A 108590-nucleotide genomic window follows, 5' to 3' on the forward strand; every position below is an offset into this window, starting at 1 on the left:
TTCCCATGAAGTGATGGGACCAGATGCCATGATCTTAGTTTTGTGAATGTTGAGCTTTAAGCCAACTTTTTCACTCTCCTCTTTCACTTTCATCAAGAGGCTCTTTAGTTCTTCTTCACTTTCTGCCATAAGGGTGGTGTCATCTGCATATCTGAGGTTATTGATATTTCTCCCGGCAATCTTGATTCCAGCTTGTGCTTCTTCCAGCCCAGGTTTCTCATGATGTACTCTGCATATAAGTTAAATAGGCAGGGTGACAATATACAGCCTTGACATACTCCTTTTCCTATTTGGAACCAGTCTGTTGTTCCATGTCCAGTTCTAACCGTTGCTTCCTGACCTGCATATAGGTTTCTCAAGAGGCAGGTCAGGTGGTCTGGTATTCCCTTCTCTTTCAGAATTTTCCACAGTTTATTGTGATCCACACAGTGAAAGGCTTTGGTATAGGCAAGAAAGCAGAAATAGATGTTTTTCTGGAACTCTCTTGCTTTTTCGATGATCCAGCGGATATTGGCGATTTGATCTTTGGTTCCTCTGCCTTTTCTAAAACCAGTTTGAACATCTGGAAGTTCACAGTTCACGTATTGCTGAAGCCTGGCTTGGAGAATTTGGAGCATCACTTTACTAGCATGTGAGATGAGTGTAATTGTGCGGTAGTTCGAGTGTTCTTTGGCATTGCCTTTCTTAGAGATTGGAATGAAAACTGACCTTTTCCAGTCCTGTGGCCACTGCTGAGTTTTCCAAATTTGCTGGCATTTGAGTGCAGCACTTTCACAGCATCATCTTTCAGGATTTGAAATAGCTCTACTGGAATTCCATCACCTCCACTAGCTTTGTTCGTAGTGATGCTTTCTAAGGCCCACCTGACTTCACATTGCAGGATGTCTGGCTCTAGGTGAGTGATCACACCATTGTGATTGTCTGGGTCGTGAAGATCTTTTTTGTACAGTTCTTCTGTGTATTCCTGCGACCTCTTCTTAATATCTTCTGCTTCTGTTAGGTCCATACCATTTCTGTCCTTTATCGAACCCATCTTTGCATGAAATGTTCCCTTCGTATGTCTAATTTTCTTGAAGAGATCTCTAGTCTTTCCGATTCTGTTGTTTTCCTCTATTTCTTTGCATTGATTGCTGAGGAAGGCTTAGGGACCATTATCTTCCTCACACCCAGAGGAGAAAACAGAGAAGTTGAGTGGCCCAGCCAAGGCTGCTCAACCAGTGAACAGAAGAGCCGGAACTCAGAAGCAGATGCTTCAGGAGATTCCCTGGTGGTCCAGTCATCAGGACTCTGTGCTTCCACTGCAGGAATCACAGGTTCGATCCCTGGCGGGGGAACTAAGATTCCACATATCCTGCAGTGCAGCCTAAATAAATAAATAAAACAAGAAGAAAAAAAAGAAGCAGATGCTCCAGCACCGTGTTGGAAATGCTCTCAAATGGTGTTGCAGGAATAAAACAGACAATCAAAAATGGCTCGTTAAGGTAAAAAAAAAGGTAAAAAAAGCTCTTCACTTCTGCAGAAGGGTGTGCTACAGACAAAGGTCTGGGAGCAAGGACACCCAGTGGGAAGTCAACTCGGTTTTTATCCCTAAGACGCAGTTTCCCTCCCCTGGCTCCTTACAGGCTGAGGACCACAGAGTTAAAATGTTTCCCAGATATGGCCTAACTTTTCATTGGACTATTGGTAACTATTTTCCCCACCTTTTTAGTTCTTTGCACATGTTCAGGATAAAGTCCGTGAACTTAGCCTGCCGAAATGTTATATGAGGAAAGAGAATCAGGAAGTGAAAAGAACAAAGAATTAACTAGCCACCATTTTAGGAATCTTGTTCACAAGCCGGCTGTATACCTTTCTGTTCAACTATCCTGAGAATGAATCACTTCTTCATTTCTTATAACTTCTCCTTTGATAGAAAAGACCATACCTTTCTTACAACTAGGACACAGTTCTTCGCAGATGACTGGATTCTCAGAGGTTCATTGTTGCCTGCAGGAGAAGTAGGACTGCCTTCCAGCTGTTAAACGTGCTCCACAAGCTTCGGGAAGCATCTCTGCAGTCCCCAGTGTCCATAGGTGTTACCAAGTTTGAGTCCAAGTTCATACTACTTGCCCTACAACAGGTCAATAAATCCAGAGAGGAGTTGTTGGGGCAAGACTTTTTTCAGAAAACCAGGAGACTGAGAAAATGGTAGACCTTGTGTCTCGAAGAATCAACTTGCCCAAGTTAGAATTCAGTCTTCTTTTATACTAAAAGTGTGTGTATGTGTATGGTGGGGTAGGGGGTAAACGTTAAACATTTCCTGGTTCCAGTCAGACTCCAGAGGGGATGTGTTAATTTCTTCTTTCCTACAACCATTCACACTTGTGTCTGGTCACTGATGTTTCCTGTGAGCTAAACAAAGGTATTTTAGCAAGGTCATTATGTATAATTTAAGCTCAGGCAAGATCCCTTTAGTGATTAACTTGTAGCCAAAGAAACAGAGTACAAAGGTTAAAGTAAAAGAAGCAGATCCTATATGGAGTCGCATTTGTTCTTCCCTGTGACACAGGGACCATGGTCTGTGGGCTTCTAGGTGAGGTGACCTTCTTCCTGCTAGTTCTCATACATGCTGTCGTCCCTATGAGGATGTGTGGGTTCCCCACCACACCACAACACCAGTTGAGGTGTTAGTCACTCAGTCATGTCTGACTCTTTGCAACCCCATGGACTGTAATCCACCAGGCTCCTCTGTCCATGGGATTCTCCAGGCAAGAATACTGGAGTGAGTAGCCTTTCCCTTCTCCAGAGGATCTTCCTGACCCAGGGGTTGAACCCAGGTCTCCCGTATTATAAGCAGACTCTTTATTGTCTGAGCTACCAGGGGAGCCCCAGCACCAGCTGAGTGTCCTATAATTCAGGCCTGACACTATCTCCATGGAGATATAGCATCAGATCCCTTAAGTCAAGGGCTCAGTCCTACAAGACCATCCCCTCCGCCTACTTCAGACATCAAGCCCAAGTCCAGGTGTCAACTGGTTATTGATCTGAGGTTCCAACAACCCCCTCCTGGGATTCAATTAACTTGTCAGAATGACTCACAAAACTCAGAGAAACAGCCAGATGGAAGAGATGGACAGGGTAAGGTGTGTGGGAGGGGCTGTCTGGGTGCCTCTCACCAAATCTCCATGTGCCCACCAACCTGAGAGCTCTGAAACCATCCTTTGAGGGTTTTAGGGTCGTTTCACTGTACACAGACAGGACTGATTGACTCATTGACTCTTGGTGATGGACCTCAGTCTCCAGCCCCTCTCTCCTTGCAGGAGGTGAGGAGAAGGCATGTGTGATTGAAAGTTCCAGCTCTCTAACCACGTGGTTGTCTCCCTTGGCACCAGCCTCCATCCCTAAGTTCCTTCCAAAAGGAACCTCATCAACATAACAAAAGACATCTTTGTTTTGCTCTCCCCAAAGGAAATTCCAAGGGTTTTAGGAGGTCTGCTAGGATGGGAACAAAGACCAAATATATATTTCTCTCTCTCTCTTTTTTTGGCCATGCTTCATGGCTTGTGGGATCTTAGTTCCCCAACCAGGTATGGAACCCACCCTCTTGGCAGTGAAAGCACAAGAGTCCTAACTACTGGGCCACCAGTGAATTCCCCAAATGTATATCTCTTACCATAAATCACAGTATCCCAGTTCCCGTCAGCCTTTTTCTTTCCAGCCTGGAAAGACCCCTTCCTTCACTGGCACCCTCCTTCCATCCCTGGCTTTAATTAACAGAACAGATAGGGTGGAGAATTACCATGTTATTCTCAGCACCCCAGTGAGGTTGACCTTATTTTTAATCCCATTTTACAGAAACTGAAGTCCAATTTTTAAAAATAAAAAGATTAAGTTAAAAGTTACCTGGAGAAGACTCTTGAGAGTCCCTTGGACACCAAGGAGATCAAGTCAGTCAATCCTAAAGGAAATTAACTGAATACCCATTGGAAGGACTGATGTTTGAAACTCCAATACTTTGGCCAGCTAATGCAAAGAGCCAAGTCATTGAAAAGTATTCTGATGATGGGCAAGATTGAGGGCAAGAGGAGAAGGGAGTGACAGAAGATGAGATGGTTGGATGGCATCACTGCCTCAATGGACATGAGTTTGAGCAAACTCTGGGAGATAGTGAAGAACAGGGAAGCCTGGTATGCTGTACTTTGTGGGGTCACAAAGAGTCGGACCCGACTTAGTGACTGAACAGTAACAAAGTTTAAAAAGGTAAGAAATATGGGACTTCCCTGGTGGTCCAGTGTCTAAGACTCCACACTTCCAATGCAGGGGGCTGTGTTCAATCCCTGGTCAGGGAACTAGATCCCACATGCCACAACTAAGAGTTCACGTGCCACAACTAAAGATCAAAGATCTCCTGTGTCACAACTAAGACCAGACAGAGCCAAATTATAATTATAGTTTTTGGCACAGCCAAAAAATAAGTAATTACAAGAAAAAAAAGATACGAAAGAGATAAAGTGAAGTTTAGAAAGAGACCAAGGGGGAAGCCAAGATTTCCAAGTCAGGTCACTCTGATCTGACCCTGTCCTCACCCATAAAGAATGATGATGGTTTTCATCCCTATTGAGTTTGAAAGATTACCACATGCAGATTGCTCTTGGTGCCTTACATGGATTATTTATTTTATCCTCAGAGCAAACCGACACATTGGGTACCCTTCTATTAGCTCTATTATATACACAAGGAAATGGAATCACCAAGCAGGTAGGTGACTTTTCTGAGGTCTCCAGAGGGTGAGCATCGGAGCTACAGGCTTGAGGCAGGAGGCAGATGGGCCCCCAGGTGAGCAGTCAGAGTTTGTCCCCTGTGGACAGATACTCTAAGATGAGGAGTGAGAGGAGAGCTGGGTCCTGCCCTGATAAGAGATAAAAGACCACATATTCCTCATTCTTGAAGTCAAGGAGACCTTCCCAACTACACAAGGTAGAAAGGCTCCTCGGAGGTCAAAGAAGGGTGAGGAGGTCACCTCATAGTAAGTAATGTCAACTACCCAAAGAAACCACCTTGGCTAAGAAAGTGCACACACACACACACATGGGAGGACCCTGAGATAAACCAAATCCGGACTCAGAACCAGGCAAAGCAAGATGATTGGTCAAAGGAAACCCAGAGGGAATTCCCCACATAAGTGATTCAAACCACCACAAGGGCAGGACTCTCTCTGAGACCACCTGTGTCTATCCATACATACTCTTTTTCCTCCTAATAAATACTTGTTTCACTACTTTCCCTCTCTGTGTAGAAATTTATTTCTACACAGCTGACAGGCCAGGGCCTTGTCACTGGCCACTGGTCCCTTGTGGTCTAGTGGCTAGGATTCAGCGTTCTCACTACCCCGACCTGACTTCAATCTCTGGCTGGGAACCAAAGCCCTGCTGAAGCTGCTGCGGGCCAAGGTCATCCAAGATCAGACTGATGAGCTCTGGTGCTGAGTCTTCCGAGAGTCTAGAGTCATGGTCGAGGGCTCAGGACAGCTCAGCAGCACTTTTCTCAAAGTTATCCTTCTGCCCTTGGCCATGAGGAAGCCCTCCTGCTCTTTCACTGTCTTTCCAGGGACCTGGGAGAGATGCCTTCCTCAACAACAAAGGTTGGTGATCAGTTAGAAAATACCTCTCTGGGTGTTATCTAATTCCATGCCTATTTTACAGATAGGAAAGGGCCTTTGGCTTTTGAGAAGTGAACGCAGGATCAAATCCCAGTCTCTCAACTCTTCTGTCTGGTGCTCTTCCTGGCACCTAAACCCTCCATCAGGGAAAGCTCTTTGTTATGAACTAATCAGTCCTAAAGGAAATCAACCTTGACTATTCACTGGAAGGATTGATGCTGAAGTGGGAGCTCTAATACTTTGGCCACCTGATTCGAAGAGCCTATTCATTGGAAAAGACCCTGATGCTGGGAAAAATTGAGGGCAGGAGGAGAAGGGGGCGGCAGAAGATGAGATGGTTGGATAGCATTACTGACTCTATGGACATGAGTTTGAGCAAACTCAGGGAGATAGTGAAGGACAGGGAAGCCTGGCTTGCTGCAGTCCATGGGGTCACAGAGTTGGACACAACTTAGTGACTGAACAACAACAACAGTAGGAAGCAGAACAATGTGTTAGAAGGAATGGTGGATTGGAGAATCAGCACATCAGTGGGTGGATGTTTCCTGAGGGACAGGATAATTGCATAGTCTCAAAGTATCTCCCCATAAGATGATTCATATTTACAAATACAAACACAGTAGCAATAGAATGGAGGAAAGTGGCCAACCCCATCATACTCAATGATCAGATGAATGGATAAAGATGTGGTACATATATTCAATGGAGCATTACTCAGCCATAAAAAATAACGAAACTGGGTCATTTGTAGAAATGTGGATGCACCGAGAGTCTGTCACACAGAGTGAAATAAGTCAGAAAGAGAAAAACAAAAACCATATATTAATGCACACTGTGGAATCTAGAAAGATGATACAAGTAGATGAACCTATTTGCAGGGCAGGAATAGAGAGGCAGACATAGATAGCCAGACATGTGGACACAGGGTGAGGAGGGGAAGGGAGATGAATTGGGAGATTAGGATTGACATATATATACTACCACATGTAAAGTAGATACCTAGTGGGAAGCTACTGTATAACACAAGGAGCTCATTCAGTGCTCTGCGGTGACCTAGAGAGATGGGATGGGGAGAGGAAGGAGGTCCAAGAGGGAGGGGATATGTGTATACACATGGCTGATTCACTTCATTGTACAGCAGAGATCAATACAACATTGTGAAGTAATTATACCCAATTTAAAAAAATGTTCTATCGACAGTAATCGGGCAAGCCAGTTCCGGGAGCCTCTGGTTAGAAGGCTCTGAGGACACAGCATCACCTCTGGGATCTTCCTGCCTGTTATGGGCTGAACTGTGCCTCGATTCATATATTGAAGCCCAAAGAGTACTTCAGAATATTTTCAGATGGGATCTTTAAGAAGTGATGAAGTTAAAGTGGGACCATTAGGGTGGGTCTTAATCCAATCAGACTGATATCTTTAGGAAAAAATCTCTTTATTATGCCTTTGAAATTTTTATTTTGTATTGGGGTATGGCCAATTAACAGTGTTGTGATAGTTTCAGATGAACAGTGAAGGGACTCAGGCATGCATATACATGTATCCATTCTCCCCCAAACCCCCTTCCACCCAGGCTGCCACATAATATTAAATAGAGTTCCATGTGCTCTATAGGAGGTCCTTGTCAGTTGGCTATCCATTTTAAATATATCAGCGTGTACACATCCACCCCAAATTCCCTAACTATCCCTTCCCGCTCCCTCCATCTTTCCCCCTGGCAACCATAAGTTTGTTCTTTGAGTTTCTTTCTGTTTTGTAATTAAGTTCATTTGTATCATTTCTTTTTAGATTCCACATACAAGGGACATCATATGATATTTCTCAGAAGAAGAATTTTGAACCCACAAAGAGACGCCAGGGGTGTATGTGCACATGTGAGGACTTAGCATGAAGGCAGACACTTGCAAGTCAAGGGACGATGCCTCAGAAAAACCAGACTTCCTGACACCATGCACTTCCACTGAGTCTGTGCTGTTCTGTGTTTTGGCAGCCCTAGCAAAGCATTAAGTTCAGTTCAGTCACTCAGTCGTGTCCAACTCTATGTGACCCCGTAGACTGCAGCATGCCAGGTTTCCCTGTCCATCACCAACTCACCGAGCTTGCTCAAACTCATGTCCATTGAATCGGTGATACCATCCAACTATCCCATCCTCTGTCGTCCCCTTCTCCTCTTGCCTTCAATCCTACCCGGCATCAGAGTCTTTTCCAATGAGTCAGTTCTTCGCATCAGGTGGCCAAAGTATTGGAGTTTCAGCTTCAGCATCAGTCCTTCCAGTGAATATTCAGGATTGATTTCCTTTAGGATTGACTGGTCCAAAGGACCACAGCAAACCTGTACACCGCCAAAAATGCATAACCTTCCACTAAGCAGGAGGAGAACCCAGACAAACCCAAATGAGGGCCATGCTGCAAAAGAACTGGCCTGAATGCCTCAAAAACATCCATGGCATGAAAGACACAGACAGAAGGACTGTCCCAGATTGGAAGAGGCCAAAGGAACATGATCCTAACCCTGGATTGGATCCTAGTTTGGCGAAAAAAAACAAAAACTTTCTCCTTTGCTATAAAACTGTGAGGACAATTGGTGAATTGAATAAGGTTTGTAGATTAGACAGTTGTGTCGTACCACTGTTGATTTCCTGATTTTGATCTTTTGACTGTGGTTACTTGTTTTTTTTAAGAAATACACACTGCAGTATTTGTGGGTAAAGGGTGAGGGATCAGTCATGTGTGCGACCACCTCTCTCATGCTGTATGGAAGAAAGTGCGTGTGTGTGCACATGTGTGTGTGTACGTACAACCTGAAAGTGAGTGCTAAAACAAACGTAGAAAGAAGTTAGCAATGTTTGAGGAATCTGGATGAAGGATGTATAGAACTTTTCAGTAAGTCTGGAAGTATTTCTTTTATTTTTTCTGAGTATATTATTTTATTAACATTTAAATTTCACCAAGGTTTCAAGTATATGCTAGCCAGATGTTCAGATTTTGAGATGAAGATAAAATGGACAAACAGCTTTAAAGCTGCAACATATTTTAACATTGCACAATATATTCACCAACTAGACAGTGTAGGGATGGTGTAATACACACTTTGGAATACAAGTATAGGGACAAGCCCTGGAACTGAAGGAAAGACCTTCCATTCAGCACTGAATAGAGGTCCTTGCTTGCTGATAGAGCCTCCCCTTGACTCCAGACTTGAGACAAACCCAGAAAATTTGTCAGTATGCAAAAACCACTGAATTCTGAATAAACAGTAGCAGGATAGATTTATTGTTGTTTTTAGTCACTAAATTATGTCCAACTCTGCGACCCCATGGATTGCAGCCCACCAGGCTCCTCTGTCCACGGGATTTCCCAGGCAAGAATGCTGGAGTATGTTGCCATGCCTTCCTCCAGGGGATCTTCCAACCTAAGGATCTAACCCATGTCTCCTATGTCTCCTGTATTAGCAAGCAGATTCTTTACCACTGAGCCATCAGAAAAATGTCCACTGGATAGACTGGCCAGAGTCCGTTCAGACTGGGGGCCTGTCTGAATGACCAGAGCCCGTTGGACTGTAGGGGCCTGTTTTAATGGCCAGAGCCTGTTCAGACTGTGGGGGCCTGTCTGAAGCAAGCAGGGCTGGAAGGAGACTGCAAATATTACAGGTGCAGTCCAGGATTGGTAGATGTGAGTGGCCATCTTCTAAAAATGGCTGATTTCCAAACAAGTTCCAAAGATGTTTTTCCCAAACAGGGTGAAGATATTCCAAAATAGGAAGTTGAAAAACCCCATTGTCCCAGGAAAAATTCAGCTTAGTAACCCCTTCCCACCAGCACTCCAGCCACCTCTCCCCCCATTCCCAGCCAGCTAGATCCCACTGTTCTCCCAGTTTTCTATGCCCGCCCCCCCAAATTCCCTCTGCCTCAACACACTAGACCCCACAGCACCCTCGGCATCCACCGGCTCCCCGGCCACTGCTCAGGCAACCTGTCCTCCAGAAACATTCCTTCAGCCCCACCCCAACCAACACCCCACCTCAGGGTTCATAGCCTCCACCTTCTCTGCTGCCAGGGCCCTTAAGCCCCCAAGCTTCCCCCAAGCACAGGTTGCGGGAAAAGTTAATCATTGCCAAGCATTCAGTCATTACTACAAATGACTTATCACCCCCTGTATTTGTCTCTCTCAGTCTGTTGTCCACCCTGCAAGGTAAGCGTTTTGTGTGTGTGTGTGTGTGTGTGTGTAGTGTGTGTGTGTTTGCTCAGTCGTGTCTGAATCTTTGTGACCCCCTGGACTGTAGCCCGCCAGGACTGTAGCCTGCCAGGCTCCTCTGTCCCTGGAGCTTTCCAGGCAAGAATACTGGAGTGAGTTGCCATTTCCTCCTCCAGGCGATCTTCCTGACCCTGGGTTCAAACCCTAGTCTCTTGTGTCTTCTGCATTGGCAAGTGGATTCTTTACCGCTGAGCCACCTGGGAAACCCACCAGCCCCAATTCACAAACAGGAAGTAGAAGCTCAGAAAGATGATGTGTCCCCAGTCACAGCACAAAGGTGCTGGAGCTGGATTGCAACGAGACTCTAACTGCCCAGCCATGCGTCCTTCCTGCTGCTATGAATTATTAATATGATGGACCGATGTGGACTAATGCTCGCTGAGCTGGACTCCTCTAAGCCCTTCACTAAGGCTTCCAGGTGATGAGGAGGGTGACAGCCCCTCCCTTGGAGGATGGGGCAGATGACCGGTAATGAGCTAATTCAAGGGGCCCTGGGACTGTGTCTAGTGAATGGGAAGCAGCCTAGTCTGTGAACCGGGCTTGTTGTTGTTACTGGACTTTCTTAGAACTGTCCTAGATTTTCAGAAAACCAGAAAGGACAGCACAGAGAGTTTCTGTATATCCCACTCTTGGCTTCCTCTGTAATTAACATCTCACATTATGATGGCACATTTATTACAATTAATGAACCAATGTTGACACATTGTTATAACTAAAGTCCATTTCCTTAGCTTTTACCAAAGGTCTTTTTCTGTGTCAGGCTCCCAGGCAGGAGGCCACATTATTCAGTTGTCCGTTTGTGTTTGTCATCAGCAGTATTAATGACCTTAAGCCCCAGGAGACCTCTACGAGGTACTTCTCCTAAGAGTGGAATCTTCTTACGGCCTCTGGCTTCACCCTTCATCCATGACTCATCCCTCCATCCCTCTTTCCCCTCCCCCCATTCCAGATGAAGTTGGGAACCAGTTTGGGGTGAACAACTGCTCTGCCTGCTCTGGGTGACTGCCAAGCTCCAGGGGCCCCACAGTCTTCTCTATTGATTACAAAGGCTGCCCTGTGCTGGGGGAGACCCCCACAGCTGGGAACCAGTGTCCGGGTTCAGAGGACCCTCAGGGGACCAGGGACACATTGGAGCCCAAGACCCCTTAGAGAGCTGGGGGGTGAAGGGGACTAAGTCCTGGGCACTGACTCCTCCTCTGCCTGGATGCTGCTCCCCTCCTGTCCCCCCTGCTCCTGCAAGATGGGTGCCCCCACCTGAGGGTGTTCATGGAAGCTGTGAGGTTTTCTCTTCTTATTTGGCTGCACCAGGTCTTAGTTGCAGTACACAGGATCTTCAATCTTCACTGCAACACTCTGAATCTTTTATTTTTGGGGGAGGAAATGAACCCATTTATTGGAGGACAGAACTTCAGTGTGAAACTGAAAGCAATCTGACATTTCCACAAATTAATAAAATGTGTATGGTTGGTATAACTCAATGTGTAAAACAGCATGCTAACTCTTGGATGTGGCATGTGGGATCTAGTTCCCTGACCAGGGATCAAACCCAGGCCCCCTGAGCTGCAAACGTGGAGTCTTAGCCTCTGGACCACCAGGGAAGTCCTAGAAGCTGTGTTGCATGATGGTCACTCTGATCCATCCCAAACCCGATCACACCTGGACTGCAGACTCCCACGTGGCAGCACCCACCACATTCTCACTTCCTTCCCCTCATCCCCATCCCCTCCACCACACCCCAGAGCTCAGCTTCACCCATCTTACCCCTGCCTCACTGTCCCTCCACCCCCCCCACCCACCCCACCCTGGCCCGACCCCAACAGGGCACCCTGACATACCATGGGGAACGACTGACAAGCCAGCTTACACCAGAGGTACACAGGACTCCTTGTGCACTCACTCAGTCAGAGGCCTTCCAGAGGATTGGGCAGCCTGGCAGCCCTTTGCTGGGCCCTACCAGCCTACTGCCCTCCATTTCCCTGGAGGTCTCCTGCCCACTTGGCTCCTTCTCCTGTCTTCAACACTCTTGTCCTCAGACCCAGTTACCTTCTGACCCATGAACGGCACTGGGTGGCCTCTGGCACATCCTCTGCAGAGTGAGGAGTTCAAAGGAAGCCTGTCAGCTGGTTGCTGCCATGACAACACCAGAGAGGATCCCTGTCACTGTGGCAACATAGGTGCCACTTTCCACACCAAGCGAGACCCTGATCTCCCGAATGCTGAAGCGATAGGAGAGGTTCCTACCCCACTCTACCTCCCACTGATGCAACTGCTCCACACCTGGTTCCTAAGAGATCCTGGTCCCCAGAATGGACTGCAGGGGTGATCTGTAGATGCAGCAACCACCTGTCCCAGCTTGCCTTATAATAGTTAATCTGTCTTTACATGTACCCCTACCCGGAGATCTAGAACATCCCAGGATGGATGATAAATTAAATGGTGACCCTACTTTTAGAGTGTAGTTTACCCCTTTTCTGCCTGCATGAGAAAGTCTTTGAAGGCTTTCTGAGGTTACCAAGACATGAATGGGGAGCGAGAGAAGCCAGGTGTCCCTTCTGAGGCTGGCCCTCAAGAGTTGATGGTCACCCAGCCTGCCCCCCCACCACTCTGTCTGTGATGGACACTGAACCCCAAGGCTCTGGACGGCATTTTTTATCTGTCTTCATCCCAGCAACTGGCCAGAGCTTTAAAAATGGCCACTCCTTCCTCACAGTGTCCCAAGAAATGGCCTTGATCCATGCTTGTCCCCCTCACCTGCTGTGACACTTCAGTCCAGGTAGAGTGGGGGCCATGCTGGTGCCCAGGACCGCCCCATGGAAGGGCGTTGCCCAGCTGTCTCTTCCTACAGGTGGGTGGCACCCAGCTCATCCAGCAGAACCAGCTGGTGTCCAATATCAGTGTATGGATGGGGCCACAGGGTTCCATCCTGTGGGTTGCTACCCTCCTTGAGCAGGCTAGGCTGCGGGTGTGGATGTGAAGGGAGCACAGGTGAGCTTACGACAGGCTTTGGAGCCATCTGGGTTCATACCCAAGCTCTGCTATCACCTGCTGTGTGAACCCAGATGAGCTACTTATGTCTTCCCAGCCCCTCTCCTAGGCCATGGCGATGCCTCTCAACCAGAGCTGATGTGAGCATTAAACTGGGCCTGCAAGCAGAAGCCACCATAGTGCCCGAGGGGGCCAGAGTCCTCAAGAGAACACCCCTTTGTCTCTCCAGGAACTAAGCTCAGAAATGAAGCATTAAGAAGCGGAAAGTGTCCCCTTCCAGGCCCAGGAGGAGCCAAGGCCATTGCCATTGCCTGATCTCTGGGTTACGACTCTGGCTGCTCCTGGAGTCTGATCCCATGGAGCTCCGGTTCCTGCAGAGTCCGGTCTGGTCCTGGTACTGCAGGACACCTGCAGCCTAGCCTGCTCAAGGAGGGTACCATCCCATGTGATGGAACCCTATGGTCCCATCCAGACGCTGATGTGGGACACTAGCTGGTTCTGCTGGATGAGCTGGGTGCCACCCACCTGTAGGAAGGGACAGCTGGGCAACGCCCTCCCATGGGGCAGTCCTGGGCACCAGTGCTGGGCCATTCCCAGCACCAACGCCTTCCAGCAGCCTCAGTGGCCATTTTGGCAGGGGTGTGGTGATGATGCTGGAGAGCCTCAGGCTGCCTCCCCACCCTTCCACCCCCTTGACTTCTCTTTCCCAAGTGTCCTTTCAGTGACAGCTCAGGATTCAAATGGTGGTGATGGGAGGGCAGTGCTGCCCTTTACCACCTTTGCTCTCCTGGACCCTGGCTCCCGGAGAGCCCTCCTGCACCCGCTGGTACCCACCAGCCAGAAGCATGTCTCCCTCCTGTCTGCGCCTCTTCTGCTAAGTGGGGATACCTGGTCACCAAATCCCTCCAGTCCACAGAGAGCCAACGCAGACAAAGGTCCCCAGATGGGGCTTGATCTTCCTGAGTGCTGTGGAGGGCAGTGAGCCCTGACCTGCAAACCACTCCAGAGGGAGGGAGGGAAATGCCAAATCAACCCAATCTGAGCCAGGCATGGTGCCCTAGAGTGACCTCATTTCTGACTCTAGAAATGATGAGTTGAGCAGAATACATTAAGGGTATATTTAGAAGTAGCCGAAATAGCTCAGTTGGGAGAGCATTAGACTGAAGATCTAAAGGTCCCTGGTTCAATCCCGGGTTTCGGCAATGGTTTTAGGTGTCACCACCAACGACAGTTTTATTGTGTGCCAAAGAATTGATGCTTTTGAAATGTGGTGTTGGAGAAGACTCTTGAGAGTCCCTTGGATAGCAAGGAGATCAAACCAGTCAATTCGAAAGGAAATCAACCCTGAATATTCATTGGAAAGACTGTTGCTGAAGCTGAAAGTTCCAATATTTTGGCCACCTGATGCAAAGAACCAACTCATTGGAAAAGCCCCTGATGCTGGGAAAGATTGAGGGCAAGAGGAGAAGGGGGCGACAGAGGATTAAATGGTTGGATGGCATCACTGACTCAATGGACATGAGTTTGAGCAAACTCCAGGAGATGGTGAAGGACAGGGAAACCTGGCATGCTGCAGTCCATGGGGTCGCAAAGAGTTGGGCATGACTTAGCAACTGAACAACAACAAGGGTATGTTTACGTTTTTCTACATAATCCACAAATGGCACCATAGGACACATACTACTGTTTAACATTTGTTCTACCAAACAAGATACATCTTTCACATTAATATAAACTGATCTCTGTATATTTTATTTTATTAAGAGTTATGTATTTATTTTTGGCTGTGATGGGTCTTCACTGATTCACGTAGGTTTTCTCTAGTTGCCGCAAATGGGGGCTCCTCTCTAGTTGTGGTGTGCAGGCTTCTCATTGCGATGACTTCTCTTGTGGAGCACGGGTTTTAGGCATGTGGGCTTCAGTGGTTGTGGTGGATGACTGGTGTGCTGGGATTTTCACGGACCAGGCGTCGAACTTGTGTCTTCTGCATTGGCAGATGGATTCTTAATCACTGGACCATTAGGGAAGCCCATTCCATCAGGGAAGCCATTTCATCACTGGTTAGCACCTGGGAGGGTGGCTTAATAATCAGCTCTGCTGTGTATTTCTTCCTGAGCCAAGAAATCCTAACCTGCTGGATGAAGGGGTACCTGCTGGATGGGCTGCTGAGGGCTGTGTTGTTAATTGCTAAGTTACTTCTGACTCTGAGACCCCATGGACTGTAGCCCTATAGGCTCCTCTGTCAGTGGAATTCTCCAGGCAAGAATACTGGAGTGGATAGCCATGCCCTCCTCCAGGGGATCTTCCTGACCCAAGGATGGAAACCAGGTATCCCTCATTGCAGGCAGATTCTTTACCACCTGAGCCATGTGGGAAGCTTAGGAAGCTGAAGGTTGGTTCAGGTCAATTTCTCCTGCTTCTACTCCTTATGGGAGCTGCCTATGGCCTTGTGTTTCTGGAAGCAGCGGTATCCTAACTCTCACCTCACCTTCAGTCATTGGTCATCGAGAGCCAGGAAAAGAGGGCACCAAACACCGGCTCTTCTGCTGCTGGTCCACGCCAAAGAAAGAAAGAAAATCAGCCCTCCCAGAGGGACCCTGCAGGTTGAGCCAGGGTGCTACCAGGTGTAGTGGTTCCTGCCCACCCGATCCTCTACTGTAGAGATGAGCCATCCAGAAGCAGGAAGGTCCGGACTCCAAACGTGTAAGCAGCACACGCGGCTCTGTACCTCCTGGGATTGGGGCTGGTCGGTGTGCCCAGATCTCTCCCCGCCTGCCCAGCCAGCAGCACTGTGGACGTGGGCTGGGCCGCAGATCCCAGGTCCCTACCTCACTGCTTCCTGCCTGCGGCTCCGAGCCAGCCCGTGCCTGGACCTTATTCTCGTCCCACCAGGTTTACGTCCACTGTAGCATCTCTGCCTGCCGCCCCTGGAGACCACGAGTGCATGTAGATCAGGGATTGCAGGTGAGTCTGGGGTGGGGACAGGATGGGGGGTTCTTTGTTTTCCCATCTGCAGGCCTGTTCCTGGCTTCTGAGTCACATGGGAGCAGGACGGCCGTGATCCTCAGGTTATCACAGTGATACTGCCAAGTCCAGAGCATGGGGAGCTCTGCAGGGTCCCTGGGCTTTGAGGATTCCTCCAGGCAGGACTCCATGCAGGGGCCCTCAGGGACCAGGCCTTCGGGCCAGCCCTTCAGGCCTTGGGCCCCCGGGGTGTGCCAACAAAACAGGGAAGTTCTGGCTGTAGTGAGGGCAGGAGATGGTGTAACTGCATTCACTGGGGAACTAAGCAAAGGTAGTCATGGTCCACCTCATTTGCATCTCAGCTTCAGCTCTGCCTACTGTGATTACAAAGGTCTGGGGTTGGGGAGAGGATGCGAGGGGTCCTCACCCAGCCTTCCATCCTTCAGACTCTTCTGTCTGGCAGGTTCCACCAGGAACTATAACCCAAGCCCTCTCCTCTGCATAGTTCTCTTGCTGTTGCCCTGGTCTGAGGGATTGATGTCTTCGTGGGCCTAAGCCAGGTCAAGTCCAGAAGCTTGAAAAACGCAAAAGCGGGTGAACAGCCTGAATAGACGCTGGCTACTTCTTCTATCGCCTGCTCCCCTTCCCCCTCCCTTGGTCCCCAAGACTGGTCCACACAGGGATGGTTGTCACAGGCTAAATGGCAGTCCACTGACCCTGATGCTTCCTGGTACCTCAGTGGCCACAGCTATCGGACAGGTCAGCATGGGTGCTGGTGTGGTGCTGACCTTCATCTGCTCATATATGATGCGGGCCTTCATCGCTGATTTGTCAGTGTAGAAAGGCCTTTGCTGCCATGTAGAGGTTCTAAAATGGGAAAGGTAGGGCTGAGTACCTAACCCAACCTAGGCAGAGTGGGTAGGGTTCCGGCTCTGGCAGCTGGACAATCTGGGAGGAAGGTCTGGTAGGGAAGCCAAACTTGGCTCCAGACACCACAGTGCTGGAATCAGGCCCATGGCCTTGATGCTATGCTGGCGCTCTCCAGCCCTGACCTACTCCATCTTTTCTGTGGTCAGGATGCTGGCTGAATACAAGCCAGGATGTTTGAGTTGTGTGACTCTGCCTCTTATTAGCTGGGTGATGTTGAGTTATTGAATGCTTCAGGGCCTCAGTTTCCTTATCTATAAAATGGGAAGAATACCTATCCCCCTGGGGGTGTTGGATAAAATGAATTAATAAATAAGAATCCTTAGAATATTGTGTGTATGCTAGGTCGCTTCAGTCGTGTCCGACTCTGTGCGACCCTATGAACTGTAGCCTACCAGGCTTTTCTGTCTGTGGAATTCTCCAGACAAAAATACTGGAGTGGGTTGTCATGCCCTCCTCCAAGGGATCTTCCCAACTCAGGGATCGAACCTGCGTTTCTTTATGTCTGCTGCATTGGCAGGTGGGTTCTTAACCACTAGCATCACCTGGGAAGCCAAAATGGCAACATTTACTGAGTGCTATTAACTGCTAGAATTTCTCCTCCTGCTGCCCCAAACCTAATGCTTACCTAATATTTTTTTCCTCCCCTATATGAGGACAAGCCCATAGCCCAAGATAAGGAGGGGCTGAGATAAGTGGCTGCCTCAGACTTTTCCAGCAGAACAGAGCCCTCAGGCAGGAAGACACAGACCCTTGCAGTGGAAGTTAGTTAAGGAGCTCCCCTTAGCTAGACTGTTTACCATCTGTGACTAGGAATGACCTGTCCTGTCCAACCTGCTGGCTTGCACAGGGCCTGTGGGCTATGCTCTTCAGGGTGAGTGTGAAGTAACAATTCTCAGCTTTGTTGCTGCTTGGAGGAGCCAGGCTGACGCACTCTGAGGAGTCAGGGATTCAGTTCCATCCAGGGCCAACTCTTCCTACCACCACCCTCATCACTCAAGCTCATCGTGAGCATTTAAACAGCCCGGGAGGGTGGTTCTGAGAATGACACCAATGCTGTGTTTAAACCAAGTGTGAATCTACAGATTCCAACTGGAATCACAATGTATAACTGACTTTTCTCTTTAACTTTTTTCATGCAAAGGTAAACATCTTGTGTCATTGTTTACCATTTTTAAAAGCTGCATTCTCCTCCATATCATGGTTGAACTATATATTTGATCTTATTTTTTAAAAACTTTTTAATAAAAAAAAAGTTTTGGCAAGGCAGCTAGTGTGATTTTAGTTCCCTGACCAGGGACTGAACTTGAGCCATGGCAGCGAGAGCACCAAATCCTAAGCACTAGACCCGTGAGGAACTCCCTGATCTCCTTTTAATGGAAATCAAGTCTATTTTTAAGGATAACAGGTGTTAAATACAACTGCACGCGTGCATGCTACCTCGCTTCAGTCGACCTCATGGACTATAGCCCGCCAGGCTCCTCGGTCCATGGGATTCTCCAGGTAAGAATACTGGAGTGGGTTGCCACTTTACTTGGGGAGTGGATCTTCCCGACCCAGGGACAAAACCTGGGTCCCTTGTCAAGTCTCCTGCATTGGCAGGTGGGTTCTGTACCACTAGCGCCACCTGGGAAGCCTGAATATGCCTGCCAATGTTTGTAATCCTTTGTACACCATTCTCTTGGAAGAAATTCTTAGAATTGTTGGGAACTACACCCCTTCTGACTGTCGGGCTCTGGCGATGTATGGGTACCTGCTCCCTCACAGCCTTGCCACCACAGATCATATCGTTCTAAAGCTTTGTCTATCTGAGCATCACTAGGTAAACAGCATCACTGATTTAAAACAGGTTTCTTTGATTAGAGGCTAAGCATTTTTTTCTTTTTTAAAAATTTTATTTGCTATTGTTTTAAATTGACTGCATTGGGTCTTAGTTGCAGTTGTTTCATGCAGGATCTTTCATTGGTGTGTGAGTTCTCTAGTTGCGGTGTGCAACCTCTGGAGCTCATGGTCTCAGTAGTTGCCCCACTCGGGCTTTAGTTGCTCCAAGGCATATGGGATCTCAGTTTCCAGGCCAGGGATCGAACCCACATCTCCTGCATTGCAAGACGGATTCTTTTAATTTATTTACTTTTAATTGGAGGATAATTGCTTTACATATGTGTTGGCTTCTGCCATACATCAACATGAATAAGCCATAGGCACAAGGTGCCTTAAACCACTGGACCACCAAGGAAGTCCCATGCCAAGAATCTTTTATAGTCTCTAATATCTAATAAATTGCCTCTTTGTCTCATCTACTCTCCCAAGTTTGTTCCCTTGTGTGTTAAGCGCTTTCGCGAATCAAGGGGTGGATATCCTCATCTTTTAAGTTTCCCACTGAGTTGGTCATGAATTGTTCTTCTTAAGGTCCTTCCACCTTGGTGTTTGAAGGGATTCTGTAACAATGGATACAATGTTTCCCTCTTATTTTTCCTCTTTGAACTTGGCAACGACCTTTGCTATCCTATACAGTCAGAAAAATATCCATTTACTGTTTTGTCATGCTCCTATATCAAAATACAGGAGTTTTCCTCCCACGGTTGCATGTTTACAGGCTCAGGATTTTAATGGTAGCTTTGTCAAGTGCAATTTCCATGGTTACAGACTTCTGTCAACACTCCCACATCAAAGGGTTCTGTTTGAAGAAGCAAATGTACAAAGAATGTGAACAGTGAAGGCCCCTGCAGTGCTAAGTTTCCTGTGCTTTCCCTGGAAGGTAGCAGTCTAAGCTTTGACTTTCCTGGCTGTCTAAATCCAGTTCAGATTTACCCAATTTAAAACGTCTTCCTTCCCTCAAACCACCTCCTGATATGAGAAAGCACCTGAGCCTCAGGAACAGTTGAGTCAGACCTGATGGGGTCAATGATAACCTATTTTTGCTGACCTGTGGCAGGAAGCAGAGCTGCTTGGAAGCCTGTCAGTTTCTCTCTTCCTGCCCCTTGGGGAGAGGGCCATGGGCTGTGCCAGCTAGGTGAGACCAAAGAGGATCCCATATCTGTCCATCTACACCAGGCTCCCTCATCCTGACACTGAGACTGTGGTGTGTATATGTACTTAGTCACTCAGTCGTGTCCGACGCTTTGGGACCCCGTGGACTGAGCCCACCAGGCGCCTCTGTCCACGGGATTCTCCAGGCAAGAATACTCAGTGGGTAGCCATTCCCTTTTCCAGGGGATCTTCCCAACCCAGGGGTCGAACCCAAGTCTCCTGCATCTCCTGCATTGGCAAATGGGTTCTTTTACCACTGAGCTACCTGGAAGCCCACACTTTGCCTTAAATAGAAAGAACACCTCACAGCCTGTTTCTTCAACCTAAGAAAAATTCAATTCTGTCAAGTGTGACTCCATGCCCAGACATTTCCGTAAGAGCTTTTACCTAAAAGTGCTACTGTGTTGCAGCAGTAGGAAGACCAGATAGCCAGATCAGTCTTTGAAGTAAACAACTATATTTATACATGTGTATTTAAAAACGTTGAAATCATTGCTCAACTAATTTTTGTTTAAAGGCTATGCACAGAGGCCAAAAATAAAGTAAAAGCAAAACCTCTGGGAAGTGAAACCAGCTTCTATTCTGGGGATTTCTGCAGAAGCCTGGAGGTCCTGGCGTTCTGCTTTGATGAGCACACGGACCACAGATCAGCCCTGGGGCTGCCAGAGGCAGGGAGCTTCAAGGCAGACTTTTCATCCAAGCTGGGACTCAGGGGGCCACATTCTCAGGCCAGAGAGCAGGAGAAACAAACCCACTGCATGGAAGAGGACCACATGGGATCTTGCATATCTTGATCATGGTGATGAAGGGATGGATGGATAAGAAAAAAATCTCCACTGAGAATTAAGAGTACAATTCCCTCTTCTCTGGTCCAGATTCTTAGCCTAGGGCAGGGGTGAAGTCTCTCAAAAATTCAATCTGGAGAAAATTCAAGAGCTGAATTTAACTTAAAGTGATCCCAGGGTAATAATTAAGGTAATCCCTGGGCTCAAGGAGAAGCAGATGGAAATTTTGACTGAAAAAAAAAAAATGATTTCAGCCAAAGTCTCTCTGAAAGAATTCTGAGTCACAAAGGAAACTAGAATTTCACAAGCCAAAATTCACAAGACACCATAAAAAAGAGTGAGAAGGCAAGGCTGACGGGGAATGTAATTGCAACACATTGATAAGGGATTACTAATGTTTATATATACATATAAACTGCTAAATATAAACATATGTTTATATTTAAATATATAAAATATATTATATATAATATATAAATGTATAATACATAAATATAAATATATTTATGTATTTATAAATATACAAATATAAATATAAAAGTATATTTAAATATTTATAATACATATTATATATTATATACATATTATATACATAATATATATTTATTATATATTTAAATATATTATTTTTAAGTAAATATAAAGTATATTTTATTTTATTTTTTATTTTTTCCATTTATTTTTATTAGTTGGAGGCTAATTACTTTACAACATTGCAGTGGTTTTTGTCATACATTGAAATGAATTAGCCATGGATTTACATGTATTCCCCATCCCGGTCCCCCCTCCCACCTCCCTCTCCACCCCATCCCTCTGGTTCTTCCCAGTGCACCAGGCCCGAGCACTTGTCTCATGCATCCAGCCTGGGCTGGTGATCTGTTTCACCCTAGATATACATGTTTCGATGCTGTTCTCTTGAAACATCCCACCCTCGCCTTCTCCCACAGAGTCCACAAGTCTGTTCTATACATCTGAGTCTCTTTTTCTTTTTTTGCATATAGGGTTATCGTTACCATCTTTCTAAATTCCATATATATGTGTTAGTATACTGTAATGGTCTTTATCTTTCTGGCTTACTTCGCTCTGTATAATGGGCTCCAGTTTCACCCATCTCATTAGAACTGATTCAAATGAATTCTTTTTAATGGCTGAGTAATATTCCATGGTGTATATGTACCACAGCTTCCTCATCCATTCATCTGCTGATGGGCATCTAGGTTGCTTCCATGTCCTGGCTATTATAAACAGTGCTGCGATGAACATTGGGATGCACGTGTCTCTTTCATATCTGGTTTCCTCAGTGTGTATGCCTAGAAGTAGTATTGCTGGGTCATATGGCAGATCTATTTCCAGCTTTTTAAGGAATCTCCACACTGTTTTCCATAGTGGCTGTACTAATTTGCATTCCCACCAACAGTGTAAGAGGGTTCCCTTTTCTCCACACCCTCTCCAGCATTTATTGCTTGTAGACTTTTGGATAGCAGCCATCCTGACTGGCATATAATGGTACCTCATTGTGGTTTTGATTTGCATTTCTCTGATAATGAGTGATGTTGAGCATCTTTTCATGTGTTTTTTTGCCATCCGTATGTCTTCCTTGGAGAAATGTCTGTTTAGTTCTTTGGCCCATTTTTTGACTGGGTCATTTATTTTTCTGGAATTGAGCTGCAGGAGTTGCTTGTATATTTTTGAGATTAATCCTTTGTCTGTTGCTTCGTTTGCTATTATTTTCTCCCAATCTGAGGGCTGTCTTTTCACCTTGCTTATAGTTTCTTTTGTTGTGCAAAAGCTTTTAAGTTTCATTAGGTCCCATTTGTTTATTTTTGCTTTTGTTTCTAAAATTCTGGGATGTGGATCATAGAGGATCCTGCTGTGATTTATGTCGGAGAGTGTTTTGCCTATGTTCTCCTCTAGGAGTTTTATAGTTTCTGGTCTTACATTTAGATCTTTAATCCATTTTGAATTTATTTTTGTGTATGGTGTTAGAAAGTGTTCTAGTTTCATTCTTTTACAGGTGGTTGACCAGTTTTCCCAGCACCACTTGTTAAAGAGGTTGTCTTTCTTCCATTGTATATCCTTGCCTCCTTTGTCGAAGATAAGGTGACCATAGGTTCATGGATTTATCTCTGGGCTTTCTATTCTGTTCCATTGATCTATATTTCTGTCTTTGTGCCAGTACCATACTGTCTTGATGACTGTGGCTTTGTAGTAGAGTCTGAAGTTAGGCAGGTTGATTCCTCCAGTTCCATTCTTCTTTCTCAAGGTTACTTTGGCTATTCAAGGTTTTTTGTATTTCCATACAAATTGTGAAATTATTTATTCTAGTTCTGTGAAAAATACCGTTGGTAGTTTGATAGGGATTGCATTGAATCTATAGATTGCTTTGGGTAGTATAGCCATTTTGACAATATTGATTCTTCCAATCCATGAACACGGTATATTTCTCCATCTGTTTTTGTCCTCTTTGATTTCTTTCATCAGTGTTTTATAGTTTTCTATGTATAGGTCTTTTGTTTCTTTAGGTAGATATACTCCTAAGTATTTTATTCTTTTTGTTGCAATGGTGAATGGTATCATTTCCTTAATTTCTCTTTCTGTTTTCTCATTGTTAGTGTATAGGAATGCAAGAGATTTCTGTGTGTTAATTTTATATCCTGCCACTTTACTGTATTCATTGATTAGCTCTAGTAATTTTCTGGTGGAGTCTTTAGGGTTTTCTATGTAGAGGATCATGTCATCTGCAAACAGAGAGAGTTTCACTTCTTCTTTTCCTATCTGGATTCCTTTTACTTCTTCTTCTGCCCTGATTGCTGTGGCCAACACTTCCAAAACTATGTTGAATAGTAGTGGTGAGAGTGGGCACCCTTGTCTTGTTCCTGATTTCAGGGGAAATGCTTTCAATTTTTCACCACTGAGGGTGATGCTTGCTGTGGGTTTGTCATATATAGCTTTTATTATGTTGAGGTATGTTCCTTCTATTCCTGCTTTCTGGAGAGTTTTAATCATAAATGGATGTTGAATTTTGTCAAAGGCTTTTTCTGCATCTATTGAGATAATCATATGGTTTTTATCTTTCAATTTGTTAATGTGGTGTATTACATTGATTGACTTGCGGATATTAAAGAATCCTTGCATTCCTGGGATAAAGCCCACTTGGTCATGCTGTATGATTTTTTTAATATGTTGTTGGATTCTGTTTGCTAGAATTTTGTTAAGGATTTTTGCATCTATGTTCATCAGTGATATTGGCCTGTAGTTCTCTTTTTTTGTGGCATCTTTGTCTGGTTTTGGAATTAGGGTGATGGTGGCCTCATAGAATGAGTTTGGAAGTTTACCTTCTTCTGCAATTTTCTGGAAGAGTTTGAGTAAGATAGGTGTTAGCTCTTCCCTAAATTTTTGGTAGAATTCAGCTGTGAAGCCATCTGGTCCTGGGCTTTTGTTTGCTGGAAGATTTCTGATTACAGTTTCGATTTCCTTGCTTGTGATGGGTTTGTTAAGATCTTCTATTTCTTCCTGATTCAGTTTTGGAAAATTATACTTCTCTAAGAACTTGTCCATTTCTTCCAAGTTGTCCATTTTATTGGCATAGAGCTGCTGGTAGTAGTCTCTTATGATCCTTTGTATATTATTTATTATATATTATAAATATATTATATATAATATATAAATGTATAATACATAAATATAAATATATTTATGTATTTATAAATATACAAATATAAATATAAAAGTATATTTAAATATTTATAATACATATTATATTATATCATATACATAATATATATTTTATAGATATTTAAATATATCATATATTTAAATATATATAAATATATTAAATATAAATATAAATAATATATTTGTGTATATATTTATAAATATGTATAATATATGTAATATAAAATTATATATTATATATGATCATATTATGTTATATATGATTATATATTATATATTATATATGATTATATATTATATTGTATATGGTTATATATTATATTGTATATGATTATAATACAATAACATAATATATTATAATAATTATATTATATTACATATGTATATTATAATAATTATATATTATATAATTTATGATATAATATAACATATAATATATATCATAATAATATATTTAATAATTGTAATATATAATATATTATAATAATATAATATTACAATAATATACATATAATATATGATCATATATAATATTATTATAATACAATATAATACATTATTGTATATATTAAATATATATTTATAATATATATTTATAAATAGATCAATATATATAAATATATAATATATATTTACATATAATATATATAAATATAAATGTATATAAAATATATATATATATTTAAACTGCTACAAATCAACAGGAAAAAGAGAATCCAAATAGGAAAACAGGCAAAGATCTTTCGCAAAAGATAAACTCAAATGGCCTACAAGTGGATAAAAAGATGCTCAACCTTATTAGCAATCATGGATGTGAAAATAAACTTCAAGATGCTATTACAGGACTTCCCTGGTGCCACAGTGGATAAGAATCTGCTTGCCAGTTTAAGGTACACAGGTTCAATCCCAGTCCAGGAATATTCCACATGTTGCAGAGCAACTAAACCTGTGAGTCACAACTACTCAAGCCCATGTACCTAGAACCTGTGCTCTCCAATAAGATAAGCCTCAGAAATGAGAAGCCTGGACAGTGAAACTAGAGAGTTGCCCCCACTCTCTGCAACTAGAGGAAGCCCACGTCCAGCAATGAAGACCCAGCACTGCCAAAAATATATAAATAGAGCAGTGATGCTATTACATATACACCCCTCAGATCCATCTGAGCCACCAGCAAAGCCCATGATAAACCACAATGGAAAAAAATATAAAAAAGAATATATAAATATATGTATAACTGAATCACTTTGCTGTACAGCAGAAATCAACACATTGTAAATTAACCACACTTGAATAATAAATTTTAAAAATTGTCATTACATATCATATATGATATACATATGATCTACATAATATATATGATATAGATATATATGACCTATATAATAAATCCTCTCCTAGGTTAATATCCTAGGGAAAACCCTTGCACCAGAATGCTCACAGAAACACTATTTATAATCGCAAAATAACTGGAAATCTCTACGTCCATTATTGGGCTTCCCTGGAGGCACAGACTGTAAAGAATCTGCCTGTAATACACGAGACCTGGGTTTGATCCCTGGGTCAGGAAGATCCCCTGGAGGAGGGCATGGCCACCCACTCCAGTATTCTTGCCTGGAGAATCCCCATGGACAGAGGAGCCTGGCGGGCTACAGTCCAAGGGGTCGCAAAGAATTAGGCACAACTGAGTGGCTAAGCACACACATGTCCATTATCAACATTAGGACATATGAGAGCAGTGTAGGGTATTCCTATATTGGGACTTTACAGTGTAAGTTTAACCTTACATGTAAAGGATAACCTGTGCAAGTTTATCCCTTACAGGCTGGCCTCCCAGGAAAGGAGTTGGCCTCTTATCTCCATGGAATCCAGCCACTGCCAAGAGCCTAAGGTGCTGATCATTACAAAGCTTGGACCCCAGCCCCTTAATTATGTCAGAGGAGGGCGCTGGTGCTTCTCCAGCTATGAATGCAGTGAGTGCATCTTGCTGCCTGCTAGCCACATCAAACAGCTGCAACAGCATGCTTTCGACCCTAGATTCATGGTCATTTCAGGGGAAAGAGCTGGGACAACCACCCCCACCACTGCCTGAACCCAGCACAAACAAGGAGCTGGCAGATTAGGGCCAGAAGAAAGATTCTGCCACATCATAGTGTTACTGTATCCCTTCTCCTGGGAACAACAAAGGAGAAGCTATGCTTCCCAATCACCTGACTCAAGAGTACCTCAGCGGGATAGTGGGAGTCCCTCCCCTGGAGCACCCTCCCCAGGATGAATGCGCCCTGGGGACCTGGCTGTCCCCATCCTCAGTGAATGCTGTTCCAGCAACCTGGGGGGTAGTTCTGTTTGGCCACTTGCACTTGTTGGCAAAATAGTTAAGAACTACAGCTACACGAGAAGTCTCTTGAGAGTCCCTTGGACAGCAAGGAGAGCAAAAAAGTCAGTTCTAAAGGAAATCAGCCCTGAATATTCACTAGAAGGATTGATGCTGAAGTTGAAGTTCCAATACTTTGGCCAACTGATGCGAAGAGCTGACTCATTGGAAAAGACCCTGATGCTGGGAAAGATTGAGGGCAGGAGGAGAAGGGGGTGACAGAGGATGAGATGGTTGGTTGGCATCACTGATTCAATGGACATGAATTTGAGCAAACTCTAGGAGATAGTGAAGAACAGGAAAGCCTGGTGTGCTGCAGTCCATGGGGTTGCAAAGAGTCAGACATGACTTAGTGACTGAACAATAGCTGTGAGTGTCAGTACTGGTAAGTCTCAAGAACAGTGTTGAGTGGATAAAGTCAAAGATTGCAAGCTGAATGATTGCAGTTATACAAAGTACAAAAGTCAGCAAAAAAAAAAAAGGGAAGAATAATAGATTGTGGCAAAATTATAAAAGCAAAGACAGATAGTGGCATAAATATAAAACCCCATATCAGTGTAGGGTAGCAGTTTTCTCTGCCTGGTAGAAAGAGGGATGTGTTTGTGGAAGGGTGCACAGTGGGCCCCCAATGCTGTCTTTCCTAAGCTGGGTGGTGGGTACGAGGGTGTTTATTATCCTTTGAACAGAAAAGATATGTTTTAGACCCTTTTGAATGAATGTTTCACAGTTGAAATAAGAAGAAAAAAAAAAAAAAAAAAAACTTTAAAAACGTGGTTAAAGACCTGTTCCAAATTTTGAAACTCTTCAGATGAGATCTTAAGACTTCAAGCTGCTGATTGAGACTGGCTGTCTCCCAACCTGCCTTAACACAGTCTGCGGGGCATTTCCACACATCCTGCCCTCCGCTGCCCCCCACACTGTCTGTCTCCCGCCCCGTCCCCACTCCTTCCTCCCTCCTAACTAGGGCAAGGCAGTGGGGCTGCCAGAGCCTCTCCTTACACCAGCCGCCCCTACCCTGGGACAACCTAGGGACTTTTTACTTCTCTAAAATGTGCCTATGTCAACCTCTCCCCAGATTTACCTGCCTTTCAAAACAGCTGCACCCCATCTTCTGCATTGGTACTTCTATCCAAAGTCTACAGCCCAGGGTCATATCACCTGTGTGCTCCCACCTCCCTGCCTCATCACGTTGCACCTTGTGTCACCAGAGCTTAATGAATGGAAGAGTTACAAATGAAGAAGGCCCTGTGGGGCCCCACTTTTATAACACAGGTGTGGATCCCAAGGCCACCAGGGCCAGCAGTGTCACTCTAGTGCAGACAAGAGCAAGGAAGAGAAGCAGTCAGCTATGGAGGTCTTCCCAGGAGGCACGTATCAGCTCAACAGCCCTGTTTGATTTGAGGCACTAATTGAGTTTTACAGACAGAAGGTATTAATAATCCATCACATGCCCTGTCATGTCCGACTCCTCGAAACTCCATGGACTGTAGCCCGCCAGGCTCCTCTGTCCATGGGATCCTCCAGGCGAGAATACTGGAGTGGGTCGCCATGCCCTGCTCCAGGTGATACTGCCGACCCAGAGATTGAATCCTGTGTCTCCTACGTTGCAGGCAGATTCTTTGCTGCTTGAGTCATTGTGGAAGCCCACACCTGCAGAAGCAGACATGAAGACCGAAGTCGTAGAAAGCTGTAATACTGGGATTCAAACCTGGCTTCTGACACCAGAAAGGTGAAAGTGAAAAGTCGCTCAGTCGTGTCCGACTCTGCGACCCCATGGAATACAGTCCATGGAATTATCCAGGCCAGAATACTGGAGTGGGTAGCCTTTCCCTTCTCCAGAGGATCTTCCCAACCCAGGGATCAAACCCATGTCTCCCGCATTACAGGCGGATTCTTTACCAGCTGAGCCACAAGGGTAAGGCACCAGGGCCCACACCTAACCACAGCCCTACACTCCTGGAACACCACAGAGCTGCCTGCTCCTGTCTCAGCTGACGCTAGGGCAGCCAGCTGTCTCTGAAGCCGGTTTACAATCCCAGCTCTACCATAATACTTAGTTTTCTGTCTGTGGAATGCAGATGATAGCGCCTGACTGGTGCTGAGAGCTGGGTCCTGGTGCCTCTGTTACCGGGGAGACTAGTGTAACTACAGTGCCCCCAGGTGGCCGTCTTGGTCAGCGCCCCAAGGCTGAGCAACCTTCAACAGCAGAGGCACAGGGGTGCGTGTGGGGACTTGGGTCCTCCTGCACGGACAGGTCCAGATGGATCGTCAAAGGGCTAAAGTTCACATAGAATGCAATAAGCAGGAATTACAAAAATTCATGAGCCTAATGACAGGGGCCCAGAAAAGACGAGCCTCTTACAATCTATCAATTGAGACCCAATTCCAAAAGATGCACCTTCAAGGCAATGAGCTGAAATCTGGAGACATGGCAGGAGTGACAGCTCCCATTCCATTTTGGCTGAAATAACAAAGTCTGTCATCCATACCCACCCTGCACCCCCTCCCGCACCACTTCTTTTGTGTTCTGAAGAGAGACAGACTTGGGCTTTGTTTGAAGCCCCAGAGCTGGAACTGTCTGCCTCTTTGCAGCAATGAATTTGAATACCAGCAGAGTATATGGTGCTGCCTTCAAGGAGATTAAAACCTAAGTTTTAATAGTTAAAAGACAAATGAATAAACACCTCCAAGGTAACATGAGGACACTCTCCTGGCAGGGCAGGGACCCCAGGGAGAGTAAACAGCAGAGCAGGAAGAAGTAAAAGCTGCAGCAGCAGTTAAAATATGTGTAGCATTCACTGTCTTCATCAGTCCAAACACTGCTCACACACTAACCTACTTAAGCCTTGTTGTTCAGTGGCTAAATTGTGTCTGACTCTTTGAGACCCCATCTCTAGCCTGCCAGGCTCCTCTGTCCAGGGGGTTTCCCAGGCAAGAATACTGGAGAGGGTTGCCATTTCCTTCTCCAGGGGATCTCCCCAAACCCGGGGATTGAACCTGAGTCTCCTGCATCGGCAGGCGGATTCTTTACCACTGAGAGAGCAACCAGGGAAGCCCACCTCAGCCTTCCAACGTCCCAAGTAAGTACACTAATCCCGTCTTAACGGACACTAAACAGACAAATTTGTCTGTTGCCTTACTCTACTAAGCGCCAAAGCCCGGAGTCTGTCCCCAGGCTTGCAGAGCCCACCTTCTAGGCTGGACTGCCAAGGTGCCTGAAGCCCCATGGGGGTGCAGGAAGCTGCCCAGTTGCTGGACAACTAAATGCAAGATTGTTTCAGGCATAAAATGAACAAAATGTCATCTCACATTCTTTCCCTCCACGTTCCACTGGGACCGCTCTTTGAAAGGGTATGATGACCTCCCAAGGCCATACCCAGTGGCACCACACTACTGCCATGCTGGCTTCCCGAACCTGCAGCATGCATCTCGACCTTGATCTTCCAGCCTCGGAACCTTCCCTCAACTGCAACCCTCCTCCCCTTTAGCTCCCATCAGTCACCCTCCAGCTTATCATCTAGAAGAGGCCCTTCTTGACCACCCAAAGCAGCTACACAGATACCCTACCTTAATTCCCCAATCACAGGGGGTGTGAGTTCCCTGACATTCTGCTAATTTACTGTTTGCTGGCCTGGGTCCTCCCGGACCAGTTTGACTTCTAATTTTCAAATACCAGAGTCACAGAAACATTTCTGATTAAGGCCAGTTGAGACAGATTTCCTGCCACCTTGGATTGAAGGACTGAGGACGTCCTGAGAGATGGGCAGCTCTGTGGCAGCAAGATCCTCAGCACTCTCCCCTTCCACTTCCAGGCTCACATGGGAGCCATCCCACAAGGCAGGTGACATGAAACCCTATAAATCACAAAGTCAAGGCCTGCAGGGATGTGGGAGAATCATTCTGGCAAATGGCTTGTAGATTATTTTTAAATTTCTGTTGTCCAATTAAAGAAACAACAGAACGATGGGTATCCTGGTGGTCTAAGTCCTATTTGGTGCTTCCTCCCCTTGATTCTCCCCGCTACAAACAGACACAGGAAGGTGGCTATGTTTGTTGTTTTCTTTTTTTAATGAAACTAGAGCGCTGCTTACAAAAACCTGCCTGAGCCCTCGGCCCAGCCCCTTCACAGTTCCCTTGGCTCAGCCTCTCCCCAACTCACAGGAACTGGAACACGGTGGGTGTGGAACAGCCATCAACTCCATCAACTCCTTGAGGAGAGAGGCCCTGGGGCCGACCCTGAGCCCTCAGTGGGTGACGGATGAGGGTGGTCCATGCCACTGCGGCTCTCAGGCCACCACCAGGACCAGAGTGAAATGATGCGAATGTTCCACCCCATACACCCCCCACCCCCCATTAGTCTCTTCTCCCCTGCCCCCCACCCCCACCCCTAATGCTATCCCACTACTGAGACGAGGCCCCACTCCGGTCCAGAGAGCTGCCGCCTACAGGCTGTAGAATTTGAGGCTCCGGTCCATTCCTGTGGAAGCAATGAACTTGGCGTGGTGCCCGAAGGCCACCCCCGTGGTCAGGCCGCTGTGCTCTGTGGAGAGACAAGACAACAGTGAGGAGACTTTTCTTCTTTGGGGTCTCAGCATCAACCCCTGATGACACGCTCCCCACCCATCCCTGTGACCTGTATGTAAACCCCCGAGGCTAGAGCTCTAGGGTGACCCACACGGCACTGAGCTGCAGAGCCTCCCTGGGCGGGCCCGTGGCAGGCACTGTGTGTGGCTAGGCTCAGTGAACACAGGAACACCAGTCCCCCACCACATAAGCTTTCGGGGGCAGCTACAGATCGGCTCTGCCTAGCTCAGTTCCAAGTCTGAGAACGGACAGGAAGCTGGACTTGTTGGTACTTAGTTCTAAGTCCCTGTGTGTAACTGGAACAGTCTTATCAGCTTGTCCTAGCTCACATGGAAAGCTGGGCTCCTGGCACAGGGCAGGGCTGGGTCAGGGGCAGAAGACATCAGGCAACCCTCCTCGCTGGGCTCAGGTAGTTCATGGACATCAGGGCAAATTCCTAGGATCACAGCCAGCCCACCAGCTCCCCACTCTAAAGCTGCCCTGTGCTTCCAGCCTGCCACTCCAATGACTCTGCTCCAAATCAAGGCACCGGGGCCCAGGGAAGGTGAAAACCCATGGGCCATACCATGAGGCCTGGCCACCCCTGGGACACACACTGAGGAGAATCTAGGGTGGGAGAAGGTGCTTGCGCCCCGCCCACCACCTGCTAATGAGAACAAGAACTTCATTAACAAAGATGGCAGCAGCTGCCATTCCTTCAGTTCCTGAGGGTGCAAGAGGCACCCTGTCCCCATGCAGGCCACCTCCAAGGCACCGGCCGGCACAATATGCAAAGCAGTTTCAATACACCCATTTAAAGATGAAGGAACTACAACTCCAAAAGGGAAAGTCATGTACCAGAGGCCACACAACTATCAGGAGGTGCCAACTTTGTTGAGGTGGTATTTGCATATAATGTACACACATTCTCCTGTATACTTTAAGTCATCTCTAAATAACTTATAATTACTAACACAACACAAATTCTATGCAAATAGTTTAAAATATAATGTAAATGCTACATGAATACTTGCCAGTGTGTAAGCAATTCGAGTTTTGCTTTTTGGAACTTTCTGGATTTTTTTCCTCCCACAAATATTTTTGATCCACAGTTGGTTGAGTCTGTGGAGAATCAACTGTACTATTTCTCCAGAGAAGTTAAGTAGCTTGCCCACTGTCACAAAACTTCAAGTGGCAGAGCTAGCATTTAAAGTCAGGCAGTCTGACTCCTGAGTTCCTTGTCTTAGCCACTAAACTCTACTGCCTCAGAGAGTGATTAAAAGCGGCCTTGGCAAATGCATGCCTGCCACTAGAAACCCCTAACCTAGTGATAGTTCCCCCACTTTCTTCTGGGCCAGAGAACCCAGAGACCTCAGGATCTTAGGGCAAGCCTCTACCTGTAAAGTGAAGAATCTCCGTCCACTGTTTGCAGATGTAGATCTGGACATCGGTGCCACCAAGGGCCAGGTAAGTACCGCTCTGGTCAAAGATCAGTGACTTCACCTGCCAGAATCAGGAAAGAAGTCACATGAGAGGAAGCAGAAACTATGGGCAATTCGGCAAAAACAGAGGCAGTTTAGAGTAATTCATCGACAAATGAGGAGGAGGGGTGACAGAGAAAGGGGTGTACCTCAAAGTTGTTATCCAGTTGCAACGTCTTAAAGTTCTTAAGTTTGCGCAAATCCCAGAGTTTAACAGAGGAGTCATCAGCTGCCGTAGCCAGGTAGTAGCCGTTCTCTGAGAAGGCAATGCTGGTGATGGGGCCAGAGTGGCCGGGGAAGTTGGCCACATTGGTGCGCTCCTGCAGTTGGGGAGCAGGGAGTAAAATGTCACCCACTGGTCACAAGGGAGAAAATGGAGCTTAGACAACTCCCACTCCTGAGATGTCCTCCACCCTCAGGAAGAACAACCAGCAGGAAGAACAGGGGTGGACGCCCAGCCCAGGGGCCCCAGACTACACCTACTGTGTGTCACACACACAGCCCCTGTCTCCCCACTCTCGGGACACCCCCAGGGCAAGGTGCCATAAGCACTTCATCACACCACACAGGGCCAAGAGCTCCAACCCTGGGCTGCAGACAGGGACGGCCATGTCCTACCTTCAAGTCCCAGATCTTGATCTGAGAGTCCATGGTTCCTGTCCCGAAAATGAGTCCATCAGGGTGGAACTGCGCACAGGTGAGAGCTGTAGGGGGGAGTCAGACGGGCGGTCAGAGCCTGCCCTCAGGATACTAAGCACAGCAAAGGTAGGCTCCTGCTCACTGGGCCAGCACTGTGCCTGGCACTCAGCAAGCACTGGCAGCATGTACTTCTCAGAACAAACGAGCAACAACTAAATAAAACACTAAAGTAAACAATACACAGTGAATGAAGAGCCCAGCACTCAGGAGACAACTTACAGCAGCCAGAGGTCTCATCGGTCACCTTGGTGAGCACACGTCCTGTCTGGATGTCAGAGAAGGCCCAGTACTGAAAAAACAGTGACACCAGAGCCGGTGAGACCACGGGTCCCCAGGTTCTGATGGCCCCTCAGGAAGGCAGGGACCCTGCTCAGGCAGACCTTGGCAAGGTCATCCCCTCTCTGTAGAGAGGAATACTCTCTCTCCGCGGTCTGGGGACCCAGCTGGGTAAGATGTTTAATCCTCCCAGGATGCTTGAGTTTGGGGACCAGAGGCCTCTTTGGGCCTGGCTGGGATGATACCTGGTCATCAGAGGAGCTCAGGAGATAGTCACCAGTGGCATGGAGGCTGAGGCCTGTCACAGCGCTCTCGTGGGCACGAACAACCTGTACGCAAGAGGCGTTCGGAACCGACCAAATCCTGATAGTAGCATCGGGGGAGGCAGAAAACACCAACTCCTAAAAGGAGAGCAAAGAGGTAGATTACCAGAGACAGAAGAGATGGACCACAATCATCTTGCAAAAGGGGACTGGGGATGGCCACAGCCCTGCTGGGCCTGGAACCTTCCATCCACCCAACAACGCTTGAGTGGGCCAAAGAGTAAACGCTATTAGCACGGGAAATTAAAAAGCTTTTGGCCAAGTGGAGGAGGCCCTGCCATCTAGTGGTAAAATGGGTTAGTGAACCAGAGGGAAACCGTCCATCCCTTTCCCAGGACCAGAGAGATATACACGTAGGGCAATTCAGGAACTGAATGTTTAATTCCATTTTATTTAAATAGCCACTTGTAGTTAATGGCTCCTGTCTAGGGCAGCACAAGTCTGAGCAGTAGCAGACCTGGAAGGGGTTGTGAAGGCATGTCCTAAGCATCCCACACTTAAGGATTTCAGGGGCAAGTTAAGTCTCAGAAAAACTGGTGACAGGGAGAGAACTCACATAGTGTCACCAACCTATTATTTTGGTTAGTTAGGACATTAAAACCTGTAAGGTAAAACCAACTACCATCTTCCACCAACATAACTGCATGAAAGAAATAACACACTAACATGCTCAGCATTAAGTTTCCACCCCCGGCCTAGAGGACTGTGGGAATTGACCTATCCATCCCCCTCAGACTCATGAGGTAGAATTTTGTTGAATTTTGTCCTCTGCAGTTTGTATTTTAAAATAGCGTAGAGATTCTTCCTTCCCTAACATAAAACTTTTCAATATGCTTTTCAAACTATACATTTTCTTTCTTCCCTGGTTTGAAGGCCACTGTTTCAGTTCTGACACAGAGTAGTGGGCAACCCCATGACCCCAAACCTGGCCCTGAACTGCCAGTGCTGAAGAGTTGGCACTCTCAGGCCCGTGTCACCTCACCAAGGAGGCAACAGGGGCGGGGGCCTGGTTCTGGGACCTTACACCACGGAAACAGGGCTCAGGAATGAGGGCTGAGGGTGCTAGGGGAGCACTTACCTGGGAAGGGTGAAAGACCACGCTGGTGACCTTCTTGGTATGGCCTTTGAGGGTGGCCAAAATCTGCTCAGAACTCTTGTCAAAGACGACGACATTCTTATCCGCCCCACCTGGAGGGGACCAAAATGAGATCCCAAAATGAGTCAGGTCCCCAGGCCCCTCTGCCAAAGGTTCTTTTATCCCCAGACCCACACGGAGGACAGGAGTGGGCACCCTCCTTGCTGTCCTCCTCCCACCCTTCCCCCACCCTCCTCTCGGCTTGCTGGGCTGGGCCGGCTCTTACCAGTGAGGATCTTGTTGGTGTCGGAGGGGCAGAGGTCCAGGGCCAGGATCCCGGGAATGCTAGCACTGTGCAGCCCCTGTGAAGAAGCAGCCACATCAAACCCCGTCATGGCTGAATCAAGGGAGGCCACAAAGCCACTCAATGGCCCCGGCCCCAACCCCAGCCCTGGGGAACAAGAGTGACTTCTGTTCCTTGTCCACTGTGCTTGGCTTTCTGCCCAGATGCAGCAACTCCCTCAGAGACGATGGGGAACGCCACAGCCGGGCAGGAGGAGAAACCCTGACAACTCAGCGGCCAAGGTAAGAAACAGAGGGGGCGAGAGGCCCTGGACAGCGCCCCATGCTGGCCTGCCCCACCCTGGACGTAGCCCGGAGGACCCTGTCTCCCAAGCCTGCGGGAACGAGCCACTCACCACGTGGGAGGCCACCTGCCGGTATTTGCTGAGCTCTTCTGGCTTCACCAGCTCCTCAGGCACAGTCTTCCCTCTCTGAGAAAAAGAAAAAGCCCCCAAGAAGTTAGTGGGTGCAGGAATTAACTGGCCATCCCCTCTCCTCCTAAGGGAACCACCAGCTCCTCCAGGTCAGCTCTGGGCCCTGGCCCTGGGAGGACTCACCTTCTTCCGCTCTGTGGTGAGCACGGTGGCCTTGTCTTGAAGCTGGGGGAGAGAGGGGAATAAGCTCAATGTGAGAAAAATTTATTTGCCAGAAAAAAGCACAGTGAATGGTGGTCACATCTATGCTTTCACAAGCCATCACCAAGAAATCATCAACCACCAGGCTCTGTGCTAAAGGCTTCCATGCATTATCTCTTTTCACATTCACTCCAACCTTATAAGGTGGGTGTTGATGACTTTATTTCTCAGAGGAGGAAACTGAGCCTCAGAGCAGTGCAGTCACTTGCCCAGGGCCACAGAGGCAATAGCTGGCAGGGCTCCCAGACCATGCCTGTGCCACTAAGGTGGGAGCTGAGATGCTAACAAGCTGCATGGCTTGGAAAAGACACAAACTATCAACTGGTACTAAGAAGGATCCCCTGAGTCACACAGCAGAGGACACAGAATCAGAGGTCAGCTATGCCTCCTGTGAGCTGTGCTTTTGAGTCTGAATCTACAGATTCTTCATCCATAAAATCAAAGTGATAATTCTTGTACTGTCTCCTCCAGAAAAGAAAACACATGTAACAAAATCCTATAACATCTGTAAAGAACCCTAATAAGAGCAACAAACTGTACTTAATAATTAAAATCTTTATAATTCCCACAGGTCCATAGAGTAGGTACTATCATCCTCACTTTAGTAGCAAGGAAAATTAGACATGGGATTAGTTAAGTCAGCCCAAGGTCATAAAGCTGATAACTGGGGACATCAAAACACAAAGCCAGGCAGCATGGTTGAGTGTGTGCTCTGTACGACTCCACTCCATCTCCAAATGGATGGAGTTTTTTTTTTTACTAATATTGGACTCCAGGCAAATAGTGAAAGAGAGTCCATCAGCTTTCCCACCAAGCGAGAGCATGACGTACCTTCTGAATAATCTCAGGAGTCATTCCCACCAGTTCGCCCAAATCCATTGGCTCGCCTGCACCCTGAAGAGAACAAGGAGGAAGGTGAGAGGAGCGTGGAATGCCAGAGGAGCACGGAATGCCCTCCTTCTTCCTTGCAAAGAAGGCCGCATGGGCCACCACGCACAGTCGGGGCTGAGAGGACGCATGCTGGCGGGGCTGAGAGGACACTCACCACAACACTTGGCTGGGAGCTTGGCACAGCCTGGGGCACAATGAGACCGGCCTGAGGTTTCAGGGTCGCCAGAGCTGAGGGAGAAGACAACGTTAGGGATGGGCTATTACAAAACAGGCCTGCCCCACAGTGGGGGGTGGTAGGCCGGAGGCTGTACCTTCTCGGGCAGCAGTGACTTCCTTAGTGAGACGGGCAATGACACGGCAGGCGGCATCGTGCTGGTACAGGGCGTGGGAGAGCTCCTGGCGGGTGGTCTGCAGCTGCTGGCGCAGGGTGAAGCTGTGGAGCATGACTGCATCCTAGGAGAGGGAGATGCCACAGTGAGAGGGCGGAGAGGCGTGGGGAGCACCCAGCAGAGGAGTCAGCCCTTGATAAGAGGACGCTGCCTCCAACCCCGTGGCCTAGACCGGTATCAGTGACCCAAGCAAGATCTGGGTGACCCTGAACTCGCGAGCAGACGCTCCCAAGCTCCTCATCGTGCCAAACCCTGGGCACACAGACAGGAACGGGAGCCAGCTCTTCCCACCCGTCTTCTCTAATTTACCGGCACATCTCCGGCGTCATGCCGTCACCTGACCAGAAAGGAATAAAAACACTACAGCTGCTGTTTATTGATTGCTCTCATTGTGTCAGGCACTGAGCCAGACAGTCCTCAAGATGCAGTCCTTGATTCATTCATAGAGCACCTACTGTGTACCTGGTTCTCACTGCTGGGGCTCTAACAATGAGTAATACAAGTCCCAGACATCATGAAGCTTATACTCTAATCTTACTCTGATTCTCTCAAAATGCTGAGAGACAGGTACGAATCCATGCAATATGGTCGGGAAAACAAGGACTTGGATACTTGCCAAGGGACATGGCAAGTGGGCAACAGAGCAGAGGGTGGAGCCCAAATCTTCGTGACATTAACAACCAGGTTCCTCCTCTGCTCTCACCCTCCCCTCAAAACAGAAAATGAGGTTCCATGCCTCCCATCCCCACCCATGTCCTAGTCCAGTGATCTCTTTTCAAGTGGGAAAGATATCAATTCTCTTCCAGGGACTCACCCACTCGTCCTGCAAGGCTTTCAGAATGGCTGGGATGCTCGTGGCTGAGGGAGGCTTGGGCCGGATTGGGTGAGCAACTGCCAAGACAGACAAAGTGGGTGTGAAAACCCATGACCTAGGGCATGCTGGCCCTCCCACACTCTTTCCCCTTCAGCACTAACAGACCACCGTCTCCGCCCCCGACTCCCATGTGCTGTGCGCCCACCACCCTTCCCACCTTCCCAGGCTCTAGGCTAGGACAGCCCTGGACTGAGGCTGGCCAGCAGGCACCTTTGATATCAATGAGCTGCTCCTCAGACAGAGGCTGGTTGTTGATGGGATCTGTGCCATTCTCTGCAATATACTTCTCAATGAGCCGCCGCTCATACACATGATTAGAGACGGGGGACACACAGGGGTGTTCTGGCACTTCATTGGAGACTGTGGAGAAAAGGCAGGTGGTGAGCCTGGGGTGGTGACAGGGACCCTGGGCCAAGGCTATGCTTCACCTTTGGCTGGCCTCCACAAGACCTTGCCTCCCTACACTCAGCTAACAGGAATAAAAGCATGACACCAAGCCAGTTCTAGACTGTACCCACAATGCTTTCCAGCCACTTAACTAGCTTCTCCATCAGTCTCTGACAGTCAGGTAGTCAACAAATAATTGCTGGAAGACTACTAAATGCTAAGCACCTAGGGAGCTGTCAATAATCCCTGCCCATCTCATTTTTGAAGAAGAACACTTAGGCACCAGCAGGACAGGGAGATACACACGAAACCATTCAAGTCTCAGGCTAGGGCCTCGATGGAGTCTCAGACAAATTACAAAGCGATGTGACAAGTGGTACAATAAAGTATTTACATGGTGTTTACTAGGTGCCAAGCTCCACTGTAAACACTTTCTATTGATGAAATCATCCTCACCACACCCCAATGGAAGTGTCCATTTACAACCCTGAGGATCGGGATTGCAGTTGCTCTCTGACGTGGTGCTAGGCAAATGCTCAATAAACATCTAACAGACCAGCAAATGAGGTGGAGTTGAGGGATACTGAAAAGACCTTCCTCAGGACTGAAACAATGAATGTGAAAATACTCTGCACACTGTCATTTCTTTAACACTTAAGGATTCTTTTTCTAGTCACATTTCCCTTCACTCTTTCTCTCCTTTGTTTTGGGTTTATGGGGAGGTTCTGAGAAGAGTCAAGGGCTTGAGAGTTAGGAAGCCGACAGAGAAAAGGATGGGAAACTAATAACCTGATGAACAACCAGAATGCAAAACACCTACTTGCCTCAATAACACATCCAAAGGAAAGACCGGACAAGGCATTTGAAAAAAGCATGGATTCAGGGTCAGAGAACCTGGCTCCGTCACACAGCTCTGCCACTAACTAGCTGTACTGTTTTACAAAAACCACATTTCTCCTTGAACCTTACATCCTTATCTGTAAAACCAGATCTTTATTTCTGCTTTGGAGAATTCCTGTGGGGGCATAACGACTTTGCAGTCTTGCAAGCATGCTGTAAACCAACAGAGGCTTTTCCAAATGTGCAACTTTTTTCATCAGCCCTACAGGGTGAGGCTGGTCTGGCTCCCAGGCCTGTCACCACCTCCAACTCACTGTGCGACCTTCGCAAACTGCAGAAGCTCTGCCTACCCAAGCAGGGCCTCAGACAACACATCCAGTGCCAAGGCCTTTATTTTTGCAGTTGGGGAAACTGAGGACCGCATCCCGACGCCAGATCACAAAGTCAACTGGAAGCGGATCCTGCGCAACCCTCTGGCTTTCTGATTCCTACAGGAGAGCTCTTTTCCCTGCACCACCAGCTCCCCACTATCCAAGCCTCAGATCCACTGCGCAAACGAGGTGGGTTGCTTCCGTGCAGCTTGCGACAATGCGCTGGAGACGTTATGTAAACTATGAAGCGCTGCGCAAATTGACCTCACGCTGGAGGAGGAAGACCCCCCCTCCCCCCCGCCCCGGGCTGACAGGCCGCCGCCCTGCCTCCCCAGAGCCCCGTTTTTCAGGTCCAGCCCCGACCCCGGCGCCGCAGAGGCGCGCAGATCCTCAAGCTCGGCTCTCCGGCCTCCAGCACCCCACGAGCGACCGTAGCCGATACTTACTAGAGCAGATCAGAGACATGGCGCCCTCGCTGCACTCCGAGGCTCCTCACACTGGGCTCCGGGATCAGCTTCTGAGCCCCTGCGGGACACTTCCAGTTCCCTCGCTGCCTCCAGACGCTCCGCTGCGAGCGGGGAGCTGCCCCGCGGAGCGATGCTCGCGAAGGGCTTCACGTGGGAGTGTGGCCAGTCGCGCGCTTCAGCCTCCAGAATTTAACGGAAACTGTCCTTTCCCATAATGCAATCAGGCAGGAAAGGGCGCGCCAGGAAATACTCGGCTATTTCCGGGCCCTCTCGGCTAGTTTCGTAAAGCTCCAATGGATGGGAGAGGAGATTGGAAACTACATTTCCCTTAATGCACTGGGACCTTAAAGCCAATCAATTTAGCTACACTCTTTTGAGCCAGGGGCGGTGCAACGACCGTCTTGCAAATATTGGAGTATGTGACAATTTTTTTTTTTTAAATGCTATTAGTCTTTTATTTCGTGAGCATGGTATACTTTTATTTACTTACGTCTTCTGTAATATTTTTTCAGTATAGTTTTATATTATTGTCCATAATGGTTTTGTGTATTTTTATAAGTCTATTTTTGAGTACTCCATAATTTTTTATTCTATTTTCAAATTTTTAATTTATTTTTAATTGGAGGATAATTGATTTACAATGTTATGTTGGTTTCTGTAACAATTTCTTAAGGAACTTTTAAAAATGCATTTTTCTGGGGTCTAATTTAGAGAGTCTGCATTTTCAGTTCATGCCTCATGTGTTTTCTGGCAAGTGTTTCTCAGAGGACTAGCTTTGGAAGACCCAGTGAAGAAGACGAAGATACAGATGGGTAGAGAAGCTAACACTGGCTAAGAAACTCTTCTGGTCTTGCCCCTACTACCCCTTTGCTGTGTGATTTTGGGCAAGTCATCTGCTTCTTGGACACACCGACCTTTCAAGTCCTCAAACTTATCCACTCTGACTGGTTCCAGATCCTTCACCTGGAACACTTTCCTCATCCCCTGCCCTTCTTCTCCATCCCCCATCCCCTCCAAAGTAAACCCAGTCTCACCCTAAATAGCACTTCCTCTGGAGTCTCTTCTTGACCCCTGACTGAATTTTAGTCCCCACGGCACCCTGTAATTTTCCTCTGAGTCACTCTGGATAACTATAATAATTTATTTCAAAGAATGTATTATTTATTTTTGGTTGTGCTGGGTCTTCATTTGATGTGAGCGGGCTTACTCTAGTTGCAGTAAGCAGCAGTCACTCTTTGTTATGGTGTGTGGGCTCTCATTACAGTGGCTTCTCTAGTTATAGGGCACAGACTTAGTTGCCCCTCGGCAGGTGGGATCTTCAGGAACCCTGGATTGAACCCGTGTCCCCTGCATTGGCAGGTGGATTCTTAACCACTGGACCACAAGGGAAGTCCCACTATAATCATTTAATTATGTACAAGTATCAGTTTGCTGTCTGGGTTCTCTGCTAGGTTGTAGTCTATAATGGCAGGAACCATGATTGTTCTGGTCACTGCTCTTTCTCAGGGTCTAGCACAGTGCCTGATACATAGCAGGAATGTCATAACTATTGTTGGTTGAATGACAGGCTGCCTGACAAGCCAGGCATCTTAAGTATTTGTATGTGGTAGGAAATAAAATCGATCTGTTTAGAGGGGAACTTGAACCAGAGGTGGTTAGACTTGATTGGATCAACAGATGAATAGCAGATAAGCTATAGCATCATAACCACATTTCTAGCAGATTCCTCTGGAAGACATTTACTGGATGGGTTGCAAAGGGAAGCAGCAAGACCCAATCATTCACTTTTTGGACAAATCTTTATGCTAAGTGACTTTAGTTATGACCGACTCTGTGTGACGTTATGGACTGACTATAGCCTGGCTCCTCTGTCCATCAGGACTCTCCAGGCAAGAATACTGGAGTGGGTTGCCATGCCCTCCTCCAGGGGGGTCTTCCCAACCCAGGTATCGAACTGCATCTTTTACCTCTCCTGTATTGTCAGGCAGGTTCTTTACCACTAGCGCCACCTGGGAAGTCCAATCTTTATTGAGTACCCACTATGTGCCAGTCAGACATTATACTTGACATTGGGGATAGCACTTTGAGCAAAACCAGAGGTGTCCCTATGAAAGTGAAAGTGAAAGTCGCTCAGTCATGTCCGACTCTATGTGACCCAATGGACTGTACCATCCATGGCATTCACCAGGCCAGAATACTGGAATGGGTAGCCTTCTTCAGGGGATCTTCCCAACCCAGGGATCGACTTCAGGTCTCCCTCATTGCAGGCGGATTCTTTATCAACTGAGCCACCAGGGAAGCCCATGTCCCTATGGTAGGGAGCTTACGGCTGTGACAGAAGAATGGAGGAAACAGGGAGTTGTTTCCAGGCTTTTGAGTTTCAAAAGCCAGTCCCTCATAACATAGGATTCAGGGCAACTGATTTTGGAGTAACTATTAGAGGTGAGAATTTGATCTCAGTTTCTTCCTCACTCCCTCCAGTCTCAATCTCTGCACAAAGGAGATAAAGATTACCTAAGGTTGGGAAGCAAAGAGGTAGGGGGAATGGCTATAACTGTCAGTGGGTTCTCAAGACTGGAACTCTATGCCCTGCTCCCCTGGACCAAGACTGCTGCTGCTGCTTGAGAAGCAAGGGTACACATAGGTCAATAGCCCAGAAGCTCCATCTCCCAGGTAGATTAAGTTACAACCTTGTGGACAACTGACAGAGGATTAAGCAGGACAGTGCACCTCAAACAACTAAGGATTAGGTGGATTCCCCCCCTTCACCCTGTTAATTTTCCAGAAGGTTTATACAGACTGTAAAACAATGGTGGGAAGAGCCTTGAACTGTCTAAGAGTGTCCCTCCACTCAGATGGAAAATAGAGTTGAAAAGATGCTAACTTGGGACTTTCCTGGTGGTCCAGTGGCTAGGACTCTGTGCTCCCGATGCAGGGGGTCCAGATTTGACCCCTGGTTGGGAAACTAGATCCCACATGTTGCAATTAAAGATCCTGCATGCCACAATGAAGACAGAAGATCCCACATGCTACAATTAAGACCCAATGCAACCAAATAAATTAAATAAATATTTTTTTAAAGAAAGAAGAAGAAAGGAGGGCTTCTCTGGTGTTTCATTGGTAAAGAATCTGCCTGCCAATGCAGGAGATATGGATTTGATCCCTGGTCCGGGAAGATCCCACATGCCATGGAGCAACTAAGCCAATGTGCCACAATTATTGAACCTGTGCTTTAGAACCTGGGAACCACAACTACATGCCCACATGCCCAACTGAGCCCGAGTGCCCTAGAGTCTGTGCCCGTCAACAAGAGAAGCCACTGCATTGAGAAGCCCATGCATTGCAATGAAGAGTAGCCCTCCCCCCCTCCACTCACGGCAACTAGAGAAAAGCCTGTGCAGCGATGAAGACCCAGCATAGCCAAAAACAGATACACAAATACATGAAACTTTATAAAAGAAATTAATTTTTTCATAAGGGGAAAAACAGTTATATTTCCTGCACAGGAAAGTCCATGACATGGGACTGGTAGTCCTACAAATCAGAAATGATCGCACAAGCAAATGTGAAGTTGCAGCTGTTAGGAAGGCTAGGAGGTGTGACTGAGGATGCTACCAGAATTTGTTCTGAAAGAAAGAGACCCTTCGTCAAAGCAAAGGGTCCAGAGGAAAATGAATGTGTCTGAAGGAAAGAAGCAATCTGACATGGGGACAGACTGGTTGCTACTCATGTGTAGTCTGTGTACAACAAGGAATGTCACTTACCATCTAGACCTACAAGGAAGGATTAAGTCATTAGCCACTATAGTCACTGCCCTAAGTACTCCTTGAAAGGAATTCAGGACAAAGAACAGGATGAGGCACACTGTGCTTTGGAAAAGTGCACAGAACAGGCCCTTAAATAGTTAGCTATAAAAAGAAAATTTTTTATGAACCTCAATTCTTCTGTCCTCCTATACATAGAAAAGCACTAAAATCACAGACGGAGATACCTGTCCCTCACAATTAGTAGTAACCTACTGAGATGTAAGTGAGATTGTACACACTCTTTGGCCAAAATCACACGTACACTGGCCTCTCTCCCTCCCTCTCAGCAGCAGTTCCTCAGAGCTATCAGAGGCTGTCTCTCAGGCTATAGTCCTCAGTAAGATAAGGCATAGAACTCAACTCACAGCTCCTATGTCGTGCATCCTTTTTCAGTTGACAGTTGGTGACCATACAGAGAGGGACCCAGAGCAGACTTCTCTCATTTGCCTGAACTCTAGGCTGATCCAGAGCCCTGGTACCACCAAGGACTCCTTCTGTCCATCCACCTCCATGGTGTGTCCCAATGAAATTAGATGAGTCTCCCTTAAATTCCAGATCTTCCATCTGGGTTGACAATCCTGAGTTTTATTCACAGGTTGTTAAATTCCTTGGTATGAAAAGTGGGTTATCCTTGAACTTAGGTTCAAGGAGAGATACCTGTATTTCCTGTATTGAGAGACACTGGGGAAATTTTTCTCAGTTGAAGCACGCTGAGGAGGACTTCCCTGGTGGTACAGTGGATAAGAATCTGTCTGTTAATGTAGGGGACATGGGTTCAGTCCCTGGTCCGGGAAGATTCCACATGCTTCAGAGCAACAAAGCCCATGGGCCACAACTACTGAGTCCATGGGCTGCAGCTACTGAAGCCCATATGCCTAGCGCCCATGCTCTGCAAGAGAAGCCACCACAATGGGAAGCCTATGCACCACAATGAAGAATAGGTCCCACTTGCTGCAACAGGAGGAAGCCTGTGAGCAGCAACAAAGACCCAGTGCAACCAAAAATAATAAATAAATAAATACAATTATATTTAAAAAAGAAAGACATTGTGGAGGTTTGGACTGGGTGATTAGGTTGAAAGCTGACAGCTTCATAAACTCTAACAGAAAGTGAAAGCGTTAGTTGCTCAGTCATGCCTGACTCTTTTACAATCCATGAACTGTAGCCTGCCAGGCTCTTCTGTCCATAGAATTCTCCAGGCAAGAATACTGAAGTGGGTTGCCATTCCTTTCTACAGGGGATCTTCCCAGCCCAGGGATCGAACCGGGGTCTCCTGCATTGCAGGCAGATTCTTTACCATTTGAGCCACTAGGAAAGACCAAACTTTAACAGGGTTAGTCGGAATTAAAGTGAAGCTACCACATGAGAGCTTTCAGCTCCAGAGATAAGGGACAGAGTTCCTCCTGGTTGGTTGCAGCCTTCTCAGGCAATGGAGACATTTATGGCAATGAAGGTGAGTCCTTATACCATGCAGCAGTCCCATAGGAAAACCGACTCATTAACAGAAAAGTTGCTCATCGAAAGATGAACACATAAGGATTGGCCATCCAGTGCTCTGAGAAACTGGGGGTGGGGGTGGGGTTTAGATTGCTGGAGGGAGAAAGTAAGGCAGGTAAAAGAGCTGAAATGACTCCAGGGTGACACCTAGAGGAATTAAGCTCATGAACAGCACATGTGTCCACCAGACAGTTTTCGGTAGTAATTTTATCCTGGCCAATCAACTTTAAAATGGGGAATAGAGTTTCCCAAAAAGAAGAAAACAGGAGCCAACAAATACTTCCATAAGTCTTCACTTAATTGGGAACTAAAGGAAATCCCACCCTGAAATGGCCAAGATGGGGTTGTTTGACATTCCAAAACTGGTTTTTGCATAAAGAAACTGGTTTGATAAACCATCTTTTCAAAACTCTGAACCCAGGGGAACAAAAGTCCTTCTAGGAGGAGCTTGCATTTCTTTCTTTGTGCTTTGAGATATAAAATGTTCTACCAGGACTCTCAGGAACTCTTATCTACACCATTTGCAATTTCTGAGACTGAGGGGGAAAAAAATAGAAAAGAGACCTTTTTAAATTCAAGCAAGTAAATTTAACTTATTCTGTTAACTTACTTATAAACAAATGAGTTTTATATTGTCATAACTGATTAATGACTAAGTTTTTAGTTTTTATTTTATTTTTTAATAACTAAGCTTTTCAGTGAAGCTATGGGATCTATGGCTGTGTATGTCTACATGTCTGTGTATATATTATAGATATATTTCTACCTCTGGGTAGTATGGCCAAAGTTAATTTATAAAGGATCTCTATATAATTGGTTTAAATGAAATTAAGCACTTATACAAATTCTCAGAAATATAAAAGAAATTAACCCAAATGGATTTCAGGTTCACTTGAATCTGGGAAATATTCAGTATTACATTAATATCTGGTGTTAAACAAATTTAAGCCTTTTGATCTAATTAATATTGAGATGGTATAATCAGCATTATGTATAATCCTTTTATTGTATGTAGGGTTGCTAAAAGTCAAATAAGATCTGATTTTTACAAAACTTGTCAGCAAGAAAAATAACTTGCTATTGTAAGATTTTTACGAGTAAATTAAGTGTAAATGAGATAAGAGTTTTTAGGTAAACTCTTTAGGAATAATTGTTTTACAGCCTGTTTACTTAAAAATAGTTTATGCAGATTTTTGGTAACTTGAAACTTCGGAGTTTTGCTAAGTTAAGTTAAATGATAGAAGTTTATTGACTATCTAGGTCATTTACAAATAAAATAATATACTGAAACATTAATACAAAGATTCTTTTACAGAGAAACTAATGATATTTAGGACTATTAGTTAATATGAGACATTTTCTATAAGAAAGTACATGATTTTAGAAATTATAGCTAATAAGTTTGTCATTCTACAGACTGCTAATTAAAAGACAGTTCATAATTGCTTACTTCTTAACTTTTACTAGAAATTAAGGTTTTAAAGGTTTAAGATTATAATTAAAATACATAATTCAAACTTTCAAAAATTAATAAGGAAAATATATATTTGTATGCAAAGGAAAAATAAAGTATAAAGAATGGAAGTGAATTTTGTTAAGGGAAAAGGAAATAATTTTGTCCTAAAAAAGGTTAAAGACAGAGAGAGAAAAGAGACAGCATAGGACAAAATCTGAAGGTAAAAAAACAAAGTTATAGAAGGTTATGGAAAAGAAATTGTAGGAAAAGAGTTTTGCATGTGAGCAGAACTGGCTAAGGTTAGAATTAACTTAATTGATTGAGTTTTACTATAAAAAATAAACTGGTACAAAATTAGAATTTGGTTTTCTCTCTGTTAAGAGCAACAAAGTTTTCTTGGAATATTCATCTGCTTTTGATGGCAGATTGTAAAGTTTCTTACCTTTTAAACAACCTGTTGTAAATTTTTGTATTTGCCTCTGAAATATTCTTTTGTCACATGATTGAGGGCAGGAGGAGAAGGGAGCCACAGAGGATGAGATGGTTGAATGGTGCACTGACTCAATGGCCATGAGTTTGAGCAAGCTCCAGGGGATAGTGAAGGACCAGGAAGGCTGGCATGCTTTAGTCCACGGGGTCGCAAAGAGTTGAACATGACTTCATGACTGAACAACAACAACAATTGTCACTTGGTTAAATAAATATTGTTTCATAGTGACCTATGATCCTATTTGACCAAGTGTTTTAAATTTTTTAAAATTATTTATTTATTTACTTATTTATGTTTGGCTGCACTGAGTCTTCACTACTCCGTGTGGACTGTCTAGGTGTGGTGAGTGGTGGCCACTCTCTAGCTGCGGTGCACGGGCCTCTCGTTGTGGCAGCTTGTCTTATTGTGGAGCATGGGCTCTAGGTGCGTGGGTTTCAGTAATTGCGTCACATGGACTTAGTTGCCGCTCGGCATGTGGAATCTTCCCAGACGAGGGATTGAACCCATGTCCCCCAAATTGACAAGTGGATTCCTAACCACTGAACCACCAGGCAAGGCCCTAAAACTTTCTGTTATCTTTGACAAACTTCCTCAAACCAATTTTAAAATGAAGTTCTCTTGACCTCTAGCTAACTTGGGGATACTTCAGAGGATACGAAAACATCTCAAAGAAAGATATTAAGTTAATTATGCTTATTTGGTATATTAAATTACAGGGGAAGCACTGTCCACTTTCTTAGGTTGTAGGGTATGTTGTGTTAGTTGCTCAGTCATGTCTGACTCTTTGGGACCCCGTGGACTGTGGCCCGCCAGGCTCCTCTGTCCACGGAATTCTCCAGGCAAGAATACTGGAGGGCACTGCCACTTCGTTCTCCACTATGGGTAACTGTTACTAACATAAATGTTCTGGAAATTATATGAAATGTCTAAAATTTGACTGTGTCCTGATAAAATGTTATCAGTCATAATTCTAATTATTATGTTAATATTCTATGTCACAAAAATAACTAAATTTCTTTGACAACTACATTGTAATCAGGTCTTTAGCCTTGCCCTTTAAAGTCTTTTGTCATTTATTGACAATTATTATTTTGCTCTGGTGCTTTGTAAAAATGCTTCATCTTCAAGAAGACTTATAGAAAGGACTTTCTGATAAGTAAAGGTTTCTGAAAATGTTTAGATTATATTGCTGAACTGGGTAAAAAAAGAATTCTAATGGAAAACCTGATGGCTTCATAAACCTATGAAGTATCAGGATTAACAAGTATGGCTTTTTGTCTGAAATATTATTGACTTTTAATCTTTGCTTTCCAGATATAAAGAAACCTTTCCCCTTAAGCTAACTGTGATTTACAGCAATCTGATGAATTATATCTTTGTAAGCAGAACTGAAACATCTATCTTTTCCCTCTATTTGATCCCTCCGGAATTTGGAAACTCTTAGTGAGTATTCTTATTTTCATGGCAATACTGTTATTTGCATAAGTTCAGTAAGAACTTATTCTCCTTAACAACAGCACACAATTTAAAACATTGGTTATACTATCAAGGCTTTGATTGCAATGTCATAATTGGGAGACATGTGCATAGACTCAGATATGACAAGACAGCATTAAGGAACTAAGACTGACTTTCTGGAGCCATTAACTCCTTGAAAAGAAATAGTCTGGGACCTTTCAACCTTATCAGATGAATAATTCAAGCCATTTCCTGTCAGGTTCAAGAACCTCAAGATATTTTGGACCCTCAAGATGAGAGTGATTCACCCAAATTTATAGGTATATCAAATAGAATCTGATCGCAAGTCCTTAGCATGACTTTCCTGGCCTTGAGAAACCTTTTAAAGTTCGTATCCGAGAATCCTTAGGAAAAGTTCCAACAAAACCAATTTAAAAGAGCTTTTGTCATTGTTCAGTAGCTAAGTCATGTTTGACTCTTTGTGACCCCATGGACTGAGGCACACCAGGCTCCCCTGTTCTTCACTATCTCCTCGAGTTTGCTCAAACTCATGTCCACTGAGTCCGTGATGCTATTTAACCATCTCATCATCTCCCACCCTCTTCTCCTTTTGCCTTCAACTTTTCCCAGCATCTGGGTCTTTTCCAATGAGTCAGCTCTTTGCATCAGGTGGCCAAAATACTGGAGTTTCAGCTTCAGCATCAGTCCTTCCAATGACTATTCAGGACTGATTTCCTTTAAGACTGACTTGTTTGACCTCCTTGTAATCCAAGGGACTCTCAAGAGTCTTATCCAGTACCACAGTTCAAAAGCATCAATTCTTTGGCACTTGGCCTTCTTTGTGGTCCAACTCTCAAATCTGTACATGACTACTGGAAAAACCATACAGACTTTTGTTGGCAAAGTGATGTCTCTGCTTTTTAATATGCTGTGTATGTTGGTCATAGCCTTTCTTCCAAGGAGAAAGCGTCTTTTAATTTCATGGCTGCAGTCACAGTCTGCAATGATTTTAGAGCTCCCAAAATAAAACCTGTCACTGTTTCCACTTTTCCCTTTCTATTTGCCATGATCTTGATGGGACCCCAAAATTTTGAGTTTTAAGTATGTATGGTCAATTATACTTATATATATAATCAGGTTAAGTTTATTGAAACTGGACTCATTTTGCAAGCAAATTAGTCTTAATCTGGCTATATTCTGTAGAGACAAGGATGGTTTTCAAAAGAAAAGTTATGTTTCAGTAATATACCTTTGTAGATATTAAGCTCTAGTGCTGTTAGTGGGCTTTGCGTTTTGGTATTTACTGCCTAAGACTCACTTCCCAGATGACTTCTTTTTACCAGTTTGCATTATTGTAAGGTTTAATGAACTATTAAAAGGGCAGTCCAAAATTCTTTCTGATGTTTACTCTAGTAATCTATCTTTGGATGAAGATCAGATATGCCATGACCTGAAACAAGGAGATTTCAAACTGGAAAAGGCATCATTTAAAGAACTGTCTCCAACCTAGACGAAAGGATTTTTATCATATTCTTAACTAGCTCGGGTGCAATGAAACCAAAGAGAATTAATTCCTGCATTCATTCCTCCCAGTTTAAAAAGGGCCCCTGTACCAGACTGGTCTAAAGACAGGACTGCTGACCTCAATATCACCTTAAAACAATACCCACACCAGGATGAGAAGATGACATGAGGAGTGAACAGCTATTCCAAGATGCTGGGCCTGACCTATGTGATCATTTATAGTGTTTTCTTGGTTTCTATCATGGATACACAAACCCTATGCAGAGTTTAAAAATCAATCCAATTGTTGTATTTATGGTTGATTATCCATGTTCAGTACTTTCGGTTTACATTGGTGGATTTTTCCACTCCAAAGGCTTGACTGGATGGTCCTTAGGACATTTATTCTAGAAGAAAAAACTTATATAGTTCTGCTCAAGCCCTTATTGATATTAATAGATGGGACTCCCTCACTTGGCTAATCAATCATACCTGCTCTGACCCTGGCCATAAGTACAATTTTTCTTTAAAGGTTAAACACTCAAGCTCAATCAGAACAATGAGCTAAATTTCAGTCAAAAATCATAACCTCCTGCTTACTGGGAGAGACTGTCCCTCAATTATGGGATGGATTTATATTGTTAATACCACGCTATAGTCATTTAAATTTAAAGGCTTCCTTATAGTGGGAACAATTAAATTATACTAAGGATAATGAGCTTAATAACCTTAAGAAATTAGGCTGAGTGAAGGCAATGGCAACCCAGTCCAGTACTCTTGCTTGGAAAATTCTATGGACGGAGGAGCCTGGTGGGCTGCCGTCTATGGGGTAGCACAGAGTCGGACACGACTGACGCGACTTAGCAGCAGCAGCCTTATGAACAATGTCAACTTATTATTACCCTTAAAGATAACGATTGGTATGGAACAGATGGGTTAGGTGACCAGGGGTCACATCCAATGGAACTTCTTGGTTTAAATGCTAACTTAAGGGACTTCCCTGGTGGTCCAGTAGCTAAGACTCCACACTTTCAATGCAGGGGGCCAGTGTTCTGTTTCTGGTCGGGGACCTGGACCCCACATGCTGCAAATAAGAATTTGTATGTCGAAACTAAAGATCCCTCACTCCACAACTAAGACTTGGTGCAGCAAATAAATAAGTTAAAAAATCCTTACTTAAGACTTTAAAAAAATGCTACTAACTGTACTACCTGTATTCTGCTTACTCTACAAGATTGTTGTTTTTCATATTACAACTGAGATTCTGACAAATATTCTGATGACTAAGCAGCTTGAAACAGTCAACCAAATATACAGCTGTTTAGTCCCTAAGTCGTGTCTGACTCCTTATGACTCCATAGACTCAGTGCATCAGGCTCCTCTGTCCATGGAATTCTCCAGGCAAGAGTACTGGACTGGGTTGCTATTTCCTTCTCCAGGAGATCTTCCCAACCCAGGAATTGAACCTGGATCTCCCGAGTCACTTGCACTGGCAGGCAGATTCTTTCCCACTGAACCACCAGGGAGGCCCTGACCAAATATATAGTTCTATATAAAATTAAAATAATTGTAATAATGAGAAGCCCAGCATGCTGCAGTCCATGGGGTCACAAAGAGTCAGACACCACTTAGCAACTGAACAATAGTATAACTCTAGATATGGGAAGAAGCAACAAAAGGGAATCATTTCCTGAAACATAGCAGACTAGTGAGACAAGTGGTTCAGATATGTTTATGGCTACTATTAACAGGGACATTAATAATGCACTGAGTGGCATATCAAGGGAATCCTCACCTGACCTAGCAATAAGCCTTCCTGGCACCAGGGGACAATCTGGATATGAAATGTCTCCCAAACCTTGGTTAAGTTTAGGACCACAAGGAGGCACTGTAAAACAAGGAATGTCACTCACCATCCAGTTTCACAAATCTACTAGATTAAGTCCTCAGCACTGACCTGCAATACACACTGAAAGAAATTCAGGATGAAGAACAGGGTGAGCCACTCTGTGCTTTGAGAAAACAGGCAAAACAGACCCTTTGATAGCTAAATATGATAGGAAATTTTTCTTGTGAACCCTAATTCTTGCATCTTCCCATACTTAGAAAAGCATTAAAATCATGAACTTGTTCCTCTCGACTAGCAGTAACCTTCTATCAAGATGTATGCTGGATTGCACACACCTCTTACCAAAATTACAGATATACTGGCCTCTCCCCCTACCTCTTGGGAGTAGTTCCTCAGAGCTATGGAAGGCTGAATTAAAAAGCTGATTCAGGGAGGGAGGGGAAAAAATAGATTTCTCTTTTAGAGTGTTGAGTTTCAGAACTGTTTCAGGAACATCAAAGGGGAGCTTACCTACATAAGAGCATTTGGGCAGCAACTTAAATTTAAAAAACAAAGAACTTCATTTACTTCATTGGAAAAAGTTCACTCCACTTATTTCCTTGAATCTCCACACCTGCTAAGAAGTGAAGATGTATGTTAGGATCTTCTGATGCCATCCAAAATCATGGCTTTCTCTGCCCACTGAAGCCAAATAAAATATGGAGACCAGGTTTGGAGGAAATAGAAAGGTGGCTTCAATCCTCAGGTGGAGGAGGGGAGACACAGCAGGCTCCTGCCTCAAGCACTGGGCCTCCCTTCCTTGAGAAATCAGGGAATTATATAGGTGAGGGTGCACAGTCAAGGGTCAGTGACAAGGAACAAAGGTGTAAGGATCTTATATTCTTCTTCCTCTTGCACTGTTTCAAAAACAGTTATAGACTGGAGTCAAGCAGCCTGTTAGTTGGGTCCATCGTCTTTCCTGAATTGTACTGGAGCCTTCCCCTGGGGATTCAGTTGGTAAAGAATCTGGCTGCAATGCAGGAGACCCAGTTTTGATCCCTGGGTCAGGAAGTTCCCCTGGAGGAGGAAATTGCAATCCACTCCTGTATTCTTGCCTTGAAAATCCCATAGACAGAGGAGCCCATAGGGCTATGACCCGCAGGGTTGCAAAGAGGTCCGTCCAACAGGACTAAACGAATTTTGCATGCATGCATGCACTGACTACAGATAGAAATATTCAAAGTAAAAAAAGTGCTCAGAAACGGGCAAGAGAAAAAAAGAAAACTTTTTCCTTTTTCTCACTGGAACACTTTTAGTACTTCATAGAATTAAAAAACAAAATTCACCCAAATACATTTCAAGTATCTAATTAGTTATAGAAGATTCATAAATTAGACAGCATCCCATCTCTCCAAAGGGCTATAGTAAAGGAACGGTTTTTAAACGTAGGACATGGAATCCACGAACAGAAGAAAAGATTACTTTAGGCATGAAAGTGAAAGTGAAAAGTCGCGGTAGTCCTGTCCAACTCTTTCCGACCCCCATGGCCTATACAGTCCATGGAATTTTCCAAGCCAGAATATTGCAGTGGGTAGCCTTTCCGTTCTCCAGGGGATCTTTCCAACCCAGGGATGGAACTCAGGTCTCCCGCATTGCAGGCATAGGTTACATATTTTATGGGGAACGGAAAGGGATCTATCTATATGGCAGATTATCTCAGCCTCCTTTGGGGACAACAGAGAGCCCGTGTGACAGATTGCCTCATTTATGCTAACCAAAAAATTCCTGACTAACTTGTTAAGACTACATTTCTGGGTGACGTTGAAATTTAAGCTACGATAGGTACTAATGCTGCCTTTTTTATTGAAACGGGTCTGGAAGTTAGTGCCCTTCCCTCTCTAAAACTGAGAGAACATTTAGGAATCATCTGCAGAGTTAAGGTGTGGAAATGCTTTCAGAGGGAAAGGATGCATTTTCCCGGTTGAGTGCCTCTTACTGCTCCTCTAACACCCTTTCCCCTTTGTGTCTGTTAAGCGCGAAAATTTTTCTCAAAAGACCAGGTGCGCTCAGGCGCCTCTTTCTTAGAACTACATTCCCCACAATGCCTCCGGAGGCCCCACGTAGCTGGAGAACTACAATGCCCGAAATGCCAAGGGTCTTTTCTTTTCTTTTTTTTTTTTTTTTGAGGCGGATAAGCTTCCACTCCAAATTAAAAAATGAAGTTTACCCACTCTGTAGCCCAGATATAGTCACTTCTTTCCCCTTTCCTGCCAGAAACCCGTTCCTAGCTCGAACTTCCGACCCCATTCTTCTCCCAGCGGGAATAACTGGGATAAAGACGCAACAGAGAGTAGAGCGCATGCGCTGACCCGGGGGTTTGGGCATTTTGGGAGGCCCGCAGGTCCGGGCGCGTCCCGCCTTGCGCGTGCGCAGACGATAAACCAACGCCCCAGAGTTGAGGCGCGGGTGTAGTGCCGCATTTTAGTGAAGTCGCACGTGAAGAGCAGCGGTGGCCAGAGCCCGGTGAGTGCAAGCTGAGTCCGGGGCTCGGGGGCTGCACGCGGGACTCGGTGGCGGCGGCCGCTATAGGTGGGAGCCTGGCGGCCTCGAGGCCTGGCGAGCGCCTGTGGGGAGGGGTCCGAAGTCGCTCGGCGGGCAGTCTTAACTGCGGACCCGGATCCTCGTTGCTATGCAACAGGGGGCGTCGTTACTAAGTAACAGGGGAGGCGCGCGTTTCCGGGGAGAAGAGAGTTTGAGGTCCTGCTCCGAGGTCCGGTGGAGGAAACGCGGCTGTCAGGTTTGCGGGACGAGGCCAGCGCTGAGCCCCTCGACCCCGACTCCCGCCTAGGGCTCGGCCTCCCGCGGCTTCGCTCCGAGCCCTTTGGGGGTACCCCGAATCCCTGGGCCGCGCGGCGTCCCTTGCCGGCGACGTCACCCAGCAGCCTTGGCAGGGGACACGCTGTTCGAAATAGCACAAGCATGCCACTGACACCCTGTCTCGGGGAGGCCGGGCCCTGGGGAAGGCGCCGTGCGCATGGGAAGCTGCCCCTTTGCTCGCCGCCCTGCCCCCAAACAGTTGCTGGGCAGCAGCTGTTAGGGGTTTAGCGGGGGCTGCCCCCACCTGCCAGGACGCTGACTTCATACTCCCGAGTAGCAGCTTCACCCGGTCTAGGAGCTTCCTTTCCACGCAGCTGTGGTTTTCGAGTGGCCGCTGCATGTTTGGATCAACTTTAAAATAGTCCTCTCCGTACCTCTCCGTGGCTCTCCGTTGCCATGCTCACCGCTTCTTGGCGGGCTTCTAACACTTATTTAACAAGCATTTATTAGTCATTGTTCTGTGCTAGGCGCTGGGGATTCCAAGGAAGGTTAGCTGTCAAGTCTGAAGGGGAGGTGCTCAAAGTCTATTGGGGAAGGCAGGCATAAAAACTTAAGAATTATGCTACAGTGCAATGAGTGGTAAGTTGGCAGTTTGTGGGCTACAACTTTTCTATATATGTTTATAGTTTACGAAGTTCTTGTAGAAACATGTTAACTACTTGCATTAACTCTTAACCTCGTTTGATCCCATTTTAGATTTGAGGAGACTGAAACTCAGACAGGTTAAGTAATAAAGTAGAAGGTAGTGGCTTCTAAATTTTATTTCTTTTGGCCGTGCTGCAGTGCCTGTGGGATCTTAGTTTCCTGGTCGGGGATTGAGCCCACACCCCCTGCACTGGAAGCATGGAGTGTTAACCACTAGACTGCCAGGGAAGTCCAGTAGTGGCTTCTAGTGTATGGCAGAACTGAGCCTGGGACAGAAAAGTCTAGAGTGCTTTGTACACTGCTGCATTTTGGGGGCTTTGCCCGAACAGTAGACTTTTCCCTGTGCTGCTGATCATTTGTGGCAGCTGTCCTGTTATGCATCAGAAATCCACAAGGAGCTCTGAAAACAAAAGTCTGAACCTGACTCTGGGGAAAGTCCCAGTAAAGAAGCCTCAGGGGCTGGAGGGTGTAGGTGGGACAGGGACACTCCAGCTTGAGGAGGCTCACGCCCTTCTCATGGCAACCACAATTGAGAACTGCTGCTCCATGGGGGCAGTTTCTACAATGATGGGGAAATCAGGACCGGCAGAAGGCACAAAATCAGTTGCCCCTCCTGCCACGTTGTGATTTATAGTGCAAGAGGAAGTGACCAGGAGGAAAGAGCCTTGGCAGGGAGCCTGGGGACCGCCCCACGCTACCCTCTTAGCAAACCACAGCTAAACATATAGTGCCTTCTCACTACCACAGTTAAACGAAGCAGTTTCCCCAGTTCAGCCTGTCCCTGCCCGAGCCATATTGCTGCTGCCTAAACAAAAGCGGCAGGTCTAGTCCTGGCTTTTTGCTGCAGAACCATGACCTGTGAGCCCAGCAGGTGGGTCATCTTCTGGTGGGTGGTCTCCTTGTGGGAGTCTGGGTGTCCTCTGTCTGTGAGGTGGTTGATTTGGGGGCAGAACTTTAAACTCCTTGAGGGCAGCAACCATGTCTTAGTGAGGCAGGGTGGGTGGGGTATGGGAGGAGCAGAAGGGCACGGTTTAGATCCTGGGTTCTGGAGTCAGTTCCCTGTCCTGCTGTGTGAGCTTGAACACTTGATCTCTCTGAGCCATAGTTTTCTGAGTAAATGTGGAGAAATAGTAGCATCTTATAAGATTGTTGTGGACTTAGATGAGATGGTGAAAGAACAAGCACTTTGTAAATTATAAAGCAACACACAATTTGTTGTTGTTTGAGTGCCTGCTATTTGCTGAGACGTTTAAGACATCCTTCTTCTCAGAGCTCACGGTTGCTGCAGCCCCTGACTCCCATGGCTTCTTTTCATCAAAAGTATTTGATTGGGATGAAGTGAGGAGGTATCATGGTGATGAGTTAGACCCTTGCTGGAGAAGAAATGAAGAGGAATCCTTTAAAGAAAACAATTTGAAGAAAAAAGGGAAAATGAAAGTGTTAGTCAGTTGTGTTCAACTCGTTGCGACCCTATGGTCTGTAGCCCGCCAGGCTCCTGTGTCCATGGGATTCTCTAGGGCAAGAATACTGGAGTGGGTAGCCAGTCCCTTTTTCAGGGGAATCTTCCCGACCCAGGGATCAAACCCAGGTCTCCTACATTGCAGGCAGATTCTTTACCATCTGAGCCACCAGGGAAGCCTTTGAAGAAAGGGAGTAGCCAGTAACCTGTTGTCTTATCTCCAAAGGGCTCTCTCTGGAATCGGGTTGGATTTGGTTTCTGGTACATTTCCGAAGGTTGACTGGCAGGCAATGCCAGCCTCACTGTGGAGAGTTTATTTCAAGTTCCCCCAAGTCTCCTCAGATTTCCAGGTGGCTCAGTGGTAAAGAATCCGCCTACCAATTCAGGAGATGTAGGAGCCAGGGTTCAATCCCTGGGTCAGGAAGGACCCATGGAGGAGGAAATGGCAACCTGCTCCAGTATTCTTGCCTGGAGAATCCCATGGACAGAGGAGCCTGGCGGGCTACAGTCCCTGGGGTCGCAAAGAGTCGGACAGGACTGAGCGATTGAGCACACACAACTCCCCTGAACTACAGCAGATGGCTGCCTGAAAGTTGAGGCTGGCACAGAATGCAGGAGGCTTCCAGTTGGGGGTGGCGGGGAGCAATTCACGTCGCCTTGACCTTCTAGATAGGAGGAGACATCATCGGATCCCTCCGGATGGAGGTCCTTGGATATAGAATCCAACCCAAGATAGCAACCCTGCTTGTTAAGTCCTCAGTGCGGTCATGACCCAGATAGACCAGGAACTGACCAGTGCTTTCCTCATCTCTGACCACGGGCAGGCAGGAACCATCTGGTTCTTGATTTGTGCCAGGAAAAGAGTAGAAGGCTTCCTAACCTGAGGTTGTTCCCTCTGAACTGCCTGTTTTGCAGCCTGCCTGATCCTACAGGTCTCAGGAGGGATTTAGAGCAGCTGTTTCTGTGCCAGAAAGTGCCCCAAACGTGATATTTTTGTAACCGGTTTCTGGACCCTCCTACCCACTAAACAAGAATGAGAATATCTTCTCTTCCTTGATTTCTGGCTGACTACCTGAGGGCCCTGGTAGCTATAAAAACTTCAAACACCTGACTGCTCCTGCCTCAGGGGCCTGGTTAAGCCTCTGCTTCTCAAGTCTGAATCTCCGACACTCCCAGGAACTGCAGGTTCATTTCTGAGCCTGTAAGAGAACAGGGAATTTGCCGTTGCTGTTTGACTTTTCTCAAGCACAGTAGCAAATAGAAGTTGGAACTGAAAATGTTTTTCTTGGTTAAATTCACTGGTACTTCAATGAGTCCATACTTGTTGGGTCTTAACTTGCCTACAGCATCACATTACAGAGGAGATCAGAGCATAAAACACAAAGCAGTTAAGTGAATTATCACCAGTAATTCACGGAGTGGATTGGTAGATGCCAGGTCTATTGTAGCTCATGAATAATCTCTTGTGTGACTTTCCAAATCACTTGTGAGATTTAAGTTGAAGAGGATACAGTATGGTGGTATATGTGAGGGTGCTGATGTCACGTGCGTGCATGCTAAGTTGCTTCAGTGTCCAACTCTTTGTGACCCCACGGACTGTAGCCCGCCACACTGCTCTGTCCATGGGATTCTCCCGGAAAGAATACTGGACTGAGTTGACATGCGCGCCTCCAGGGGATCTTCCCAACCCACGGATCAAACCCAAGTCTCCTTGTCTCCTGCACTGCAGGCAGATTCTTTCCCGCTGAGCCACCAGGGAAGTCTGGTGTCAGGTGTACCTGAATTCAAATTCTGGCTCCCTACTTACTACTTATCCTTCCTCAGTTTCTTCATCAGTAAAATGGGGGATAAGAACCTACCTAATGGGTTGTTATGAGGATTAAATGAGATAGGTGGCCCATGGTTAACTTTTTATTATTAATAATATTGTTCCTTAAAAGTTGTGCTTTAGCTCTTTGCCTCCGTTGGGAGCTGGGGAGTTGAGGTCATTCAGTGTGAGTGGATCTTGACTTTGCACAGTGGAAACCTGTGGGGCGCTTTTGCAGGTCCAAGCCCGGGCCATACTCACCGTGACATCAGAACATCCTGTCTTAGGGCAGAGGCATCAATAGTTTGTGAAGCTTTCAGATGTTTCCAGTGAGCAACCACAGTTGTGATCCACCTTCACTTCTGTGATTTGGAAGCCGAAATTTGGGTCCAAATCCTGGCCTTTCTCCTTAGCCCTAGTGACCTTGGGCAGATGCTTAAATCCTAAGTCTCAGCCTCTTCTCTCTACCCATAGTGGTGAGGAGAATAAGGACCATCTCACATTATACTCCTGCAGAACAAATGGCCTGTGTACAGTGTGTTCTTATTTGAGCACCCAACCAAGCACATTTCTTTACATCTTTATAGAGTGGTAATCCTATTTAAGTGCAATTTTTAAGTTAAAAATATATATATATATATATATATACATAAGCTTTATCTAAAGTAGATTATAACCTCCTTGGGGACAAAGTCTTATAATTTTTTTTTTTTTTTTAATGCCCAAAGCACCTAATACACAGAGGCAGGCCTTCAGGTTTTTAGAGCTGGAGTAAGCATCATAGAGAGCTTCTCATCCACCTTAAGGCACTGACTTACACTTACTGGTTTATTAATATGCAAGCAGTAAAGAATGTGAAAGAGGAACCCATGAATCAGATGGTTATGGCCAGCTGAGGTTGAAAGTCTCAGTTCTGTGTTTCTCAACTAACAGGGAGGGGTGAAGGAGGGTGCTGAGGCAAGTCACGCCCAGGACAGTGGGTTTCTCAGCCAGTTCGGGCCCTCACAAATGCCGTGCTTCTAAACCCTGGCAGATCCAGCCATGGCAGGCTCAGGCAGCAGTTCGCCATGGGGCAAGTATCTGTTCAAAGTCGTCCTGATGGTGCTCGTGGCCCTCCTGCTCCTGCACTCAGCGTCTTCCCAGTCACATCGAGACTTCGTGACTCCAGGCCAGCAGAAGAGGGAGGCCCCGGTTGATCTTTTGAGCCAGATTGGTCGCTCTGTGCGGGGAACCTTGGATGCCTGGATTGGGGCAGAAAACATGAACCTGGTTTCTGAGGTAAGGAGGGTGTTCCCTGCTGTGACCGCACACATTGAGGACAGAGGAGCTGTCTTGTTTACGGCCGCTCGTCTTGACTCCACATCCTCTGTATCATAATCTGCGAGGCAGAGAGCCCCCCTTTTCCACAGAATGAAGCTAGACAGCCCCTGCCTTTTGCACCCACTTTGTTGCATTCCTACCCCAGAGCCTTTAGCTCCACCCCCCTCTTTCCCTTATCCCTGCCTTTTCTTGCCAGAAAGACTGGGAATGAGCCATCTTTGTAAACGTATGTCACTGGTGACTATGTGTCTCACTTTGGTCTAAATCTGACCTAAAGTCTTAAATTGGCAAAATATCAAGACCTGAGTCCATTCTTTCACCTGGAGAGGGGGGAGTGGAGATGACTCAGGGCCTTAAGGCAGGGCTGTCTCTTCTACCCAGTGGCATCCCAAGCATGTTACTGCATACTTTTGATAGGTCTTATTGAATACCTGAAACAAAGATCTTACCATTTATAAGATCCATAATACAGAAGAGCCGATTGACTTGGTTGTCACTGAAACATCCTAGCCCTTCAGGGATGCTGCTTCCCAGACCTTCAATACTTGGGAGGTTGGAGGAGCCCCCCCCCCCCCCACCACCAAATTTTATAGGGTGACTGCTTCAGGGATTTGATGATTCCCCCACATACCCACATTCACCCACTACCACCACCAAAGTATTTGAGCACAGCAATTGAATTAGGGCCCCAGTGTCATGGGTTCCAGCTCAGGAAGGAGAAATGGCCCATCCCCACACACTGGAAGGTGGCTGTGGAAGGGACCCCTCAGCCAGGCCGAGAAGCAGGTGGAGGCGTTCCTGGCCGGTGGTGGCAAGGCCCGGAGGAGAAGAGCATCATTAATTATGGACTCATCTTGTGCCCTCCTCTTCCCACAGACATTGGCACAGATAATGTGGGCCATCTCGTCAGGCATCTGCATGGCCTTCTTCGTGCTGTCTGGGATAGTTGCTCAGTTGCTGAACACCTTGGGGCTAGAAGGTGAGTGGCAGAGAACTGGTTAGGTCAGCTGGAGCTTAGCGTGTCACTTCCTGTTTGTGACAGTTTATCTTTCAAGGTCTAAACTTTTCCCTAGCTATTTAACTCCTCCCAGGTCTCCCCAGAGGCAAGCCAGTGGCATCCCTGGCTACTAAGAGCAGGCTACTAACTGTGGCATCGTGCTAAGCCGTAGGGTCTCTTCTAACCAGTACCCACAGAGGCTCACTCCCATTTCATAAATGCAACAGACTCAACCAAGGGAAGGAGTCTGCCCACAGTCAGCTGGACCCGATGCTGGGATTTAAGCTCCATGACCCAAGGGGAAAGGATTTTTCCTTGGCTAAGGGGGTTTGGCTCTTCCCCTTTTAATTGGTCCTTGAGAGCACTCCCCACTCCCTTCATCGTGCCAGTGTGGCTGATTCTATAACTCTCTCCCCTTCCAGGAGATCACCTCACCTCGGGCCTGCAGCTCACCCCCAGCCAAGTCCAGACCTTCCTGCTGTGGGGAGCAGGCGCCCTGGTTGCCTACTGGCTGCTGTCAATACTCCTCGGCTTGGTCTTGGCCTTGCTGGGGCGGATCCTGTGGGGCCTGAAGCTTGCCCTCTTCCTGGCCGCCTTTGTGGCCCTGGTGAGGTCCGTGCCTGACCCCTCCACCCGGGCGCTGCTCCTCCTCGCCTTGCTGACCCTCTACGCCCTGCTGAGCCGGCTCACTGGCACCCGGGCCTCAGGGGCCCAGCTGGAGGCCAAGGTGCGGGGGCTGGAACGCCAGGTGGAGGAGCTGCGCTGGCGGCAGAGGCGAGCAGTCAAGGGGCCCCGGAACGTGGAGGAGGAGTGAGAGGGTCGCCGGACACCGCCCCCTGCATCATACCAAAGAGCCAAGCTGCTTCTGGGTCGCACAACCCTCCTTCCAGCCCCTTGCCCTTTCTCGCCCTGTCTCTGAACCTTTCAGACCTTTCTCTCTGCAGTCCCCTTAGCCGATAGAGGAAGACCATCCCCTGACTTGTCCTCAGGGGCCCTGTCCTCTGAGGTTCTCTTGTCTGGGCTTGGTTCCCACTTTTTCTCTGCTCCCATCCTGCCTTAGCAGGACAGGTGGTTGGCAGGGGGCTCCTGCCAGCTTCTGCACCCACTCTCAGCGAACACCCCAATCACTGCCGATGGCCTCCATGACTCAGCCACGACTTGCCTTCCTCCAGTGCTCTTTCCCTCCTGTCCTTCTCTACCTCTCCCTTTGCCAAGTCCCCTGCTTCCATCCTTGTTTGTCTCTCCTCCTAGCCCTGTACTCCAACCAAACCCCAGTCCCTAAAGGCATGCTCCTGTCCCTTTCATTGCCCGGTGGTGGGGTTGGGGAGAGGCAGGGCCTCTGGAGCCTGAGGGCAAACAGAAGTGGGGAAGTTCCCACCTGGGGCCGGGGCTGAAACATACCTTGAGTCTGTTACAAGTGCCTTAATCCGAGCCAGCGGGGTTCTCCGTTTGCCTGCTGCTGCCATACGGTATGTAAGAAACTGCCCTGTGGCTGCTTTATGTCAAGAGGAAAGTGGTTCCTCTCGGATTCTTGATTCCCCTTCAGCCAGAGCAAAAGATGACTGCTTTGTAGGCTTGTGCCTGCAAGTAGGACCCTGCGATGGCCGTGAGCCCCCCCGTGGGGGTCTCAGAGACCCCGAAGGAGGAAGGAGTACTCATCTTCCTGTCTGCACAGCTCCAGGCGGTTCTCCATCTCTCTCTCCGTCACTGCCACCGAGGAGTCGCTGATCAGTGGCCCAGGAGGAGTGCAACACAGACAGCAGAGATGTACCACACAGCTCCTTATGCTCTGCAGCTGAGATGTCCCCACTGGTGGGGGGTGGGGGGCACTCATTTCTTCCTCCAAGGCTCTGGTAGAGGTGGGTGGCCTCTGCCAGGCCCTGCACACGATGTGAAGAGTAAAGAAATGCCCAGTTCTTGCTGTTGAGGTTGAAATGGAATCACAGCTGCAGTGATATATATATATATATATATATATATTTTTATTGGCGCTTGGTTGGTTTTAAATAAAGTGCACGCTATTTTATTATCTCTTTCCGGATAAAATGTATTTGCTAAAAGTCTGGCTTGCCTTGATTGCTCCCTCTCCAGCTAAACCCATTTCTGCGGCGCTGCTGTTTCTCCCTGCAGGTGCCAAATAGGGAGGGAGTGATGAAGAAAGCTGGTACCAGGGATCCTTCCCTCCTGGGCTGTGAGGAATGAGGAGGGCACACCCCATTCCCAAACTGCTGGGACTGACCAGCTTCCAGAGAATAGTGTGCCTGGAGGGGAGGAGGGAAGGGACCGCTTCCACCCCTCTGTGCAGGAGCGGTAAAGGCTGGCCGCCAGCCAGGGACAGACAGACTGGCTTGCCTTCCCTGCATCCCCACCATGGTTCTCAACCGGGCCCATGAACTGGATCAGTTATTTCATGGAGGGGCCCTGGTGTCGGTTTTCCTTTTTAAACTGCCCAGGAAAGGCTAATGTGCAGCTGGGTGCCCCACTCTAGACCGCTCACTCCCAACACTGCTTGGCGGAGGAGGCTGGGCCAGGAGACTGGACCTGGGAGGCAGGCCTTCCACCTGGGGCAGAGAGGAGCCCTCACACTTCAGACCCACAGGCTTCCCGCAGGGATGGGGCTGCGTGTACCCAGGCAGTGGTCCCCTGGCCCTATGAGCCCCCTTTCATCCCCTCTCCAGCCCTGAGCCTGGTTCCTTATAGCCCTGAATTCTGGTTCTGGTGTCAGTTGCCTTTACAGGTGAGCAGCTTGTGGAGTGGGGATGAAGCAGAGGACGTGGCTCTTTCCTCCTTGATCAGGAGCTTCCCAGAGAGGGAGCGAACCGAACACGTCGTCCTGTGCCTTGGCACAGCCAAATCGGTCCCCAGGGAACTGATCTGGTCCGCCTCTAGCACGGAGGCGGTCGGGACTCGGGATCCGCGGGGCACTAGGACCCAGCGGGGCCGAAGGGCAGCCCGAGCCGCGCTCGCTCCCTCCCACCCTCCTGCTCCAGCTCCGGCTCCCGCTCCATTGTCTGGGAACTGCAGCCGCCGGGCGGGCGGACCCGCGGTCGGGCGGGCTGCACCGGGGACTCACCCGGCCGGGAGATGCCGGGTGGATCGCGGCCACCTGAGCCGCCCGCCTAGTCCCCGCCTTCCTTGGGAAGGATGTGCGCCTGGATGGCGGGGCGCGCGGCGGCGGCTCCCCGGGGGCCCTGCGGCCCCTGGCTCTGCCTCCTGGTGGCCTTCGCCCTGGACATCGTGAGAGGTCAGCGGGAGGGACGGGGCGGGGCGAGGGGCAGCCGGGCCCAGACTGAGGCCGGGGACGGACGAGGGATGCTCGGGAGCCGGGAGTCTACGAGTTCTGGAACGAAACCCCGAGCCGGGTGGCCCGGCAGCGTGCCCTGAGGGTGGAGAGGTCTCACCCCCCGGGATCTGGCCCCCAGCCCCGGGCCTCTGTTGCCTCCGTCACTTGCATAACCTGGCAATTCCTTCCTGATCCAGGACCAGCGCGGTCCCCGGTCTCTCGCGCGTCATCCTCCCACCCTCGACGAGTCCCCGCACCTTCTGCGAGCTTCCCCTCCAGCCGGGACCTCTAACCTGGTTGCCTCCTGCCCCGCACGCACCAACTCCCTAATTGGCTGTCCAGAGAGCTGTAGCCCTGTGGCTTCTAGCCTCCTCCCCTCTGCCCAGGACCTGAGAGATCCTCACTGCCTTCCCCCTGCGCGGAGGAGCTCTCTGACCTTGGAGTCTCCAGAGGTTGCCCCATCCCTGCCTTCCTGAGTATGGGGATCCCTGGAGGAGGGGCAGAGCCTCCCCTGGACCCCGGGGGTGGGAGTCAGACTGCCCCTGGCGTGGACTGAGGCTGCTAGGCAGATGATGCCAGAGAGTGGGGGATAGTGAGACAGTCTCTGCCCCCTCCCCCCTCCCTCACAAGAGAGCTGAACTCTGAGTGATGGGAGTCCCTGGGAGTTAGGCCACAAGAGCATGTTGTAATTATCCAGGCAGCGGAGTAGACAAGAGGACCAGAAGCCAGGGTCTGACCCCGGGGAGCCAGTCACTCACCTGTTAAACTTGGGGGTGGGGGGGGGAGAGGTGAAGCTTCTCACCACAGGCTGCTTGGTGGGGAGGGTCTTGAAGGAGGTTGAAACCATCCAGTCCCCCAGCCCAGCAGTGGGGCTGAGAGTGAACTGGCTCTAGGGCTCCTTTCAACCACCTGCTCCCCTCCCTGGGGACCCAGCAGGAGCCTAATAACCCCTCACACAGAGAGAAGAGGAAAGGCTTGTCACATCTATTATGCAGCAGCAACAACCCCTCCTCCAGTGTGGCACGGTTTACAGAGCCTCCGCTGGCTACCATGTCACCAAGTGCTCCTTTTACTGGTGAGGAGATACTGACCCAAGCTTCATCAGGGCAGAGTTAGGACATAAATGCAGGTCTCCAGGCCCCCAGAGGGCCTCCCTTGTGGCTCAGCTGGTAAAGAATCCTCCTGCTGTGCGGGAGCCCTGGATTTGATCCCCGGGATGGGAAGATCCCCTGGAGAAGGGAAAGGCTACCCACTCCAGTATTCTGGCCTGGAGAATTCCATGGACTATAGATCATGGGATCGAAAAGAGTCAGACACGACTGAGGGACTTTCACTTCAGGTTCCCAGATCATGCACTCCAGGAATCGGGGATTCTGGGATGAGTGTGATAAGCGCCCTGGTCAACAGACAGGAAAACTAAGTCAAGAGGAGGCAGCCAGGGTGAGAGGGCAAGCAATCAAGGAGGGCTTCCTAAAGAAGGAGGCAACATTCACTCTTGGCCCTGAAAGAGGAGGGAGGCGAAGACAAGAGACCTACAGTCTAGGGAGTGAAGCCCGCAGGGGCCCAGTGGAAAGGAGCCCGGGATGGAGAGAGGGGGAGGCTGGAGAGACAGGTTGTGTAGTGGTTGGTGGCTGGGCTCTTTGACTCCCAACTCCACCACGCTCCAGCTATGGAACCCCACGCCAGTCCCTGAACCTCTCAACTTCATTTTCTACAACCATAAAATGGCATTAATAGTAATAAACCTAGTTCTCAGAGCTATTATAGAACACAAAAGCGTTAACATGTGCAAAGCATTTAAAATAGTAACTTGCACACAGTTAACTTTCAAAAAATTATTATTAGGACTAGCTAGTAGTCAGTTGATACAAACCAGATATGCTCTGAGGGGTCCTTTGCCCTTTTGAGTGTTGAATACTTTGACTCCCTCCCCAGGCTTACGTACGGTTCTTGCCCCTTACCCCATTCCCAGCTTGCCCTCCAATACCCAGCTGGGATGGGGTAGAAAGAAGCAAGTTTGAGAAACCAGTGCAAGGTTGCCATGGTGATGATACAGTGGCAGCAAGGGTGGATGCCCAGCCAAGTCTGGCCAAGGACCCAGGGGGCAGAGGAAGAGTCTCTATTTCTACAAAGCTCACCTCGTCACCATCTTTTATTACCACATGGACCCTGTCTGGGGAGGGCTTGGTGTCACACAAATGCCTTGGTGTCAGAGGCAGGTAGGTAGAGGGCAGGAGCCGGTGGGGGAAGAGGAGACATTGAGAAGGTTCTGCCAGTGGGAGGAAGGCCTGGGTCTGTGGAAGGCAGAAGGAGTGACTCAGAAGCTGGCAGTCAGTCCTGGATGGAGAGCCAAATCCCGGCCCCAGTTACCTGTGAAATGGGGAGACTCCCCCCTCCAACATCCTGGGAGAATGGGACTCAAAACTCTCTTCTTCCTCCACTGCCCATGACTGCTGTGCCCTGGGCAAAGCTGGGTTCAGCCCCTGCCCGCTCAGAAGCTGCCACCACCCCTACCCTTTCTCCCTCCTTAGTGGACTGTGACCAGGACCCCCTGGACCCCGTCTACCTGCCGGCGGCCCTGGGACTCCTGGATGCCCCTGAGCACTTCCGTGTGCAGCAGGTGGGCCGCTACCCCCCTGCTAACTCCTCTCTGGGCTCCCGATCTGAGACCTTTCTGCTCCTGCAGCCCTGGCCCAGGGCCCAGCCACTTCTCCGGGCCTCCTACCCACCCTTCGCCACTCAGCAGGTAAGGAGGCGCCGCCAGAGTCTCCTGGGCTACCGGGACTGAGAGCCGAGGTCTGCTATGTGTGGCTCAGGGCCCTTATGCAGCCCTAGACATGCTCCCCCTTTCCCAGAGGGGGAGAAGGAGACTTATCAAGGCTCTCTCTTACTAGCCTGAGATTTCGCGTCCCCCTGAGATTTCGCTAACACCCTGCTTTGCTGAGCACCCCCGTTCTCCCTCCAGGTCGTCCCTCCTCGGGTCACTGACCCACACCAACGTCCAGTCCCATGGGACGTGAGGGCTGTATCAGTGGAAGCGGCCGTGACCCCAGCAGAGCCCCACGGCCGTGTCCTCTTCCACCTCAGAGGGCAGGATTGGCCCCCAGGGCCTGGCAGCCTGCCCTGCGCCCGGCTCCATGCCACACACCCTGCAGGCACTGCTCACCGAGCCTGCCGCTTCCAGGTGAGTGGGGGCCCCACCTGGGCTGGCCCTGCTGCTGTGCCGGCCAGAGGGTGATCCCAGAATAGGGAAGAGAGGGCTCACCACTTCTGGGAGGTTTGGGGTTCACAGACCACCTGATTCCATTCCTGCTCTGCTAGCTCTCACAGAGCTCTGCTATTGGGGGCCCCTTGAGGAGTTCAGTCCATTGTACATGACTTTGGGCAAGTAACTTAATCTCTCTGAGGCTCAGTTTCTTCATCAGTAAAATGACATAATAGCAATTCTTACCTCATATGGGGCTGGAATAAAGAAATGAGGACTTCCCTGGTGGTCCAGTGGTTAAGACTCTGCCCTTCCCGTGTAGGAGGCGCAGGTTTGATTCTTGGTCAGGGAACTAGGATCCCACATGCTGTGAAGCATGGTGCAGCCAAAACAAAACAAAAATAGTAATTAAAAAAAATAGAATAAATGAGAGGGATGCAAGAATAGCTTTTGGCACAGTGCCTGGCACAAGAGCAATCCCTCAGTGGGTGTTTATATTATTGTTAGTATTGCTTTTATTGTTGCACTTTTCCCTCTTTGGCAGCCTAGCATGGGATTCCACTGGAGAGAGGTGTTCTGTGGGCTGTGGTTCTGAGACGCGTGAGCTGTAGTCAAGGCAGTCCCAGGGCATGATCAGGGGGAGGTGTTGGGGCTGGTTCACTTTGGAATAAGAATGTTCCCAAAGGTAGAAAAATGGCCAATGGTTCTAAGACCTAGCCTGTTGTGTTGCCAGCTGGCTGTGTCACCTGCTTGCATCTCTGGCCCATGCTGGCCCTGTGTTTGTGGACTCCAACTCTGGGTTTCCTGCCAGAGGATGGGTGCTGGGGCTCCCCTGCCCCACCACGCTGACCATGGCTGTGTGTCTTGGCAGCCATCCCTGGGCGCCTGTGTGGTGGAGCTGGAGTTCCCGTCGCACTGGTTCTCCCAGGGCTCCGCCACCCGGGCAGAGCTGGCCTACACGCTGGAGCCAGCAGCTGAAGGTCCTGGGGGCTGTGAGTCCGGTGGGGAGGAAGACCCCGGGGAGCAGGCCCTCCCAGTGGGCAGTGTGGAGCTGCGCCCAGCGGACCCCCCACAGCACCAAGAGGTGCCCCTGGATGAGGCAGTGACTCTGCGGGTGCCTGACGTGCCTGTGCGGCCCGGCCAGCTGTTCAGCGCCACCCTCCTGCTTCGGCACAACTTCACGGCTGGTGTCCTGACCCTGCGGTGAGCTGCCCAAGTCCCTGGGGATGGGTCAGAGGCAGGGAACTTCTGCAGGAAGACTGGGCAGGTGCCCCCTCCTCTTGGGGTCCTTATGGGATCCCTGACCTCTGCAAAACACGTGTCCATCAAACTCCCACCAGGCTAAGCACTGATAACAGGCAGGACCCTGCCATTGGGCAGGACCTTGAACTTGGAATCGGAAGTAGGAAGCTTCCCTCCCCCAGCACTTTTCTGAGACTCCTTGGTCCGGTGGGGCTAACGTTGTCCACAAGGCAATTATGCCTCCAGGGAGGGGAAACAGGAAGAGGACTTAGAAAGTGGTAAGTGCGGTGCCTGGGGGTGGTTAATGCTTGGATGCCCCAGGAGAGGTATTTGCCCCAGTCCCATTCATCTACATCTTTTCCCGCTGGCCACCCTCACCATGGTCGTTAGCCTTTGGACAGAGTTGGTTCCTTCCCATAGAAAGGCCCTCCTTTTCATGTCCTTTTCTTTAGGAAGTCCTCCCCACTCCACCCCAGCCATTCCCCCACCCCACTGTTACTGTTTGTGTGTGTCCCACCCCTGTGTCTCTCCCTCTCTTCTGCTTACTGGCACCATCGTTAGATCTTTCCTAGACTCTAAAAAGATGCCAAGCCCTGTGTCTTCACTCTGGAGCTCAGCAAAGAGCAAGGCCCAGTTCCCTAGTGGTAGGGAAGGGGACTGCATGGACATGGAGAGGATCATACTGTACCCAACTCTGCAGGGGCAGGGGTTAGAGGGTGTAGGCAGGGGAAATTCATCCTGTCACCAGGAAAGCTTTTTAAAGAAAATGGTATCTGTGTTGCTAGAGGCTTGAAGAATGAGCAGGTAAAGACAGGAAGGGTAGGGACTTCCCTGGTGGTCCAGTGGCTAAGACTCCGTGCTCCCAAAGCAGGGGGCCTGGGTTCCATCCCTGGTCAGATAACTAGATCACTCATGCCACAAGTAAAAGAGATCACAGGCTGAAATGAAAGATTCCACATGCCGCAATGAAGATCGAAGATCCTGCATGCTACAACCAAGACCCCGCTGTGCTGTGCTCTGTGTCACTCAGTCATGTCCAACTCTTCCAACCCCAAGGACTATATAGCCCGCCAGGCTCCTCTGTCCATGGGGATTCTCCAGGCAAGAATACTGGAGTGGGTTGCCATGCTGTCCACCAGGGGATCTTCCCAACCTAGGGATAGAACCCAGGTCTCCCGCATTGCAGGTGGATTCTTTACCCTTTGAGCCACCAGGGAAACCCAACTAAGACCCAGTGCAGCCTAAATAAATAAATATTTTATTTAAAAAAAAAAAGGAAGGCAGGAAGGGGCATGGTGGATGTGTACTTTGGGATCAACTAAAGCTAAAGGTGCCATGGAGAGATGTCACAACCGAAGAAGAAACTGGACCGACCAACCCTAGAAGGCCTCAGATGCCAGGCTAAGACTTGACCTTGTGGACTGTGGGGAGTCATAAGTGCTCTGTGAATGAGGAGAGCTGTGTGATAGGCAGGGCCTGCATTGAGATGGGGTCCCCCTGGGTTGGAGGGTGGTGGGGAGAAGATTCAGACCAGAGCTCCTTATCTTTCTGCTCCAATCCAGCCCACACTTCAGCACACACCACCCCACCCGCGACAAACTGTACCTATGTCCCCTCCCCCAGGATCAAGGTAAAGAAGGGGCTGCATGTGATGGCTGCCCGCCTAGCCCAGCCCACCCTCTGGACTGCCAAGCTGGACCGCTTCAAGGGCTCCAAGCACCACACCACTCTCATAACCTGCCATCGAGTCGGGCCAGTGGAGCCAAACTCCAGGTGGGTACTATCTTCCCACGAGGGGTAGTGTGGGGGAGGGATGGTCCTAGAGTGCAAGTGGGCAGATTTATGGGGCTGGAGGCTTCCACGCAGCCCCCTCGTATTCGCATGTAGTCAGGCACAAGAGCAGTCTCCTTCAAGGAAGCAGCACAAAACAGATATCTTTCCTTCACTCAGCTACTATTTATCCATCTTTTGGCACATGCCAGGTACAGTGTCTGTGAGTCTTATTCCAGATGACATCAACCTGTCCTGGCCACCCCGTCACAACTCTCACAGCCACTACCCCACCTCCGACTCCCACTACATGCGTCCATTTTTCCAGGCTGTTAATATTTCCCCAAAAGCCCAGCTGCAGTTCTTAAACACTTATGAACTCTTCTTATTCATGCCCTGCACCTGGGTCAAGGCCTTGGACTTTGTAGCCTCTGTTTGAATTCTAGTTCTGATACTTTTTGGATAAATATCTTAGGCAAGCTGGTGAAGCCCACCTCCCCCATTCCCACCCCAGCCTCTGTTTCCTCACCTGTGAAATGGACATCACGATGCACCCCTTATAGTCTATGAAAATAAGATACCACACAGCACATTTATAGGCCAGTTTCTGGCACATAGTAGGCACTTGATCAAAGGAAGCTGTGAGATTCTTTATAATTCAGGGGTCGAATGCCAGTCCTGGGACTCAGAATTGAATCTTCCTCTTTGGTGTTTTATGCCACCCTGATGGCTATGGAAGGCAGAGGTTAGCAAGCCTCCCAGGGGTTGGTAAAGTGGCTACTTGGATCTTGAGTGGATACTGGGACTTTGGAGCCAGTATGCTTGGGTTTCATCCCAGCTCTGCCACTTTTCACTGCATGACCTTGGGCAAGTTATATAACCTCTGTACCTCAGTTACCTCATCTGTAAAATGGGGATAATCATAGGACTGACCTCACCAAGACAGCAAGTGCTCATGACAATGCCTGACTGCTAGCAAGCACTCAGATTCTGTCTCTTCTGGCCAGCAGCCCCCTTGAACTGTCCGAGTTCCTGTGGGTGGACTTTTTGGTGGAGAATGGCACCAGTGGGGGCGTGGCAGTCACTCGCCCTGTCACCTGGCAGCTGGAGTACCCAGGCCAGGCCCCCGAAGCAGAGAAGGACAAAATGGTGTGGGAGATCCTGGTGTCGGAGCGGGACATAAGAGCCCTCGTCCCACTGGCCAAGGTAACGGGTCCGCAGCTTTTCCCAGCCAGGCTGGGGGGCAGGTGAGGTGGAGAGCTTGGAGCTGAGCTTCTCCTGCACCCCCAGGCTGAGGAGCTCGTGAACACGGCGCCGTTGACTGGAGAGCCGCGGCGCGTCCCTGTGCGCCTTGTCACCGTGGACAGTGGCGGAGCTCTGGTGGAGGTGACAGAACACATCGGCTGCGAGTCGGCCAACACACAGGTCCTGCAGGTGAGTGGCACGTGGGAGCTGTACCTGCTTGATGCACACACAGAGTTCCTCCTTTCCCAATCAGGTCCCCATAAAACAGCTTCTTTTTCTTTTTTTCAATCTTTTGGCCATGCTGCATGGCATGTAGGATCTTAGTTCCCTGACCAGGCACTGAACCTGTGGCCCCTGCATCAGCAGCGTGGAGTGTTAACCACTGGACCACCAAGGGAGTCCCAGAGAGCAGCCTCTTCTTGATACAAGCGATCTCACGAGGGGAACCAGAGCTTTGGTCCCACCAACTCTCTCCAAAGTCAAGTGGGAGCTGTACCACCCCAAAGCCCCCAGTTCAGGCATTTTTCCATTCATTACTGCATTGGCAGATGAACTGACATGGGAGGGTTAAAAGCATGTACTTTACAGTGGGAAAGTCTTCGTTTGAAACCCATCTTTGTTATCAACTAACTGTGTGACTATGGGCAAGTCTCAACCACTCTGAGCCTCCGTTTCCTAAGCTTTAAAATGAAAATATATTTTAGGGATGTTGTAAGAATTCAAAGCACTCTGAGAGGGACTTCCTTGGCTGCCCAGTGGTTAAGACTTCTCTTTCCAATGCATGGGGTGTGGGTTTGATCCCTGGTCAGGGAGCCAAGATCCCACATGCCTCCCAGCCAAAAACCAAAATATAAAATGGAAGCAGGATTATAATAAATTCAGTAAAGACTTTAAAATGGTCCACATAAAAAAAGAAAAAAAAAGGCACCCTAAGACTGCATTCAGTAAAGCAGAGGCTGAAACACCAGCAGCTGCTGCTGTTACATTTGTTGTTGTTCAGTTACTCAGTCGTGTCCGACTCTCTGCAACCCCATAGACTGCAGCACACTGGGCTTCCCTGTCCTTCACTGTCTCCCAGAGTTCACTCACTCATGTCCATTGAATCAGTGATGCCATCCAACCATCTCATCCTCTGTTGTAGAATGATAAAATAATGACAACTATCATTATTTGAGCCTTGAAATAATCTGTAAGGTTAAAAAAAAAAAAGCAGGGCAATGTTCTCCAATCAAAGTTCTAAGAGAGGGAAGCCCAGAGGCTTTACTTCCTAAATCCTGGCTGCCTGAGTGAAAGTGTCCTTTGCTACCTGTGCCAGGTAGCATTATGTAAGTGATTGCTACCTGAGAGTCCTTGGATGGATAGGCCTGCCTTGCCCTCAGCCTTTGTCCACCAAAGCACTAATGAGGAGCCAAACTTGTGTATTCAAACCCTTACCTGCTGGGGGAAAGATTTTGTTGTATGCAAAAAGCCAGTTTCCCCAACAGCCCCAGGTAAACTCAGGGAAGGGCGGTACCTCCCTGGGCAATGGATCTTGGCTGCATGGGAAAATCTCAGGGAAGCCATACCTTATAGTGGAACACTGAATGAATTTCAGCCTTACCCTTTCTTATGGGGCAGGAGTCAGAAATACTCTCTGGTCTGCACCTGTCCGCTGTGGCTAAGCCCACCCCCTGCCCTCTGGCCTTCCACAGGTGTCCGAGGCCTGTGACGCTGTGTTTGTGTCCGGCAAGGAGAGCCGGGGCGCTCGGGGGGTGCGGGTGGATTTCTGGTGGCGCCGGCTGCGGGCCTCGCTGCGGATGACCGTGTGGGCCCCACTGCTGCCCCTGCGCATCGAAGTGACTGACACCACCCTCGAGCAGGTCCGAGGCTGGAGGGTACCTGGCCCAGCGGAAGGGTGAGTGGAGCCCTGGGGAAGCTGGCCGGCTTTGGCGAAGTCCCTCTGGGACTGAGCGTGCGGGGAGGGGGGCGGCATACCGCCATAAACCCGAATTGAAGTGTGAAAAACTGCCCTGTGGTGTGCAGTTCCTTCTGCCCCTGCCTGCCCTTCACACAGTCTCTGACCGCTGTTTGTAACTGCTGACCTCCACGCCTCTCCTCCTTCCCTGCCTCTTTAATAGTACATATCACTTCTAACATACCGCATGATCAGGTTAATCTTGCTTGTGGTCTGACTATCCCCCTCCGCACTCCTCCCCTCGAAGGAGAGGGCTTTATTCTGTTCTCTGCTGTGTCCTCAAGATAGCACCTAGCTCAATAACTATTGAGGGGATCCCCCCAGAGCCCAAGAGTGAGGGGGCCTCAGGCCTCAGGAATCTGCCCTCCCAGGCCCTCCAGAGATGGAGCATTCGTAGGTCTCCTCCAATAACAGAGCATCCCCTTGCCTCAGTTCAGTTCAGTTGCTCAATCGTGTCCCACTCTGCAATCCCATGGACTGCAGCACGCCGGACCTCCCTGTCCATCACCAATTCCCGGAGTTTAATCAAACTCATGTCCATTGAGTTGGTGATGCCATCCAACCAGCTCATCCTCTGTTGTCCTCTTCTCCTGCTTTCAATCTTTCCCAGCATCAGGGTGTTTTCAAATGAGTCAGTCCTTCACATCAGGTGGCCAAATATTGGAGTTTCAGCTTCAACATCAGTCCTTCCAGTGAATATTCAGGACTGATCTCCTTTAGGATGGACTGGTTGGATCTCCTTGCAGTCCATGGGACTCTCAAGAGTCTTCTCCAACACCACAGTTCAAAAGCATCAATTCTTCCGCGCTCAGCTTTCTTTATAGTCCAACTCTTACATCCATATCTGACTACTGGAAGAACCATAGCCTTGACTAGACGGACCTTTGTTGGCAAAGTAATGTCTCTGCTTTTTAATATGCCGTCTAGGTTGGTCATAACTTTTCTTCCAAGGAGTAGGCATCTTTTAATTTCATGGCTGCAGTCACCATCTGCAGTGGTTTTGGAGCCCCCCAAAATAAAGTCTGTCACTGTTTCCCCTCGCCTCACGCATAGTCAAAAAGTTCCAATTAGGAGCCAGAGGGGACAGGGGCGCGGCGTCAGCAGGTGGAAGGACCAGATCACTGAGGCGCGACTGTGGGCGGGGTTTGGATAACCTGCCCCCCCACCTGGAGGCGGGGCCTTTCGTGGGCGGGGCCCGCGCTGACGCCCCTCCCCCGGGTCGCCCCTTCCCTCAGAGCGCTGGAGCCGGAGGCCGCGGGGGTCGAGGAGGCAGAGCGGCGAGCCCGCGGCTGCCGCCTGCAGTACCAGCGCGCCGGCGTGCGCTTCCTTGTCCCCTTCGCTGCCCATCCGCTGGACGGCGGCCGCCGCCTCACCCATCTGCTCGGCCCGGACTGGCTGCTGGACGTGTCCCACCTCGTGGCGCCGCACGCCCGTGTGCAAGACCCACGCGTAGCCTCGCTGGAAGGAGGCCGGGTCCTGGTGGGCCGGGAGCCCGGTGTCACCTCCATCGAGGTGAGCAGACGCCCCGAAAAGGGCGTATGGAGGTGACTCCCAGAATATTAATGGGCAGGTGCAAAGAGTGTCGGAATGGCCTAGAGTGCACCTGGGGAAGTTTGAGCCCAGGGGACGGGGGATTGGGTCAGAATAGGGCGGCCGTGTAATGGGGGCGAAGTCCTCAAAGTATGAAGGGCAGGGGTTGGGTGTGTGGGGCCTAGGTCTTGAGAGAGGAGGGAACTGTCCCTTAGGAGTGGGATTGTGGTCCAAGTATATATAGGGTGTGTGGTTTGGGTGCAGAAGGTGGGAAAGCTGCCTAGCTCATAAACCAGATCCCTCTGTAGGGGTGCTGGGTTCTTCAAATAGAGAGGCTGACTGTGAATGATACCTCTCCCCCACTTCCAACTCCCTCTCACCCTCAGGTGCGCTCCCCACTGTCTGACTCCATCCTCGGGGAGCAGGCGCTGGCTGTGACAGATGACAAGGTCTCCGTGCTGGAGCTGCGGGTGCAGCCGGTGATGGGCATCTCACTGGCCCTAAGCCGGGGCACTGCCCACCCCGGGGAGGTCACAGCCACGTGCTGGGCGCAGTCCGCCCTTCCCGCCCCAAAGCAGGTGACACGCTGCGGGGTCAGGGGGTTGAGGTCGACATCTCCAGCTGGGGGTTGATAACCAGAGGGATGGGAGGTACCTCCACCCTTCACCTTAGGGTTTTCAGGATGAGGACTGACTCCCTGTAAAGTAGTGAGCTCTCTGCAGCTGGCGGTGATCAAGCAGTGACTGGCTGGAGTATGGCAGTGGGAGGTTATTAGAGGGCTCTAACTGAGGACCCTCCCAATGACTCAGACCCCGGGGCCGAGTAGCAGACAGGTGATTGACGCATGTCCCCTCTCTCCCTGTGTCTTGTCCCTCTCTGCCTGTCTGTTTTCTCTCTGGTCTCTTCTCCTCCTCCGTGTGGCCTGTGTCCCGTGGGAGTGGTCTCTGTGTGCATGCGTGCGTGCCCTCGCGTGTCTCTGCCCGTGTCTGTGTGCCCCACAGGAGGTGGCCTTCTCCCTGTGGCTGTCCTTCTCTGACCACACCCTGGCCCCCGCCGAGCTCTACGACCACCATGACCTGGGACTGTCCGTCTCGGCCGAGGAGCCCGGTGCCGTGCTGCCAGCTGAGGAGCAGGGTGCCCATCTCCGGGTGGTGGTGAGTGGGGCGGGTGCCGAGGGGCTGCCCCTGCACGTGGCTCTGCACCCCCCGGAGCCCTGCCGCCGCGGCCGCCACCGTGTGCCCCTGGCCTCCGGCACTGCCTGGCTAGGGCGGCCCCCTGCTCCCACCCCGGCCCCTGCCCTCCCATCCAGCCCAGCTCAGAGCTCGTCGCCAGCTCCAGAGGCCAGCGTGGGTGGAGGACGGCGGGCAGCAGGCAGCATGGGGGGCAGTGGGGATGTGAGGGGCAAGTTCGAGCAGACAGAGGAGGAGGCCGGGAAGGAGGAGGCAGAAGCGAGGGAGGAGGAGGAGGGAGAGGAGGAGATGGTTCCCGCCCCTCAGCGGGTCACCGAGCTAGAGCTGGGCATGTATGCCCTGCTGGGCATCTTCTGTCTGGCCATCCTCATCTTCCTGGTCAATGGCGTGGTCTTCGTGCTGCGCTACCAGCGCAAGGAGCCTCCCGACGGTGCTGCTGACCCTGCCTCCCCCCAGCCCCACAACTGGGTCTGGCTGGGCACCGACCAGGAGGAACTGAGTCGCCAGCTGGACCGGCAGTCCCCTGGCCCGCCCAAGGGGGAGGGGGGCTGCCCTTGCGAGAGTGGGGGAGGAGGGGAGGCCCTGACCCTGGCCCAGGCCCAGGCCCCTGCTGGGGGCACCACCAGCTCCTCGGGCACCCTGGCCAGGAAGGAAGCCGGGGGGCGGAGGAAGCGTGTGGAGTTTGTGACGTTTGCGCCAGCGCCCCCGGCCCAGCTGCCCGAGGAGCCGGTGGGGCCTCCGGCCGTGCAGTCCATCCTGGTGGCGGGCGAGGAGGACATCCGCTGGGTGTGTGAGGACATGGGGCTGAAGGACCCCGAGGAGCTGCGCAGCTACATGGAGCGGATCCGGGGCAGCTCCTGACCCTCCCGGCCTGCCTGGCCCGGCGCCGTGGCCTCCAGCCCGGGCAGCCTCCCACTCATCCTCTGGTGCTTGTTGATCTGAGTCCCTGCCTGGTCCCTCGCCGGAACTCCCACCCAGGCCCCCTCTGCCCTGCCCCTTGTCATGGACCGTGGTCGTGAGGAAGGGCTCATGGCCCTTATTTATGAGAACCATTTCATCCTAAAGTCCGGTACAGAATTAAACTGAGGACACCAGCCAGGGACTGCCGCTGTCTGTGTTGGGGGAAGAGAGGCGGGGGTGGGGGATGGGGCCCTGTTCAGCCACAGTCCCTCCTGGGACAGTTTTGGGGGGCTGGGCCCTTGGCCACCTTCTCATAGCGACCAGTGATCATGATGAACAGCACGGCTGCGGCAGCCTGAATGCCGGCCAGCAGGAAGAAGTAGAGGTCCATTCGGTATTTGTTGATGTTCCCTGGAGAAAGGAGGGGTTGGTGTTTGGGTCAGGGTGGGGCTGTCCTGGAGCTGGCAGCTGAAGTCACAGTGGGCAATGACTGGGATCTGAACACACTGGGCAGATGGTCCTCCAGCACTGGGCTGCCCTGGGTGTTGCCTGTGGCGTCTACAATGTCCTGTTAGCTGGCTGTTCTTTCAGGGGCTTAAAACAGACCAAGAAAGGTGACCCTTAACCAGAATGGCAGGGTTCCAGAAGCAGGAAGGCGCCTTGGAGGTCTGCTGAGTTCATAGACTCCTTTTGGATAGTTAGGGTCATGGAGGCCCAAGGAGGGGAGGCCACGCTGTGGGCGATGAGCTAGGTTTGGGCTCCAACCCCATTCTCCTGAGTCTAACGTGCCACTTCCTTCTGCCTGGGGTCAAAGCACTTAGCAGCTGACATCCCCTTTCTAAGCCTCCTTCCAACCGTGTCCCATTCCCGGGGAGCCCCCCAGACTCACCATTATCCTCCGGGGAGTACAGCCAGCCCCCCGGCAGTGACAGTAGTCCCACCAGGCTGGAGCCCAGTAGTGAGCCCACCCCGGACAGGCAGAAGAAGATGCCCATCATAGCACCCTGCATGGAGCGTGGGGCCTCTGAGTATGCAAACTCCAGGCCTGCAGAGAGGGAGGAAGGATTATCCAAGGGGCTGGGGGAGGAGCAGAGAACAGGCTCAGGCCCCAGCCTGCAGGGTCACAGCCCCCACCCCGCCCCCACCAAGCCTCCCTCCTGGCCTCCCCCAGATGGCCCCTTGCCTCTGCCCGGCTCATCTTCCCGGTCTGGACGTGTCCTCTTGACTGCTCCCACACTGCTGTCTCCCCTCTGCCCCTTCCTCCTGGGTCTCCCACTTCAAAGATGGCACCGCTGAGCCAGCCCAGTCTTCACCCTCTCTGCCCAGCTTTCACATCATCACCATGTCATTTTGATTCAACCTCAGAAGTCTCTTCCCAAAGTCTGTCCCTGCCCCTGTTCCCTCTGCTCTGGGCCACATGAACAAAGGGAGGGCAGAGAGGACCCCCGTCTGCCCAGGGGCCTTGGAGAGGGCCTCGTGGAGGAGACGGCAGTCAGACTGGGAGGGGAAGTCTAAGTCCCCTTAGACTGAAGGAGAAATAGGAGTTCACATCCAATCTGTGAAATACGGAGGTAGAGGGGACAGCAAGTACAAAGACACAGAGGGTGGGGAACATGGCACCAGGGGGGCTGGGGGGAAATTGGTATGGGAAGTGTCTTATTCACCTCTAATCCCCACTGGGATTAGTGCTGACAAGTCCCCCCTGGGTGACTGCAGCCCTGCTCAGAAGACCCTGCCTGCCTCCACGAAGACAAGCTCCAGAGGCTGATCCCATGAAACCTCTGACTTCAAGGCACCACCATGCAGAGCCCATCACCTGTGCAAGAGCAGGGGAGGGGTCCAGGGTACCTGCAATGCTGGCAAAAATCTCACTGATCCCGATGAGCAGGTACTGAGGGGTCTGCCACCAGATGGACAGTGGTGCTGCATAGTACGTGTCCCGCCCAATCTGCTGGGACACTGTCTGGTTGTGATTGATGTATTCTAAACGCTTCATCTCCAGGATTCCTGGTGGCAGAGAGAAGGAATAGTCAGATCCACTGTGGGCAGCTTGTGCTAAATCTCTTCAGTCATGTCCAACTCTTTGCGACCCCATGGACTGCAGCCCACCAGGTTCCTCTGTCCATGGGATTCTCCAGGCAAGAATACTGGAGTGGGTTGCCATGCCCTTCCCCAGGGAATCTTCCCAAATCAGGGATTGAACCCATGTCTCTTATGTCTCCTGCATTGGCAGGAAGGCTCTTTACCACTAGCACCACCTGGGAAGCCTTTAGGCAGCTTTGCCCATGACAGACCTTGGCAAGTAGTGGGTATTCACTAAGTAGCTAGTGATTGACCAGGCATCAGGTAAGGAAATTAATACTGGCCCTTCAACTATTCCCTTTTTGCCTTGGCTGCTAGGAAGCTCAGAACTAGATTTTGCACTCAATAAGAGTAACAGCTCTTATTAATTGAGAGCCTGTTATGGGTGAGACACCTAGTATGCATTCTCGTAAATGAGAAAGAGAACTTTAAGCAATCAGCCCCAAGTCACAAAGCTGATAAGTGGTTGGGGCTGTCCTTGTGCCTCAGTGTGTCTGGTTTCAAAGCTGGTCCATGCCCGTGATATCACATGACTCCTCTGCTGCAGCATCAAGTATTACAGTAGCATTTCTACCTGGCTTTCAAGTTTATTTTCTCTCCCTTCATTGCTTAGGAGACAGCTGTGCTCTCATGGAACGAACACCGTTTATGTAATTAAGTGACTTCGGTTCCAGTCATGGCCCTGCCACTGGTTAGTTGTGTGACCTTGGGCCAATCACTTAACCTCTCTGAGACCCAGTACTTTTATGCAAGAAGTTCAGTGGTAATAAATTCATCTGCAATGCAGAAAACTTGGGTTCGATCCCTGGGTCGGGAAGATCCCCTGGGGAAGGTATTGCCTACCCACTCCAGTATTCTTATCTAGAGAATCCCATAGACAGAGGAGCCTGGCAGTCTACAGTCCATGGGGTCACAAAGAGTTGGACATGACTGAGTGAGCACGCACGCAGGAATAAAAATCCCAGGATTCTTGTGAGGGTGATATAGGACAAAATTTACCAAAGTACCTAGCTGAAAAACAATCTACTTTGTGGTTTTCATCCTTTCATCCTCAGTTAACAAACTCAATACTGTTTACTGAGCTTTAATTCCTTTGGCTCCTACTTATGATCCAGGCATGGTGCTGAGTGATTTACTGACTTCATCTTATTTAATCCTCACAACACTCCTGTTAGACCACATTCCATAAGGGCAGAGCCCAGGCCCTGCATAGTGTCTGAATGAATTACTCTCTCCTTTTTAAAGATGAAGTTCAGAGACACTAAGAAACTTCAGGATCATTATGCCACAAAGTGAGAGGGCTGAGGTCAGTACAGTGGCATGCAAAGCTTCTTTTATCAGAGCCCTTTCTTGTAAGTGGCTTTGCAGCTTCAAATCCTTTTGAAATGGAAGAAGGAAAAGAATAAATAGTGAATACTTTTTGGAAAAAGTCCCCCATCCACTGAACAGCTGTGTGTCTTTGGAAAACACATTCTACACACTTATTGAATACCTATGTTCATTATTCGTGTTGTTGTTGTTCAGTTGCTCAACAAAGTGTGTCTGAGTCTTTGCAACCCCTTGGACTGTAACCTGCCAGGCTCCTCTGTTCATGGGATTCTCTAGGCAAGAATACTGGAGTGGTTTGTCATACCCTTCTCCAGGGGATCTTCCTGACCCAGGGATCAAACCTGGGTCTCCCACATTGCAGGCAGATTCTTTACCATCTGAGCCACCAGGGAAGCCCTCATTATTCATAGCAGTGAATTAAAAAAGAAAAAGAAAAAAATTTTCCTGCCTTCAGGGAGCTTACATCCCACTGGGGAAAATCTTTTTTCCTCTCTTGACCTGAGCTTCCTTATCTGTCAAAAATGAGAAGAGGCTGGACTCAAGGAGGAGGGTCTCTTTCAGTTCACATCTTCCAGAAACCAAGACTGGCACCTACAGGTGGAGGGTGTACTTGGCCCGGACCCACAGCTCCATAATCAGCCCCTGGGGGAACCAGCCTCCCTCCAGCCCCAGACAAAGGCCATCCCACTCCCCCAGGCCCCACACTGCACCTGCCACAATGACCGAGGTGAAACCAAAGAACATCCCCAGTGCCATCTTCTGCAGAGCAGAGGGAAGCAGCTTGCAGCGCAGCAGTAGAGGGTCAAGCAGGTGGTCCTTTACAGGCACCAGAATCAGCAACACCACGACATTGGCCAGGAGCAGCCAGGCTTCTGGGATCTGCAAGAAGAAACCAAGAGGGGCAGGTGAGCGGAGCAGAAGGAGCTCTGGACTAGAGTCGGCAGACCTGGGCTCCATCCAGACTGTCCCTGCGTGACCCGGAGTCAAGTCTGTTCCCCTCCCCTGAATGCACACATCTCGGCTGTGCAACTAGGGGATGGATTAGATCAGGGATGGCAAGCAGCATTCTTTAACTTCTGTCAATTGGCTGTGGCTGCCTGGAACGTTCATGGGCTCAGCATGAAAGAATGTTGAGATTGATTAGTGATGTCTGCCATGGGCAAGGAGTGAAGTTTAGTAGCAAATATTCAGTTAGCCAAAATGTTCATTGAAGTTCTTTCATAAGGTGTTACAGAAAAACTTGAACGAACTTTTTGCCTACCCAATATGTCATTTATCTGCCAGTTTGATTTTAAGAGTCTCTGAGGTGGCAAGGACCTGGTTTGGGAAGTCCTGGTGCAAGGCAGAGATCTGAGTATCTGAGGTTCCAGAGAGGGAGCGAATGAGGAAGAGATAAGAATGCCCTGAGTGTGTGTGATCTGAGAGTCTGGTGCAAACTGGCAGTCAGGCCCACTTCAGAGCAGCGGTAGAGTGAAGCTGGCCAGAAGTCTTGTATGTAGCTGAGCTTTACGGCAGGATGCCTGGACCTCCAGGTGCGTTTTCTATAGTCCAAGGATGCTCTGCCACTAGGAGACAGGAGTGTGGAGGCTGCTTCAGTCTTCTTTTTCTCAAAGGAAGCCCCCAGCCTGGCCCGAGATTGGGGCTGAACGCACATGTGTCTCTCACCTTGTAGACACTGCTCTGGACCCTCAGATCCTCGGATCTGTTGGTAGGGTAGTTGGGGAAGATGTTCGGGATTTGGAGGTGAAGACCTTGCAGGACGTACGTGGACTGCATCTGCCGAGAGAGCTAGAGATGAGGCTGGAACAGAGCTGGCCACCTCACCTCCACCCCAGGACACTCCCAGCTCCAAGTCAGGTACTCCTCTGCAGTAGTACAGGGCGGCCAGGCAGCAGTCCCCTTTCCTAGTCTCAGGGAGAAGAGACCACACCACCCTCCTTGCTCCTGGGAAGCTTCTGTCACTCTGCTCCCAGGCCCAAGGGCTACGTGCCCAGCTTTGCTCCAGAGCCAGGGTCCCAGCTGGTCTGGCTCATGTTCATGTCTCCAGGGCCAGCCTCGAGTACTCATGGATAAATGTTTGTTGACATGGGGAAGATAATGACATGGCTGGCCCCATGGGGAGCTCTTATCTGACACTGAAGCCAAGCTGAGTCACACAGGTTGACACAATTGGGGATGTGTAGTCACTGATCCACCAGAGTGTCCCTGGACATAGCGGCAGGAGCAGACTCCAGGGGGCCCTGCCATCCCAGGTGTTACCCTGTTAGTTGCTCTGTGAGGGAGGGGGATCCAAGAAAATCCCACAGAAGGGCCAGGGAGCAGCAGAGGGCCCTTGTGTTGACCAAGGCAGCAGCTGTTTGCTGACTGGTATGGAAGGATGCCAGTGTTCTAACAACTGGTGTGACCGGGGATCAGCCATGGACACACACGTCCCATCACAGACAGCTTCTGCCTCTGTGCTGTCCCCAAGTAGCAAGCTGACCCTGAACAACCCCCATCTTCTGTATCTCAAAACAAGATTCCTACAAAGCAGATGTGGGAGGCAATGACTTTGGGGCCTGGGGCTTAGAGGTTGGGGTTAGTTGCCCACCCTCCACACACCCACACATTTTGCGGGGTGGGAGGAAGCAGTGGTTCTTAAACCTCCCTGAGGGTTAGCATCATCTGAGAAGTTTATTACACTAGAGACTCCCCAGGCAGTTCTCTTTCATGAATCTGGGGGTGAAACCTGGGAATCTGTATATTTTTTAAAAACTCTGCAGGGCATTCTGAGGCGGAGCCAGGGTTGGGAACTTCTGTTGCAAAGCACTGGAGGTGCTGAGCTTGTCTCAGACTTGCTGTAGGGTCTCAGATAACTGACCCACCTTTTCTGGGCCTTCGTTGCCAAGTCGGAGAATAGAATGCTTCAGAGTTGTCTGAGCCTCTAGTCTAACATGAGAAACTGAGGCTGGGAGGGATGGGGTGATTTATTCAGTCACTGGGACTCAGACCCGTCTCCAGAGCTGCTTGTGCACTCAGGGAATGTGATTATTGGGACAGCTTTGCATCAGCGCCCACCTGGCTGCTACAAGGCAGCAGTTCACTTTGTGAGCCCTTCCCTCATTCCACACGGGAGATGGGGGTGGGGGGCACAGGGAGGGGCTGGTAGCTCAGCTGGTAAAGAATCCGCCTGCCATGCAGGAGACGGGGGTTTGAGCCCTGCGTCGGGAAGATCCCCTGAAGAAGGAAATGGCAACCCACTCCAGTGTTCTTGCCTGGAAAATCCATGGATAGAGAAGCCTGGTAGGTTACATAGCCCATAGAGTCATAAGAGTTGGACATGACTTAGCAACTGAACCACACCACCCTCATTCCACATGCCCAGAGTATCTATGGTGAGAGATGAGACTACTAAGGGGCCTAGGGAGCCATTTCCTCCAGAGTGAAAGGGCAGGGGTACTGACCTGGAAGTATACCATCCAATAGGGTACCAAAGTCACCATGATGGGCAAGATCTTCACCAGCACCTGGAAGTTGGCGATGTCCTCTTGGCGGGAAGGGCCAGGCTGCCAAGACCTCTGGTCAGGCAGCAGCCGGGCACTGGGAGGGTCTCTAAGGGGCAAAAGAGGCAGCAGATTAAATGGCAGCTACTGTCACCACCACCACGGCTACCTTCCCACCGCCACCATCATCCCCTACTTTAATCCCACTCCCCTATCACCAGTTATCACAGCCATCATCTCAGAAATCACTGCCCTCCTCTCCTCCACTCCACCATCAGTATCACTTTCATTGACATTATCAACATTTGCACCCCTATCAGCATCATTAGTACAGTAACCACAGTCACCAAAGCCATCCTCTCCACGGAGTTCTCATTGCTATCACCATTAATTTGTGTGTGTGTGTGTGTGTGTTGGCATTGCCACTGTCAATACGATCACTATCATCCCTGAAGCAGAGGTGGTGATTAAGACTCATTCCATCATAGAGCTTCAGCCTCTTGGGTCCTAGGGGAAGTAAGACCAGAGGCTGTGGCAAGCAGAGTCTTGGGGGATTTTTTGGCTCATAGTGTTGATTTGCCCTGGGAATCAGGGAAGCCCCCATTCATGCTTGACTCAGGGAAAGAGGCATTACAGTTTGAGACAGTCCAGTTCCCCAGATGTGGTCTCCAAGTCCATCCTCCTTAACAGGCAACATGTGAGCCCTCTCCCTACACACCAAAGAATGGAGAGGTAGGGGTAGGGGGAACAATATTAGGAGGCAGAAAAGATCAGCTTTTACCCTTTGCCCTTTGTCTTGAGAAGTTTTTAATCCCTCTCACCCAAGAGCCTTGGCTCATCCTTTGAGACTCCCAAAGGGAAGATACCAGTGTGGTGTAATGACCATCATGAGCTTCTCCCCTCCCAGTTTGTGATGCCTCTTCTTGGCTGACGGATGGAGTTTATCTGCCCTGCCCTTGAATCTGAGCAAGCCTGTGACTGTGCTAACCAACAGAATGAGGAAGAAGTGATGCTCTGGGACTCAGAAACTCCAAAAGGCCTTCCAGGGATGCAGAGCTTCCACTTCCTGTCTTTTAGGACATTTTCTCTTGGAATGCTTCCTTTCCTTCCTGGCCCAAACACCTTGCCTCCCGGGGGCGAGGCCACACAAAGAGGAACCAAGGTACGCTTTCTGACAGTCAAGGTCAACTGCCAACCAGGAATGTGAGGTGTCTTCGGTGTTCTAACCCTTACAAGTCCCCATGTGACTGCAGCCCCCATGACATCACAAGAAGCAGAATTACCCAGGTGAGCCCAGTGAACCACAGGACTTTGAGAGGCAAAAAAGGTGGTAGCTTAAGACACTAAGTTCTGGGGTGGTTCATTAGGCAGCAATGGATCATTCAAACAAAACCTTATAGCAATGTACCACGTTGGGAGAAAACATGCTCTATACCTTTTCTGTCTAGATTCCACGGATGGGAGCTGTAACTGGGTCCACGGTCTGGAGACAGGTTTGCTTAGCATAAGTAGTCAATAAACTCAGGGAACAGAGGGGCAAAAGGCAGCCATTGTGCATGTGCAAGATTATTCAGAACTTTCCTCCCTTGTTGTTGTTTAGTCACTCAGTCGTGTCTGACTCTTTGCAACCCCATGGACTACAGCATCCCAGGTTTCCCTGTCTTTCACCATCTCCCGGAGTTTGCTCAGACTCATGTCCACTGAGTAGCTGGTTTTGCCATCCAACCATTTTGTCCTCTGTCATCCCCTTCTCCTCCTGCCTTCAATTTTTCATCAGGGTCTTTTCTAATGAGTTGGCTCTTCACATCAGGTGGTCAAAGTATTGGAGATTCAGCTTCAGCATCAGTCCTTCCAATGAATGTTCAGGGTTGATTTCCTTTAGGATTGACTGGTTTGATCTCCTTGCTGTCCAAGGGACTCTCAAGAGTCTTCTCCAATACCACAGTTCAAAAGCATCAATTCTTTGGTGCTCATCCTTCTTTATGGTCCAACTATCACATCTGTACAAGACTACTGGAAAAACCATAGCTTTGACTATATGAATCTTTGTTGGCGAAGTAACGTTTCTGCTCTTTAATATGGTCATAGCTTTTCTTCCAAGAAGCAAGAGTCTTTTAATTTCATGACTGCAGTCACCATCTGTAGTGATTTTGGAGCCCAAGAAAATAAAGTCTGTCACTGTTTCCATTATTTCCCCATCTATTTGACATGAAGTGATGGGACTGGATGCCATGATCTTTGTTTTTTGAATGTTAAGTTTTAAGCCAGCTTTTCCACTCTCCTCTTTCACCTGCATCAAGAGGCTCTTTAGTTCCTCTTTGCTTTCTGCCATAATGGTGGTGTCACCTGCATATCTGAGGTTATTTCTCCCAGTAGTCTTGATTCCAGCTTGTGCTTCATCCAGTCTGGTATTTTGCATGATATACTCTGCATATAAATTAAATAAGCAGGGTGACAATGTACAGCCTTGATGTACTCCTTTCCTAATTTTGAACCAGTCTGTTCCATGTCTGGTTCTAACTGTTGCTTCTTGGCCTGCATACAGGTTTCGCAGGAGGCAGGTAGGGTGGTCTGGTATTCCCATCTCTTTAAGAATTTTCCAGTTTGTTGTGATCCACACAGTCAAAGGCTTTAGTGTAGTCAATGAAGCAGAAGTAGATGTTTTTCTGGAATTCTCTTGCTTTTTCTATGATTCAACAGATGTTGTCAATTTGATCTCTGGTTCTCCTGCCTCTTCTAAATCCAGCTTGAACATCTGAAAGTTCATATTTCATGTACTATTGAAGCCTGGCTTGGAGAATTTTGAACAGTACTTTGCTAGCATGTGAAATGAATGCAATTGTGCAGTAGTTTGAACATTCTTTGGCATTGCCTTTCTTTGGGATTGGAATGAAAACTGACCTTTTCCAGTCCTGTGGCCATTGCTGAGTTTTGCAAATTTGCTGGCATATTGAGTGCAGCACTTTAACTGCATCATATTTTACAATTTGAAATAGCTCAACTGGAATTCCATCACCTCCACTAGCTTTGTTTGCAGTGATGCTTTCTAAGGCCCACTTGACTTTGCACTCCAAGATGTCTGGCTCTAGGTGAGTGATCACACCATCACAGTTATTTGAGTCATTAAGGTATTTTTTGTATAGTTCTTCAGTGTATTCTTGCCACCTCTTCTTAATATCTTTGGCTTCCATACCATTTCTTTCCTTTATTGTGACCATCTTTTCATGAAATGTTCCCTTGGTATCTCTAATTTTCTTGAAGAGATCGCTAGTGTTTCCCATTCTATTGTTCTCCTCTTTTTCTTTGCTTTGTTCACTTAAGAAGGCTTTCTTAACTCTCCTTGCTATTCTTTGGAGCTCTGCATTCAGATGAGTATATCTTTCCTTTCTGCCTTTGCCTTTCACTTCTCTACTTTTCTCAGCTATTTGTAGGACCTCCTCAGATAACCATTTTGCTTTGTTACATTTCTTTTTTGAGGGGATGGTTTTCCTCCCTTGGGAAAAGAAACTGGTTTGGCTGACTTCTTAGTCTTTCTTATACTTAATATCAAGGTGGTGTAGAATTCTGTCCCAACTGCCTTCATTGGTACCATCATCTCCACAACTACCACCTCTGCTGCCATGGTTTGTCTTTATTGCCAGAAGTTATTGTCACTGATAACACCATCATCCCTATATTCATCACTTCCATCACTGTCAAGACTATTAACATCCTCATACTTTCTACAGTTAGTTCACTGTCAATATTACCACCACCCTCATCTCCATCACCATCCTCAGGCATAGTGGGCAGCTCTAGCTGCCCATCATCATGAAGGGCTACCACTGGAGCTGATCCAGAGTATCTTTAAACTGGACCACCTGGCCCCTCCCCCCAGAGTCCCCTCCTCACCTGGAAGAGCGTCGGTGCCACAGTCGGGGACAGCAGTTTTGGAGAGCAAGTTTGAGCATGGAGGACACTTGGCTGCCTGTGGGAGGTTTGATGATGAAGCTGGGGGTGGCAAAGAGGAAGATGAAGAAGGCCAGGCCCACACAGCCCATGATGATGCAGTAGCCCAGCAGGAAGCTGATATTCTGTTGGATAAAGGCCACCACCAGCAACGACAGCATGGCACCCACATTGATGCTCCAGTAAAACCAATTGAAGAAGCGGCGGCTGGCATGGCGGCCAAGATCCATCACCTGCCAGGCAGGGGTAAGAGTAAGGAGCAAGGAGGTTTGGTGGCACCCTGCCATGACATACTCTCTGTTACTGCATGACCCTCCTACAGAGACACTTCTTGCATCAGTTGGTGGGCATTCTGGCACTTTCTTAATCCCTGATCACTAAGTAGATGCTCAATAATATTTGTCGAATGAATGAATAAACCCTTCCCTTGGGAGTCACTTGTTAATGATAAGGACATTTTGGCGCAGCTGTTTCTTCATGCCCTTGACACACATTGCTTTTTTATTGTCACTAAGTGGTGCACACAACAGATGTCTCTCATGCCACTTTGTTCATTTCTAGCTGATTTATCCCTTTGTGTTTGAGCAGACCATGGTGTGCATAACCTTCATAGTCAGAAAAAAGCCAGTCAAGATCTCAGGTCTGCTCCACAGTATTAAATATGATTCATGCATATTATTGGAAGAACAAAAGTCCAATGGAACATTTCCTCTGCAGTTTGGAGATGCAAATAGTGTTTTCTGTTGTGCCCCCACCCCCACTTGCCTCCCAGTCAAACAAAGTTGGCATAATCAGGGAAAGCAGAAGCCATCCCAGATGCAGCCCCAAGAGCAGACTCTGGTCTGATTAAAAAAAAAACAAATTCAGGCCCCCCAGCAAGGGCAGAAGGGCTGAAAAATCTTTACTCGGGGTTTGGATCAATCTGTGACAGCCAAGCCCCAGGCCCACTTCCAGTCTGCTGGCTTGGATCAACTGTATTGGCAGCTGTCCTGCTCCTAGATCCTGGTCCAGATTCTGACTCAGCAGGTCTGGGGCAGGGCCCGGACATCTGAAATCTGAAAAAGCAGTGAGCTCTGGAAGTCACCTCTCTAAATAAGCAAATTTGTACCCCATTACCCCTTCAACAATTCCCCAAATCTCGGAACCCATCATTCTTCTTCTACCCAGAGATACATATATCCATTAGCTAAGCAGATTTTGTAAAGCTTTAACTTCTGTGATTGCACTAGAAAAAAGATAACTAGGTATTTTGTTCCTTTTCCAGATGTAAGATTAGAGTTCACACAGATGCATTTAAAACTGCATCCCTTTGGAGATTTTGAGGGATCCTCTTGGCAGTAAAAAGGGAAGGGCCTGTCCACTCACTGAAAATCCTTGCCTGTAGACTTTCAAGCAGAAAATCGAATAAGTCCCATAATGAGCAGTCACTCCATTTATTAATTGGATGTAAAATGAATATGACAATTGAAACTCTAAGGGGAAGAGCAGGCAGCCCATTCAGGATATAAATGAGTTCTCCCAAAATGAGCAGCCACTTTGCTGAGAATGATGGATGGCCTGTTCTGAAACCAGCAAGTGTGTTAAAACGCTTGGCTCCTGTGTATGGCTTTCTGCCAGATGATGCCAACCCTTCCCACCCTCCCTGCCCATCTGACTGTCCCCCTAATTCTGCAACAGCCCCCTCACTGCTCTTGTGTGCCCACTCTTGTGACCCCCATCCACTCTCTACCTTGTGGCTAGAGCCATTTTAAAGAACTCAAATCTAATCATGCCCATCCCTGCCTCAAATCATTTTAGTGTTTCTGAGCTGCCTAGGGGTCAGGTCAGACCCCCAGGCAGCCTTCCAGCCTGGCCCGGCCCCACCCAAAGTCCATGCTGCCCAGTGGCTGAGCCTCTGAGAGGTCAATTCCGCCACCAAGAGGTGGGAGAGACAGGAGGCAGTAGATGGCTGAGGCCCTCTGGAGGTCAATGAGGTCAAGGCACAGGTTAAGGGCACCTGGGGATAGGGTGGGATGTCAGTGAAGAGGAGCGTTAAGGGAATGTGAGAGATCCCCAGTGGCAGATTTTGGGGGTCTCCTGGTCTGAAGGAAGGTCAGTGGGGGCTGAGAAATGGAGAGGGCTGTCCTGGGGGCACTGAATCCCTCATCAGCAAAGCTATCCAAACAGGCTGGGTGAGTCACTCCTTGGCAAGGTCACTGGAGACTATGTTGGATGCTGGACTGTGGATGACAGCTGGATGCAATGATTCTTTCTAAAATGTCCCTTTCTGATTGTAACACATGTTATTAAAAAACATTTTAAAACAGACAGTTAGGTAAAAAAAAGTACAACTAGTCCAGTGGCCTGTTCCCACTACTGTTAAAATTTTTCCCAGTTTCTCCCTTCTGTTGACACCTGGTCTTTTCACATGGCTGTGATCATATTCTGTATGCAGTTGTGCATTGCTTTTTCTCATTAACATTGTAAGTGATTTTTTTCAAATCATGTTACATATTTTAAAAAATTACTGTCTTAACATCCCACTGAGTAGAACTATCAAAATACAGCTGTGCTATTAGGTATTTTTCCAGCAGTCATGTACGGATGTGAGAGTTGGACCATAAAGGAGGCAGAGGCCCCAAGAATTGATGCTTTTGAACTGTGGCGCTGGAGAAGACTCTTGAGAGTCCCTTGGACTACAAGGAGATCAAACCAGTCAATCCTAGAGGAAATCAATCCTGAATATTCACTGGAAGGACTGATGATGAAGCTGAAGCTCTAATACTTTAACCACTTGATGCAAAGAACCGACTCATTGGAAAAGACACTAATGCTGGGAAAGATTGAGGGCAGGAGGAGAAGGGGGCAACAGAGGATGAGATGGTTGGATGGCTTCACTGATTCAGTGGACGTGAATATGGGCAAACTCCGGGAGACAGTGAGGGTCAGGGAAGCCTGGCGTGCTGCAGTTCATGGGGTTGCAAAGAGTCAGACATGACTTGGCAACTGAACAACAATAAATTAGGTGATTATTCATTCAGTTAGCAAATATCTATTGAATTTTATGTGCCATCTTCTGTCCAAAAGGGTACAGAAAAAGGCTCAGAAGTTAGGATATTGGCCCAAGTGCCGCTGGTTCCTGAGCAGCAGAGCTAAGATCTGAGCAAGTGGGCCTGACTCCACCTCTGGTACAGCTGGCGGGAAAAGGCTTGCTCCTCTTGCAGCCCCCAGATCGCTCTAACACGCCAAGCTGGGGCTCCTGATGGGGCCTGAAGTCCAGGTAGCCGTATCCTCCTTTGGAGCTGCTCTCTAAGAGACCTTGGAAAGGTTGATTGATGTCCTGAAACCTCAGTGTCCTCATCTGTAAAATGGCATAATACAACTACCTACCCTGTAAGTAGTTCAGAGGATGAAATGAATTAAAACACGGAAAGTGACACATGGTCAAAGAAGGCCAACTAGGGCTGTCACTATTGTTGTCGTTTTAGTTGTTGAAATAAGCAAACCCCGAGCCACCCCCTCCCGCACCCCGCACCCCCAGCTTCTTTCAAATAAGGAAACTGGACCCGGAGAGGGGAAGTGGTTTGTCGGAGGTCACGCTGGCAGTCGTAGCCTCCTGACTCCCAGGTCCCTCCCTCTCCCCCCACCCTCCCCGGCCCTCTGCCACTCACCTGGTCAGCCCCGAAAGAGGTGAGGTTGCTCCTGACGGAGCTGGCGGCCAGGGCGAGCAGCAGCAGCACCGCGTAGATGGTGGGTGCGCAGTAGGTGGCGCGCGAGGGGTGCTGGCAGCCGGGCGAGGGGCAGGCGGGCACCAGGTGCGCGGAGGGTATTTCTCCGCAGAAGGAGCTGCGGCCGTCGGGGAAGGCGGTGGCGGCCAGCAGGCCCGAGGCGGCCAGGTAGAGCAGCAGGCTGAGCACGATGGCGCGGTAGCGGCCCAAGTACACGTCGGCCAGCCAGCCGCCCACGGGCGACAGCAGGTAGGAGGCGCCCAGGAAGACAAGTGCGGCACGGGACGCCTGCTCGCCTCCCCAGTTGAGTTCGGCGCTGTTCAGGTAGAGCACGAGGTTGCCGGTGACGCCGAAGAAGGCGGCGCGCTCCAGCATCTCCACCAGCAGCACCGCGGCCGCCGCGGCCCGCCACCACCGACGGGGCCCCTGCGGCCTGCGCGCCAGGAGCGGCTGGCGTTCCTCCGACTCCCAGAGCGCCCCAGGGGCACGCGTCCCGGCCATCCTGGGCCCCCTGCGGCGCGACTCGGACCCACCCCTCCCCCGCCGAGTCCCTTGCCCCTCCCCCGAGGCCTCACTCCTCTCCTCCCTTCCCTCCTTTCTCACCTCCTTGGGGGGGTGTCCCCCTTCCTCTCCCTCTCCCCTTCCTTGCTCCCCCCGTCCCCTCTCCCCGCCTTTCTCGCCCCCTCGGGAGCTACCCGGATTCTACCTCTTTGCTCCCTAACTCTCAGCTCTCCCCTCCTGCCGCCCCTAACTCTTCCTCCTTCCTCCAGCCATCCTACTGCCGACCCTTCCTCTCGACTCTTCTCTGCCTCTCCCCCTCCTTTCCTGTCGGTCTCTCCGGTTGGCTGCCTTTTCTTAACCGTTGTCCCTTTCCCTGGCGACACCTGGCCTGCACCCTGGGGACAGGGGTCCTCACAGGGCCTGCCTCTGGCTCCACCGCCCGCTGCCTCCTCCACCGCCTCCCGTCCCGAGACTGTAAGCCTGTCCCCCCGTCCCGGCCCTCCGGGCACCTCTCCCTCCGAGCTCAGCCTCGGTCTGGCTCTCCGCTTCTTAAGAAACTCGGGGAGCCCCTAGCTTCCCCTTTCACTGCTTCTATGGCCCGGGCTGCGTCACATGGTGTTCCGGGGCTGTTTAGGAGAAGCGAAAGCCTGGGTCACACGGACCCTGCCCGCCCAGCTTTCTAAAAACCTCCTTTCCCCGCCCATCACCCTCTCCCCCAACTCTGCCCACTTTCCTGGAGGCTGGAGGAATGTTTTCCCATCTTTCACTTTCATTTCTCCCTCGGATCCCACTTTCGCTGCATCCTCTTCCAGTCACTTCCAAAACTAGAGATAAAGAACCAGAAAGGCAACCTGTATTATTTGGTCCTACTCTCCCACTTGGTGGATGGGAGACTGAGGCCCCCCGTGGAGGGGAGAGGAAGGAAGGTTTGGGGATAACTGGCTTATGGTAGCTGAACTAGGGGTAAACCACTGCCTGGTCTCTTGAGAGACACAGGAAGCTCTCAAATGCAATTCAGATTGTGCAAAAGCTATTGTGGAAAAGGAAGTGGGGGCACCTTCAAGAAGCTTGTTGAGCCATAGAGGGCCCACAAGTGAGTCTAGATTGAGAGAGCCTGGCCTCAGACTAAATCAAAATCAGGCCTCAGCCCTCCCCTCCTCGGAGCCCTGAGAATCCTTGGATTAAAGGCCAGCCCTCACCCTGACCTAAAAGTCCCACGGCATCTGGCCCCTGCCCTCCTCCAACATCCCGCAGCCCCATGTCCACTCACATCCCGCCACACTGACCTTTTTTCTGTTCCTCTCAGGTGCTGAGCCCCTTCCCACCTCGGAACCTTGGTCTCGGCTCTTACCTCTGCCAGACTGCTTTTCCTCCAGCTCTTTGCCTGACTGGTCTCTTCTCTTTATTTAGGTTTCAGCTGGAATATTTCCTCTTCAGAAAGACCTTCCCTGGTTACCTGTCTAAGAGGTTGTCTACCGGATTCTCACCATCCTTTCTCTGTCTCATTGTCCTGTTTTAATGTCTCCAGGGCACAGAAAACTTGTTCAATGACTGGTTGTCTCCTCCAGTGGAGTAGAAGGAACCTGTTCCACTGGGTCAGACAGGAACTTGTTGAACCTCTTAAAAAAGACTTTGTCTTTTAATTTTAGGTTTATAAGACTATTAAGAGGATGGTACAGAAATTTCTCACACACCACTACTCTCACGCATGCATACATAGCCTCCCCCATTATCAAGATCACTCACCAGAATAGTACTTTTTCTTTTTTTAACCGAGGATGAACCTACATTGAAGTACTCTAGTCATCTGGAGTCTATAGTTTACTGTAGGGCTCATTCTTGGCACTGTACGTTCTGTGGGTCTGAACAAATGTATAAGGACATGCATCCATCATTATAGCATTACATAGAGTATTTTCACTGTCCTACAATTCCTTTGTGTTCTGCTGATTCATCCCCACCCCACTCCCCAAGCCCTGGCAACCTCTGGTCTTTTTATTTTCTCCATAGGTTTGCCTTTTCTAGTATGTCATATAGTTGGAATCATACAATATGTAACCTTTACAGACTGGCTTCTTTCACTCAGTAATATGCATTCAAGGTTCCTCCATACTTTTTCAAGGCTTGATATTAATAGCTCATTTCTTTTTAGTGCTGAATAATATTCCATTGTCTAATGGACCATAGTGTACTTATTCATTCACATACTGAAGGACATGTTGGCTGTTTCTAAGTTTTGACAGCTATGAATAAAGCTGCTATTAACATCCATGTGCAGGTTTTTGTGTGGATGTACATTTTCAGCTTCTTTGGGTTAAAATTCAAGGAGCTTGATTGCTGGATCAGATATCCAGCTGTTCCAGCAATATTTGTAGAAGACACTTGTCTAACTTTTCACTGTTTTAACCTAATGACCGCCCAGTACTTGGTACTGGGTTATACACACACATGCTTGCATATGTGCTTAGTCACTCAGTCATATCTGTCTCTTTACGATCCCATGGACTGTAGCTCGACAAGCTCTTGTGTCCATGGGATTCTCCAGGCAAGAATACTGAAGTGGGGAGCCATGCTCTTCTTCAGGGGATCTTCCCAATCCACGGATCAAACCCAGGTCTCCTGCATTGCAGGCAGATTTTTTACCATCTGAGCCATCAGGGAAGCCTACTATAGTCTCAGGAAGGCTCAAAGCTAAAGTAAATGGAATCTTGCAAAAGCTGTAGATGCCACAAAAAACTGGTTGTTCAAATTTTCTATCAGGCAAGAAGCCAAGCTTGTGATGGATGGGAAAAGCCCATGCAGGGATAAGAGTAATGGAGGGTGATGGAGAGAAAGCAGAGCTCTCCACCCAGGATTCAGCCACTTTAGTCAGGGGCAAGCACTGTGGATGAGGTGGGGAGAGACTGGAGTCTCCCAGTCCCTCCCAGATAGTTGGACTCTTCTGCCTCTACCTGAAGGACACTCAGGATCATCAGGATGTGGTGACGACATGCATGTCACATTCAGACTCTGTCCTCTCTTGACAAGGTCACTAGGGTGGCAGGTGTGACAAAGACCATCTTGGAGGGCTGAGCCTTGCAGATGAGAGTGTTGACCTGCCACCTGTGACCTTCAAGAGGAGGTGGCTGAAAGGAAATTTCCTACAAACAGTGTGGCGGGACCTCCTTGGTGGTCCAGTGGTTAAGAATCTGCCTTCCAATGCAGGGCACGTGGGTTCGATCCCTGGTCAGGGAACTAAGATTCCACTTGCCATGGAGGCAACTAAGCGCCCACACTGCAACTATTGAGCGCACCTCAATAAGAAGCCCATGTGCTGCAACTGGAGAAAGACTGCAAGCCACAGTGAAGAGCGTGCAAGCCACAAGTGATACCCAGAGCAGCCAAAATAAAAACAAATAGAAACCAACAATGTGGCTAGCAGAGAAAAACCAGAAGAAAGCAGCAAAAAAAAAAAAAAAAAAAAGGTGCCGTTTTTTTCCTTGCTATCCAGCCTGTGTCCCTGAAGTGTACTGGGGGCAGGAACTAGGATGGGGTGATGAGGGACCTGATTGCTGGGTAGGGGTGATTCGTGTCCTGCAGACACTAGAAGTAGTGTTCTGAAGACAGCCGTGACTACTTTCCTGGCATGAGTCAACATCAATTACCTGTATAAAGGGCTGGAGAGTAGAATTTTAGTCTGAGGAGACTCAGACTCCATGTCCATGTCCCATAAGCATATGTGGTTTGACCCAAATAGCATTTGGCCCCATGGTGCAAAGTTTTTGTTCTTGCTTTTTTTAATTTAAAAAAAATGTTTAAATTGAATTACATCCTTAAAAAATTCAGAAATGGTCGCATGAAAATCGGAATTTCTGGGGACTTTCCTGGTGGTTCAGTGGTTAAGAATTCACCTTCCAATGCAGGGGACTCAGGTCTGATCCCTGCATTGGAATTAAGATCCCACATGCTGCAGGGCAGCTAAGCCCTTGCTTTGCAGCAAAGAGCCTGGGAGCCCCAGCTGAGACCCCACACAGATAAATAAATAAACAGACTGATTTTAAAAAAAGAAAAGAAAATCAGGGTTTTTGGCTGTTCTTGAAGTTGGGGAGAGTCTGGCAACTCCGGGCCCACGGGCTCAAATGGAGCCAAATGGCAGTCCCCCACTCCATATAGAGAGGCCACCGCTGAATCACTGAAGTGGCTCTGCAGATGCCTCCATTGGCGGCTGCTGATGGAGCCTTTCACCTACGCATGGAGCCACAGCTACTGGTGAAGGTGAGAAAGGGGAGGATGGCCCTGTTTGCAAGCTGGGGATATTTAGAGGCAGTGGCTTCACCTAGGCAACCCACTCCAGTATTCTTGCCTGGGAAATCCCATGGACAGAGGAGCCTGGCAGGCTACAGTCGATGGGGTTGCAAAGAGTTGACTATGACTGAGCATGCATGCTCAGGGAAACTTAGAGAACACACACAGGAATCAAAATAGACCTGGATGAAAGTGGAGCAGGGGCAGAGCAGAGCAAAGGACAGCAACAGCCCAGGGCGATTCCTGGATGCTGTGCAGGTGTCCACCTACAACAGCTTCCTATGTGGGGGTGGCCAAGCCCAGCACATCCTGGGGTGTAGCAGGTGCCTCAGGAATGGCCTGTAACCTGCATCTGACCTGTTCATGCAGGACTCGCATTCTCCACAAAGTGGGTAGCAGCACACAGAAGGCCCTGGTTCTTTTGGGTTTTTGCAGGACAAGGTTGAGAACTAATGGTTTGTTCCATTCCCATGACCACCAGGAGAACCAGGGGCCTTTAAAGGAGTGGAACAGAGTGGATGCCTTCCCATGGCTATGAAAGATAGCAGGACATTCCCAGGGCTGAAGGTCTGGCATGGATGCAGACTGGTCTGTGAATGGCCGTGGCCCCCAGGGGGCAGATGGCGTAGAGGATCCGCCCTCCTGTCTTCCTGTCCCCTGAGCACGCCTGAGTGTGAACATCCATGGATTGAGGTTTGGGTTGGGAGGCAAAGCAGCACAGATGATGTGCCGTGCTGTGCTTTGTCGCTCACTAGTGTCTGACTCTTGCGACCCCATGGACTGCAGCCTGCCAGACTCTTCTGACAAACGGGGATTCTCCAGGCAAGAATACTGGAGTGGGTTGCCATGCGCTCTTCCAGGGGATCTTTCCAACCCTTTCCAACATCGCAGGAGAATTCTTTACCGACTGAACCTCCGATCAAGTTTCTTTTGAATTCCCGAGGTTGGGTTAACCCTCAGAGTCCCCTGCAGAGACTGGTGTCATAAGTGCCTATTTACTTGTCTCTTTCTCCCACTGGACTGGAGACTTGGGGATGGGGTTCGTGTTTTCTTCACTTCTGTGTTCCCTGTTACCCTGCCTAGCACCTGGTAGACACAACCTCTCCAAGGGAATATATCCTGGGATTGGACACCCAAGAAAAGGCTCTACTTTGACCTCTTTTTTTTTGTTTTAATATTTATTTATTTGGCTGCATGGGGTCTTAGTTGTGGCAGGTGGGATCTTCAGTCTTCATGGTGACATGAAAACTCTTAGTTTCAGCATGTGGGATCTAGTCCCCTGACCAGGGATTAAACCCAGGCCCGCTGCATTGGGAGTGTGAAGTCTTAGCCACTGGATCACCAGGAAAGTCCTCTGTCTTATCCTTTTAAGAACTGTGTAATCTTCAGTAAGCTGCTAAACATCTTCAGTTTCTTTATCTGGAAGATGGAGGAGAATAATACTCCCTATCTTCTAGAATTTTTTTTTTATGAGCATCAAAATGAGATACCCTAGCACTAGAGCTCAGGAAATGTCTTCATTTTAGTTAACTAATGAATTAATTAAATACACATTTGGAAATTGCTTACTGCATTCTGGGTGCTGTTCAAAAGGCTGAGGATATAGCAGTGAACAAAGCGGACACAAATCTCTGCCCTCATTGAGCTGATGTGTTGAGGGAAATAGACAACAAACAAATGAATAGAAGAGAATAGAATAAAACAGAATAGGATGTATTTAGTGTCACATATAATAAAGGCTATAGTGAAAAGTTAGATAAAGAGATAAAGTTGACCGTGGAGGCTTCTTAGACAGAGCATATACAATACTAATAATTTATTATAAATCATGGAGAAGGAAATGGCAACCCACTCCATTATTTTTGCCTGGAAAATCCCATGGATGGCGGAGCCTGGCAGGCTACAAACCATGGGGTTGCAAAGAGTTGGACACGACTGAATGACTTCAATTTCACTTTCATTACAAATCAGGGTTTCTCAACCTCAACATTATTGGCACTTCAGGCTGGGTAATTCTTTGCTTTAGAGTTGTCCTATGCATTGTCTCTCCTGCATTGTAGGTAAATTCTTTACCTCCTGAGCCATGGGGTTTCTTGGTGGTGCTGGTGTTAAAGAATCCACCTGCCGATGCAGGAGATGCAACAGACACTGGTTCTCTCCCTGGGTTGGGAAGACCCCCTGGAGGAGGGCATGGTAACCTACTCCAGTATTCTTTCATGGACAATCTCATGGACAGAAGAGCCTGGCAGACTACAGTCCATGCATTTGGACACGACTGAGCCTATTCATGCACACTGTGCCTTGTAGGGTGTTTAGCAATATCGCAGGCCTCTATTAACAAGATGCTAGCTGAATCTTTCCCCCTCAGTTGTGACAACAAAAATGTCTCCAAACATTTCGGTATGTCCCTGGGGGGGGGGGTGCCCAATCATCCCTGATTAGGGACTATGGCCATAGATAGATATCTGCTGTGAGAGGGTGTAGTGGGCTGAATGGTGGCCCCCCTCAAAGAAATGTCCATATCGTAATCCCTGGAACCTGTGAATATTATCCCATAGGGCAAAAGATGGCATTTATGACTCACTTGGATTATCTCAGTGGCTCCTATGCCATTTCAAGTATCTTTATAGGATAAAGGCAAAGACAAGAGATAAGAAACATTGGTGAGGATGTGGAGGAAGGGAGCCCTCTTGCACTGTTGGTAGGGAGGTAAATTGGTAGAGCTGCTCTAGAGAACAGCATGGAGTATTCTTACAAAGTGAAAAATAGAACTATTGGATGATCTAGCAATTCCACTTCTGGCTATCTATCGGAAGGAAATGCAGTCACTATATCAAAGAGATATTTTTATCCCCCATATTCATCGCAGCATTACTCAAGACATGAAAGCAACTTAGGGACTTCCCTGATGGTCCAGTGGATAAGACTCTGTGTTCCCAATGTGGGGAGCCTGAATTGGATCCCTGGTCAGGGAACTAAGATCCCATGTCTCAACTGAGCCCTAATGCCACAACTAGAGAAACCACTGAGCCACAACGTAGACCCAGAGCAGCCAAAATAAATAAAGAATAAATAAATAAATTTTAAAAAAGCAACCTAAATGTTCACTGATGGGTGAATGGATAAAGATATGGATGAACTGATAAAGAAAATGTGGTACATATATATACACAGCAGAGTACTATTCACCCATAAAAAGAAGGAAATGCTGCTATTTGCAACAACATGGCTAGACCCTGAGGGCATTGTGCTAAGTGAAATAAGTTAGAGAAAGACAGTCCTCTTATTTGTGGATTCTGAAAAAAGGAAAAAGAATTTATAGAAACTGAGAATAGGCTGGTGGTTTTCAGAGGTGGGGTGGGGAGTGGGGGAAATGGGTGAAGGTGGTCAATTAAAAAAAGAAAGAAAGGCAGAGGGAGATTAGACAGACTCATACAGAGGGGACAGCACTGGGAAGAGAGAGGCAAAGACTGGAGTGATGCTGGAAGCAACAAAGAGTGCCAAGGAACTCCTGTTGTCACAGGAAGGTGGAGGGTATGTCCCTGGTGGTCCACTGGCGAAGACTCCATGCCCCAAAGCAGGGGCCCAGGGTTTGATACTCCGTCTGGGCACTAGATCCTGGATGTGCAAATAAGAGTTCACATGCGGCAACCAGAGGTTCTGAGTGCAGCAACTAAGACCCAGGGCAGCCAAATAAATAAATAAATATTAAAGCAAACCAGGAAATCAAGACAAAAAGGTGGAAAAAGCAAGAGACAGATCCTCCCCTAGAGCTACTAGCAGGAGTGTGGCCCTGCTGACTCCTTGATGTCAGATCTCTGGACTCCAGAACCATGAGAGTAAATTCTTGTTGTCTAAGTTAACAAATCCTTGGGAATTTGTCACATCAGCCACAGGAAACAAATATAGAAAAGACATGTCATCAGTGAATATGGTTTCACAGTTAAATGTTACAATCCAAGGTTCACATTTCCATGGGAGAATTTTATGAAAGAGGTTGTTGATATGGATGAGGGTGACCCCCATTTGCAAATCACACAAAGCTGTGAAAACTTTAGCCAGTTTGGACTCCAAACCCCACATGTGTCCACAGAGCAGTTCTATGTGGGTAAAGTAAACACATTTGAATGTCAGGTCCTCTTCTTGGGGCCCCAGAGCCAGCTAGAAACGGCCAGGATGACGTGGTTTAGCACTAGTAGGACAAAAAAAGCCTTGGGGATTTTCATCACTGGTAAATTCAGAATGAAATGACATTGTTTGTGGTCACCCTTGGCCACAAACTAACAGTGATTGTCAAGATGATGAGATTATAGTTTCCCCCCTTTTCTTAATTTTCCAGAGAGTTTCTCTACAGTGCTTCTAAGATTTTGATTGTTCACAAAGATCAAATTTGGTATTAGGGGTATCATTCTGCTTGACTCCGGGCTGGTCAGGCCCAATATGGAGTGTTGGGTTCAGCAGGTACCACATTGCAAGGTTCACTGGGGAGTGATCTGTGAAATATTGCCTGTGGGAGAGGAAAGACAATGGGGCAGCACATGCCTGTTGTCAAATCTCCATAAGGCTGCTCCTCAGTGAGGGCTTCTGTGTCACCAGCCATGCTTATGAGGACAGCCAGGATATTCAGCATGCTGGGTTTCAACTCTTGGTACCACAGCCCTTCTGGTCAAACCAGCAGTTCTCAAAGTGAGGTCCATGGAACACTAATGGGTACCCGAGACCCTTTCAGGAATCTGTGAGGTCATAACTATTTTCATAAAGAAAGTAGCTTTGAAATAACCTACAAGGACCTACTATATAGCACAGGGAACTCTATTTATTAGTCTGCAATAACCTACATGGAAAAAGAATCTGAAAAAGAGGAGATATATGTATATGCATAACTGAATCACTTTGTTTTACACCTGAAACTAACACAACTATTGTAAATCAACTATACTCCAATATAAAACAAAATTTTAATTAAATTTCGAAAGTATGAAGACATAAGTTGCCTTTTTCCTGACCTAATTTGGCTGGTACAAAAGCAATGATGGGTAAAACTGCTGGTCTTAGCATGAGTCAAAGTGGGGGCATTATATTCTACTGAAAGTGAAAGTTGCTCAGCTGTGTCCATCTTTTGAGACCCCATGGACCACACAGTCCATGGAATTCTCCAGGCCAGGATACTGGAGTCGGTAGCTGTTCCCTTCTCCAGCAGATCTTCGCAACCCAGGGATCAAACCCAGGTCTCCCACATTGCAGGCGGATTCTTTACCAGCTGAACCACCAGGGAAGCACTATATTCTACTAGTAACCATTGAATGCGTTACTTCCTTGCACTCAGAGTAAAATACAAAAAAATTGCCAGCTTTACTTAAGAATGTCCTTAAGGAAGCCCCAGGAGTTGGTAATGGACAGGGAAGCCTGGCGTGCTGCAGTCCATGGGGTTGCGAAGAATTGGACACAACTGAGCGACTAAACTGAACTGAAGAAAGCAATAAGCATCACTACTATTATTTATTTGGCTGCATCAGGTCTTAATCGTAGCACACAGGATCTTTCATTGCCATGCACAGGCTTTCTTGTTGCAGTGTGAGGGCTCAAGTTGCTCCTAGGCATGTGGAATCCTAGTTCCCCAACTAGGGATTGAACTCATACTCTCTAAAATTATGAATACTATTAAATCACAATTCTAAGGTACACAAACTTTTGATATTCTATGTGACAAGATGAGGAGTATGTACAGAACACTTCTGCTGAATATTGCAGCATAGTGTGCATATTGCAGCAACTGTGCTATTGTTTGATTTGCCAGATGAACTAGTTGAGTCTTTTATTATTTTTTCCATAGAATACCATCTTTACTTGAAACTATGGTTATTCAGACTTAAGGATTTGGCAGACAATTTTTTGAAAATCAATGATGTGAGTTTGTCACTTCAAAGAAAACAACTGAGAGTATTTGTTGCCAATGATAAAATTGGAGCTTTTAAGTGAAAAATTGGAATTTTAGAAAACTTGTATTTGCCACCGTCATCTTGACAGACTCCCTATACTTAGTTTCCTGATGGGATCAGAGATGATATCAATTAATTGTATGATGAAATATGTCAAATTTGGAAGACCTACCATAACTCTGTGAACCAACATGTTCCAGAATGACCAATGTATGTTATTTCAAAATCATGTGCAGATAAAAGATCCGTTAGAAGTGCAAGATAAACCAATGGATTTTAACAGTGCATTAAAGTTCATTGATCTGATTCCAGATTCCATATTGCAACTAACCTTTAGAAATTATCACTTGTTAAGTTTTGTAGAAGTATCAGAGAAGACTATCTAAAATTACCTAAAAAGGCGATTAAAATAGTCCTTCTTTTTCCAACTGCATATCACAAGGCCAGATTTTCCCCATATTCTTCAACCAAAATAGCATATCTCAGCAGATTGAATGAAGAAGCAGATATGAGAATCCAAGTGTATTCTACAAAGTCAGACATTAGAGAGACTGGTAAACAAATGCTACTCTCCCCAAGAACTTTTTTTGGTGTGGAATATATATTAATTTTTCATAAAAAGCGTTACTTATGTTGATGTGTGATAAGTTTCTTGTTGCTATTTATTTCTTGAGGTATAGTTAATTTACAATATTGTGTTAATTTCAAGTGTACAGCAGAGTGATTTAATTATACATATGTATTCTTTTTCAGTATTGTTGTTATTTTTAAATAAATTACATATTTTAAATATCTCAGTTTAATTTCTCATATGGTATATATGAATAGATATAACTCACATAAACAAAGCTCTTTGGAGTCCTTGACAGTGTTTAAGACTATCAAGAGATTTTGAGACCAGAAAAGTTGAGAGTTGCTATTTGTGGTGAAAGGTAGGAGATAACCACATGAAGATTTAGGTGGCTGCCAAACTGAGGAAGATTCGGGGGATACAAAGGTCTGGGGCATGCTGGGGCATTACCTCTAAGGTGAAGAGCAATCTTTTGCACCTTATATCTACTCCCTGTAAGAATGGGGTAGTACGTGGTGAGCCTCTTTGGATTTTGGTACATCTATCACATTTGAGGATTCTGTTCTGACTACTTATCATGTGACTTGAGGGGCTGCTTATTCTGAGTGGGGCTCAGAGAAAAGGAGTTTTGTTTTTTGTTGTTCATCATGGAGTTTTTTTTGTATTAACTTTTTTTTTTCTACTTTGCCCAAAGATTCTCTTTCTTTGTATCGACTTTTATTATTTATTTATTTTTTTGCCACTCCTTGAGGCATGCAAGATCCTAGTTCCCCTACCAGGGATTGAAACCATGCCCCCTACAGTGAAAGCACAGAGTTCCAACCACAGGACCACCAGGGAAGTCCCCCAAGAGAAGATTCTTGTAGCAGGTCCAGGCAGTGGTACCAGCCACTGTGCCATCCTGGCCATAAGACCCAGGTGGATAAGGATGCTGTGTGAAGTCTCTGGAGACTTCTGATGGAGGAGAATTTGCAGCCTGAAACTTTAGGGTCCTGGACTAAAGCCGTGATTCCTGCCCCAGAGACTCACTTGTCATTTGAAAATCATCTCCTAGCATGTTACTGGGCCTTCGTAGAGACTGTGCTTTGATGATGAGTTGCCAATGACTCATTGGAAAAGACCCTGATGCTGGGGAAGATTGAGGGTAGGAGGAGGAGCAGGGATGGAGGATGAGATGGTTGGATGGCATCACCAACTCGATGGACGTGAATTTGAGTAAACTCCAGAAGATGGTGAAGGACAAGGGAGCCTGGCGTGCTGCAGTCCATGGGGTTGCAAAGAAGTGGACGTGACTTAGTCACTGCACAACACCACCACCAATGACTAAGCAACCTGAGCACCCAGCATGGTCTGGGTGTTATCATATACACTGGGTTGTGAGATCTGGAGGAAGGGCAGCAGTGATTCACTGGACAACAGCTTCAGGCCCAAACAGGCCCAGACGCTGCAAGTAAGTTACACGAACGAAGGTCCCCACCTCTGTCGTCTCCACGTTTCTCTTTTAACTCAAACTTCTGGCCTCAAGGGGGCCGCCCTTCTTAAAGGTGGCAAACCTCAGGACTGTTTCACAAATGGGACAGCACAATGTTTGTTACAAACTAGAAATGGACAGAAACAGCCTCACTTAGAGGTAATTCTAAAGGACAACGATGAAGGGAAATACTCCTGGTGGAGGAGATGTGAGAGTACTGCCACGGTCGTCCACTGCCCGTGGAAGGAAAGGTGGCTGAAGCTGTGGATATACATGGACTCCTGGGCAGCAACCTGGAAGGAGCCAGACTGGAAAATCAAAGACAAGGATACTTGGGGTAGAAGCATAGGGATGGGTCTGTGGGAGTGGGCACAAAGCATGCAGTTCTTTTCTTTTTTTAAAAAAGTATTAGTTTGGCTGTGCTGGGTCTTAGTTGTGGCACATGAGATCTTTAGTTGTGGCATATGGGATCTAGTTCCTTCACCAGGGACTGAACCCTGACCCCTGCATTGGGAGCTTAGTGTCTTAACCACTGGACCACCAGGGAAGTCCCAAGCAAGCAAATCTTTTTTTCTTATGTTAATGGCCAGCAGAGAAGGGCTACACAGAGATATCTAACAAGCAAGCAGGCATACTGGATTTTCCTGCAGGGGTTTCCTGCATCTCTCCTTTGGCCACACTAGTGCTGGTGCAGTGGGTGGCAGGAATGGAGCCTACACATGGGGTAGATGTTTCTGAGAACCATCTCATAAGTCTGAGATGGAGTACTAGTTGCACATAGCATGACAAATTCAATGGTGCATCCTTTTACTGATTTTCCTTCTTTTCCTATTTCATTGCTTCTTGTTCCTCTCTCTGCTCCCTGGGATCCCATTCCCAAATAACCTACCTGCAGACAAAGCTGTATTTGGGGGAGGGGCAGGCTAAGCTACTATCTAATTAAAATTGTAACCCCCTCTGGCAACTTCTGCCGCCCCCACTCCGACCCGCAGTGAGGCTGAATTGCCCTGTGGTTAGAGCTCAGGGTTTGGGATCAGACAGACTGGAGTTCAAAGCCTAGCCCTACTACTTCTTAGCTGTGGGAATTTGAGCAAACCACCTCTTTAATTTCAGTTTCCTTGTCTTCAAGGATGTGTTAAGGATGGTACCTATTTAGTTGAGTTATTGTGAGAATTGAGGAGGGAATCCCATGTCAAGTGTTTAGTGCTCACTAAGTATGAGTGGGCATTGAACTTCCCCCTATGCCACATAGCAGGTGGTGCAGCCCCAAGGCCTCCCTTCCTTCCAGTCAGAATCAGATTTCCCTCAATAATGTTGCTTGTTCCTCTCTGCTGGGCCAAGGTCAAGCGAGAGATACAGGATGAAAAATGCCTGCACTGTCCACAGGATGCAGAAACATGAGGTGTTCTTGCAAATTGGTGTTCTGGCTTGAAGAAAGACATGGAAGCAACCCAAATGTCCCCCAGAGGAGTGGGTAGAGAAGATATGGTACATATATACAATGGAATACTACTCAGCCATAAAAAGGAATGAAAATTGAGTCATTTGTGGAGATGTGGATGGACCTAAAGACTGTCATACTGAGCGAAGTAAGTTAGAAAAACAAAGATCATGTATTAATGCATATATGTAGAATCTAGAAAAACGGATATAGATGATCTTACTTGCAAAGCAGAAATAGAGACACAGACATAGAGATCAAACATGGATATCAAGGGGGAAGGAGGGGAAGTGGGGTGAATAGGAGATTGGAATTGACATATATAATACACTATTGATACTATGTATAAAATAGATAATGTTAGTTGCTCAGTTGTGTCTGACTCTTTGTGACACCAAGGACTGTAGCACATTAGGCTCTTCTGTCCATGAAATTCTCCAGGCAAGAATACTGGAGTGGGTAGCCATTCCCTTCTCTAGGGTATCTTCCTGACCCAGGGATTGAACTCGGGTCTCCTGCATTGTGGGAACATTCTTTACCATCTGAGCCATCAAGGAAGCCCATTGAGAACCTATTGTATAACACAGGGAACTCAACTCAGTGCTCAGCGGTGACCTAAACGGGGAGAAATCCAGAAAAGGGGGGATACATGTGAACATAGAGCTCTATTCGTTCTGCCGTCCAGTAGAAACTAGCACAACATTTTAAAGCAACTGCACTTCAATCAAACCAATATTATAAAGCAATTATCCTTCAATTTAAAATAATTTTTTTAAAAAGGAAAAGATTAATTTAAAAAAGTCCTGGCTCCCAGAGTTATAAAAATGAGCACATGGCTTTGGGCCCCGAGCTTGTGTAGCTTCCAGCTTCCTGAAATTTTGTGTCCACAAAACACAGGCTGCTTCTGGTGTATCATACCAGTTCCCAGTGATGCTTCTGCCATCTGGTCCTGCCTCTTCTTACACTGTGCCTTCTGCCAGGAGCACCCTATACCTGTTTCTGTCTGCTGAAACTTACCCATCCTGTGTGTCCTGCCTTTCTTATTTGACTTTTTTTCTTTCCTTTCTTGGTTTTGTGTAAGGCTTTCTCTGCTAATCGTTCCACTAATTTAACATGCACATTTACTTTAACAAAGTTAAAAGCCTGTCAAAATTTTGTGTTCTTGCAAATGACAGGCCTTTTTAAACTGATTGCTCCTTACTGATTCCTTTGTTATTATTTCCTGCTTCTTTTTTATCTTGTTTTTTCCTAGTCCAACAAATTAGACATTCTTACAATTATTTTATATCATCGATGCTTATTTATGTCCGTGTTCACATATTCCTTTGATCACAATTCCTATTTGAATCTTATGCTTTCCTTCCAAGATTATTTTCCTTGCCCATAATTCTAAAAGGACATCTTTTAGAATTTCCCTATGTGAGCATCAGTTAGAAATGCTCTCAATTTTTAATCTGAAAATGTATCTGAAACATATTCAATCTGAACAGTTATTTTCTCTCAGCATTTTGAGATGTTATTCCACTGTCCTCTGGCTTCAATTATTGATATTAAGAGGTTAGTTGTCTGTCTACTTTATAGATCGTCTTCTCTACAGGTATTAGCTGTTTTGCTACCATAGGTGTTAGTGTGTATTTCTTTTTATTTATTATTCATGGGCTGGGGAGCTTCCAGGATCTGAGGACTGTGTCTTTCATGAATTCTGAAAATTTTCCATTTAGATCTATTCAAATCCTTGTTCCATCTTCTATATCTCTTAACTTTTGTTTCATATTTTCCATTGCTTTGTCTCTCTGTGCTGGATTTTTCGTAAATTCTTCAGATATATGTCCAGCTCACGAGTACTCTCTGGAGCTATGCTATTCTGATGTTTAATCTGTCCTTTGGATTGCTAGTCTTGAAGATCATATTTTTCCAATATAGAGGTATTATATTTGTTTTTCAAATCTTCCTAGTCATTTGAAATAGTCTCATTCTGCTTTTCAGGATAAAGTGTGAGGTTGAAATGTTCCTTCTCGCAGATTCTGTGTGGCACAGTCTAGGGAGGAACTGGGCGCTGAGTGGGGCTGAAGAGGTGGCCCAAACCTACGGACCAGCTTAGCCCTGGGTCCAGCCTCAGCCTGAGCTCCAT

The 108590-nt window shown here is 48.1% G+C and overlaps 4 protein-coding genes and 1 non-coding gene across 7 annotated transcripts; 3 read left to right on the forward strand and 2 right to left on the reverse strand.

The window, feature by feature from the left end:
* The first annotated feature begins 14006 nt into the window (after nt 1-14006).
* On the forward strand, nt 14007-14079 carry TRNAF-GAA (transfer RNA phenylalanine (anticodon GAA)). The gene has a single exon. It is a non-coding gene; the product is annotated as a tRNA-Phe (tRNA).
* Nucleotides 14080-30678: 16599 nt separating this feature from the next.
* Nucleotides 30679-40456, reverse strand: PRPF19 (pre-mRNA processing factor 19). Its single transcript, XM_020888119.2, has 16 exons — nt 40222-40456; nt 38388-38537; nt 38118-38194; nt 37226-37367; nt 37069-37142; nt 36855-36917; nt 35946-35987; nt 35745-35819; nt 35333-35408; nt 35050-35159; nt 33894-34049; nt 33592-33661; nt 33292-33377; nt 32823-32993; nt 32590-32695; nt 30679-31169 (listed from the first exon to the last, which is right to left on the reverse strand). Exons 1-16 carry the CDS (start codon nt 40238-40240, stop codon nt 31072-31074), a joined length of 1515 nt encoding a protein of 504 aa, XP_020743778.1. The 5' UTR covers nt 40241-40456; the 3' UTR covers nt 30679-31071.
* Nucleotides 40457-54671: 14215 nt separating this feature from the next.
* Nucleotides 54672-63445, forward strand: TMEM109 (transmembrane protein 109). Of its 2 annotated transcripts, none has more exons than XM_020888121.2 (4): nt 54672-54803; nt 60102-60346; nt 61265-61367; nt 61808-63445. In XM_020888121.2, exons 2-4 carry the CDS (start codon nt 60110-60112, stop codon nt 62197-62199), a joined length of 732 nt encoding a protein of 243 aa, XP_020743780.1. In that variant the 5' UTR covers nt 54672-54803; nt 60102-60109; the 3' UTR covers nt 62200-63445. The 2 variants fall into 2 exon arrangements, with proteins under 2 accessions (XP_020743780.1, XP_020743782.1); XM_020888123.2 differs by lacking the exon at nt 54672-54803 and adding an exon at nt 55481-56673.
* Nucleotides 63446-64356: 911 nt separating this feature from the next.
* On the forward strand, nt 64357-77898 carry TMEM132A (transmembrane protein 132A). 2 transcript variants are annotated; one of them, XM_020888124.2, is made up of 11 exons: nt 64357-64629; nt 67200-67414; nt 67634-67852; nt 68745-69076; nt 70739-70888; nt 71893-72091; nt 72176-72319; nt 73822-74024; nt 75320-75596; nt 76001-76192; nt 76616-77898. In XM_020888124.2, exons 1-11 carry the CDS (start codon nt 64530-64532, stop codon nt 77663-77665), a joined length of 3081 nt encoding a protein of 1026 aa, XP_020743783.2. In that variant the 5' UTR covers nt 64357-64529; the 3' UTR covers nt 77666-77898. The 2 variants fall into 2 exon arrangements, with proteins under 2 accessions (XP_020743783.2, XP_020743784.2); XM_020888125.2 differs by having other exon boundaries at nt 64358-64629; nt 71896-72091.
* On the reverse strand, nt 77818-92785 carry SLC15A3 (solute carrier family 15 member 3). Its single transcript, XM_020888126.2, has 8 exons — nt 92196-92785; nt 88489-88778; nt 84559-84706; nt 82781-82891; nt 81826-81994; nt 79553-79711; nt 78594-78749; nt 77818-78115 (listed from the first exon to the last, which is right to left on the reverse strand). The coding sequence occupies exons 1-8, from the start codon at nt 92751-92753 to the stop codon at nt 77961-77963; spliced, it is 1746 nt and encodes a 581-aa protein (XP_020743785.2). The 5' UTR covers nt 92754-92785; the 3' UTR covers nt 77818-77960.
* Between the last annotated feature and the right edge of the window lie 15805 nt (nt 92786-108590).

The sequence above is a fragment of the Odocoileus virginianus genome, chromosome 28 (assembly GCF_023699985.2).
Source record: "Odocoileus virginianus isolate 20LAN1187 ecotype Illinois chromosome 28, Ovbor_1.2, whole genome shotgun sequence".
Classification (NCBI taxonomy): domain Eukaryota; kingdom Metazoa; phylum Chordata; class Mammalia; order Artiodactyla; family Cervidae; genus Odocoileus; species Odocoileus virginianus.

Coding starts and splice junctions, on each gene's coding strand:
- PRPF19 (XM_020888119.2), bottom strand. Junction 32,994..33,291: donor TCAAGATCTGGGACTTGAAG/GTAGGACATGGC, acceptor CCCCAACTGCAG/GAGCGCACCAATGTGGCCAA. Junction 32,696..32,822: donor AACTGGATAACAACTTTGAG/GTACACCCCTTT, acceptor TGATTCTGGCAG/GTGAAGTCACTGATCTTTGA.
- TMEM109 (XM_020888121.2), top strand. CDS start 60,110: ATGGCAGGCTCAGGCAGCAGTTCGCCATGGGGCAAGTATCTGTTCAAA. Junction 60,347..61,264: donor ACATGAACCTGGTTTCTGAG/GTAAGGAGGGTG, acceptor CTCTTCCCACAG/ACATTGGCACAGATAATGTG. Junction 61,368..61,807: donor GAACACCTTGGGGCTAGAAG/GTGAGTGGCAGA, acceptor CTCCCCTTCCAG/GAGATCACCTCACCTCGGGC.
- TMEM132A (XM_020888124.2), top strand. CDS start 64,530: ATGTGCGCCTGGATGGCGGGGCGCGCGGCGGCGGCTCCCCGGGGGCCC. Junction 67,853..68,744: donor ACCGAGCCTGCCGCTTCCAG/GTGAGTGGGGGC, acceptor GTGTCTTGGCAG/CCATCCCTGGGCGCCTGTGT. Junction 75,597..76,000: donor CCGGTGTCACCTCCATCGAG/GTGAGCAGACGC, acceptor TCTCACCCTCAG/GTGCGCTCCCCACTGTCTGA.
- SLC15A3 (XM_020888126.2), bottom strand. CDS start 92,753: ATGGCCGGGACGCGTGCCCCTGGGGCGCTCTGGGAGTCGGAGGAACGC. Junction 88,779..92,195: donor CCTCTTTCGGGGCTGACCAG/GTGAGTGGCAGA, acceptor CCTGCCTGGCAG/GTGATGGATCTTGGCCGCCA. Junction 84,707..88,488: donor TGGCACCGACGCTCTTCCAG/GTGAGGAGGGGA, acceptor TTTGCCCCTTAG/AGACCCTCCCAGTGCCCGGC.